The sequence below is a fragment of the Patiria miniata genome, unplaced genomic scaffold, assembly GCF_015706575.1.
Source record: "Patiria miniata isolate m_02_andy unplaced genomic scaffold, ASM1570657v1 HiC_scaffold_19, whole genome shotgun sequence".
Lineage (NCBI taxonomy): Eukaryota > Metazoa > Echinodermata > Asteroidea > Valvatida > Asterinidae > Patiria > Patiria miniata.
Genome location: NW_024037057.1, coordinates 4,332,929 through 4,477,107, shown reverse-complemented (window position 1 = coordinate 4,477,107; position 144,179 = coordinate 4,332,929). Strand labels below are relative to the sequence as shown.

The following is a 144,179-nucleotide window of genomic DNA, read 5'->3' as shown; positions in this document are numbered from 1 at the left end:
AAGTGGAAACGACAGCGTAAACTCACTCGTGTGGTTGCTGCAGCATGTCGCCGAGCAGACAGAGTTTTCGAAAGTAGATTATCTCGATAAAGTAAGCGAAATTCACTTAAAGTCGTGTAACCTGTCAAGGTTGAGTGAAGTCGTAGCTTTGCATTTGACCGCAATGAAAAATGTGCGCGTGTTGCATTTCGATGAATGCTCATTAACTGGAAGACATGCAAATGAACTATTGTCATCATTTCGTAATGGAGGTAACTTGACTGAAATAAGCCTTAGAAGAAATAATTTTGGCAGCTCAGCCAAAGACTTGGCGGTCCACTTGCGAGGGATGAAATACCTCAAGACACTCAGGTTAGATGGATGTTGTTTAGACCCGCACGATGTAATGGACATTGCATCATTGGTTGGAAAAATGCCAAACTTGGCCCATCTTAACCTTTCCGAAAATAAAGAATTGGGTGGAAACGCCGGAACGTGGGCGGCTAGTTTGCAGATGATGATTCACCTAAAGAACCTTTACGTGAGAAATTCGACCATTAACAGTCGCGATGTAAAATATATCGCTAAATCTGTAGGTCGCATGCGGAATCTGGTGGATTGTGATTTCAGCAGTTACCATGAGGAATGGCATGTACAGCCATTGGCTAATGGCATAGAGTTGAGCATCAGGAATTTTTCACTTACTGGCAAGGATATGGCGGATGTATTGCAGTCATTCAATAATCGGAGCGATTTAGTCAGATTGACCATTGATGGCATTTGCAGTCTGGGTGGTTCCGCAAGTATCTGGACTCCACTCTTGCAAAACCTGAGGGAACTTCAGGAGTTAGAGTTAAGTGATTGCTCACTGCAAAGCGCTGACATTAAACACCTTGCTGCATCATTAGGTCAAATGCCAAACCTAGCCGATCTTAACCTTTCAGAGAATTCGAACTTGGGTGGTAACGCCGGAAGATGGGCGGCTAGTCTGCAGAAGATGATGCACCTTAAATCACTAGATTTATCAGAATGTGGTATAAATGAACAAGATATGCTACATATTGCATCATCGGTTGGGGAGATGCCAAACTTGGCAGATCTTGACATTTCACGCAATAACGGATTGGGTGGTAACGCCGGAACGTGGGCGGCTAGTTTGCAGTCAATGATTCACTTAAAGAACCTTGACATGAGTAATTGTAGCAATAACAGTCGCGATTTGAAATATATCGCTGAATCAGTAAGTCGCATGCAGAATCTGGTGGATTGTGATTTCAGTAGTTACCCTGATGTGTGGCGTGTACAGTCATCGGGTAATGACATAGAGTTGAACATCAGGAATTTCTCACTTACTGGCAAGGATACGGTGGATGTATTGCAGTCATTCAATAATCGCAGAAAGTTAGTCAGATTGACCATTGATGGCGTTTTCGGTCTGGGTGGTTCCGCAAGTATCTGGTCTCCACTCTTGCAAAACCTGACGGAACTTCAGGAGTTAGAGTTGAGGAATTGCTCACTGCAAAGCACTGACAAATGCCAAACCTGGCCGATCTCAACCTTTCAGAGAATTCGAACTTGGGTGGAAACTCTGGAACGTGGGCAGCTAGTTTACAGTCGATGATTCACTTAAAGAAGCTTGACATGAGACACTGTAGCATTAACAGTTGCCATTTGAAATATATCGCTGAATCAGTAAGTCGCATGCAGAATCTGGTGCATTGTGATTTTAGTAGTTACCCTGATGTGTGGCGTGTACAGCCATTGGGTAATGACATAGAGTTGAGCATCAAGAGTTTCTCACTTACTGGCAAGGATATGGCGGATGTGTTGCAGTCATTCAATAATCGGCGAGATTTAGTCAGCTTGACCCTTTATGGCATTCGCGGTCTGGGTGGTTCCGCAAGTATCTGGACTCCACTCTTGCAAAACCTGACGGAACTTCAGGAGTTAGAGTTGAGGGATTGCTCACTGCAAAGCACTGACATTGAACACCTTGCTGCAGCAATAAGTCAAATGCCAAACCTGGCCCATCTCAACCTTTCAGAGAATTCGAACTTGGGTGGTAACGCCAGAAAGTGGGCGGCTAGTTTGCAGAAGATGATGCACCTTAAATCACTCGATTTATCAGAATGTGGCATAAATGAACAAGATATGCTACATATTGCATCATCGGTTGGGGAGATGCCAAACTTGGCCGATCTTGACCTTTCACGCAATAACGGATTGGGCGGTAATGCCGGAACGTGGGCGGCTAGTTTACAGTCGATGATTCACATAAAGAACCTTGACATAACACACTGTAGCATTTACATTCGCGTTTTGAAATATATCGCTGAATCAGTAAGTCGCATGCAGAATCTGGTGGTTTGTGATTTCAGTAGTTACCCTGATGTGTGGCGGGTACAGTCATTGGGTAATGGCATAGAGTTGAGCATCAAGAGTTTCTCACTTACGGGCAAGGATATGGCGGATGTATTGCAGTCATTCAATTATCGGCGAGATTTAGTCAGCTTGACCCTTCATGGCATTCGCGGTCTGGGTGGTTCCGCAAGTATCTGGACTCCACTCTTGCAAAACCTGACGGAACTTCAGGAGTTTGAGTTGAGGGATTGCTTACTGCAAAGCGCCGACATTGAACACCTTGCTGCAGCAATAAGTCAAATGCCAAACCTGGCCGCTCTCAACCTTTCAGAGAATTCGAACTTGGGTGGTACCGCCGGTACGTGGGCGGCTAGTTTGCAGACGATGATTCACCTGAAATCACTCCAATTATGGGAGTGCAACATAAATGAACAAGATCTATCACATATTGCATCATCAGTTGGGGAAATGCCCAACTTGGCCGATCTTAGCCTTTCATACAAAGAGGGATTGGGTTGTCACGCTAAGACGTGGGCAGCTTGTTTGCAGAAGATGATTCACCTGAAATCACTCGAATTATGGGAATGCGACATAAATGAACAAGATCTACCATATATTGCGTCATCAGTCGGGAAGATGCCCAACTTGGCCGATCTTTGCCTTTCATTCAATGAGGGATTGGGTGGTCACGCCAATACGTGGGCAGCTTGTTTGCAGAAGATGGTTCACCTGAGATCACTCGATTTATGGGCATGCGGCATAAATAAACAAGATATACCACACATTGCATCATCAGTAGGGGCGATGCCAAACTTTGCCAATCTTAACCTTTCAGGCAATGAGGAATTGGGTGGTAACGCCAAGACGTGGGCGGCTAGTTTGAAGAAGATGATTCACCTGAAATCACTCAATTTATCGAAATGTGGCATGAATGAACAAGATCTACCACATATAGCATCATCGGTTGGGGAGATGCCGAACTTGGCCGATCTTAACCTTTCAAGAAAATGGAACTTTAGTCGTAGCGCAGGTACGTGGCCGGCTAGTTTGCAGAGGATGATTGACCTTGTTATGAGAGATTTGGGCGTTGACATTTGGGATAGTCACGCTGTGGAGTGTCGTGTTCAGCCATGCGATAATGGCATACAGCTGAGCATTCAGAGGCTCTCACTAACCGGCAAGGGTATGGCGCATATATTACAGTCATTCAGTAATCGGGGAGATTTGGTCAGTTTGACCCTTCGTGACATTCATGGGTTAGGTGGTTCCGCAGAAATATGGACTCCACCCTTACAAAACATGACGGAACTTCGGGAGCTGGATTTAAATAAATGCTCATTGCAGAGCACTGACATTGAACACCTTGCTGCAGCAGTAAGTCGAATGCCAACCCTAGAATCCCTCAGCCTTGAGGGAAATAAGTCTTTGAGTGGCTCTGCACAAACATGGGCTCGCTGCCAGAAACAAATAAAACACGTAAGAAGCCTGAAATTGGGCAGATGTGCACTGACAGGGGAAGAAAAGAAACAGATATTTGAGGCATGGGGAAGCGGAGTTGATTTTGGGTCTTCTCAAGATTACTAGATGTCCAAATCATGTCTGCGCTGACATCTGTTATGTGAGTAGTCATTTGGATCGAGTCAGTCTTAAAGTCACAAGTTGTGAGAAACTGAGGAAACGCAGTATTCTACTTAATCCGGTCATTTTGTGTGAACATGATGTTGTGAACACGGGTTGAAACGAACGGAGATATGATGTATATTCATTCAATAACTAAATTATTCGTACTAAAGCTAATCCGTTTCTAACCCAAACATATAACACGTAAATTTAAGACGGAATTGTTATTGATAATACGCGTATTTAGATATTCGCAAGACTGAAGGCATTTTCCCGCACTAATAGTAAGAAATTTGGGAATAGCATAGAAGTCTGAAAAATGTTATCATTTTCTTACCAAATCCCATCCTGCAACTTCATCAGTCAAAATATTGTAGTCCGTTCGCCATGGATGTCAGAATGTTCGGATGTAATTGTTTTTGCAATATTTGTGTTGGACTCATAGTTTGAAATCTCTGTCTACGAGACTCGTAAAATAACTCAAATATGCTGGACATGGAATGGAGGGGCTAGGTGCAGGTCGTGCAAGAATTGATCTCTCTATAAAAACACATGCAACATACACGTGTGGAGGATTGCATATCATTCCACACTTCAGAACTGTTCTCTGTTTCCAACAAAGAAATGTGGACCCCTGGTAATTCTGGGGAATTCTGGGCTCTCCTTTGTACAATTGAATACAGGTCGAATAAGTTTGTGCCAGCTTCATAGATTTGATAGCATTGAATATCCAATGCGCATCAAAATTGTATCAATGTCATGCAAGTATATTTGAGAGTTTAGTCAAATTCCGGCTCAGTGTTGAATGGCATCGTAATAGAATCGAGGACAGCTTAGCATCGGTTCTGTTGCTTGCCAGAAAAGTAAATAGTGGGATAAATGTTTAACTTTAAAATCCTCCAAATACATTATTAACGATTGTAGATACAAACTCAAGTTTATATTCTCTCTTTAACGATCTTATTGTTATCATCTTTTTTTTTTTAACAAGGCATCTCTTGGCCTTAACAGCTAGAAACATTATTAATTAATATAGACTGCTGATGCCTTGTCGCCCAAATAGCGATTCACCTCCCTCTTGAAGCTGGCCAGATTCCTGTTAGTGGGTATGGGGGCAGAAAGAGAGTTCCATATTCTTTATAACTTAATAAGATACAGTAACAACGAAAAGAGACTGCGCTGTTTGATTTGGTAAAGCCTCGTTGGTGAACAGCCTAACATGTATAATTTTACCTAAATAATTGTATAATCTAATCACCGGGTGATATCGCCGTTGATTTATTATTTGCGTACGCCTGGTAAAGAAATTACTCAATGTGAAATGTATGCGAATATTATTATTAATATGTGGACCATTGAGATTATGGAATACAGTCAGTAAGAAATCTCAAGATTTCCAGAATGTGCCATGCTGGTTATAACTTGTACATATCTTTGATAAACTAAACTTTGTCTGAGGAATCGAACTGAAAGTTTGAAAGTGTACATATGTATACGTTAATATTGATTGTGCCACAAGAAGTGCTTATCCGTAACCGTTTATTTTTGAATCAAAAAGGTCTTTAATGACTTGAAGTATTTACATACACGTACCATTGAAATTGTGTATTTGATTAATTTGGCAGAGGCAACCTTTCCAATGCGACCGAACTTCACAGATCAAATATGTACGCATGCGTTTGCAGCATACCTGTTTAATGCGGCCACTACCCGCCATTCCTCTTTGTGGGTGTACACGTTATGCTTACGTTGATAACGTTAGAAAAGTTAAACCAGATAAGTATTTTATTAATGTTAAATGGTGTCTTATGGGGGAAAATACTCGAAATGACATCATTTTGCCAAAAGCCCTAAGCCTTAAGACACCTAATTGGTGATAGTTGATATAAAAACCCACTATTTCTCAAGTTTGGATTTAAGCTGTCTGAAACTAAGCCTAATGTATAGAAAAACAATACGATTATTGGACGCTCGCTCATGAAAAAAATGGTTGGCAATTTGTTCAGTTATTGTTCAGAATTTTGAAAGGAATCATACTGTTGACAATCAAAACAATCAAAGAAGCAGTTAATAATTTGAAAAAAAGATAATTTTCTGTAGGTACAACAATTGCCAGTTTTCAATGTTTGTATTTTGAGAAAATTTGTCTTTCAATGAAGTATGAGTTCACTTTACGTATTATGAACAGTATTGAGATAATGTTTGATTATTATCCTGATGGAAACGAGGGATTTGATGCCTATGTACATGCTGACTGAAACTTTCTAAGAAACCAATTTTAATGTAAAGGAAAACTGCATTAGGTATACAATTTGGGGAATTGTGGACACATGTGTATGAAAAAAAATTGTAAAAGGAATCACACTGTTGACAATCAAAGCAACGGTTAACAACTGAAAAGAAACAATCTTTAAGTGCAACAATTGCCAGTTATTGTTCTTGACATTTTGCAAAACTGTGTCTTTCTATACAGTTTGGTTTACTTTATGTATAATGAAGGGTATTGAGATGTTTTTGTATTTTGATCCCGATGGAAATATTTGATCCTGATATGATGGAAACAAGAGATTTAATACATTTGTTATTGGTAATGTGTGTGAATCATTGAGACTTGTCTGAAATCAGTAGTTGGAAAATAAAGGCCTGAATGGGAAAGGAGAACAATTTGAATTCATTTGTCATTGCTTTAATGGCGGTCAAAAGGGAAACAATAGCTGGAGGGTGTCCACAAGTTCATAAAAAGCCACCGATACATATCATGTTTTCACAAAAATCGGGACGCAACGTCATCACACCAAATAACAACTTGATGAGGGGGGGGGGGAGGTAACCAATAAAATCTGGGTGATGTATCCCACTAAAGTTAACAATGCCCTAAAATTAGTCATTAAGCTATCGCCATTTTGAAAAACACGAAAATTATTCCCCCACTCCATAGGCTTTCTACGGATAGCCGACAGACCGGAAATGTGTAGTGAATGAATATGTTACGCAGCCTTGTGGGACAGTATTGCGATGCAAAACATCCCGGTACGTTCATAAGATGGAATTTTGCGTCGGGGTGATGTAAATCAAATTAGGTTTTGCCTTACACCGACGTATAAACACTGTATACTCAGTGTGTTACCTCCCGAGTGAAAGTTGGAAAAAAATTCAGTACGTCTCGCAAACTGTCCCAAGATGCAACGCGCAACATACCTTCATTCCATACTTTCGATCAATCCGTACAAATGGTATAATGGAATAACTTCGGGTCCGGTTCAGATTTCGATCCTTACTTGATACAAACCCTAAAATGCAGAGACTCCATCCAAGCCATGGGCTCCGGTAAACCTTCATAATGTGATGCATAGCGCCACCACCAGTCCGGGAAAAGTGGTCTGGTGAAATGGTGGCGTAAATCATTGCAATGGAATTGGAATAATGCTGTTTATCTGAGAACTGATTGACCAGTGCGAAAAAGGGGTTTGGGACATTCTATGGGCACCGTTTTTATCACTTTGGAGAGCCCCTTGGACGGGACACCGCGTGTGCGTACGGAACTGGTTCGCGTGCAAAGTACGCACGGCTTACTTATCTTGAATGTGCGCAAAGCTAAGCCGTAGCGTCGTCGGCGCGCGAATACGTTCGAGCCATGGTTCGAGCCTAATTTCAAGGACTGAGAATTTGAAATATGTTCCACTGCTGCAAACTTCAAGCCATAGCAAATACAAAAAATTAAGATCGTTAGAGCCTCTTCGACAAATGAGGGCGCTACAACGAGGCAAATTACGTGTCTAAAGCAGTCCAAATCCAGGCACGTGATCATTGTTCGCTCACTTTGACCCCTTACATGCGGCATTGTGCCACGCCCCCTCAACAATACACCCAAGAGGTTTTTTGTGTTTGTGTTTCCCACGTTTCTGTCGTCCCCCCCCCCCCACGATATAGTTTGCAAGATTACTGTGAGTAGCGCCATCAATAGACCGGCCGAAAACAAAAACAAAGACAAAGAACCGGCTGCCTTCCAGCAAAGGAGGCCCCCCCCCCCCTCCCCCTGCCGCGACAAAATCTTGTAAAGTCCACTATATTTCAGGCCTTTTATAATTTAAACTAGTACAATGTAGTATGCAGGCAAAATACCATTTAAGCCACGAATATGCACTCCCACTATGGCAGGGCTTTGCTGTGTCATGTTCAAGACAGAAAGGTAAAATGCATAGTTTGAGTAAATGGCTGAATGCAGGCCCAGATTAAGTGTTTAAAAGAATCCACTAAAGGATTTAAAGAAACCTCCCCTGCAGTCTGGGATCGGGAAACGGGCCTGAACAAGGACGCGCAAAGGTACTGAGCATGTACATGCAGCTTTGCGACAATGAAATATAAACATTATAGCTGGATTGAATTTTGTATTTTGGAGCAATTTTCAAAATATGTTCGAACGATTACAGTACAAGCTCTCAATATAACAAATAAATCGTTCTTGCATGTGTCCTCCGATAGAAATGACAGAAAATAAAACAAAAAGTTATGTGGCGATGGCCAAGTCTTCAGGAGTCGGACTTATGACCCTAACTCAATGAGCCCCTTACCGACTTCCATATAGAACTCTTCTGGGACTCGGTACCCGGCCCACCACACCTCCTTCCCTGTCTATCCATGTAACTCGAAAGTCAGGCACCATAAAGGGAGGAAACGAGGTGGCACCCTAAGCCTTGCTGCCGAGTCAGCAAAAGAACCCCGTACCTATACGCAGATACCAACCTGGACTTCGCAGACAGTCCCAACTTGTGAGTCAGCTTACCGACCGACCGAACTCACTTCTGTTGATAAATGACGACGGGAAATTAATACTCTTAAATGACAGAACCGCGGGCATCGAAAACCAAAAAATGACACCAAGCGGGTTCGAACCCCTTACCCTGGGCCCGCTGTCAGACAGCTTAACAACTAGGCTGTTTCAGTAGGTGTTTTTCCCTTTGCTTTTAAAACATAATCCTTATTTCCGCAGAGGGAGAGTTACTTTGTGTTTCACAGCTGCACAAAAGATGCATCAGCATCGCGCTATACACATGAATGCTGTTACGTAACTCTTTTCTACAATCATTCTTATGTACTTAGCGGTTGACTATTCAGAGTCACTACGAGCAATTAACCGTACCAAGCTGTGTTCAAAATCCTAAACTTCGGGCGATTCACAATATATAGCGCCACCAAGAGTTTGCCATGGAGAGTCAGTTTTCAAATTACGGTCGACAAAAACAAGGCCCATTTGAATGAGTGTCATTAAACAACTTTAGCTAAGGGGTTATAAATTCGGGTATAGCGTTCTTCCGGCTTACTAAAAACACCATATTGATGCAAAGAAAAGAAAAAGGCAAATTTATACTCGAATAATACGCTTACGAATCTATTGACCGGAAAAAAACTAACAATTTCAAATGTCCTGCGCTGCGAATTTGAAAACTCTTGGTGGCACATGAAACGCCCGAATTGCCCAGCCTCAGACATTCGAAGGGGGGAGGGGGGGGGGGGTGGACACCACATTATACTGGGACGCTCTTTATCGATCATGTTTTAAAAGCATACATTTTAGTTGCTAAAATTGGGGTCGTATTTTGTACTTTTTTAAAACTGGGGGCATCACCAAAAAGAGGCATTTGCTCAGAAAAAAAAGGCACCTTCCGTCAAAGAGGAGAAAATTGTGAAACTATTTTCGTTCACATTGCAAGGAATACATGTTTCCCAGAGCAAAATTTACCACCAACATTGATATACGCTTTTAAAAAATTCGGCATTACATTTTAAAAGCGTAAGGAGCACTATTATTTCTTCACGGGCCAGTTTTCCATTTTGAGATGTGCACAATTACTTTATTGCGAGAGGGGTCATTCGTGTTTTCGAGGGATAGTTTTCCATCTCGAGAAGGTTCACAATCTTGTTCATGCGCGAGGGGTGTTTGTGTTTTTGAGGGGCACTTTTACATTACAAAAAAAGAGATCTTTTGTAAACGCGATCATAATGCTTTCATGTGCGATTGAGGGCAGTTTTATTTTCATCTAGAGCTTTTATTTTCATCTTTCGACTAGAGCTTGACTGGTTTTCATCTTACTTGCATTGGCGTCACAGCTGACCAAAATGAGTGACAATTATTGTTCCTCTTCTGGGTGAGTTTTGGTGTACCGCAGGGATCTATACTTGGGCCACTTCTTTTTACATTGTACATTAATTACCTCTCTCGTATTTTACCACATGACTCAAAGATGTTTTTATATGCTGACGATACGGCTATTTTTACTCATGCCAAATCGATTGATGTTATTAACAGAGCGCTTAACAGTAACATGGCTGAAATTTTTAAATGGCTTCAGATGAATGTTTTAACTCTTAATATCAACAAAACCAAAAGTATGCTGTTTGGGACTCAAGCCAAACTATTGAGGATAATTTGCATGTTAACATCAACAACTCTGCCATTGATAATGTTACTAAATTTAAATATCTAGGTGTCTGGCTAGATCCATCTCTGACATGGAATGTGCATATTGAAAAATTGGTGAAGAATGTCAACACACGTGTGGGGGTTCTCCGGAGGGTCAGAAGTGTTCTTCCTCAGCATACATTAAATATGCTATACAAAACCTTGATTCTTCCACATTTTGACTATTGCGATGTTGTATGGGGGCAATGCCGGAAAAGTGCTGCTGACCAAACTTGATAAAATACAAAACAGTGGGCCTCCCCCGAAGATCCCCCACTGACAATCTTTTATCTACTCTTAGATGGCAATTAATCTCTAAGCGAAAGACGAGATTTTCCCTTAACTATTCTAGTATACAAGAGTTTAACACCCAAAGTGCCTCCTCAACTTTGTAACTGTTTTCATTTTGTTTCTAGTACCCACTCATACAACACCAGCATGGGCGTCGCGAGGGGGGGGCAAGGGGGGGCACTTGCCCCCCCCCCCCCCCCCCCTGGAAAAGCAAAAAAAAAAAAAAAAAAAAAAAAGGAAGAAAAAAAAAAGAAAAGAAAAGAAAAGAAAAAGAGGCGCGAAGACAAAGTGGTGTAAATTTAATGAGTTGGGGGGGGGGGGCAAAATGTCCCTGCCCCCCTTTAAAACTGATAAATCGAGAATGTGTTGAGAAATACAAGCATTTTTTGGCAAAAAAAATTTTTGCCCCCCTCTAGAAAAAATCCTGGCGACGCCCATGAACACCAGGTCTATTTCTCAAGGTAATCTAGTTCCTTCGTTATCCAAATTTACCTCAGGAAAACGTCAATTTGCGTCTCGTGGAGTTAATTCTTTCAATAACCTTCCTGCGACACTTAAACATCCGTTGCCTCCCACTCTTGCCAGTTTTAAGCGCCTCTACACGTTCCCCGCCGATCGACGCCCATTGTTGGCACCGTGCTTCAGAACGACAAACTTTACAAGTACATTTTATACGTAGGGCCAATGCATACATGCTGTACAGCGTCAGTTGGTGAAATCAAAAATTCTGAGAGAGACCCTTTTCTCTACGCGTGTGGGTGTGTGTAGGTAGGCCTATGTGTTTTATGGCATACTGCGGTATTTTCGTAGGCCCTCCCATAAGTTTTCGTAGGCCCCCACATTCTTTGTAGGCCCCCAAATTTTTCGTAGGCACTGTGTGCCTATTGGGTAATCTGGGCCTGGCTGAATGAGTAGCATAAAAGAGAAGAAACCATTGTCTGAGTAATAAAAATAAGTAAATTGTTTGAAGCCGTTTTTTTTTTAATGTACTTCTACTTGAAATTACAGATGACAGAGAATGGTCGTGCAACATTGAATAAAACGGTTCAGCAGGGACAAATTCTATTGCAAAATCACAGTCAATTACACAACATAAACGACAGACTAAAAGCCAAAAAGAAAGTGCCTTTAAACATCTGAGCACATTAACGTCTGTGAACGTTGTAAGTCGGGAACGGGTGTAGGTTGAGGAAAAAACATCGGGAATAGTTTTGCAACAATAAATACACTATTTCACCATTTTAAAAGAAAAATTAAAGCGGTGTTATTCTGAAATCAATTTCGGTGTCAAGTTGATAATATTACACTTGCAAGCATTGACTCCTGTATAAAGGTTTATTTCTGTATACCACATGCATTCTTGCAGTGCCAGTGGCATCTTGATAAATGCCCCGGCCGTGTGACCATCCGAAACCACCTGAATGACAGGTGTGACGAGGTTGTATCATCTTCAGGTTCTATATATTATAATGGCTCTATAAGAACGTTTTTCAACAAATAAGTATAGTTTCTGGTCATGCTTGTTTAACTGGTTGTCGTCCATGTATAAGCAGCATACGTACGTGCGTTCTCACAATGCCAATATTCTTCATGGGGGTTTATCAAATCACGCCATGTTCCAAAAGTCTAAAACTGAAGTGTTTACGACGTTTATGCGATTGTTTACAAAGTCTGATGCCACTGTCTAGAAAAAGCCCAATATAAGTGGGTTTCCAGTGCACGGCTTCGGTTCTGTTTTGGCTTCGGGAGAGTTTCAGACCCTGACTTAGGGATACCCGGCTCAGTACAGGCCCTTGTTCTACTTCAGCAACATTGAATATTATATTACTTTACAAAGGTTTGCAGAATATCTTTTTCCTTGTGACATGAACAACTCCAGGAATGATCCTCAAGTCCGAGACGAAGCCGTAGCTGAGAACGAATCCGTGGTTTGGAAAAACCCCTAAGATAAACCCATGATCTGGTGTCCCGCCTCGTCATGTACTAACCAGTTGAAACACGACCAGAGCGTGTGTAGTCAGTGCTTCCTTGCCAGGGTTCATTACCGAAACGATGTGTATCAACAGTTACAGTCAAGTGTGTTTACTAATGGGGCGCGTAGCTGATTTACATACAATCCTTCGCAGTAGGGCATTGAATGCCAGTACGTGGATAACTTCTAGTTGGCTTTTCCTTTCTGTGAGTGAATCTTTTAATAATTCTTCACCGTCAACCCGGTAAATACCAAGATGCCGCAAAAGACCGTTCAGGATTTGGATGCTTACATTAAGGCAACAGCCGTCGTGTATGACCACTCCAACACAAAACTCGTCAGCAGGAAGACTAAAGTCAGCAGGCGTAGGAAGGAGGCGTTTCTTTCTGTGCTTACATACAGGAAACCGTCGTCTGATTACCACTCCCATGAGAGAAAGACATCATCATGCCGCAAATCAAGAAGTAAACCTGCGAAAGGAAGGTAAGAGACTTTGTAAAGGATGTTCCTAAAAGAAAACTCCAGCTTCCTCAACCGAGTATTTAAGTTTTTAGAGACTTAAACTCGATGTCACATCTCCGGGATTGGCCCTCCTTAAGAGATTGGCCTTCCGCATTCCCACCAATGCATGAAATGACCAGCCTTCGGAAAAACAATGGGAGGTGATGCTTCATTTCCCAATATAGTTACAATAATTTACAAAATATTTACGAAATTTAAAAGCAAAATTAAATGCAATGTATTGAAATTTGAAATGCCTGCTTGTAGACCTCTCGTCAGTGTTGTACATGTTCATACATCTCTCATTTGAAAAACAGCGTAAGTCCAACGATGAGGCACCAATCTGCTTGAAACGTCTCATTATTTTTTTGCAATGTGTGCCACAGTGGTCAGATGGGACGGGATGATTGTGGATGCTTCACCAAGAGGGATATTGTATGTCAAGAATTGTTGTTAACTATTTATTCATTTATTTTGTCGGCTACTTCTATTTTTTATAGTCTTTTTTTTTCTTGAATTTATATAAATTAACATTCATAAAACGTGGCTTTTTTTTCTTCTAATTTTCCATTTCGTTCTTGAACTCATACATCAATATATACGCATATGAAACTTGGCTCCTTCTCTTCCAATGTTCTGTTTTCTTTCTTTTCTGAACTTATATAAATGTGCATGCATAAAACATGGCTTTCTTCTCTTCAGATGTTTTGTTCTATTCCTTTTTTGAACTCATATACAAATATACACATATAAAACTCTGCTTCGTTCTCATCTGATATTTTGTTTAGTGAACACTAAACAAACTGTTCGTTTTCATATATTTATTCACTCATTTTGCCCTCTTTGTTCGCCAATCCTTGAGAGCCAGAAATGATTTGCTACAAAACAATACAGGGTAATATATTTATCTTAAGTGGTTCGCCTGTGAGATTACAGCAAAAAAATCTAACTGGATACTTGATACCCTTTCAGTGTTTTACAGCGTTAAGCATAACACCTTGTCTTCAGATATCTCTCTAATTTCTGTCACCCTTCTAGCTACCTTCTACGCAATGTCACAAAAGTGGACTGCCTTGTCTACTTTCTTGAGCGGAGTGGAAGTATGGGGCGGCATGAGAAGCATGAAAAAACCGATCTATAGGTGGCAATGGCAGTCAGTGTAGTTCTTAGCAGAAGCCAAGGAGATCTACATCTTAAGACTCTTTAGGGTCCTCCAAGTATGGGGGAGATGCGCGTGGGTGACTGTGTATTAAATTTGTTCTCAGACTGGAAGTGTGGACAGCCCTATACTTTCATCATCTTATGTATCCTACACACGAAGCTCCTCAGCCGTGAATGCCGAATACTCGTCGCCCAACTGATGCTGGGCAACAACATTCAGCAAGAATACGATATTTTTCGTTCTGTGCATACATTTTATTGTACGGTACCTTTATTGTTGTAAAATTACAATCTAAAACTGCTCAGTGCTGCTTTGCGTGGTGCGCTTTTCTGCATAATTACCCAACTATCGGGACATTTGATGGGCAATAATTCCCAACATACATTACTGTTAATCTGGTCAAACTGCTGTGCGTCACTCCCAGCAGAAGGCGTTAACAGTAACAGAGAGTGACTGTCCATAAACGGACATCGTTGAGCAGTTTTATCACTTAATGATTTTGCAATTTCTCTTCCGCTTCAACTTATTTCATTGGCCGCTGCCCTCTCCTCGGAATATCCCAGTGAAAGTCCACATCAGTCCGAAATCGTTCAGTAATTTAAACTCAAGACAAATATTCCACCCTTTGCCAGGCAGTGCTGAATAATTCTGCGAGTCCTAGAAGCAAGTCAGTGCGTGCATTGAAAAGAAACACGCTACAGCAGTGAAAAACTCGAAGGGAGCCAGCACGTCTGTTTATGGCATTGAGGATTTTCTTTTGTTCCTCTTCCCTTTTCCTTTTTTTGACTTTCCTTTGTTTTTCGCATCAACTCTATTTGGTTTTGTACACGTTTTCTAATCGAGGTCGTCCTCGATTTGGTTCCTGTCCTCGATTCACCGATCATGTTGCACGTGTGTGTGTGCATGATTTACACCATAAACAAACGCCGAGTGCACCATTCCAAGACGGTTCAATACATTCTATAAATGGTTGGGCGTGGCAGCCCCCTCCCCCTAAAAGATCTTCTTGCTTTCTTTCTTTCGTTCTGTCTTTCAACTTCTGCATTTAACAAAAAACAAAATTATTCCACATCAAATGAATCAGTGTTAATCTCTTTCTTAAAAAAAAAATCAACAAAATATTACATAAGTTTTTCTCGGTGAAAGTAAAACTCTTGTCAGTCATGTTGTCATCATTTACAATATTGTCGAGTTTTCCTTGAGCTAGTCTTATCCAACTTGTCGGCTCGATATCTGCTCAAGAAATCTGATCCAGGTTTACATTTAATTTATCCCACTCAATAGCAATATATTTACCTTGGGAAAAGTTGCAATTTCTTAGGTAGGGGGTCACTTGGAGAAACATGAAACATAACTTTGTTTAACCTACCGTTATTTGTTTCAGTCTGTGTTGAACGCGGCAATCGTTTTGAGTAATTAAAGAGACAAATGTGCTTCATGGAACGTTTAAAAATCACATTTAAGGAAATATCTGTTAGGACCAAAACAAAATGATGTTCAGTTCGATGCTCATAAATAGGATCCAAATTTAGATTTTCCCGGTCAATTTAAAAGACTTGGCAGCTAAATTGATGACACTTTTTTTCGCACGAGTTTGGATGAACGTTTATATCATCGTCAATTAACTAATTAGATCGTTCAATTTAAATCTAAAGGCATGCGATTTCACTTTTCAACTTTTCAATTTAAAAAAAAAAATGCATTCAAATAAAAATGTCATATTGGGACACGCAAATTCGTTCTGTCAGTTCTGGAATTTGAATCGCCAATAAGCAAGCATTTGTGAAAATGTGAGCAAAGGAATTCGGAACCGGTTCATGTAATTCAGTCCACATCAAAATCAAGTCAGTGCACTTCCAATGTTTAATATTGTCTTTTGTTAGACAATTCCAAAGTCAGTTGAAGCTCAAACAGTGAGCACACGTTTTCGTCCCGGAGTATTCGATTTCGTCTCGTCTAGGCCAAACCTTGTTATTCAGAAATCAAATGAATTGATTTCTATAAGACGAATTCGATCTCTAAATGCTCAGCAACAGCTTAGACTGAATTCTCAGCAACAGCTTAGACGAATTTGATCTGTGATGACAAATATTCTCGACCTGGTGACTAAAGTGGGTGACCAAACTTAAAATTGAATGGTAAATGACTAAATTGGTTTTGTTAAAATCGTGTCAGATTTTTCGTGGACGAAATTAAATGGTAGAGTTGGTGAATTTGAATTAAAAGTATAGCTGTCCAACCCCACGATGATGGAGGCCTCGTTAGAAATACGAAAAAAAAACACAATTATGCCCCTGGACTTATTTTGCTTTCCTGAATGAATTTGATTTATTTGAAGAGCAACCGGTGTTTTTTTTCTATTTTGGGCGTGGCTGTTCTATTTTGTGGTCGAAATTTGATTAGTAAATTATACGTACCAAAAAACTCGAAATGTTTCGTTCGACGAGTTATTTGTTTAGTGAAGACATTTTATATTGCTAAAAAATATCAATGAAAAAAAAAAACGAATTCATGGCGAATCTCAAACAATAGCAAGAGAGAGCAACTTTGCAAAAAGGCGTTCAACCAATTATTGTTGCACAAAATTTACCCGTCGATAAAACGTTTTCGAGGCTGTATTTCGAAATGATTTTCTGTGTTCTAAGGGCATACCAATGACTTGAACGTTAAAAAGATTGTACCTAGAAATGAAAATGGGCCCCGAAAAGTTCACAGACTAGGGCCTATTATCTAAAGTAACGCCGAGTTTCCAAGGTCCAAAAAACTGAAGTGTTTACGGCGTTTATGCGAATATTTACTAAGTCTGGTAATGGATAGATAAAGCCAAATATGAGAGTGTTTCCAGTGCACGGCTTCCTTTCCACTTTGGCTTCAGAGGAGTTTGAGGCCCGTGATTTGGGAAAATCTGGCTCAATCCAGGCCCTTGTTCTGCTTCAGCAACATTAAATCGTATAACACGAAGCAAAAGTTTAAAGAATTGTTGACATTAAAAACTTCAAGAATGACCCTTAAGTCAGAGACGAAGCCGCAGCTGGAGACGAACCCATGGTTTGGGAGGCCCATGATTTGGTGTCCAGCCTCGTCAGGTACAAACCTGTCGAAACAATACCAGGTCAGGTGTAGTCTGTGCTACCTTGCCAGGGTTCCTTAAATACCAAAACCAAAATAATTATTCGCATCACGAGTTAGAGTTAAGTGTGTTTACTTAGAGGGGCGTATAGCTGATTTACATACAATCCGTCGCTGTGCGGCATCGAACGCCAGTATACATAGACAACGTAATGCTGCACAGGTGGGTCATGATGAACCCGCAGGGGCGTAAATCCAAGGGGGGGGGGGGGAGTATATATCTCCCCCACAAGTTAGACCAGGGGAATGGGCTATTGAATCATCCCCCCACACCTTTTCGTGATGAGAAAACAAAATCGGATTGTGAGGTATTTTTCGAACATCCCAACAACCCAAATGTATTCAATAACACTGAAAAGTTGAGAAACAAAGTACACAAGCTTTTAAAATGCGCTGTTTTGATGTGAGCATGTTGATATGCAAGATTTCTGAAGAGCGCCCCTGATGTAATGTGGTGTCCAGCCAGCCCCCCCCCCCCCCCCCCGCTTTTTGAATTTCCACGGCCGGGCAATTAGTGGATTCTTGTCATCCATCATCCCCCACTCGCCAACACAGATTTACGCCACTGTGTACTCGTACCCCCTCCCCCTGTCAATTTCTCTGAATCTCCAGTAGTATTTGACCAGTATATACTTCAGACACCCCGACCCCTCTCCTCCTTCTTATCGAAAATACATTATATCAAAATACTCCTCTTCTACGCTCGCATCGTGGTTTGTTTTTGAATCTTCTTATTGAGCACGATATAAGTCAAAATATTTCCAATTGAAATACAATTTGATATAACAGCAATAGTCTATACACACAAGTTCTGGAAGATCTGAATGTTAAAGTGTCCACAGTTTCACACTATACGCATCATTCCATGACGTGATGTAGTATAATGCTGGGCAACAAAAATCCAAACTTTTACTGTTAATCTGGTCAAACTGCTGTGCGTCACTCCCAGCAGGCGGCGTTAACCCTAAGGGGGCCGGGTTATTTTGACCATCTCTCAGCCCGGGGGGGGGCAGATTCCGCCCCCCCCCTCCAAAGATCTCGTCCATGAGTGACGAATAATTTTGAAACTCAGCACATGCATAGAGCAACTCTTCCTTAACATGCCTAAGAAATTTCATAACTATAGATCAAAGGATTTGGAAAAATGGCTAATTAATTATTCATATGTATGAATGGCAATTCTGCTCGGTGTACACGACGTATATGCGAAAATTCAGTTTTCACGGCGCGTAGCGCCGGGAAATTTTTCGCTACGTGCCAACCCGTGGTCCGATTTTTATGTTTTTGGTATCAAAAGATGCGCAAAGCTCGAGGCTAAAAAGTCATAACAGCTCGGGTCCTGAAAACAATTTTTTTAGAGGCTATCGCGGAAAATGTTGAGGGGGGGCGGATTCCGCCCCCCCCCGGCCCCTTTAGGGTTAACAGTAAAAGTGAGTGACTGTCCATAAGGCCAAAAAAAAAAAAAGTCTCCGGTTTCTGGTATGCGCGCGCGTCGCCGTAGCCGTGCGCGTCGGCAAAATGAAAACATTTTTTTTTCCAATGAAAGATGATGTCTCAAATCCGCCAATCTCACTGGTCGCCTGGCGTCTCTTCTATTTTTGTGTGTGGTCAGGCCGAATATAGTTCGCACTTCGGTAACTAATTGTTTCATGCTAAAACACGATATTCTTAAATTGTGAGATGGGTTATGCGAAGTGAACACATCTTATTTTGCTATACAAAAAAGAAAAAAAATATTCGCCGTGAAGCTCGAAAATAGAGAGACTTTAAACAAAAAGGCGTTGAACCATTCCTTGTTTCACAAAATTCACCCAACAAAATAAAGGTTTGTGAGGCTGCATGTTGGCATGATTTCATGCACTGAGTGCATTTAACTGAAAACCCGAGAGTTTGAAAGATTGTACCCAGAAATGAAAATGGGCCATACAAGCTCACTGACTAGGGTCTATTATCTAAAATCACGCCATGTTTCCAAGGTCCAAAACCTGAAGTGTTTACGGCGTTTATACGAATATTTACATAGTCTGATGCTGGTTTCCCGTGTTCGGCTTCGGTTCCGTTTCGGCTCCGGGAGAGTTCGAAGCCCCTGGACTAACGGGAATCAGGCTCAGTATGCACTGGTTTTGCTTTAGCAACTTTAAATTGAATAACAGGAAGCCAAAGTTTGGAGGCTATTTACTCGCTGGTCGCATTAGAAAGGCTAAAATTATTAAGTAGTCAGAGAAAAAAAAAAACATATCTGTAAACGAATTCGTGGTTTGGATAACCCCCAAAGATAAACCCATGATCTGGTGTCCTGCTTCGTCATGTGCAAACCAGTTATAACAATATCAAGTCAGGTGTAGTCTGTGCTACCTTGCTAGGACGCATTTAATACACAAACGAAAATAATTATGCGCATCACGAGTTCTGAGCTAAAGGTTTCATGCTATTAAATTTATAATTAAAATACGCGATTATGGTCCCTGCTCTTGTGTATTTTAAAAGGATTCTTTTTTTTCTCTTTTGAACGTCTCAAAGTAACTGGAACAAAAATCACAAAAGAAACGCAGCTGCATTGTCCAAATTAGGTCATTATTCCACAACAAAATGTCACTTTTTTTTTCTTCGATGTGTCATATGTAATGCCTCCAACTTCAAACTTCTGTATTGCTAACAAAAATAAGCAATGAAAACACAATTCGGGTTGGAATTCCAAAATAGCGCGGGAAAAGCAATTTTTTTAAAAGGCGTTGAACCATTCAAAAGTACCACAAAAAGGGTTTTGGAGTTGCTTTATAAATTGGAAAGATTTTCTGCTCTGAGGGCATGCTGCCGAAACCCAAGAGTCTTAAAAATTGTACCCAAAAATGAATATCTGCCCCCAAAAGCCTACTGACTGTTATCTCAAATATCACACCATGTATCAAAGGTCCAAAACTGAAGTGTTTACGGCGTTTATGTGAATGTTTACAAAGTCTGATGCCGCTGGCTAGATAAAGCCAAATACAAGTGGGTTTGCAGGGCACGGCTTCGGTTCTGTTTGACTTCGGGAAAATTGGAGGTCCGTTACCTAAGGGAATCCGTCTCCGTAAAGGCCCTTGTTCAGCTTCAATACAATAAAATCAAATTTATTAAAATTATCCCATTGTGGAAAAGTTAATGGCCTTTTTTACGCAAATTTTAAAACCCCAAAAAAGCACGAATGTAAAAACTACACATATACAGACATACATAGTAAATAAAAAAATAAAAGAAAACATACACTCTTTAAGCACGTAAGATATATTTATTCACTCTGAACCTGTTTGCTATTTACTACTTGTTTTACACGCGAAGCCAACGTTTGAAGAATATCCATTTGGTTGTGAAATTAGAAACATCAAGAATTATTCTGAAGTCAGAGACGAAGCCGTACCCGGGGATGAATCCGTGATTTGGTAAACCACCAAAGATAAACCCATGATCTGGTGTCCCGCCTCGCCATGTACAAACCAATTGAAGCAAAATCAGGTCAGACGTAGTCTGTGTTACCTTGCAAGAGTTCATTATCAAAACGAAAATAGTTAATGCGTATCTCGAGTTACAGTTCATATTATCCATTGTGTTTACTTGGAGGGGCGTATAGCTGATTTACATACAATCCATCGCAGTAGGCCATTGAACGCCAGCACATAGACAACTTCTAGATAATTTTCCTCTCAGCGAGTGAACTTCACACCTTCCTTCACCTCGGCAAATACCAAAATGCTGCGAAAGACCATTCAGGATTTGGATTCAGGAAGAGGGCGTTTTTCTCTGCGATTCTGTACAGACAACCCGCCTTCTCATTACGCAAAAACCAAAAAGTAAACCTTTGAAGGAAGAGTTTTTTTTTTCTTAAAACATATGAAAGAAAACTCCAGCCACACAAATGTGATTTAATGTGACGTCGCAGTTGCTGTGGTCGGTTTAACGTACAAACCTGAGCAAAAAAAAAGGAGATATGTTCCTTTGCTCGCCACGCCAAACCATTTCTAGAAACTACTGAACTATCGACGATTACTGTGGTAAACGCCAGTCGAGTTTTTCTTGGAAAAAGGAGACCATCGACACGATGGATCCGAAGACAATCAAAGCAGACACATAAAAGTCAGAGGTAAACCGCAATGACAGTGATTCATTTCAAATGAAGGTCGTAATTCTAACTTAATATTGAAGGATTTGTTGAATCATTAACGCTTTCCAGCTACTGGAGTGAACTTGTGCAATACTGTTCATAGACTCACGACAGTGGATGTGACTTTGACTATAGTTTCATAATGAATTGTTCACAGATCCCGTTCTACTTTAGAAAATGCATTTCTAAGACTAGAATAATGCATTTCTAAAACTAAACATATTTTCTCTCTATTTTCACAGTAATACCAAACATGTAAAACAGAAACTGCAGGTCTTTGTCCGGACTCCCTCCTCACATCAGTCCAAGACACTGTATTTCGAACTCCATCCTGAGACATTCGTCTCATCTCTCAAAGAAACAATCCAGAAGAGGATCGGTGTGGAGGCACGACATCAGCGTTTATACATCAAGGATATCTTCCAGGTAGGTAAACTATCATTAATAATACCGGTATGGATAAGTTGTTCAATTTGAAATATCAACACCTAGATTTTCGCATTGCGGTATTTTAGAAAGGGTAATGTAATATGCAAGATCTCATATCATTTTCATGTTTTAAACACTATTCTAAAAAAATCACAACCCCTCCCTCCACACTATGATAGGCTTCAACGAACGTAATTTGCTGAAAGTTTGAATGATAACATCTTATCCTCCCTGTTTCTCCTGATTAAGTAATTTACTGTCTTACATTATCCATTTTGTTAGCTCTGTGACTTGCTCACACTTGAGGAGAATGGTGTCGACAAGAACGAAATCATCTCTCTCCAGCTGTCAATAGAAGACCCAAAAGGTAAATGATAGAGGTTGAGGAATACATGTTCAAGGAAATGAAAAATCAGAATGTTAATGATTAATAAGGAAAAAGAGTCGCCTTTTGTTGTTGCTGTTGTTAATAAGTTAATCAGTTGTAAGTTATAAGTAAAAATGTTCCACAGAAGTTAAAGTTAATGTTTTTGGCAGATAAAGCTAACATTGATGATGAGTACCTCAAGGACTTGTCATCGAAAATTGATTCGTCATGGAAGGAACTTGCCAAACACCTTGGATTTGAAGAAGCGGAAATTGCAGGCATCCAAACCACCAACGAAGGCAGCACTGAAGAGAGCCGTCACATGCTACTCACTTGGTGGGAAAAGACGACAGATCGCAACGAAGCAGCTCAGAAGCTGAGACGAGCATTGGAGGCCATCGGGTTGACTGATTTGGCCCAAAATGTACCGGGTGAGCTAAATTAATGTGAACAAACCGTTTTTATTATTCCAAAGTGATTTCTGACTGAACTTAAATTTAGAAGATATATTTTAAAAACAAAAAAACATGGGTAGGTACTCATACAGAGCTCATTAAACAAATAAACGGCCTCGTTGATAGTAAAACAAAACAGAAAAGATAGTTAAAAAACCATTGGTAATCAATTCAATTATGATGCACTCTGTTTTCCTTCTTACATCAGTAACAAGCACATCGAGAGACGAGGCAGCTGGACCCGAGCCAGAAAGGTGTCAAGATGCAGGAGTTGACGAGGAGAGCAAACAAAACGGGGCGGCATCAACCAAAGAAGAAAATGTGAATAACGACCAAGTACCGAAAGGTTAATGACCAAATTCGGAAAATAATGATGTTCAAGTGAATAATCTACCACATTTAGTTGAGCTGGTTATAAAGAACAAGAGACTCTTTTTGTTGCAGCTGTAGTTAATATTATAAGTTAACTGCTATGATACCATGTGAACGCAATAATGCTTCACCGAAGGCACTCTTGAAAATTCTTTTGGCAGACAAAGCCGCCATTGACAATGAGTACCTCAATGGCTTGTCCCCGAAAATTGAGTCATCATGGAAGGAGATGGCCAAACACCTAGGATTTGAAAAAGCGGAAATTGCAGACATCCAAACCACAAACGAAGGCAGCACTAAAATGAGCCATCACATGCTACTCACTTGGTGGGAAAAGACGACAGATCGCGACGAAGCAGCTCAGAAGCTGAGACGAGCATTGGAGGCCATCGGGCTGACTGATTTTGCCCAAAATGTACCGGGTGAGCTTAAAGTAAACCCTTTACGCTGTATATTTCAGGACACAGAAAAGAATTAATGAGGTTCCCCACGCTCTTTTTTGTACAGCAATGAAGCTATTACAAAAAAACCTTGTTATTTTTTTTACAACTTTAAAATTTTATTAAAAATCATTGAAAAGCCATCTGTAAACAATTCTATGCACTATGTTTTCCTTTTAACATCAGTAGCGAGCGAATTGAGAGACAAAGCAGCTGGACCAGAGCCAGAAAGGCGTCAAGATGCAGGAGTTGACGAGGAAAGCAAACAAAATGGAGCGACATCAACCGAGGAAGAGAAACTGAAAAAGGAGCAAGTGTGTGATCAAGACAAACCTAGGCTTATCAGGTAAAACATGATTAAACGCTGCTTTTTGTACTGCACCTTGTGTTTAAAGAATTAGCCAGGCAATAAATTTCGTGTTTTTTTAATTTTGTATTAATTTGTACAACAAAATTTCCTCACCAACATAAAAGTGCAGAGAATGGTTACAGTAATTGTTGATAGAATTTACCTTTCTTCCTTTGTCAATTCAAACAATTAAACAGCCTGACCATGAAGAACCTTTATTTTCTGCAGCCGCAGATATGTGCAAGTCTTCATACGAAGTCACATCTTACAGAAACCCACGATACTTTGTATGCAAGTGGATCCAGAGACATCTGTCTTGATCTTAAAAGTGATAATAAGTGATAAAATTGGTGTGCATCCTCAAAAACAGCGACTTTACATCAGAAGAAACTTTCGTAACTTCGAGGTAATGAGGGCTCCATATTTTTACAAAGTGAAACATGTTGTAGACTTCGTGTACATATAAATTTTCCATCGCATTGAAGGCCATGTATTGTGGGTTTTAGTGGCAATCTCTGGTGTTTCAAAATGAAATGAGTGTATAATCATGCTTCTGATGTCAGAACAATGGTGTTTTCGCCCTTCAGTTCAAGAAACGCGCAGCGATTACTTGATTATTTTAACCCCACCGATTTAGACTTACGATAAAAAAAACCGCAACGAAAAAATTAAATCTATCCTCAGTGGTTTGACTCGTGTTTTGTAAAATTAATTATTAAACTGTAATTTTCAAAACCTTCTTTCCAAACAATGTGCATTATTTCATGATCTTACTTTTTTCAGCTCTGTAATTTGCTGACACTTCACGACTGTGGAATTCATCAGGACGAGAACATTTCTGTCCGTCTGTGTACTGATGGCCTACTGGGCGGTGGACCAAAAAGTAAATGATTATAGGAATCATTCCCTTACAAGATGGGTTAATGTGGAAGGTGACTTTGAATAAAGATAGCTTCTGCATAATCAGAGAATCCAGAACTTAGCTGGGCATTACTAAATTCGTGCCTTGCTCTATAATTTGTGTCACGGAAATGAATGCTCTAAACACTTTTTGGAAACTCTCCTTGTAAATATGTGCACTCGATCGAGAGTCGTTTAGTTTGTGAGAGTGCAATACAGGTGAATGTGCCGGACTGCGTCCTCTGCTATAATTTCACCGGAATGAATTTGTAGTTAAGAAAATCCATCATTTCTTCACCTCCCCGCTAAATTAAATAGTTCAATAAAGACTGACAGAAATATAAGCCTCAGCGCGAAATCAATTCATTAAGTAAGTGTTCATTATGATATTAATTATTTAGTAGTGTCTGAAGTTCCTTTACGTCCTTTGTATCTATGAATTAATATTTAATCTCAAAAAGCAGCCTAACACACTCTACTCACAAACAGGCTTCATTTTGTGTTGCAGATAAACACCCGCTTGATGAACAGATCTTTCGGGACTTGGCTCCCAAAACTGAATCATCCTGGAAAAAAATGGCAGAATCTATGGGATTCTCAGAAACGAAAATCAAGGAAATCCAAACCACCTTTCACGACAACAAAGAAAGGAGCCTACAGATGCTGCTTTCTTGGTGGAGAAAGCAAACAAATCGCGAGGAAGGATTTCAGAATTTGCGAGATGCGTTAAATTCAATCGGGCATGCTGATCTGGCCTTAATGATTCCATCAGATGAGCAACAGAGGACGAGCCAGGAGGTACGTGGACAAAGTCACAAACGTAAACCAGAGGTTCAAGTGGGAGGGGCTAAAGTACATCGCAGTAAAGAGGAGAGCACATCACCGGAGGGACTGTTGAGACAGGAGGAAATGGTTCAACCCAAGTCATCGGTACAAGTTGGAGGGGATAACGAGCGGAACAAGCAGAAAGGAACTCCTTCATCTGAGAGACAAAGACCGGGACAGGGGGAAGATGGTTATGGAGACGAACCTCAGCCAGACGTTGAAGTGGGAGAGACTATAGAACAAAGCAAGCATAAAAAGACTGCAACATCTGAGGGACAGAGACCAAGACGGGAAGACGTTACTCATCAAGACACACCTCAACCAGAGGTACAAGCGGAAGACGCTGAAGAGCAGAGCAAGCAAAAAAGGACTGTATCATCTGAGGGACTCACATCGGGACACGAGAAACAAGACCAACGTCAAAGACGTGAACAAGAAATTCTTGAAAAACGGGGCAGACAGAAGCAGATGACACCATGTGCTGAGGAACAGAGACTAGGTCAGGAGGAAGTTCCCGAAGAGGTGAATCAAGTTGCATCTCAATCAACCTCATTTAAAAATCGTTTCAAAAGGTCTTTTTATGCATTGTTACCAAAACGGAAAAAGAAGTTTAGAGAACAAAATTCAGGACAAGAACAGGCAGGGGATGAACACAGTAGGCAGGCAGACAACCAAAGGGCAGGGTTTCACGAAGAGCGGAAAAAGAAGGAAGGGACTTCATCATCTGAAGGACATAGTCCGAGGCAGGAGGACGTTGGTCACCGAGACACATTTCAAAAAGATGTTTTAGTGGGTGTGGCTAAGGAACATATCAAGCAGAAAGGGACTGCATCGTCCGAGGACCAAAGACCGAGACTGAAGGAAATTAGTGACGGAGACAAACCTCAAACAGGGGTTCAAGTGGGAGGCGCTAAAGAACAATGCCAGCAGAAGGGGTCTACCTCATCCGAGGAACAGAGACAAAAACAGCAAGAGGCGTGCGGCACAGAATCGATTTTTCAGAAAGAGAGGATGCAATCATCCCAGGATCATGGAATAAAAAGTTCAACGCACCAGAAACAAGGTCATGGGCACGTGGACTTTACACTAAGAAAACCGTCGGAGATACAAGAGACAGTAGTCGGAGAAAGGACATCACAAGACCAACTGATAATGCAGGGTCCAAGCTCAGTTCAAGACATTGCACCTGTAGAACTCCACCTACAAGGCTCATCCCCATCACCTGCTGTCCTCGGATGTGGACCTGTGCAACAGGTGTCAGTGGAATCCATGCACATTGGCGGTACAAATAATCCGACCTTCATGGGTCCTGTGTATCAACCAACTGTGGTCATCAATCAAAACGTGACGACGGAAAGCAGTCCAGGTAAATAATAAAACGCAGAGTCCAATACGTCGTATCTTTCTCTCTTTTGCTATTTTCACTGTTTTCCCCTCTCTATCATAAAGTCGAAAATTGTTTTCAAGATACACTGTCCGTGCCCAACAAATGTTCTCTCTTTCTCCTACCGAATACTCAACTTAAATGCTGTAGATAGATAAAAAAAAAAAATATAAAAAAAACATTTGATTGGGGGAGGTGGCATTGAAGACGTACAAACAGGGCACATTGTTCTTTTCCTTGCTCATCCAGCCTTCGTAAAATAGAAAGAGGGGAAGTGGGACTAGACAACATCTTCCTATTGGGGCTCTGCTCAAAGCGGATGATCATGGGAGCTTTCGGGCAATTGTATATAGGCGGTGATCTTCTTGGCTGCACAACTGCTGCGTTCATGGAACGTTAATTAAAAAAAAGAAGTGAAAAACAAATTCTTGAAAAGCTATAAAGTGGGAGATACCACCGTAATAACCACCTTACTCCAGAATGCTACGCCATTCCACTACAACAACAACTTAATGTCTATTTGGGCAGCTGCAATCCTTCTTAAAAACAGAAGTTTTTCTGGGTTTCTTTTGCGTGCGAACAAATCTGAGTCTGAGCCTGGAAGTAGAGCTGTTCCCGGTCCCTGCATTATCGACACTTAAATCATGGTGGCGGGAACTATTTCCAATCTCCCACTAAGTAAATCTCAATAACATGTGTATTGTTGGGCTACAAAGACTTTTCAAATTGTTAAATGATTTTTCGATGACCGTGCTCTTCGTATTGCAAGAAAAATGGAAATTTGAAAATCTATTTTATTGGGGTTGAAGTAGAAAATATGATATCTTTAAATATTCGGCTACAAAAAGTGACGGAGACGCCAATTGTGCAACTAACCGATAATATGGTTGAAAAACGGCTAAAAACGGGTCATAGGAAAATCAAAAACATGAAGTGCGATTTTATAAAGCTGCCTCATAGGACATTTTTTTTTAATGGGGGAGGGGTGGGGACGCAGAATTCAGGTGAATCATTGAATTTTGTTTACGCCGGTGCCGCTGCAAGATACACCAGTAATGTTGCCTCTTTTCTTTCAACAGCCGACACGGGAAGTGCGCAACCCAGTCCGAGTGAAGCTGCTGATCAGTGCAGGAGTGAATTAAAAGACCAGTATACTACCACAGGTAGCTACGTCCAGTTAATACCCTGGGTCGATGACGACATGAAACATATTATGGATATATATACAGAGTTGCAATTAGAAAAGGGTGATCAGGATGACATACAGGGCGATGTTGGGGAGTATGGGGACATTTTCCTCATAAAAACAAAATACGGGAAATTGGTTAAACGCGCCATTTTGTGTGGGTCAGCTGGGATGGGAAAGTCAACCATTATTGACAAAATTGCATACGACTGGGCTACAGGTGTTTCACTTGGACAGTTTTCACTTTTGTTTGTCTTGAAAATGTCCGCTCTCAAACAAACGTCGGATCTTGTTGAGTCAGTGTTTGACCAACTTTTATCAGATGACACAAAGGTTAACAAGCGTGGTTTGGAAGCATTCATCAGAGACGATGGTAGTAGAGTGCTCATTCTGATAGATGGTTTTGATGAATTCGGGACAACTAACCTGGAACCAGAGAAATTTGGGTCCATCCTAAGAATGCTCAATCGAAAATTTGGCAATGAATGTTTTGTAGTTGTAACAACACGGCCTTCACACTTTGCTAAATTGGCAAGCAAATCACTCATTAAGAAACCTTTCACCCATGTGAATGTTTTGGGATTGAGGAAGGAAGATATTGGGCAGTATGTGAGAAGGTTTTTCTCTGAAAAGCTTTATATGGCTAAGGGACTTCTTGATAGGATTCAGTCATCAGATGTGCTGTCTGATTTGTCAAAAAGTCCCATATTTCTTCTGCTGATGTGCTTATTATGGAGGGAAAAGTCAAAGCTACCCGAAACTTTATCAAGATTGTTCAGTCAGGCAATTAGATTCATATTTCGAAGAAAAATGCCTGAAATATCAGAAGAAGCAATATCGAAAGTACTAATTGCAATCGGCAAAACTGCATTAAAAGGGCTTGTTTCCGCAGAACAAAGACTATCATTTCAAGAGGGAGAGTTTGAGAAGAGTGCACTTGATGAAGCAAAACAAGCGGGTATTCTCACTAGCCAGCGGGTCATGAATTGGCTTGACACGCACAATAACGCGCACTTTATTCATAAGACACTTCAAGAGTATTGTGCAGCTATGTACTTTCAGAGTCTTTTAAGCAAAGGCGACGGGGAATTTCAGAAGATTCTTGATAAACTTGGAGATCCTATGAATTTTGAGTACTTGTTGCGCTTCAGCTGCAGCAACAATGAACAATGCACACGGCATGTATTGCGGATGCTGCTCCAGAAGAATCTGCATGATATGGATACTAAACCCAAGCCAGTGAAGGCATTGGCCTTAAATTGCTACCTTGAAAGTCAAGCAAGAGATTTGTTATCAGTAGATTTCATTGACTTTTTTTTTACTGGAGACATAGAGTTAAGTGGAAATGACCTCGTAAACTCGCTCGTGTGGTTGCTGCAGCATGTTGCCGAGCAGACAAAGCCCTCGGCAGTGGATTACCTCGCCAAAGTAAGGGCAATTCGCTTAAGGTGGTGTAACCTGTCAATGTTGAGTGAAGTCGTAGCTTCGCATTTGACCGCAATGAAAAACTTGCGCGCGTTGCATTTCGAAGAATGCACACTAACTGGTAGCAATGCTAATAAACTTTTGTCATCATATCGTAATGGAGGTAACTTGATTGAAATAAGGCTTGGAGGAAACAATTTGGGCGGCTCAGCCAAAGACTGGGCGGTCCACTTGCGAGGGATGAAAAACCTCGCAAAACTTCGTTTGAATGAATGTTGCTTAGACTCGCGTGATGCAGTAGACATTTCATCATCGCTTGGGAATTTGCCAAATTTTGCCGATCTTGATCTTTCAGGCAATAAGGGATTGTGTGGTAACGTCAGAACGTGGGCGGCTAGTTTGCAGTCGATGATTCACTTAAAGAAGCTTTACATGAGAAATTGTAGCATTAACAGTCGCGATTTGAAATATATAGCTGAATCAGTAAGTCGCATGCAGAATCTGGTGGATTGTGATTTCAGTAGTTACCCTAAGGTGTGGAGTGCAGAGTCATTGGGTAATGGCATAGAGTTGAGCATCAGGAGGTTCTCACTCACTGTCAAGGATTTGGCGGATGTACTGCAGTCATTCGCTATTCGCAGAAAGTTATTCAGATTGTCCCTTGATGGCATTTACGGTCTGAGTGGTTCAGCAAGTATCTGGACCCCACTCTTGCAAAACCTGACGGAACTTCAGGAGTTAGAATTAAGGGATTGCTCACTGCAAATCGCTGACATGGAACACATTGCTGCAGCATTAGGTCAAGTACCAAACTTTGCCGATCTCATCCTTTCAAAGAATGGTAACTTGGGTGGTAACGTAGGAACGTGGGTGGCTAGTTTGCAGAGGATGATGCACCTTAAATCACTCGATTTATCAGAATGTGGCATAAATGAACAAGATATGCAACATATTACATCATCAATTGAGAAGATGCCAAACGTGGCTAAACTAAACCTATCAAAAAATAAGGGATTGGGTGATAACGCCGGAACGTGGGCGGCTAATTTGCAGAGGATGATGCACTTAAAGAAGCTTGACTTGAGACATTGTAGCATTAAAAGTAGCGATTTTAAATATATCGCTGAATCAGTAAGTCGCATGTGGAATCTGGTGGATTTTGATTTGGGTAGTTTTACGTCCCATGACTATTTGCGTGTACATTCATGGAGTAATGGCATAGCGTTGAGCATTAATTGGTTCTCACTCACTGTCAAGGATTTCATGGATATACTGCAGCCATTCAGCAATCACAGAACGTTAGTCAAATTGACCCTTGATGGCATTTACCGTCTGCGTGGTTCAGCAAGTATCTGGTCTCCACTCTTGCAAAACCTGACGGAACTTCAGAAGTTGAAGTTAAGTGATTGCTCACTGCAAAGCGCTGACATTGAACACATTGCTGCAGCATTAGGTCAAGTTCCAAACTTGACCGATTTCAACCTTTCAAACAATTCGGGAATGGGTAACGTAGGAACGTGGAAGGCTAGTTTGCAGAGGATGATGCACCTTAAATCACTAAATTTATCAAAATGTGACATAAAGGAACAAGATATACCACATATTGCTTCATCGGTTGGGGAGATACCAAACTTGGCCGATCTTAATCTTTTTTACAATAGGGGATTGGGTGGTAAAGCTGGTACATGGGCAGCTAGTTTGAAGATGATGGTGCACCTTAAATCACTAAATTTATCGGAATGTGGTATAAATGAACAAGACATACCACATATTGCATCATCGGTTGGGGAGATGCCAAACTTGACCGATCTTGACCTTTCAGGCAATGAGGGATTGGGTGGTAACTCCGGAACGTGGCCGGGTAGTTTTCAGAGGATAAAGGTAAAAAAGTAAAGGTAAAGGGGACAAACCTGTATTCACAGGAACGGAGTGCCCATCTCTCTTTCATAGCGATTGGGCCAGACTCATATGCTGCTGTGGGATCGCCACACCTCCTCCACGGCGAGTCTGTTACCTTCCCAGCATTGAACAATGCCGGTACCCATATAACACCTGGGTTTAGAGGAGTAGTTGAGGTGAAGTGCCTTACTCAAGGACACAACACGCATGGCCACGGCGGGGTTCGAACCCACAACCTCTCGATCACGAATCATGTGCTGCACCGCTAGACCACACGTTTCAGAGGATGATGCACCTTAAATCACTCGATTTATCGGAATGTGGCATCAATGGAAAAAATATATCACATATTGCATCATCAGTTGGGGAGATGCCCATCTTGGTCGAGCTTAGCCTTTCATTCAATAAGGGATTGGGTGGTCACGCAAGAACGTGGGCGGCTAGTTTGCAGAAAATGATTTACCTGAAATCACTCGATTTATGGGCATGCGACATTAATGGACAAGATCTATCACACATAGCATCGTCAGTTGGGGAGATGCCCAACTTGGCCGATCTTGGCCTTTCATACAATAAGGAATTGGGTGGTCACACAGGAACGTGTGCGGCTTGTTTGCAGAAGATGATTCACCTGAAATCACTCGATTTATTGGAATGCAACATAAATGGACAAGATCTATCACCCATTGCGTCATCAGTTGGGGAGATGCCCAACTTTGCCAATCTTAGCCTTTCATTCATTGATGGACTGGGTTGTCACACAGGAACGTGGGCGGCTTGTTTGCAGAAGACGATTTACCTGAAATCACTCAATTTATGGGAATGCGACATAAATGGACCAGATCTATCACACATTGCATCATCTGTTGAGGAGATGCTAAACTTGGTCGATCTTAGCCTTTCAATAACATGTCACTTTTGTCGTAGCTCAGAAACGTGGCCGGCTAGTTTGCAGAGGATATTCAACCGTTTGATGAAAGTTAATGACTTTGGCGTTCACGATTATTTCGCTCACGACTGTCGTGTTCAGCTGTGCGATAATGGCAAACAGCTGAGCATACAGAGGTTCTCAGCATTAACGGGCGAGGCTATGGCGGATAACTTGTACATATCTTCGTGTCACCCAACTTTTTATGAGAAATTGAACTGCAAGTTTGAAGTGTACATATTTTTACCTTTTATATTGTGCCACACGAGTTTATCACAAACATTAATTTTTGTATGCAACTGATTCTAACAAAACTAAGAAAAGTCTCTTGGATTGAAAAGTTTACATACAATTCAATGTGTGTATTTGTTTATTGGACAGAGGCCACCTGATTAATACGGTCGGTATTAAATGTATTAAACTCCTTTGGACAGTACACCAAACTTGAAGCCAGTCCTTTTGGTGCGATAACTGCACATGTCATGTTTACCTGTGGCTTCACTTCATAAGTTATATAATATAATACTTATATCAGATATTTAATATTGATGATTCCAAATTGTTTTCTGAAACATTTACTGTTAAAGTTCCACACTTACTGTGAATGTAACAAATTGTGCTGTGTAAGTGCATCTTATGTCACTGCGATGTCTCATTTTCACTTCAGAACATGCCAGATTTTGTTGGGTTAACACCAGGTTTTGTTAGAAATCGATAATAAAGAGAAGTTCACATTGATTATCTAAATTATTATAAGATAAAAAGTTTCTACAAAGATTTCAAGGGAGCTATGTCAGGGTTCAAAGTTATTCTTTCTTGGAAGCTGATTAAAACACATATAATATCTGAATACATCACAGTCTTGCTGTAATATTTTTATATCAATCGCTAAACTTCATTCATATTCAAAGTTATTAAGGGAACGAATGATGATGATGATAACTAAATATGAGGCACAAACCACGTCAACGCTGAGTAATGACTGAAAAAAACTGCAGATCACGCAAACTCGCTTAGCAAAGTTAGATGGTGTGATGTGCAGTGTTTTTGACTGTTTTAAGCACAAAATACTGGGTATATCGAGTTTAAGTAACACATGTATTGACAAGACAAAAACATTGGAAGTGTACTTTTGACAGTTCTGATTAATTGTTGTACCTTTTCCAGTGGGAAATAATTGTTCTTTTTCCCCTTATATCAGACACGAATGACGAAGTGTATAAAGGATCAATACAGTTTAATACTGAAAATCGTTAACTACTTTGTTAATTTACAGAATTTCATTTGATTACATTTGTTTATCTCCCGAGAGTCAGTGGGAGTTATTGTGACAAAATGTTTAAGTATCTTTCAATCAGTTGACGGACATATGTTTGAGGTACGAAATAAAGTTGTAATAAATATTTTGTATCCACTTATCTTATCTTGCTAATTTATTAAGTATTTGGTTGATGAAGTGGGGCTGTTTGAACCTTTTGTAAGAAACCATTTGTTGTGTTCATTTCTGGTTAAAAATAAAATGCATGACTTGCGCGATTGCAGAAAGTACACCACTTGTCTGATCTGGACATCCCCCCCTAGAATCCTTGGCTACCACCTTGTTAAGTTGATATTCATCAGGCTCTACAGACCAAACCTGCTCATTCCCAACTCTATTTACAAAGGACTTATTCACATCTTGGAACAGCTTGAGGGCAAGGTTTCTCATCTCATAGAAGGATGATTTGGGGTGATAGACCACTAACCTACGCAATTCTCTGCGCACTGCCGCATCAGTAGCCCCCCCCCCCCCCCGCATAGACTTGGCCAAGTCTGGGTTGCGCTCGGTCTGTGCCTCAATCCACTCACAGGGCATATCGCATACGTCCTTACAGTACATAACGCGCGCCATCATGCGTCGAATCCGGACCATCATGTTAAAAACGTACATGTACATGTTATTTTCAAGTGATTCAGCAACCCAAGATACCGACTTAAGGCAATTCCAACTTGAGTCAAGACTAGTCAAGCGATGTTGCTGTATATGCATAGAGATGGTGTTGCATATGCAGTGATGAAAACAGGCGCGTGCACGCGAGGGGGGTGCTGATGGCAGATTGATCAAGTCGGAATTGCTAACTTTTGCACCACATGTGATCGACCACTAACCTACGTAATTCTCTGCGCACTGCTACATCAGTAGCCCCCCCCCCCCCCCCCCCCCGCAAAAACTGTTCTTTCAGGGTCCCCTCTCGAAGTTGGGACAAGGCTTTCTTTTCTTTTGGAACAGTGGCTTCGGCCTCCATCCGATCATACCATCGGATGGTGGATCTACTGAAATCAGTCAAACTCTGTATGCAACGCTCCCACATGCCCCCCCCCCCCCCGCCGGGCGCGATATTTTTTATTACACAACTATCTGGGGTACCTTATGCGCTTTCCTATGGGGCATGGTTACAATAAACAGGCTGGAGTGGAGACTACTGTTTTTCAACTTGGTACGGATTTCGGACTTCATTTCCCTTTTAAAAAAAAATCCTCAAGAGCCTCTGATCAGAAAAGAAAAAGGAAATTGCTACTTTACAAGTTGTATCCGACTGAAAAAAATAACGTTTCTAAGATAAAACTGTCATGTTGAAAAAAGAGCAAAATCTGACAGGGCAGGGTCGGAATTATATCTCGAGACCCCTGATCATTAACTAGCCTGCATAACCACTAGGCAACGGCGGTGCTCGGCAAAATCCCGCATTTCTCAAATTATATACTGCATTATCATGAATACACCATATTCATATTATATGATTTTACATGGAGCACATCCTTACTTGAATTTGGAGCTCACGGTTGCCACGCGCGTGATCGTCTCTGCGCGTTTGGCATCGAATGCACTTTGCGCGGGCGTTACCAGTTCTATGTCTTTTTATTTGATATCTATGGTCTATGGGCGTTACACGTTCGCTCACGCAGTCGAGTCAAAAAGTTTAAACTTAGAAATGCACTGAAGCTGGTGAAAGGACTGGTTTCAACTTGAAAAACACAATGAAAAGCATCCTAATGCGAAGATCAAAGAGTCAACTGAGACCGAAGGAATGCCATCTCGGAATGCATCTCGCAAGCGTTGTCATCATCTTGTCTACAATCTGCTCTGCCAGTGTAATCAATGACAATGAGTTAAACATCTTGTCGAGTGAGCTGTCTGATGAAGGTCAGTTGTTTTTTACAAGCATTACATTCACTGTGTGGACTTCCAATAGAGCTATATTATAGCTCTATGGGACTTCCGAATAAAGGAGGTCCACATAAACCAGGTAGCACCGACATTGTGTGGACTTTCCTACGTCCACATCATGTTTCACCCTCTCTGGAAAACAGGTTTAGACTTAGAGGAACTTTTTGGGTTTAGGTTTATTCGTGAAACACTAGCCTAAAGGGAATCATAGGAAAGCAAATCGGGTTGAAAGAGTTTTCACAGTGTGAGTAAAATGATTTTTTTCCACAGGTTTTTCTTAACTACACAAAAAGAAAAGAATGTCCACACTACCTATGTAACTGTGTGGGCGTGTGTGTGTGAGTTTATTTCTGCATTCAATAGGGGACGTTGAACAATAGAGGACATATGGTCCAAAAGGTCCTCAATTTGGATTCGTGTACAAATCATATGGGAGGTCTTCTTAAAGTTTGAGTACAAACAAAAGAGGAACACTAGGGGGTCCCGATTGCAGGCAAATACAAACCGTCACCGACACCACGAACTGACACCTTCTGCATCACATGTGTACACATTTTTTTTTTAAATTCAAACTTTCTTTTTTTTGCACATATTAGCAGTTTGTATCATAAAGTTTAACATGGTATTTTTTGTTACCACAAAGTGACCCTGCAAAGGGAAAGGGACCTGGCTCAAGCTGGCCGCGAAGTCAGCCCGATTTCTACTAATGTACTAAAAATGGGCACTTTGTTTTTGGCTGGGGGGAAATTTTGTTTTAAAGGAGCGTGCTAAAACTGTGCGCAAGTGAATGGCAAATCGACATCCCTTTGGTGCATGTGTTTTAGATTTTATGAGTTTGAGGCTGAGTTCGAGGCTGAGTTCGAGGCTAGAAATCGGGCCGACTTCGCGGCCAGCTTGAGCCAGGTTGCAAAGGGTGTCAGTTCGTGGAAACGAAACTTGACGTTTTTTGGAGAGTGCGCGTACGCATGCGCAGTGTTTGCGCGCACTCTTCCAAAACGCGTCAATTTTTCTTTTCACGAACTGACACTCACTAACGCTATTGCATGCGTGCACTCTCCAAAAACACATACATTTTCGTTTTCACGAACTGACACCCATCTTAATCATTTAATTGCTAATTAACTAAGCAGATTTTTACAATATAACGTTTATAATTGAGTAGTTTAAGCATTTTCACGTTAAGTGATACTAAAACCTCTAAGATAGATGGAATATTTTACTGAGTAAATTCGTGTCAAACCTTTAAAAGCGTTTTTCTCTGATTTGTATTTCTGCAACGCTGACCACCGGGTGTCAGTTCGTGGTGTCGGTGACGACACGTGTGTGTGCGTGCTGGTGAGCGGACCGTCAATGATGCTTTTCAAGCCAATTTGTAATTAATGCCAAATCTTTGACAGAATGTCGGAATCTGTTGTCCGTTCTTTACGAGCGTCGGCAGTCACTGCCAGCGAGTAGTCGTCTCCAGCGCACCCGGAACATCACGGGGCGATGTGTGCTGGACCTGGAGCGATGGTTAGACAGCGAGGCCGAGGAGATTCTAGCGCTCACCGAGCTGGATGAAGCCCTCCGTGGCATCGGCAAACCAGCACTCGGTCACCGTGAGCAGTAGAACCTTTGTTTTATTATTCATCATCATCATCATCGCAGTCGTAAGCGAGATCTCGTTCACAACGCCACTTCAGGTGTCTTTATCTCTCATTATGTACGGAAGGTCTTCAATTTCACATTGGGTGTCTCTGCCAATCACATCAATGTAGTTGAAAAGTCTTCGCACCAGTGGTGAATCCAGCGAGGGGGGGGGGGGGCAGGGGGCACTTTGCCCCCGCTTGCGGATTTTGTTGACATTTTTTTGTCAGCAATGATTTAAATAATTGTTTATAGAGTTCTTCTGACATCAATCCCACCTAAGAAAACCCGCTCAACAACCATAACAATGCGCCTTGATAATGTCCATGTATATGTAGTATGCATAGTAATGGTCAGTTTTGAAGACCGCCCCCCCCCCCCATTTGGAAGATGGGTACCCCCCCGCGCTTTCTGACTTGCGGAGGGCAAGTGTCCGGAGTAAAAAACAACATGTCTACATTTCGACGCGGATGTGCGGTCCCCCCCCCCCACAACAAAACTGGACACGCTGCTGCTCGTTCTCTATAAGGGCATGGAAGTCTCCCACATAATACATTAGATATGGCCTGGTCTACAGCACGGTAGCCAGGCCCGGATTAAGTGTTTCGTAGGCCCTAGGCACCAGCGTTCCGAAGAATGGAGAAGGAAGGGGAAAGGAAGAGGGAATAAGAACAAAGTGGAGAATGTAAATAATAAACACCGCTGCTCAAAAACTCTGCGTAGCTAAAATCAGGTTATGAAACCCATGGCAACAGATTGTACATTCTGTCATGTCGGCACAAGCTGCCGCGCGAAGTCGCTTCATAATTATGGGGGTTGACAGCTAGAGCTGTGCAAAACACAAGAACGTGCTCGCTCGCACAGTTACGAATTGAGCTGATTCTTATTAGTGACGACTCAAAATAACGAGGGCAGGCATATTTCGATAGAGAGTCAAGCTACAATTTTGATATTTGCGGCACAGAGCATCTGCAATCCAAAAATTACCCGGGGCTCTTAAGCGTTTCCGTAACCCAAGCCTTCAGGGCTTCGCGCTCGCATATACAAAATTCCACAATATAGGATTTATAGACCCCCCCCCCCCCCCCCCCCGCAGTCTGGGATTAGGGAACAGGCCTGAACAGGGTTTGCGCAAACGTACTGAGCATGTACATTGCGACAAGAAAATAAAGAAAAAAAACATAGCTGGATTGAATTTTGTATTTTCGAGCAATTTTAAAAATTAATTTCAAACGATTTCCAGTACAAGCTTTCAATATAAAAACATAATCATTCTTGCATTTGTCCTCCGATAGGAAAGAAATAAAATAAAACAAAAAGTTATGTGGCGATGGCCAAGTTTTCAGGAGTCGGACTTATGACCCTAACTCAATGAGCCCCTTACCGACTTCCATATAGAACTCTTCCAGGACTCGGTACCCGGCCCACCACACCTCCTTCCCTGTCCATCCATGTAACTCGAAAGTCAGGCACCATAAAGGGAGGAAACGAGGTGGCACCCTAAGCCTTGCTGCCGAGTCAGCAAAAGAACCCCGTACCTATACGCAGATGCCAACCTGGACTTCGCAGACAGTCCCAACTTGTGAGTCAGCTTACCGACCGACCGAGCTAACTGCTGTTGGTAAATGACGACGGGAAATTAATACTCTTAAATGACAAAACCGCGGGCATCGAAACCCAAAAAAATGACACCAAGCGGATTCGAACCCCTAACCCTGGGTCCGCTGTCAGACAGCTTAACAACTAGGCTGTTTCAGTAGGTGCTTTTCTCTTTGCGTTTAAACATAATCCTTACTTCCGCAGTGGGAGAGTTACTTTGTGTTTCATAGCTGCACGAAAGACGCACCAGCATAGCGCTATACACATGAATGCTGTTACGTAATTCTTTTCAACAATCATTCTTATGTACGGAGCAGTTGACTATTCAGAGTCAGTGCGAGCAATTAACCTTTATATACCAAGCTCGTCCTTATTCTGTCTCATCAATTGTTTCGCGTCGCGCGTCTTTCGGCCGGCACTGACATATCGCGCTGATTGAGTGAAATTCTAGCAAGTTTCCACCACCTCATTATATTTATATCAAACTACAGACCCGTTTACAAAATATTTACGAGGGAATATTGTTTGTCTGATTCAAATTCAGCTCCTTTAGCTAGCTTGGGGAAATGCATTTTTTTCTTGTACTTACGCTTAGTCTAGGGAATGATACCATTATAATACAATGTCACATTAACGTCAGCCGGTGGCATGATTAGAATCGTGACCACGCGAGTGCAATGACGGCCAGTGGCGTAAATCTGTACTGGCGAGTGTGTGTGTGTGTGTGTGTGGGGGGGGGGGGGGGGGGGGGGATGGGGGATGACCCAAATCCTACAATTTTGGCGATTCACAATGCAGAGCGCCACTAAGAGTTTGTCATGGAGAGTCAGTGTTTCAAATTACGGTCGACAAAACCAGGCCCATTTGAATGAGAGTCATTAAACAACTTGAGCTAAGTGGTTATAAAGTCGGGTATAGCGTTCTGCCGCCTTACAAAAACACCATATTGATACAAAAGAAAAGAAAAAGCCAAATGTATAGTCGAATCATACGCTTACGAAACTACTGACCGGAACAATTTCAAATCCGCGCTGCGAATTTGTCGACCATCTCTCACAATGCACTATAAAAAATGAACTCTCCGTGGCAAACTTTGGTGGCACATGAAACGCCCGAATTTGCCTGGTCGTGGACATTCGAAGGGGGGGGGGGGGCTGGACACCACATTATACTGGGACGCTCTTTATCAATGTGTACACTCGCGCTTACATTTTTAACCGTAAGCAGTATATCCTTTCTTTCCTTACTAGGGGAACAGAGCTAGCCCAGGTGGACTCCCCTACCGCACTACGTACGGAGGGAGAATGCAATGAAGTCTGGGCGTCCAACCTGGGCAAGGAGCACACCATAATTCCACGAGGCACACACAATAAATCTTCCTCTTAAAAAAAAAAAATACTCTCACAAGTGATCAAGGCATTCATCAAATTCAAGTTCGATTCATCCACTTTCACAAATTTCTTTTCAAAGTTTTGTTGATTATCAAATTCCTCAAAACATTATCACCTCTGAAAGCAATCTTGACGCCCATCGCCATAGTCAAAATGATGCCTCCACTCCATTGCAACATAGAGCAACTTTCAGGAGGACGTCGCTATACCACTTTCAATTCGCTCTTTTCAAACTCCGCCATTGGGTATTCACAGCCTCGATATGGGCAACTTTACACAATAAAAATAGCCGGTTCAGTGATCTGAACCCCGACGCGGGAATCACTGAACCGGCTATATTTATTGTGTAAAGTTGCCAGATCGAGGCTCTGCATGCCCATGGCGGAAGTGTGAAAAGAGCGAATTGGGGGGTGGGGGTGGGTTGACTACAAATTTGCCGACAAGACATGCCTGTTGAAAGGTACAAAGGATTTTTCACCCAGTCACCCTGGCCTCTTTAAAATCGAAAAGTGTCTTCCTGATCCTATAGGGTGCGCTGTTCAAAGCGGACAGTCAAAGGCATTAGATCAGACAATGGGTCATCCCTGCAAATTTGCCGACGGACGCATTACTTTTCCCGGCAGGAGGACAATGCGGCCGACAACATCAATTTATGTGGGGGTTCACATCCCATCTGTGCATGGACGAACACGGCGAATGTCCAATCTAATTTAATTCCTGCGATAATAAATATTGGATTCACGTTTGCTGTTTTTTTTATTTGTCTTTCCTTTTTCCCCCAGAGATCGCAAACGAAGTTTTCGCAGAGAAGACACACAGCCTCCGGAATCTGTTTGGCCGAGACGGGCGTCTGGCCTCCAAAGACATTTTCCAAGAACGCCATCATTAACAGGAGCTTCCCCAGAATGCATCAGACAATGCATCGTTTGTTGTGAGGATGATAGATAAGATATGGCATGGGCCCTACAATGTCACGGACACGTGTTAACACAGAAACTAACCATGAACACTTTCTGACACTCGTGGCGCTGTTCATTGCAGACACCCGAATACAACCAAGTTCGGCAGACGACTATGAGCTCCGTGCAACAGCACCCACTCAACGGTTAGACTTGGCCCAAGTCTGAGTCACAAGTGGTCTATCAGTAAACGCACTAGTAACTATACAGCACGGTTAACAACCTTAACGCGCAGAGCTTCTAGGCCCCCTTGCTCCACCCACAAGTGGAGCAGTAGGGCCCACCCGGGGTCACGCCTTATATTCCCTGCCCCTATAATTATTCAATAGCATCTCGCATGTGCAGACACACTGTAAATCAACATAATACAACTCTATTAAGGCAACGTAAATGATTGTTTCATGTGAGTTCAGAAACCCAGAGTTGGTCAATCTGCCTGGTGCTTGAACACAGTCGATGTGCTATTCATAATATTTATTCTTAACACTCAATCAGCGTTGTTTGCCAACTCGCACAGATAGAGCGTGATTCTTCCTAGCTTACGACTCATCTTAGGACATAAGGCGATAAACAAAACGAAGACTTGGGCCAAGTCTAGATATAGGACAACCCTATGACAGAACGAGTCCGGCCGTGTTGCAAAAAACAGTTATGACGCATTGAACACATTTTACGTTTAGTACAATTGTTCCTTGGACAAGCACAATTGTTCCTTGGACAAATTGCGATTTAAGACGCGTTTTAGCATTTCTTGAAATCGGCCCAGGTTTTGCGTTCGGGACGGGAGCAGAATTGGAACTTTTGTTTTAATTGAAAAGGGTCCCCAATTTTTTAAGTCGTTCAGAAAAATACTTGGCCGGTGCATAATTAAAATGAGGGTGGTAAGACCGGTGGTGAAAACATCTAAGAATTGGAGGCGCTGTTTAAGTATGATGCTTTTGGACCCCCACCCCTCTTTGACGGTAGTGTGGGAAGGGGATTTCTATTATATGTATTGTCGGTTGTGAAATTTTGATTTCCCTACAAAATGTCAAATGTGGACCATCAAAATTACCCAGAATCCCTTTGGGGTAACATATATATATGACGTAATCAAGATGGCCGACTATAATTTATATTGCCCCCTGCATATACCACTAATTTCACTACATGTAATAAATATTTAAAAAAAGAAAAGAAAATATGTCTCTTTGAAAACGTTGATTTTATATTATTTCACCTATGATCATTTCCCACTGTATTTAGCACGGGCCTGCTGACACAGTCGTTTCGACTTTGTTAATGCCATTGCGGTCTTCCAAAAGTTTTACCTGATACACAGGGTTTTTTTTAAAGCTATTCCTCTTAGATTTTTTTTTAATAAAGTGCTCTCCCGACATGTTCTACAAATACATGTTGGGGTAGAGTGTCTGGTAATATAGTGTCTGGCTCTAGTGGTTCATGTATAAAGCAGCATACGTGCGGTCTGACAACGCCAATATTTTTCATGGCCGCTTATCTATTCACGCCACGTTCCAAAAGTCCAATTCTGAAGTGTTTACGGCACTCACAAGTTTACTGATGCGCCTGTCTAGATAAAGTCAAATAATCATGGGTTTCCAGTGCACGGCTTCGGTTCTGCTTTGGTTTCGGGAGAGTTTGAGGCCCCTGACTTAGGGGAATCAGCCTCTATCCGGGCCCTTGTTCTGTTTCATCAACAGCATGAGAAATTATAATATGAAACCAAACTTGGAAGAATATCCATTTGCTGTTGACATTAAAAATACACTCCTAGAATGATCCTCAAGTCAGAGACGAAGCCAAAGCTGGAGACGAATCCGTGGCTTGGAAAGAATCCAAAGATAAACCAATGATCTGGTGTCCTGCCTCGTCATGTACTAACCAGTTCAAACAAGACCAGGTCATGTATAGTCTGTTCTACCTTGAAAGGGTTCATTACCGACACGAGAATTATGCGCATTTTGCATAGCTAGTTAAAGTCCATGTTTACTTATGGGGCGTATAGCTGATTTACATACAATCCATTGCAGTAGGGCATATTGCCAGTACACGGACGGCTTCTGACAACGTCTGGTTGATTTTTCTTTCTGTGAGTGAATCTTCACTTCTTTCTTCACCGTCAACACGGCAAGATGTCGCAAAAGACCATTCAGGATTTGGATGCCTACATTAAGGCAACAGCCGTCGTGTTCGACCACTCTAACGCCAAACTCGTCAGCAGGAAGACTAAAGTCAGCAGGCGTAGGAAGGAGGCGTTTCTTTCTGTGCTTCCATACAGAAAACCGTCGTCTCAGTACCACTCCCATGAGAGAAGGACATCATCATCATTAAATACCCGCAAACCTAGAAGTAAACCTGCGACAGAAAGGTAAGGGAATTCCCGCAAACGATCTACATTAAAACAACTGTAGCCCCCAAAACAACAACAAACATTTTGTGATCAAATTTTACCAAGGCAAGTTTGAATTGAGTTACATTTTTAAAATCATTCAGAGGCCTATACTCAATTTCCATCTCCAGGCTTGGCCTACTCCCAAGGGATTGATCGTCGGTAGTTCCACCAAAACATGAACTGAAGAGCACTCAGAAAACAAATTGGAAGGTGATGCTGCATTTCCAAGTATGGCTACAGTATTAACAATTTATTTACCAAATGTCCGCCAAAATCAGCGCATCTTCCATGTTTGTTTTCGAATTTTGTATAACAACCAATTTGTACTGCCACTCTAGTTTGATTCAAGCAATCATATCAAAAGAGCAAAACATTATTCTCTTAAAATCGCTCTAAAACAATTTTTTAAATGCTGTTAAAGTTCCTTGATGCTTTGTAACTTCAAAAGGATCATATACATTTATTATTATCTCAGTAACTTAGCAAATCTGTTTGGATGAGAGTTTGCAAAAATCTCCTTTTCCATTTGATTTTAAAGTCTACAGAATTAAAAAAAAAAATCCGTTACCGTTGTTAATAGTCCGGGATCCAGAATGCCAAAATCGCTTTAAAAAAGTTTGACCCTTCACCATCTCCTCCCCTTCATTTCTTGTTTGTATACGATTCGTGTATTTGTTCTTATTAAGAATCGGGACGGTGGAAGAAAAAATAACCCGGCGAAAGTGCTTTTTCAGAACAAAATCGTAGTGAAAATCCAACGTAAACGATAAGGAATAAAATGGTCCGGTACCCCTCTCACAAAGGCTAGTTTAACAACGCGTTATTTTGGGTACCAGACTCTGTGAATGCATGCGGCCAACCTCGTTGCTATAGTCAGCGCGAAGAGCGCGCCGTACGTGTCTCTTCCCCTACCGAGTAGCGCAGTGGGGACAAATGAATGGGAAGGAGGTTAATTTGAAAATGGCAGTGTAGCAGAAGCAGTTCTACAACAGACGACCAAGAAATTTGACTCTGTTTTGAGATGTATTAAGTATTAAGTTGATCCTGTATTATGTCACTTTGAACCATGCCTTATTAAATCATTATAAATCTTCAAGAAAATGTCTTTTGTAGGAAAACTGTGTTGAAAGAACACTACAGATGAATAAAAATTGCTCCACGTTACACGTGCGAGCTGACCGTGAATCTGTCATTTCTGGTCGGGGTTTCCGCAGCGACAATCGGTGTGGTTATCGTGTTCACGCGGTGCGCGCAGAGTTCGTATCCGATAGTCGTACTTTGTATCGTCTTGTGAATATCAAACTTAAGTGACAAGAAAAACTTTCTCCAAAGAGTGAAGACCACACCTTACAGCAAATATGGTAAGAAATTATTGTCATGAATTAATTAAGGCCCATAGGGCTAGGCCTACTTTAGTTACTTCCTTTAGTTTAGGCCTAACTTGTCAAATCTGCAGTGTGATTGTGTAGTTTAGGACACCTTTTTCATTTTCAGTTTTTATCATTCCAAACTTACTTTTGCAATCTCAATTAATCTTCATTAAACTCTAATAAGCCTAGTTTTCATTATTTTTATCAATGCTATACGTTTGTTTAGTAGTAGTCCTAGATTGAGTTGAGTTGTTAGGGCCTACATAACACTGGAGTGACAACCATTTGGGTGAGTGTTATTTTCCAAACATGGGGGAAAATAGGGGAAATTGAAAAAAAAAAGGAAATGTAGTTGCCAGCCAGCCTTGAAATATTTACATACGAAGTAATTTTTATTAAATTAGGCCTATATGAGAAATGATATGTCTTTTTGTTGCTGTTCTATTTATTTAATTTCATTGCTCAAACAATCCAATGTTTTCGTGTGGGGGTCGATATGGTTATAAATCGTGTTAGTATTTCTGCACATTCTTTTTGCAAATAAAGCTGATTCATTTTTCAGAATGAACATTTGTTTCATTGCTAAAATAGAATTGTATATCAATGATAATTCTCACTAAGACAGGGTGGGACTAGATAGACTCCTGCAGCGGCTGTTTAATTGTCTTGTTTGTTATTTAGGTTTTTGCTTAGTTAGAACGCTATTAATGCTCGTCTTTAATTCTGAACAATGGCTCCACCACCAAAGGGGGAACCTTATTTAATGTTTAATCATTCTATTTGTTCATCTTGCCTGCAGTGGTTTTGCTTTTGTGTATATCAATGGGCTAAGGATAGGTATGACAGGAGAAACCCTGGCGTTTTTTTTGTCATGGAGATTTCTACAATGATCTCATTCCTACTTTTGTAACCTATGCATGTGTTTTTTTCCTTTTGGTACATCTATGGGTTAGCCACCCATAGGAAAACCCTGGTCATTTTTTTTTGACAGTGATGTATTCAGTAATAGTTTCAATATTATTTTAGCACTGCCAATAATGTTTTTTTTTTTACATCCTTTTATCACAATGGGTTACCCACCAATAAGGGAAACCCTGGCCATGTTTTTCTTCGTTGGTGATGTCCATGTATACAAAATGTACAGTTATCTTAATTTTTTCTAACCTCTGCATATAGTGTTGTTGTCTTTCTTTTTTTTTAACTTATTCCGTCCATTATTTTTTTTCCAAGTGATGTATCCAGTAATCTTACTTCTACTAACTGGAGTGGGTTTTCTTTGTAACATCATTCTGTATCACACTGGGTTGGGACCCCTGGCCAAGTTTTAACATCATGGTGATCTACGTGAATAGTAACCTTATTTCTTTTTTTCTATTTTTCTTTACAGGTGCGCGCTTTATAAAGACTTTCTTTTTTATACGGTGCCACTCTGTATGGATATAAAGCATCAACATTTTGGGAAAGTCGTGACTTAAATTTAAAAGCCGAAGAGTTTTCGCAGCGGAAGGATCTTTGTTCACTTTGTTCACCCCAGTCTTACATAATTCTCCCCGTACATCATTATATAAACATATAGGAATAAGTACATGAATCTTCCAATTCATGACAAAATCTCCATGATTATGCCGTAAATGTATGCATGTCAAGTCTTTACTTAGAATGGAACACACAGCAGTCACTCAGGATGAGGCTTTTTACGAAATAAGTTATGCTCTGCGACTTAAATAACCAAACAGATTTAACAATCGAATACAGTGTGAGTAACAAATTTGATTGTTTTATTAAAAAGCAATCAAATTTGAAACATCATTAAAATTTGTTTTAAGCATTTTCTTTATAGAGCATGTTCTTGAACACATGATTTGAAAAAAAAAAAGAGTTACTGAAATTGACCAATGCTCTCCGAGGTTATGCATGGCTTACTAAACTTACCCATTTTCATAGCTGCCCATGGAATGCCATTGGAAGCTGTTGAGCTTATTTTGAATTACAGATTAAAAATAAGCATTCATATAGGCAAACCTTATTTTTACCGTCATGTGAGTTTCGAATATGACGAACAAGTAAACTTTTCCCACCGAAATATTGAAGTCGAATTTTGTATGTTTTCCTTTACAAGTCCTCGTTCATGCATGAAGGTGGAGGAAAATGTCAATGTTTCAACTACTCAACGGGTATTCATCAGTTTCTAGAACGGGGTCCGCTCATAAGTCCAACGCCTCATAGGTCCGACAGAATCGCATCCCCTAACCAAATAAAGGCCCCTAAGTCCGACGCCTCATAGTTCCGACGCCTCATAAGTCCGACGCCTCATAGGTCCGACGCCGCATAGCTCCGACGCTTCGTAAGTCCGACAAATTAAACGCTTCGTTTTTCCGTTGTCGGACTTATAAGCCGTCGGACTTATGAGGCGTCGGACCTATGAGGCGGAATAAATAAATTGTATGCCTCATAAGTCCGACGCCTCATAAGTCCGAAATTTCGGACTTATGAGGCGTCGGACCTATGAGGCGTCGGACTTATGATACGGCCCCTCTAGAACGGTAAATGATCATTTGGGGGACAGCCTACTTTTGTGATCTTTTTATTGAAATAGGTATAAAGTGGTAATAGAGTATGCAATTACGTGAAGTTTTTCACAGTTAAAAGTTGATAAGATGTACTTTATCTCTATTTTTTAAAATTAAAATGGGGACAAATATTTAAAACATTTTTTTTGAATTCGGTCAATTCTTTTAGACCCACCCTGAATTGCAGCTTGGTGAGTTCCGTCTCATGAATTGCTTGAGTTGTTGGAAAGCTCATGTGTGGAACCAGATTGAAAGAGTTATTTGTCGAAGGGAAGTTGTCGGTATCTCGCTTGTTTCCTCTTGAGTGAGTTAATCTGCTATTGCATTTGGACCTACTCCGTCTGGTGTTGCTCAATCAACAGTTTCAATTCCCAAGTTCCAACATCCAGCCTCCGACTCAATTGTGACGTTTGCGGTCTAAATTTGTATGTTAATTGACCCCAGGTGCAACATACAATTTGACCGCAATTGTGGTTTCATTGTTGGCACATTTTGAAAAACGAATAATCATGAACGTTATATTACGTTTATGAATATTTTCATAAGGATAATGTAATATTTAAATATTAAAAGTCTGAAAGAAACAAATTTGCCAGGGAAAAGTATCCAGGTAATCATAAGAAAAGCCAATTCGAATACCCTATATAAGGTGTAAACTTTCCAAAAATCCACTTAACACTCAGTGATTTCTGTTGTAGATTAATTGTTTGTAGGTTAATCAGGTTGTTGTTTGGAATGAAGCTTGTTGTTAGGCAACGAACATAATTATTATTATGATCACATAGTCCTGGAGATAGGCTACCTTATTGAAATTACCCAAAGATCTCCTCTTTTTGGGTTCTTTTATTTATGTGAACTCATTAAGGAAATTATTCTTGAACATGGGCAGTTTTCACAATGCTGCGCATAGGCCATATTTTTTTCATTTGCTTGTGTGACGTCACGTAATTACTTCTGGCATCAAGGTCCACCACCAGGTAACCGTAAGACCTACCCATTTCAATATCCCGAAAGGTTACCTTTTTGGGACAAGAAATACCAACAATTACTTGGTCATTTTCGTTGTAGATTCATTTTCAGTAAGTTAATCAGGCTCCAAAGGGTTGTTGCTAAGGAGGATGCGGTTGCTAGGCAACAAACATTTAAACAAATATGATTAAATGATCCTTGGTGTCTTATATTCTATCCAAATTATCCAAATTACACATTGCTTCTAAATGTTAATCCGTTGATCTGAATTCATTTAAAAGTAAGTAATCTTTAACATAGCTTGCGTTCTTAATGTTGTGCATCAGCCGTAATTTTCATCTAATTCTTGCGTGAGTCGCATATCTGCCCCTGGTATCCAGGTACACCACCAGACTACTGTAAGACTAGCCAATTCGAATACCCCAAGGTGTAACTTTTCATAAATAACCCCAAATACTTTGTCATTCCCATTGTAGGTTCGTTTTTAGTAAGTTAATCAGGCACCAAATGGACGTTGCTAAGGAGGATGTGGTTGCTAGGCAACAAAAACCTAAACTACATGTAGCATTATCAAATGGTCCTTGGAGTCAAAAAGACCCATCCTATTCAAATTACTTGGACATCTATTCTAAATGCTCATATTGACATGAACTCCTTTGAAATGGAATTAAATCTCAAACATGGCACATAATCTTCTCAGTAATGCACATTGGCCATATTTTGTATTTCCTTGTGTGACGTCACATATCTGCTCCTGGTAACCAGGTCCACCACCAGGTGACCATAAGACTAGCCACTTCGAATTCCCCATGGTGTATCCAAGGTGTTTCCCAACATACCCACCAAACACTTGGTCATTCCCGAAAACGTAAAGGACCCCTGGGTCTTGGACTATAACCGCAAGTGTTCTTTTTGCTCGTTTTTTAAGGGAGGGGGGGGGGGGCAAAAATGGCCGCTATATTGGATTTTACTAAAATTCTGAATTTTGTACACATGATTATCTACCGCGAGTCACATTCTGAGCAAAATTTGGCTTCAATTGGTCGATTATTGATGAATTTATTTTAAAAAAAATTGGAGAAAATGGCGGCCATATTGGATTTTGACCTAAAAATGCGTTTTCGCCGGGTCAAATTTGAATCCACCGTCCAGATTCTGAATCAGCAGGTCTTACTGCATTAAAAAATGTAAAAATATTGTGGGGAGGAAATTGTGAAGGGTTAACTCATTTTTTGGGTTCTGGATCCGGGACTATAAATGGTATACTAGGATACTACTGAGCCCCATGTCGACCAGCTACAAAGTTTTCTTCTGCTTCAAATTCACCCCTAGTATTAAATACCAGTTATCGAGGCTGAGGATATTAAAGCAATGCTGAACAAATCCAGTAGGTGTATTAAACTCATTCAATATACCTATATTGTTGAAACTTTACTCGACCCCATCATTTATTGGATGATTCAACAGTTTCTAGGAAAGGTTGGGCGTGGCAACGTTTCTCTCAACTTTTACGTTAGACCGAAAATAGAAAGTGTATTGCCACATCAAATGAGTCGATGTTTATGTCTTCATTTCAAAAGTAATGTCTTTTAAAATCAATCACTGTACCGACCAAAGATGACCCCAAAACGAATACTTTCAGTGTATTTTGCTGGATCTCAATTGAAACATTTACCAAAGAGAAAAAAACATATTGTACGATCCTTTTTTATTACAGTGTCATCAATAATCTGAAACAGAAGCTCAAATTCTCCGTCAAGACTCCCGAAAATGCCAACGATGATGCACCTCAGAGACTTAGCTTCCAACTTGATCTAGGAACATCCGTTCAATCGCTAAAAGAGCTCATAGAAAAGCAGATTGGTCTTGAGGCGCGGCGTCAGCGTCTGTACATCCGGCGGAACTTTCAGGTCGGTATGTTTCAATTTACAATATACGGACGCCTACATTAGATTTGCGCGTAGGGCTATTGTTAAAATGGATATATGCAGGGTACAAAAACTTCAAAATAATGTTCATGATTAACATAACTGTCTATTTATGTATACTGTATAAGAGGTAAATCACAAGTTATCTAAACCAAACATGGTCAAAACGAAGGTAAATTTGATAGTCGTTTAAACGAATACAAAACAATCCATAAATTCCGTAAATATTTTGTAACGTAGTTATATTTGTAACTTATTTTTATGTTAGCTCTGTGACCTACTCACACTTGAAGAGAATGGAGTCAACAATGATGAAATCATCTCTCTTCGACTATCAAAAGACGATCAGACTTGCGACGATGTACCAAAAGGTAAATGACAACTGCATAAACTACCTCCTACGGTGATTTTGCTTTCTTTAGTTGAGCCGTGGATATAGAAAAAATGTATCTTTTTGTTGTGGATGTAGTTAATAAGCTTACGTTGGTAACAATACGGACTTTGGCGCGCAAAGAAATGTTTCAATGAAGGCCAAGTTGAAATTCCTTTTGGCAGATAAAAGCATTATTAATGATGAGTACCTCAAGAACTTGTCCTCGAAAATTGAATCGTCGTGGAAGGAAGTGGCCAAACACCTAGGATATGAAGAAGCGGACATTGCAGACATCCAAACCACCAACGAAGGCAGCATTGAAGAGAGCCGTAACATGCTACGTACTTGGTGGGAAAAGACGACAGATCGCGACGAAGCAGCTCAGAAGCTGAGACGAGCATTGGAGGTCATCGGGTTGACTGATTTGGCACAAAATGTACCAGGTGAGCTAAAATGCGAACGAGCAAATTTCTTATACTCAGGAGTAATTTTAGACTAAACTTTACACTAGACGCTATAATTGTGGGAGAGAAAAAATACGTGGTACCCCGCTGTTTTACCGAACTCTTTAACAAATAAGCGATTAAAATCTCCCTGATTGATAAAAAAAACTGTTTATTTAGAACGTAAATTTCAAAACATAAGAGATAGTTTAAAACAATCTGTTTTCCTCCTTACATCAGCAACTAGCGAATCGAGAGACGAGACAGTTGGACCTGAGCCTGAAAGGCGTCAAGATGCAGGAGTTGACGAGGAGAGCAAACAGAGCGGGACGGCATCAACCGAGGAGGGGAAATTGAAGAAGGAACAAGTTGGTGATCAAGACAAACCTCGGCTTATCAGGTAAAACACGATTAAACGCTCCTGTTCGTAATGCACTTCGTGTTTCAATTACCTAAGCCAATAAAACTCATCAATATTTGCATTGTGTAAAACTGTACTCCGTTTGAAAACAATCATCTTTCGTCACTTTAAAATTTGTGTTAATAGAGAACGTTTTAAGACTAATTCATGGATTTAATTTTTAAAAAAATATTTAAAAGCCTTTAAAATGCAAAACCTCCATTCTAACAGTTTCAGATATGTGGCACTGCAGGTCTTCATTCGAAGTCACCTCCTGCAAAAACCAACTACGCTTTGTTTACAAACGGATCAACAGACATCTGTCTCATCCTTGAAACAGGAAATACAGGAGAAACTCGGTGTCCAGTCTCAACTACAGAGACTGTTCATTCGAAGAAAATTTCGTAATTTAGAGGTAAGGTTGGCTTCATATTTTAAAAGTACCCATAACGAAAAGACCATTACAATCCATCGAATTAAAGGCCATGCATTGTGGGTTTTAGTGATAACCTCTTCTGATACATCATTCGTGTATGTTAAATAGTGCTACCTCTGATGTCAGTGTAATGGTGTTTTAGCACTAAAGTTTGCTGGTTTTAGCACTACCGATTTAGTCTCATGATGAAAATGGTTCCAAAGAGTGTGTTAAATCAGGATATTAAAAATTGTTTTACAGCTCTGTAACTTGCTGACACTTCACGACTATGGAATTCAACAGGACGAGAACATCTCACTTCGTCTGTGTACCGATGGCCTCCTGGGCGGTGGACTAAAAGGTAAATGCTCATGGAAAACATGTACAGTATCTTTCTAGATGGGGAACAACCTGCGGGCTTTTTACCTTCACGGGCCGGAGATACCGCATCCTCCTCTGTAAGTCACGGGGGGAAAGGCATAAGCAACTGCATTTGAAAATGTATCCTAGAAAGTGCAATGATGAGAACATGATTGACCCTGTAGCCTCTTCTTTTTTAGGGGGGGGAAGGGGGTTTTGCATTATGAGGAGCACAGGTGCAAAAACCGATCTAACTTAATGTGAAAAAGAGCGATCTAACTTAATGTGCCACCTCCTCTGCTGTAATGTCTCACCTTACCCTGCATTTGCCTCCCAAAAAGATAGACAACTCAATGAAAGTGAAATAATAAATAAAATGATAAATGCATTGTACTTTTGTCCTTACGAAAAGGTTTCTTTTTGTTTGGCAGGCAAACATTTTGCTGATGATCCGTTCTTCCGGGATTTGGCTTCAAAAACCGAATCATGCTGGAATAAGTTGGCCAAATCCCTGGGATATGAAGAAGCAGAAATCAAGGAAATCCAAACCACCTTTCAAAACGACAAAGAAAGGAGCCTTCAGATGCTGCTTTCTTGGTGGAGAAAGCAAACAAATCGCGAGGAAGGATTTCAAAGTTTGAGAGACGCGTTAAATTCAATCGGGCGTGAAGAGCTGGCTTTTATGATTCCATCAGATATGCGACAGAGGATGAAACAGGAAGAAATTGTTAACCAAGAGAAAGCCAGAACATCAATACAAACAGGAGGGACTAAAGAACAAGACAAACAGAAAGGCACTACATCATCAGAGGGTCAGAGACCGCGTCAGGAGGAAGTTGGTCATCTAGTCAATCCTAACACAATGGGGCAAATGGAGGGTGTTAAGAAACAGAACATGCAGAAAGGGCCTACATCCTGTGGACAGAGACCAAGACAGAAGGAAATTACTGAACAGGACAAACCTCAGATACCTGAACAAGGGGTATTTGTGAAAGAACAGGGCAAGCAGAAACGAACATGGCAATCTATTGAGAAACAGAGACCGAGTAAAGAGCTTCCACAAAAAAAGCAGAAACTAGAAGAATTTGAAAAGAATGTTCAAAATGTAATGACATCAGCTGAAGAACACGGAACGAGGCATGGACAATTTCAGCTTCATCCAGACAAATCCGGACAAGAAGTTCAGATGGGAGGGGCTAAAGAACAGGCTAAGCAGAAAGATACTGCATGTAGGCCTACATCATCTGAGAGACAGGGACAGGAGGCAGTTGGGTATCGAGACGAACCTGAACAAGAGATGAAAGTGGGACGGGCTAAAACAAGGAGAAAGCGGAAAATGAATTCAATATCTAAGGAGCGGAGATTGAGACAGGAGGAAATTGGCCATCTAGAGAAAGCCAAACCATCACTACAAGAGAAAGGGACCAAAGAACAGAGAGAGCAGAAAGGGGCTTCAACATCTGAGGAACAGAGATTGAGACAGGAGGAATGTGGATATCGAGACAAACCTGAGCCAGATGTGACAGTTGGACGGGCTAAAAAACGAAGAAAGCGGAAAAGGACTTCAACATTTAAGGCACAAAGATCGAGACAGGAGGAACTTGGTCATCTAGAGAAAGCCAAACCATCAATACAAGAAAGAGAGGCGAAGAAACAGAGAGAGCGAAAAGGGACCTTAACATCTGAAGAACAGAGACCAAGACGGGAGGAAGTAAGTCTTGTAGAGAAACCCAAACCATCAGTACAAAAGAGAAGGACTGAAGAACAGAGCACGCAGAAATGGACTTCAATATCTACGGGACAGCGATTGAGACAGGAGAAAGTTGGCCATCTAGAGAAATCTAAACCATTAGTACAAGGGAGAGAGGCTAAAGAACAGAGAGAGCAGAAAGGGACTTCAACATCTGATGAACAGAAATTGAGACAGGAGGAATGTGGGTATCGAGACAAACCTGCACAAGAGATGAAAGTGGGATGGGCTAAAAAAAGGAGGAAGCGGAAACGATCTTCAACATCTGAGGAACAGAGACCAAGTCAGGAGAAAGTTTGGTATGGAGACAAACCTGAACAAGACATGAAAGTGGGACAGCCTAAAACACGGAGAAAGCGGAAAAGCATATCACCATCTAAGGAACAGAGACAAAGCCAGAAGGAACTTTGTCATCTAGAGAAACCCAAACCATCAGTACAAGACAGAGAGACTAAGGAACAGAGAGAGCGGAAAGGGACTTCAACATCTGAGAAACAGAGATTGAGACAGGAGGAAGTTGGTCATGTAGAGAAACCCAAACAATCAGTACAAAAGAGAGGGGCTGAAAAACAGAGCACGCAGAAATTGACTTCAATATCTGCGGGACAGCGATTGAGACAGGAGGAAGTTGGGTATCAAGACGAACCTGAACAAGAAATGAAAGTGGGACGGGCTAAAAAACGGAAAAAGCGGAAAAGGACTTTAACATCTGAAGAGCAGAGACCAAGACTGGAGGAAGTTGGTCACCTAGAGAAACCCAAACCATCAGTACAGGAGAGAGCGACTACATCATCTGAGGTTCAGAGATGGAGAAAGGTGAAAGTTGGTCATCAAGACAAACGTCAACAACAGGTTCAAGTGGGAGGGGCGAATAAACGGAGCGATGAGAAAGAGACTGCAGTCCCTGAGGGAAAGAGATCAAGAGAGGAGAGACTTGCTAAACAAGACAAACCTCAGATACACGAACAAGGAGAACTTATTAAAAAACAGGTCAAACAAAAACGGACACCGAGTCACGAGCTTCCACAGAAAAAGCAGAAACTACAGGTATTTGAGAAGAACGCTCAGAAGGAGATGACTTCATCCAAAGAATGCGGATTGAGGCATGGCCAATTAGATGATTATCGAGATAAACCGCAACAAGTTGAAAAGGTTAAATATCACAGCAAACAGAAAGGGTATATGTCACTTGAGGGACAGAACAGACGACATGAGGAGGAGTTTTGTGGTAATCAAGACAAAACTAGCAAGAAGACAGGGATTACATCATCTGAGGGACAGAGAACGGGACAAAAGGAAGTTAGTCAACGAAAAAAACCTCAAACAGAGATTCTTGTGGCTCCAACTAAAGAAAGGAGCACGCAGAAAGGGACTAAATCATCTCAGGCACAGAGACCGAGGCAGGATGAAGGTGGTCATCGAGACACGTGCAAACCATCAGTACAAGCAGCAGAGGCTAAAGAACAGAGCAAGCAGAAAATGACTACATCATCTGAGGACCTGAAACCTAGACAGGAGGAAGTAAGTAATCAGGACAAACCTGAATCGGAGGTAGATGTGGAGGGAGCTCAAAAACAAAGCAAGCAGAAAGTAAGTACATCAACTGAGAGACCTAGACCGGGACAGGAGGAAGTTGCTGAACAAGAAAAACCTCAGCTACATGAACAAGGAGTAGTTTTTCAAGAACAGGGCAAGCAGAAACAGACAAAACAATCTAATGAGGAACATAGACAGATTCAGGAGCTTCAACAGACAAAGCTGAAATTGAGGGAATTCGAGAAGAACGCTCAAAAGGGGACAACGTCATCGGAAGTACATGGACCGAGGCATGGGCAATTAGAGAGTTATCAAGATAAACATCAACCAGAGATACAAGTGGGAGGGGCCAAAGAAAACAAAACAGAAAAGAAACAGAGAAAGCAGAACGAGGCTTCATTATCTCAGGACCAGAGACCGAGGCAGGAGGAAGGTGGTCATCAAGACACACGCAAACCATCAGTACAAGCAGCAGAGGCTAAAGAACAGAGCAAGCAGAAAATGACTACATCATCTGGGGACCTGAAACCTAGACAGGAGGAAGTAAGTAATCTTGACAAACCTGAATCGGAGGTAGATGTGGAGGGGGCTCAAAAACAGAACAAGCAGAAAGTAAGTACATCAACTGAGAGACCTAGACCGGGACAGGAGGAAGTTGCTGAACAAGAAAAACCTCAGCTACATGAACAAGGAGTAGTTTTTCAAGAACAGGGCAAGCAGAAACAGACAAAACAATCTAATGAGGAACATAGACAGAGTCAGGAGCTTCAACAGACAAAGCTGAAAATGAGGGAATTCGAGAAGAACGCTCAAAAGGGGACGACGTCATCGGAAGTACATGGACCGAGGCATGGGCAATTAGAGAGTTATCAAGATAAACATCAACCAGAGATACAAGTGGGAGGGGCCAAAGAACAGAGAAAGCAGAACGAGGCTTCATTATCTCAGGACCAGAGACCGAAACGGGATGAAATTGGTCATCGAGACGACTCTCAACCAGAGGTACAAATGGGAGGGGCTGTGGGAGTGACTGATACAGAAAGCAGATCAGGTAACTAATTACACGGAATCCAATATTTTGTATGTTCTCTCCCCTGAATTTCATTCGTTGTTTCCCTTTGTACTGTTAGGTATACATTTTTGTTAAAATGTATTGCTCGTTTCATCTAAAGTGTAAAGTAAGATGTAACGACTTTATTTGGGCTGATGCAAACGGCTAATTCATGGTTCCTTTTGCGCGCGAACGTATCCGGTCTGCGAGTGGACTTGTTCTCGATTCCTAAACATTGACTGAAATGTGGCAGGAAGATTTTTTTCTGTGTCAGACTGGTAAAAATCCTTAACATTAATATAAATATATGCGTGAATGAGACATCATGAAACTGAACTATTTAGTATGTCAGATGATTTCAAATAGCGTCATAAAAATTCCATGTCTCTTGCAGTACAGTTGGAAGGTTACAACCTGTTTTTTCAGGATTATCTCAGTCTTTCCAAGAGAATACATTCTAACAATAATAATGACTTCTAAAGCTGTACGCGTTTTATTTATGGTGTACTTGCATTTTATTCATTGATAGATACTCGACCTGACGACAGAGCCATCCGGAAACAATCTGAGAAGATTGCAACAGACTGGGAAAAATTGGCCTTATGCTTGAAATGTTCAAAAGAACACATTGGCACCATTAGGGCTAATCACTCCAACGATGTTGTAAGGCAGTGCTTTGAGATGTTAAGCACATGGTGGAGAAAGCAGGACAATTACACGGAAGCATGGCGGACGTTGGAGAAGGCTCTGATTGATTCAGGCAGGAACGACTTGGTTCGGGGCACATCAGGTACGCTCAGTAACTGAAGAAAGTTTTGCAAATCGTACACTTCCATTTCATACAAATTTCACAAATTTTTGGTGCACGAAGAAAAAGTACCAAAAGGATTTTGACAGGAACGCAGCCTTATCGAGTGTGTTAAAACTAATGAAACTAATGAAATAGTGGCAAGAGGAACTCAATAAATTAGTTGTGATTCGATTGGCAGAATGAGATCCTATTAAATCAGTTTTTGTATCGGAATTTCGCATGACGATTTCTGTTAATGAATTAACCTAAACAGCACGCTTTTACAAGGGACCCAATTTGCAAAGATTTTTCAGGAAAATCTTACATTCAAGATTTTTGGGTTCGGGCAGACCTCTAAATTAATAGCACTTTTGTCTAGTTTATGGTGTTACATGTGGAACCACCAGTTTATTATTGGTGTTACATAACCACCAACTCGACATACGTGTATATTGAAGGCGAACTGGGCACAGGAAACTGCAGTCTACGAGATCCTACTGGGATACGACACAAATAACTGCATCCAACAATAACTACATCCAACAAGACTTACTTTTACTAACATACTAAGATACTGACTAAACAGATCCTTTGTATAACATCCATCATGGCGGTGCATTAATTTCTTCCTTAGAGATGCGCATGTGTAGCCTGTAGTATAATACATACCAATACATAGTTGCTAGTAGATAATCAAAAAGTCAGTGTCCTTTTATCTTCTGCCAGAAGACACAGTTCGGTAAATTAGTTCTTTGTAGACCACCCTCGCACTTTGCTTAATTGGCAAGCAAATTTGACTGATCGGAAGAAAAAATATTCACTAAGAGCACTTTCGGGAAAGAGGGAAATCAAGACATAACATTTTTGTATACCCGTTGCCAGAACAATTGCATTTTACCAAAAAAAAACCATATCAAGCCAATAAAATACCCTTAAGAAACATCAACAGGAAGAAAAATCATGAATCCATTTGAACCCATTGCAAGTGCCGCCGCTGACATACACTCCTAACGTTGCCTCTTTTCTTTTAACAGCCGAGACGGGAAGAGCGCAATCCAATCCGAGTGATGCTGCTGATCAGTGCAGGAGTGAATTAGAAGACCGGTATACCACCACAGGTAGCTACGTTCAGTTAATACCCTGGGTCGATGACGACATGAAACATATTATGGATATATATACAGAGTTGCAATTAGAAAAGGGTGACCAGGATGACATTGAGGGGTATGTTAATGAGTACGGGGACATTTTCCTCATACAAAAAGACAGGAAAGTGATTAAACGCGTCATTTTGTGTGGATTACCTGGCTTGGGCAAGTCCACTATTATTGACAAAATTGCATACGATTGGGCAAAAGGTATTGCACTCAAAACGTTCACACTTTTGTTTGTTTTGAAAATGTCCGCTCTCGACCAAACTTCGCATCTTGTTAAGTCAGTCTTTGATCAACTTTTATCAGACGACACAAAAGTTAACAAGCGTGATTTGAAAGGATTCATTCAAAACAATGGTAGTAGAGTGCTCATTCTTATAGACGGTTTTGATGAATTTAGGACAACTAAACTCGAACCAAAGAAATTTGGTCCCATTTTAAGAATGCTCAATCGAAAAGTTGGCAAAGAATGTTTTGTAGTCGTAACAACACGACCATCCCACCTTGTTAAGTTGACAAGCAAATCACTCATTACTAAACCTTTCACACACGTGAATGTTCTCGGCTTTAGGATGGAAGATATTGAAGAGTATGTGAACAAATTTTTTTCTAAAAAACGTCACATGGTTGGGGGACTTCTTGAAAGGATTCAATCATCCGATGTCCTGTCTGAATTAGCAAGGAGTCCTATGCTACTCCTGCTAATGTGTGTTTTATGGAGGGCAGAGGCAACACTACCCGATACTTTATCAAGGTTGTTCAGTGAGGCAATTAGATACATATTTCGAAGAAAGATGTCTGAAGTATCAGAAGAAGCAATATCGGAAGTAGTGATTGCAATCGGAAAAATTGCATTACAAAGGCTTGTTTCTCCAGAGCAGAGACTTACATTTCAAGAGGGAGAGTTTGAGAAGAGTGTACTTAACAAAGCGTTACAAGCGGGTAATCTCACTAGTAAGAGGGTCATGAAGTGGCTTGAAAAACACAACAACGTGCAGTTTATTCATAAGACAATTCAAGAGTACTGCGCAGCTATGTACTGTCAGAGTCTTTTAAGCAAAGGCGATGGGAACTTTCAGAAGATTCTCGATAAAATTCGGGATCCTATGAATTTTGAGTACGTGTTTCGCTTCTGCTGCGGTGACAATCAACAATGTGCAATTCGTATACTTCAGATGCTGCACGAAAATCCAGATCACGATGGAGTGAAGAAATTGGCCCTAAGTTGCTACTTTGAAAGTCAATCATCAGATTTGTTATCAAACGATTTCATTGAATCGTTTTTCACTGAATCTATGCAGATAGATAGCTATAGCAACGACTCAATGAACTCTCTCGTGTGGTTGATGCAGCATGTGGCCGAGCAGACAGAGCTCTTGGAAGTGGATTACCTCAATGCAGTATGTCGCGTTAAATTTTCTAGGTGTGACCTGTCAAGTTTGAGTAATGTCCTTGCTTCACGTTTGACCGCAATAAAAAATCTGCACGAATTGCGTTTTGATTCATGCACACTAAGTGGTAGCAATGTTTACCAGCTTTTATCATCATATCAGAATGCAGGTGACTTGACTGCCAAAGACTGGGCAGTCCTCAAAACACTCCGTTTAGTGGAATGTGGCTTTAAACCGCGCGATGTAATCGACATTGCATCATTGGTTGGAAAGATGCCAAACCTAGCCGTTCTTGATCTATCATACAATGTAGACTTAGGTGATAACGCAGATACGTGGGCGTATAGTTTACATTCGATGAGTCATTTAAAATCTCTTGATTTGAAATCATGCAACATAAATGAACAAGACATACCACATATTGCATCAGGGGTTGGCGAAATGCAAAACCTGGCTGATCTTAACCTTTCAGACAATAATGGATTGTGTGGTAACGCCGAAACGTGGGCGCCTAGTTTGCAGTCAATGATTCATCTAAAGAAGCTCGAAATGAGTGATTGTGACATTCGAGATATGAAATATGTTGCTCAGTCAGTCAGTCGCATGGGGAATCTCGTGGATTGTAATTTCGGTAGTTTTTCTGTACAGCCATGCGATGATGGCATACAACTGAGCATTAAGGGCTTCTCACTAACCGGCGAGGATATGACGGATATTTTACAGTCATTCAGTGATCGGGAAGATTTAGTTAGTTTGATCCTTGTTGGCACTCATGGTCTGGGTGGTTCCGCAGGTATCTTGCCCCCACCCTTAAAAGACCTGACGGAACTTTGTGACTATGATTTCACAGATTTCTCACTGCAAAGCACTGACATTAAAGACCCTGCAGCAGCGTTAGGTCAAATACCAAGATTAACTGATCTTAACCTTTTAAAGAATTCGAACTTGGGTGGTAATGCAGGAACTTGGGCGGCTAGTTTGAAGAAGATGATTCACCTGAAAAAGCTCAAAATGACAGATTGTGACTTAAACAGTCGCGATGTAAATTGCGTCGCTCAATTAGTAAGTTGCATGGGGAATCTGGTTGATTGTGATGTTGGTATTTTCTCTGTACAGCCATGCGATGATGGCATACAACTGAGCATTCAGAGCTCCTCACTAACCGGCAAGGATATGGTGGATATTTTACAGTCATTCAGTAATCGGGGAGATTTAGTCAGTTTGATCCTTGATGGCATTCATGGTCCTGGTGGTTCCCAGAAAATATGGCCCCCGACCTTACCAAACCGGACGGAACTTTGTGAGTTGGGTTTGAGAGATTTCTCATTGCAGAGGATTGACATGGAAAACCCTGCTGAAGCATTAAGTCAAATACCAAGCTTGGTTGATCTTGACATTTCAAAGAATCCGGACCTGGGTGGTAACGCAGGAACGTGGGTGGCTAGTTTGCAGTCGATGACTTACCTGAAAAAGCTCAAAATGAGAGATTGTGACTTAAACAGTCATGATGTAAAATGCGTCGCTCAATCAGTCAGTCGCATGGTGAATCTCGTGGACTGTGATTTTGGTAGTTTCTCTGTACAGCCATGCGATGATGGCATACAACTGAGCATTAAGATGTCCTCATTAACCGTTGAGGATATGGCGGATATGTTACATTCATTCAGTACTCGGAGAGATTTAGTCAGTTTGATCCTTTTACAGAATTCGAACCTGAATGGCAACGCAGGAACGTGGGCGGCTAGTTTGCAGTCGATGATTCACCTAAAAAAGCTCAAAATGAGAGATTGTGACTTAGACAATCGGGATGTAAAATGCGTCGCTCAATCAGTCAGTCGCATGGGGAATCTGGTGGATTGTGATTTTGGTAGTTTATCTGTACATTCACGCTATGATGGCATACAACTGAGCATTAACATGTCCTCATTAACCGTTGAGGATATGGCGGATATTTTACAGTCATTCGGTAAATGGAGAAATTTAGTCAGTTTGATCGTTGATGGCATTCATGGTTTTGGTGGTTCCGCAGATATCTGGGCTCCACCCTTACAAAACATGACGAAACTTCGGAAGTTGAATTTAAGACGTTGTTCACTGCAAAGTTCTGACATTGAACACATTGCTGGTCAAATACCAAACCTGACCGATCTTAACCTTTCAAACAATAAGGGATTGGGTGGTAACGCAGGAACGTGGGCGGCTAGTTTACAGTCGATGATTCACCTGGAAAAGCTCAAAATGAGGGGTTGTGACTTAGACAGTCGGGATGTAAAATGTCTCGCTAAATCAGTCAGTTGCATAGGGAATCTTGTGGATTGTGATGTTGGTAGGTTCTCCGTAAAAACATGCGATGATGGCATACAACTGAGCATTAAGAGGTCCTCACTAACCGGTGAGGACATGGCGGATATTTTACAGTCATTCAGTAATAGGAGAGAATTAGTCAGTTTGATCCTTGATCGCATTAATGGTCTGGGTGGTTCCGCGGATATCTGGATACCACCCTTTCAAAAACTGACGGGACTTCGGAAGTTGAATGGAATAGATTGCTATCTGCAAAGCACTGACATTGAACACATTGCTGGTCAAATACCAAACCTGACCGATCTCGACCTTTCATTCAATGATGGATTTGGTGGTAACGCAGGAACATGGGCAGCTAGCTTGCAGTCGATGATACACCTGAAATCACTCTGGTTAACATCATGCGGCATAAGTAAACAAGATATACCACATATTGCATCATCAGTTGGGGAGATGCCCCACTTGGCCGATCTTCATCTTTCGTTCAATGAGGGATTGGGTGGTAACGCAGAAACGTGGGCAGCTAGCTTGCAGTCGATGATTCACCTGAAATCACTCGGGTTAACATCATGCGGCATAAGTAAACAAGATATACCACATATTGCAGCATCAGTTGGGGAGATGCCCCACTTGGCCGATCTTCATCTTTCGTTCAATGAGGGATTGGGTGGTAACGCAGAAACGTGGGCGGCTAGTTTGTTGTCTATGATTCACATAAAGAAGCTTGATATGCGTGGTTGTAACATTAACAGTCGCAAAGTGAAATATATCGCTGAATCAGTAAGTCGCCTTGAGAATCTGGTGGATTGTAATTTCAGTAGATTTTTTGAGACAGAGAATCATGTAAAACCACTCGATAATGGCATAGGACTGAGCATTAAGAGGTACTCATTAACCGGTGAGGATATGGCGGATATTTTACAGTCATTCAGTTATCGCAGAGATTTAGTCAGTTTGAGCCTTGATCACATTGATGGTCTGGTTGGTTCCACAGATTTATGGACCATACCATTACATAACCTGACGCGCCTGACAGAAATAAGATTAACTCATTGCTCATTGAAGAGTACTGACATTGAACCCATTGCTACAGCACTAAGTGGAATGTCAAGAGTACAATCCCTCAGCCTTGTGGGAAATCATTCATTGAGTGGATTTGCAAAAACGTGGGCTCCCAGTCTGACACAAATGAAACATGTCAGTAGCCTAAAATTGGGCGGATGTGCGCTCACAGAAGAAGATAAGAAACACATATCTGAGTCATGGGGAAGTGGAGTGGATTTTGAGTTCAATGACGAATGGGGGAGTGACTTTTCTTCTGCAGAGGACCTTTTTTTTGAAGAGGACTCTTCTTCTGATGAAAATCTTTCTTCTGAAGAGGACTCTTCTTCTGAAGAGGTCCTTAGATCTTCTGAAGAGAGCTCTTCTTCTGAAGAGGACTCTTCTCCTGATGAGGACTCTTCCTCTGAAGAGGACCCTTCTTCTGATGAAGATGAGTACAAGATGAGCGAGCACGAGTTTGATCATTTGGATCGAGTCAGTCTCTAAGTCACGAGTATGGTCTTGCAGTTGGATCGAGTTGTGCTCCTATCCACAAGCAAGGTCAAAAGTTTCACGTCACTTGCCCAAACGCCATCAACCAAACGCAGGGAACGAGGCTTTCTATATTGATTGAATTCAGACATCTTGTTCGAAAGCCATGAATAACATCGAAGCATGACTGGGGGGGAGGGGGGGGGAGGAACATGCTGTAAACTGAATCATTTTTTTTCAAAATCATTCGACCGAATATATATAGCAATAACTAATAGGTACACAACTTTTGTAATAGGCGGGTATTCTGATTGATGTCAATAAGCGGTTAGTGAAATTCACGGTAAACTGAAATGTAACGCTTCTCCTTTTTAATAATTGTACGAATTTCATAAATAGCGCTTACAAAATACATGTATATTCGATAAATAAAATTTCTGAGAATGTATCATTTGGTTGCTGAATAATAGCAGCAACCTTGAACTTCACAAGTCAAAATATCGCAGCCCGCCATCCACGGATGAAGTATTTGTGGTAACGGAGTTTCTACAGTTTTTTTTGTTTTGGAGCTCAAATAAAATGGTTGGAATGTAGGTAGGGGCCGTGTGGAGGTCGTGAAAGAATGTATGGCTCTGAACACATTATACAGACACATGGAGTGTATATCATTCAACACTGTCTCCTGAACAATCCTCTGTGTGTAACAAAGACAAGTAGACCTCTGATAATTCTTGGGAAGGAGATCGTAAGCATTCTCTGCTCTCCTTTTTATACGGGTCGAATTATTTGTGTACCTGCTTCACAGATTGATAGCAATTAATATCCAACGCACATCGAAATTGTGACAATTTAATTTCACTGTAATTGAGAGTTACAATGAAGGCTCAGCGTAAATGACATCGTAATAGAATCGAGGACAGCTTAACATCGGTTCTGTTGCTTGCCAAAAATGTGAAACATGAGATAATTAATTACTAAATTCAGAAATTCTGAAAATAAATAATAATGATTGTAATAATATTTTTGATTTCACGTATACTGTCTCGAACGACATCATCTCATTAAACTAAGATACAGTAACAGTGAAAAGAGACTGCGGCTGTATGAATAGGTTAATTGGTAAACAGCCCAAAAGAAATATTTTCAGCTAATTATTTGCGTATGCAATGTATGTCTATATACACTCACCGGGTTATTTTGCTGTTTAAGAATTATTTTTTGTAAGCCTGGTAAAGAATGTTCTCAGTATGGAATATATGAGAATATTAATCTGTGGAACAATGAGAGTATGACATGCAATCAATTAGACAAATTTAAATTTGAGGATGTGCCATGCCTGTAAATAAATTTTATAACCTGTATTTTAACTGTATATAACTTGTACATATCTTTGCTTAACCCAACCTTGTATAAGAGAAATCGAACTGAAATCTGAAAGTGTGCATTTTCTATACGTTTCATACTATGGCATACCAAAGGCTTATAATAACTGTATAATAGTAACTAGTAACTAGTTATAGTAACTGTAAATGTAAATTTGTTGTATGTGGCTGATTCTGTCGTTGATTTTAATGCTTACATCCAAATCAAAATATGCATTTAATTGATTGTTTGAGAGGTCACCTGATTAATACAGTTGGTCTTACATGTATTATAAGTCAACTGTTATAGACAGTATAACCATATTGCAGCGATTCTTTTAGGAAGTCCTGCTGATGCGCATGTCAAGCATAACGTATGACTACACTTAGCTCACAGTCGCCATAATAATTCTACTTGATATTAGATTTTAAATACTGATGATACCAAATTTGTTCTCTGATTTTTATTAACTGTTAAAGTGACCAATTGTTATTGGTAAGTGCATATTATGTCACTGCGATGTCTCGTTTTTACTTCATAAAACGTCAGATTTTGTTTGGTCAAGGCCAGAGTTTTTTATACATCGATATTGAAGAGAAACTTAATTTGAGTTTGAAGATATTGCGAGTTAAGAAGTTTCTACAAAGATTTCTCGACAGCTGTGTCAGTGTGTAAAGTGTTGCTTTCTGAGTGGTTGATTAACATAAAATATTGTATGAATACATGTATATCGCTATCTTTCGGTAAGCCCGGCTACTCCTACCCGACTTAATATTGTTTTATCGTATATCACTGGGTTAGTTTATAATTATAGTGATCATATTTCATTCTTAAAAGAAGTTTGAAATATTTTTGTAATCAATCGCTGTTCGCTTTAAAACTAGTCATGTGAATGCCAGTTTATTCCATCTATGTTTTAAAGTTATTAAAGTGAAATACTGGGTTTATTGAGTTGAAGTGTATAATTATGTATAGACAAAACACAAAAGAAATGTACTTTAGCAGGTGTATTATTTGTAACATTTTTTTTTTTCATAATGGGAAATATTTATTCCTTTTCCCTTTATATCAGATGCGAAAAGCAGAGTGGAAAAGCGGTCTATAATGTTAACAGAAAATCATCAAGACTGTAGTTGATTTTCATTTGACTAGATTGTGAGTTTTTTGAGTTGCCACGCCGGGTTGTTTATCTCGGAGTCCCAAGAATCTGGGAGTTGTTGTTACAACATGTTTCATTATGCTTTAATCATTTGACGAACATATGTTTTAGTAACGAAATAAAGTTTTAACGTACTGCGCTCACGTTTTTGTCATCATGCTTATTTATATAGTATTAGGCTGTTGAAGTGAAGGTGTTCGAACCTTTTGTAGTAAAGTATTTTGCGTGTTCATTTCTGGTTATACTGATAAATTGTCAATATTAATATTTTTTTCGTAACCCTCCATCCATATGAAGAGTTTTGATTTGACATCGTTTACATCAGAGCGGAAACTTGATTGGATGATATGTGTTCATAATCGGCGTTTTACAAGTTAAAATACGCTGTTCATTACTGTGATTTATTGCTGTCCCCCAAAATTGGCAGAAGTTTTCACTTATAAACGACAATAATTATACCGACTATGAGACCTGAGGGTAGCAGACCTGCAAATCGACTCCCATAGACCTCAGTAATAATTACGCGTACTTTCGAAAACTATTAAAAATACTCAAAACTCTTCAAGGTGTTTGAGACACCCAGGAAATTAATGCTTATTTCATAATCTTTCAATTCCATCCAAAGACGATCAACCTAAAAAGTAGTCCTTTGGCCCATCGCCGTTTTGAAAAATGATGCCTGCGCTCCTTTGCAAAATGGTAAAAATTTCAGGGCCCAATTTCATGCGAATTTCACAGAAATACGAAATTAAACTCCTAGTTTCTGCACGGCTTCCACCAATATTTTTATTTTTAAACCTTCACGTTCATGGCCCACAAAATGAATTTTTAGAGCATACAAATTGTGATTGGGTCTGGAGGGGCAAGTCTGGGCCTATGTATTCAGGCATGCAAACTTTTCCTCAGATCAGCTGATTTCCTCTTTTTTGACCTCCCATGTGTGTCTTTAAAAATAGAGAAACACTGTACAAAGTCTTGGAAAGATTGGAATTTCCTCTTTTGGGGGACTTTCCAGTTGCATGCCTGTAAATAGGTCTGCACTCTGGAGCTACGTCTGTGCAATAATCAATGTCATTGACTCTGTTTGACCGCTGCGGTAACGAGGTGACAGGTATAGACTGGTTCCCGCTCTGTTGAAGGTCAAAATCGACAAAGGAGAGCATGGGAACCAGTCTAGTTGAAAGGTGGGCATACACACGAGTGACGTTGCCCCTATTGTTAAACGACATTAGCATTACAATTGAATTCTAACATCGGTATGCGGAAGTATTCAACTTGGCCGTTGCACTTGCAGTATATACGTCTAGGATTTAGTGATTTTTCCCGTGCCTTTTTCTTCCCTTCTTCGATCTGTGTGCAGTCTTGATAATGTGTTTCCTCTGAAAAAAAAAGTTATTCGGATGAAGTCAACTCACCACGTCTGGTAGAGGTAGAATGGAGATGGAACTTTACAAGACATGATGAGGATTCGTCGTTACGCAGTGCATAGTGCAGTTTTGCCGTGAACCTGGCCGAAAGAGAGATAACAGGTAAAGGTTTTAAACAGGGGAATATCAGCTCGGGGGGGGGGGGTGAGAGAAACACTGTGTTTTTAAGTGATTTCTAAAAATTATTACTCCGATATCTCCGAGTTTACCAGTGCTTATGAAAAAACAGCAGTGAAAAGGCAAAACCAAGTGTTGTGTTGAATTTTCTAAATTAGTTGCCGTTTGAATGATAATATAACGGGTTCTTGTATAGTGCTTTAACTAAGATTAAAGTGTTTTACATCATTATTACCTGTGAGTCTGATCATTGGGCCAATTAAACATACCAAATCAGCTCCCTGGGGAGTATGTTGCTCGATGCAGCAATATCAGCGTAAAGCAGCTGCAATCAATCACAATAACCACAGGTACCCATTTGCTCCTGGGTGGGGAGAATCAATGAGTGACAAAATGCCCTGCCTAAGGCCGCACGCACCATACCCCAGGCTGGACTCGAACCCAAAACCTGCAGAATAAACTGCAGACCACGAGTTCCATGCCCGAGACCAATGTGCATGAATATGAAATGTGCATGAATATGGAAATTCAAACTTGTGTTAAATATCACTTTATTTGCACATTAGTTTCGACTTGCCTGGTTTATGCCCTGAGGTGACATCACAGTAACGGCGCCCTCAATTGGCAGGACCAGCATGAAGCATTTTGAATGTCAAAACAAATGTACTGAGACATCTCGATAAGGCAAACTCTGATAACTCAAAACATTTGTTAAGTCAAACAAAGAATCCATTCCCTTCAGTATTATAACTATGATATACAACCCTGCTTAACTCAAAATCTGCTTATAAACAAGGCAAAATTTTAACCTGTCCCCTTGAATTTTTTTGTTACCTTTAAATGTACTTCGAAAAGTAATATAAACAAAGATACTTTTATTGCGCCCTCATGTGAAAGTGCGTTTTATAGTGTCTTTTCAACATGAGAGCTGGATGGCGCACTTTCGTGAGTGAACAGCGAAGTGGCAAATGTTACAGTTGTTTGTAAACAGCGAGATCCAAGTAAAAAAAGACGATTTGTGAGACTGTCATTCTATTCCGAGACTTTAATTCGTTTTTTTAACTTTTGGGTGTTTTATAGGGGGGAGGTGTTGAAATTATTACTTTTTTCTACCACTTTTTTTTGTCATTTTAAAATTTCTTACATAAATTAAATTAATCACCACAAGTCAAATTTCGTGCTCTACCACTTCATGCATAACAACATTCCTTTGCCCCCCCCCAGCTTAGCTGCATCATCCCTCCCTTCTCAACCCCCTTGCTCCTTCCTGACCCACTCCCTTTGATCTGCCAAACCGCCGCCATCCATTGTTCAATCCCTTAGTTGTTTAATTCCTCCCTTCTGTTTCTCATTCCACCCTTGCATGCTTGTGTGTCCCCCTGCATGTTTGTTTCTGGCCATGCCGGTCATTTGCCTCTGAAGCAAAGACCAAAATGCCACGGGCCAGCTAATTTTGTTGGCAAGTTAAATGTATTCAGTATGTTAAAGGTATTTTAAAATGTTTGAACATCAATAAAAACATTCGATATTTACGAAATTCAGGGTCATGATGGTTCAAGCAACAGAAATGGTTTTAGAAAAATATCTCCAGAATAACTGTGAATATCAACATTAATTTTGGTCTCGGGGTGCCCCAGAATTCTATTGGCTTTGGAACGATAGGTCTGAGGTCAAAGTCATCATGGTTCAAACAAATGAAGTGGATTCAGCAGAATGTACGAAGAATTAAATGGCACGTTAATTTCAAGCTGGAAACCCCCAAATATCAAAGATCAATGTCATTCTGCACAAACAATAAAAATGGTTCAACAGAATATCTTAAGAATAACTTAGGCATATTGTTTATAAGGAAATGATTTCAACAAGATATCTCAAGAACTACCTTGCATATCAAGTTTTCTTCAAGGTAACAGAACATTTTACTGATAGAGACTATTATATGTACGAGGGCTTGCATTCTGTGCAACAATCAGGTCAACGAGTCTGTTTGACCGTAACGACGAGGAGGTGAACAGGTAGGCTGGTTTCCGCTCCGTTCGAAGTTATAATCGATGATGGAGGGCCTGGGAACCAGTCAAGTTGACAGGGCGGTACAGCGCACGCGCACTGTGACGTTGCCCCTATTGTTATATTATATTAATAGTAGTATTACATCAGGGGAATTCTGAAATCGGTATGCGGAAATATGAAGCTGGGCGTAAAATAGGGTACGTTGCACTTGCAACATTATATCTGTCTACGATTTCGTGATTGTTTCTATGACTGTTTCTTCCCTTCTTCGATCGCCATCGTGCAGCTGTAATAGGTTGTTTCTTCTGAATAATGTAATGTGGATGAAGTAAACTCGTCCATAGTAAACTCGTCTGGTACAGGTGTAATGGCGATGGAACTTTACAAGACATGATGAGGATTTGTCGTTACAAAGTGTAGAGTGCGAGTTTGCCGTGAAACTGACCAAAAGAGAGATAAAAGGTACAAGGTATGAGCAGGGGTATATCGGTACGACACCTCAAATGACAGTATCTAAATAGCATGAGGCACTTCCAAAAATAATAACACATTTTGCAGTGTAAAGTGTAATATGCCGATATTTTCTTTTCAAAGTTCGCTCTCTTGTGTAAAAATATGAGGTTTCATTTGATTTTGAATAGAGCATTTCCGCAATACATGAGGACTGGATGACTATCTTTCGTGTGTGATCCCAGAAGTCGTAGATTTGATCATTAGTGGGTCATATGACTAAAAACTAGAATTTGCTTCTGTTACCAATTTAACAGTATTCACTCGCATCTATATGAATAAATATGAAGCAAACGCTTGAAAGCATGAATTAAATGGAATGAATGCTTCAGATGTGAAGCATTAACTGGTTAAAATATTATTTTTGGAGGCTGGGCAGGAGCCACCTTGAAAATACGAAGCAAAAACATTTACTGGTTAAAAAACCCTATTTTTGAAGGTTGGGCATGGTCCACCTTGAAAATATAAAGCGAATACCTGTGCGCAAAACAAATTGCTTTATATATGAAATGTTGTCAGAGTAGCATTATAAACAATATATTCGTGAAGCACAAAATGATACTATTCACTTTCACATTCCGCTCTAAAGTGACAGAGAGTATTTCTGATAAAGACTTTACACTATGAGAGCTGGTCTGTGCAACAATCAGGTCAACGAGTCTATTGGACCGTAACGACGAAGTGGTTTAACATGTAGACTGGTTCCCACTCCGTTTGAAGTCATAATCGATAATGGAGGGCCCGGGAACCAGTCAAGTTTACAGGGCGGTACAGCGCAGGCGCACTGTGACGTTGCCCCATTGTTAAAATGTATTAATAGAAGTATTACATCAGGGGAATTCCAAAATCCGTGTGCGGAAATATCAAACTGGGCGTAAATAGGGTAAATTGCAATTGAAGCATCATATCCGTCCATTGTTCGTGATTTTTCCAAGCTGTTTCTTTTTTTTCTTCTATCGCCGTCGTGCAGTCGTAATTATCTGTTTGTTCTGAATAATGTAGTGTGGATAAAGTAAACTCACCAAGTCTGGTACATGTAGAATGGAGATGGAACTTTACAAGACATGATGAGGATTTGTCGTTATAAAGTGTAGAGTGCACGTTTGCCGTGAAACTGACCGAAAGAGAGATAACAGTTAAACAGAGGTTTTCGGTTTGGAGTTTGGGTGGGGGTTGGGGTGGGGATGGGGGTTGAGAGGAACACTGCTCCTGAAGGGATTTTTTTCTGAATTATTACTCGTCAGATCTGAGTAAACAGTACCTTACGAAATAACGGCAGTGAAGGGCAAAACCTAAATTAATGTCCATGATATGATGTAATTGTGTATTTTCTAAATGTATTTCTAAAATGTTTGTACATGTACATGTACTTCAAGTGCATACGGGTGTTAAATTTACATTTTTATTTAAAATGTGGACTTTCCTGATTGACATCGGGCCGTTTTTATTACATGCTAATAATCATGAGCAAAACCATGATGTCATATTACGGCAGAGGCAACCAAGTTTGCATGATGCCAAGCACTATTGAAAAGGAGTTTTCCAATAAATAATACAATGCTAACGAGGTTGAGGCAGAGGCCTCGGTGTCACAGCTGTTTACCCACCACAAATTGCCGGCATTTGGGTTTTTTGCCGTATCAACTTCGTGTTATTACTGTTTCATTTTTTTTCTCAATATGTACATGATTCATAATTTGTGAACTTAAATCATAAAACGTGAACGGTCTATTCCCTGAAGTAACACCACAGAAACAACACTTAGAATGACAGTAATTAGGCACTTCCAAAGATAATAAAACAAACTACTTTGCAGTGTAAAATGTAATACATTTTCTTTTCAAAGTGCACTCTCACGAGGTGAGGTTTTCATTTCATTTTGAATAGAAATTTCCCCCGATACATGAGGGCTTGATGACACTCTTTCGTCTGTGGTCACAGAAGTCGTAGATTTGACATTCAGTGGGTCATATGAATAAAAACTAGAATTTGCTTTTGCTGCCAATTTTAAAGTGTTCGCTTGCACCTGTATGAATAAAAATAAAGCGAACGCTTTTACTGGAGAGCATGAATTAAATGGAATGAATGCTTCCGATGTGAAGCATTAACTGGTTAAAATATTATTTTTGGAGGTTGGGCAGGAGCCACCTTGAAAATACGAAGCAAAAACACTTCTGCGTTAAAACTTGCTGCATATATGATATGTTATCAGCGTAACATCATAATAAAATATGTTAAGTAAAATATTATTGATACCATATACCTTATTTCAATCACATTCAGCAAAAGTAATACACTTTTTTAAAATAATTAATTACATCACTAGTAAAAAAATAGTTCGTGATTTAAAGATCTGAGAAGTGTAATTTTGATGCAGAAGAATAAGAAGAAGTTTTTATCCAACAGCAATCAGGGAACTGAACAAACTGAAGTAAGCGTCCGGTTTATTTCTGGATGAAAAAATATTTTCGGCAACCGTGACTTAGTCTACAGGACACTTGTGGCTTACATTTTTCGCGAAATTACTTTCGGCATTCTGCAAATGTCGAAAATATTCTGTATCATTCGAGTTTTATTTAAAACTCAAAGTAATCACAGCATTGTATGCATCACCTGTACCATGATGTTTTGGATTCGGTTACCCTACATGTAAACCCCGTGTGTGTGCGAATTCGTGCACATACAAAAGAGCCTATTGTTGGCAACCACTCGTCCGTGCAATCGATCCAACAGTAAGGACGCATATCTGCTGCCTACAGTATAGTGAATGCCTAGCAGTAAAAAAAAATATCTGTTTGAAGAAGCCTCTGTACTAATGAAGTCACACTTTGTTTACATGTGCACTTTACTATGGTGCTCAGTGGACCGTGGGCCCCCACTGGCTCCATAGGAAAGTGTGCATGTAAACAAAGTGTGACGTCATTAGTACAGAGGCTTATTGATGCATTGTATTTGCTTTTCATAAATGAGCTTACTCCTCAGAATAAAAAAAATTCTGTGCTTGTACTTCCAAGCATTTCCTAACTTTGATTCATTCGACCCAAAATATTGTTACTTTTCCAGCGGATTTCTCAGACTGTTAGTTGTTTTCTAAACGTTCAGTCTTAATTTGCATTTTATTTACAACACGTGTTATTTCGATTTTTCTCACATATAAACATTGAAAAAAAAAAGGAATCACAAATAAATAACAATTCAAATGTATTTATTATAATTGACATTGGTTGAAAAGAACACTAATCAAACATCAATTTCGTTTGCCTTGGGTTTAGGAATTGGTCTTGGGGTCCCCAGAAGCTATTTGTGGACCTCATTATGCTGTAGCATAATGGTTAAGACAATGAAAATGGTTTCAGAGGAAAATCTCTAGAATTACTGAACGTATTAACTTCAGACGGTGCGGGAGTCCGTCTCGGGGTACCCCAAAGTCTATTTGTTTTAGGCACGATAGGTTAAAGGTCAAGGTCGTCATGGTTCAAACATTAGAAATACATTAAGCCGAATGTCCAACAAAATATTTCGTATATAAACCGTTAAGTTGATATTAAACATTACATATCAACTTCAAAGATGGTATATGTGGGGTGGTCTTTGGCATTGTTGTTTTCGTGTCCCTGTAAGTATCCATAAGACCATCACAAGTCTATCCCAAGTCCATCACAAGTCCGTCCCAAGTCCATCACAAGTCTACCACAAGTCCTTCACAAGTCCATCACAAGTCCATCACAAGTCCATCCCAATTCCATCCCGAGTCCATCCCAAGTCCATCCCAATTCCATCCCGAGTCCATCCCAAGTCCATCACAAGTCCTTTACAAGTCCATCACAAGTCCATCACAAGTCCATCACAAGTCCATCCCAAGTCCATCACAAGTCCATCCCAAGTCCAACCCAAGTCCATCCCAAGTCCATCCCAAGTCCATCCTTGGTTCATCACAAGTCCATCCCAAGTCCATTACAAGTCTATTTCAAGTCCATCCCAAGTCTATCCCAAGTCCATCACTGGTCCGTCCCAAGTCCATCACAAGTTTATCACAAGTCTATCACAAGCCCATCACAAGTCCATCACAAGTCCATCCCAAGTCCATCCCAAGTCCATCCTAAGTCCATCACAAGTCCTTTACAAGTCCATCACAAGTCCATCACAAGTCCATCACAAGTCCATCACAAGTCCATCCCAAGTCCATCACAAGTCCATCCTAAGTCCATCACAAGTCCTTTACAAGTCCATCACAAGTCCATCACAAGTCCATCACAAGTCCATCACAAGTCCATCCCAAGTCCATCACAAGTCCACCACAAGTTCATCACAAGTCCATCACAAGTCTATCATAAGTCCTTCACAAGTCCATCACAAGTCCATCACAAGTCTATCACAAGTCCTTCACAAGTCCATCACAAATCCATCACAAGTCCATCCCAATTCCATCCCGAGTCCATCCCAAGTCCATCACAAGTCCTTTACAAGTCCATCACAAGTCCATCACAAGTCCATCACAAGTCCATCACAAGTCCTTTACAAGTCCATCACAAGTCCATCACAAGTCCATCACAAGTCCATCACAAGTCCATCCCAAGTCCATCCCAAGTCCATCCCAAGTCCAACCCAAGTCCATCCCAAGTCCATCCCAAGTCCCTCACAAGTCCATCCTTGGTTCATCATAAGTCCAACACAAGTCCACCACAAGTCCATCACAAGTCCATCACAAGTCCATCACAAGTCCATCACAAGTCCATCACAAGTCCATCACAAGTCCATCACAAGTCCATCACAAGTCCATCCCAAGTCCATCCCAAGTCCATCACAAGCCCATCACAAGTCAGTTACAAGTCCATCATAAGCTGTGCATTCTTAAGTCAACTCACCTGCTATTCAAAGTCACCATCCTCGATGTACATCGTAGTATCCTCGCTTATATGTACAGCTCCTCAGAAACGGTGGATAGTATTGCACTGGTTTTAACTTGATTTGTTTTTTTCTATTCTTTCAGTAAGGATGCTTTAACTCGTGCTGATCTCTAACAAGATGCCGCGAAAGACCGTTCAGCAGTTGAATGCATACATTAAGGCAACAGCCGTCGTGTACGACCACTCCAACGCCAAACTCATCAGCAGGAGGACTAAAGTCAAACCAAGGAGGAAACAAGCTTTCCTGTCTGTACTGCATTACAGGAAAACGTCATCGGATGATTGCTGTGCAAAGAGGAGACCATCGAAACGATGGACTCGAAGACAATCAAAGCAGACACATGAAAGTCAGAGGTAAACAGCAATGACATTATTCATTTAAAATGAGGGTTATAATTGTAAGTTAATATCGAAGGATTTGTTTGAATCATTGACTCTTTCCAGCTACTTGTGTAAAAGTTGAGTGAACTTGTTCAATTCTTCTAATTTTGCGAGACTCATGACAGTGGATGTAACTTTGGCTATAGCTTTAAAATAAATTATTCACTGATCCCATTCTATTTTAGAATAATGCATTTCTAAAACTACTCGGGATTTCCCCCTATTTTCACAGTAACACCAAAGACGTAAAACAGAAACTGCAGGTCTTTGTCCGGACTCCCTCCTCGCATAGATCCAAGACACTTTATTTCGAACTCCATCCTGAGACATCCGTCTCATCTCTCAAAAAAACAATCCAGAAGAAGATCGGTGTGGAGGCACGACATCAGCGTCTGTACATCAGGGAAAACGTCCAGGTCGGTATCAATTTCAAATATATCCAAATCTAATGTTCGCTTGTGGGAATATACATTTCCAACTGGGGGCATCACGAAGGGGTACATTTATGTCCGCACTTGGGTAAATCTTGGGGGGGGGGGGGGAGTTCCCCCGCCACCCCCTCCCCGCTTGTTCCGCCGTCCCTGAAAATCAGTATCCATTCCTTCCTACTAGGCTTGAAGAACGTAATTTGATGGCTGTTTAAACAATGCACAACTAAAATGTTCTCACTTTCTCTTCTGATTGTGTAATTTACTTTTTTACATGATTTACTTTATTAGCTCTGTGACTTGCTCACACTTGAGGAGAATGGCGTTGACGAGGATAAACTCATCTCTCTTAGTCTATCCTTAAATGACACACATGACGACGATGTACTAAAAGGTAAATGGTAGAGGGTACGAGTAAATGTCCTAGTAATAAAAAAAAATCTCAAGTTGAAAATATATGATGAAAATAAGTTCAAGCAGTGCTCACCAAGATTTTTTGTCGCTAAATTTTGGGCCTGACAAGGCCTTCATCGGAGCTGGGAGTTGGACTGTCGGTAAATGCAGAAAATTCAACATTCAGACCAAGAGTCTCTTCTTGTTGAACCTGTTGTTGATAACTCATAAAACCGTGGCGGTCGTATTTGAAAATGTCTCACTGACGTTACTCTTTCTTTTGACAGACGAAGCCAGCATTGCCGATGAGTACCTCAGGGACTTGTCCTCAAAAATCGAATCATCGTGGAAGGAACTTGCCAAACACCTAGGATATGAAGAAGCGGAAATTGCAGACATCCAAACCACCAACGAAGGCAGCACTGGAGGGAGCCGTCACATGCTACTCACTTGGTGGGAAAAGACGACAGATCACGAAGACGCAGCTCAGAAGCTGAGACGAGCAATGGAGGCCATCGGGCTGACTGGTTTTGCCCAAAATGTACCGGGTGAGCTAAAATGCAAAACAAGCAGATAACATTTAAGGAGTGATTAGAGATGAAACTTTACATTAGACACTATAATTTAAGGATAAAAAAAATATATGGTACCCTGCTCTCACTTCGGACTCTTTAAACAAATAAGCAACTAAAAATACCTAATTGTTAATTTTAGAAAACAAACCACCAAAACAGTAGAGATAGTTTAAAATATGATCGCTCTATTTTTCTTTTTACATCAGTAACGCGCAAATCAAGAGACGAAGCAGCTGGAGCCAAGCCAAACAGGCGTCAAGATGTAGGAGTAGACGAGGAAAGCAAACAAAACGGGGCGGCATCAACCGAGGAAAAGAAACTGAAAAAGGAACAAGTTGGCGATCAAGACAAACCTCAGCTAATCAGGTAAAAGACGATTAAACGCTGGCACACGTATTGCACCTCGTGTTTGAAGAATTACATAGGCATCAAATTTCGGTTTTTTTTTTGACAATTTAACTCCCTTGAAAAACAAAATTTCCTCAGTTTAAAAATAGCAAAGAGAGTGCTTACAGTGAAAGTTGATGGTCTTTACCTTTATTCATTTAATATGTCAATTCAAACTATTGAGAGACCCTTAGCATGCAGTACTGCTTTTTTGACAGTCGCAGATATGTGCAAGTCTTCATCCAAAGTCGTCGTTCACAAAAACCAAAGATAATGTGTTTGCAAGTGGATCCAGAGACACCTGTCTTGATCTTAAAAGTGATAATAAGTGAGAAAATTGGTGTGCAGCCTCAACAACAGCGACTGTTCATCCGAAGAAACTTTCGTAACTTTGAGGTAAAAATAGCTCTGTATTTTACAAAGTAACCGTGTTGTAAATTTCCTAATCTACATTCCATCGAAGTAAAGACTATGCATTGTGAGTTTTAGTGCCAACCTCTTCTGATTCTCATTACATTATTCGTGCATATTAAACCAGTGCTGCTTCTGATGTCGGTGCAGTTGCACTTAAGCACTCAAGTCATAGATTAACAACGATTATATATATAGCCCCACCGATTAAGTCTCACATGATTTCATTGCACACGGATGAAAGTTAATTTTACAACTTTTGTTTAGCCAGGTTCTGTAATCACATCCACCCAACTGGCATCGTTCAGAGAGTGCACTGTGTGTAACATCAGGATGTTATTTATTTTTTTTCCAGCTGCATAATTTGCTGACACTTCACGACTGTGGAATTCATCAGGACGAGAACATCTCACTCCGTCTGTGCACTGATGGCCTACTGGGTGGTGGACTAAAAGGTATATGCTTGTGAAAAAAATATACCCTTTCGAGATGGTGATAAACCTGAGGGCGTTATTCCCTCGTAATTTAGGACGGGATACCACATCAACCTCAGTATCTATATTCATGTCACAAAAATGAACGACCTAAGCAACTTTAGCGAAAGCCTTTGCACTGGTATATCAAATTGTCAGGATCCATGCTCTTGCATTCTGCTGTTTTGTGAGTCTGGTGAAAAGCATGTACTTGTAGTTTAAATTGTGTTGAGCCACCTCCGATGTTATTCTCAAAAGAGAAACACTCATTGACACTGATGCTGTCAGTTACATACTGACGAAAAGGTTTCTTTTTGTTTCGCAGACAAACAAACTGTTGATGACCAGTTCTTTCGGGACTTGGCTTCGAATACTGAATCATCTTGGGAAGAATTGGCGAAATTACTGGGATTTGAAGAAGCAGAAATCAAGCAAATCCAAACCAACTCCCAAGACAACAAAGAAAGGAGCCTACAGATGCTACTTTCTTGGTGGAGAAAGCAAACAAATCGAGAGGAAGGATTCCAACGTTTGCGAGATGCATTAAATTCAATCGGGCGTGCCGATTTGGTCTTAATGATTCCATCAGATGAGCAACAGAGGATGAAACAACTTGGTCATCGAGACCAGCCTCATCTAGAGGTACAATTGGAAGGGGCTAAAGAACAGAGCAAGCAAAAGGTGGCTACGTCATCTGAAGACCAGGGACCTAGACATATGGTCGGTCACAGAGACAAACCTAAGCAAGAGGTTCAAGTGGGAGGGGCCAAAGAACAAAGCAAGCAGAAAGGGTTTATATCATCGGAGGACCAGAGACCAGGACAGGAGAAAGTTGTTCATCGCGACGAACCTCAATCAGAGATACAAGTGGAAGAGGAGAGCAAGCAGAAAGGGAGTACAGCATCTGAGGAGCAGAGACCGAGACACAAGGTACACGGCCGACTTCACAGACATGAAACAGGAGCTGTTGAAGAGCAGGGCATACAGAAGCATATCAGACCATCAGATGAGGAACCGAGACCGAGTGAGGAGGAAGTTGGTCATCGAGAAAAACTTCAATCAGAGGTAAAAGTTAAAGAGGAGAGCAGGCAGACAACGAGTACAACATCTGAGGTACAGAGACCGGAACATGAGGAACAAGATCCTCTTCAGAGACATGATGAGGAACAGAGAGCGAGTCAGGAGGAAGTTGGTCATCCAGACAAACCTCAATCAGAGGTACAAGAGAAAGAGGAGAGCAGGCAGAAAGGGAGTACAACATGTAATCGACAGAGACCGGGACACGAGGAACAAGACCATCTTCAAAGACATGATGAGGAACAGAGACCGAGTCAGGAGGAGGTTGGTCATCGAGACACAGTTGAGGTACAGAATCAGGTTGCAGGTGCCGGAGAACAAAATTCCCCAAATGTTTCATCCCAATCACCCTCATTTAAAAATCGTTTTAAAAGGTCTGTTCTCTCATTATTGCCGAAAAGGAAGAAGGCAAGAGAGCAAAAATTAGGACAAGAGCAGATGGGGGATAAACACAGTAGGCAGGCAGACATCCAAAGGGCTGGGTTTCACAAAGAGCGGAAAACGCAGGAAGGGACTTCATCATCTGATGGACTTTGTCCGAAACAGGAGTATGTTGTTCATCGAGATAAACTTCAACAAGACGTTTTTGTGGAAGGGGTTAAAGAACAGAGCAAGCAGAAGGGGACTACATCAATTGGGGACCAGAGACTGAGTCGGGAGGAATTCGGTCATGAAGCCAAACCTGAACCAAAGGAAGAAGTGAGAGAGGCTAAAGAACAACGCCAGCTCAAAGGAACTACACCATCTGAGGGACAGATACAAAACCAGCGAGAGGCAGGCGGTACAGAGCCGAGTATTCAGAAAGAGAGGGTGCAATCATCCGAGGATTATGGACTGAAAAGGTTAACACACCAAAATCCAAGTCATGGGCAAGTGGATGTTGCACCAAGAAAGCCTTCAGAGATACAAGAGACATTGGTCAGAGAAACGACATCACAAGTCGGACAGTTAATGCAGAGTCCAAGTTCAGTTCAAGACATCGCACCTGTAGGACTCCAACTAGGAGCCTCATCCCCATCAGCTGCTGTACTCAGATGTGGACCTGTGCAAGTGCAACACGTTTCAGTGGATTCCATGCATATTGGCGGTGCAAATAAACCGACCTTCCTGGGACCTGTTAATGATCCTACTTTCACCATCATTCAGAACGTGGCTATGCCTGAAAGCAGTCCAGGTAAATAGAGTCCAATATGTCGTATCTTCTCTCGCTTGCTATTTTCACTGTTTTCCTCTATCATAAAGTCGAAAATTGTTTTCAAGATATACTGTCCGTGCCCAACAAATGTTCGCTGTTTCTCCACTAAAATGCTATAGATATTTTTTCAAATGCTATAATTAAAAGACAAAAAAATGTGCGTAGCAAGGTCATTTTGATTGGGGGGGGGGGTGGCATTGTAGACGTACACAAAGGGCACATTGTTCTTTTCCTTGGTAACCCGACCTCCGTAAAATAAAATAAAAGAATGGGGGGAGGGGGACTGGACACCATTTCCTATTGGGGCCATGTGCAAAGCGGACGACCATGGGAACTATTGGGCAATTTAATAGTCGGTGTTCTTCGTGCTGGCACAAGTGCTGCGTTCATGGGACGATAAATATAAAGACAACTCGTGGACAAAAAATTCTTAAAACTCTCCAGGGGCAGTAATAACCACCTTACCCACCCCAGATGCTACGCCACTGTACTCCAACAACTACTTTAATTCTATTTTGGGCAACAAGTAGACTTGTTCCCGGTCCTTACATTATCGACACTTACAGATTATCGATTGTATACAGTTGCTTCAAAGGAATTCTGGTTTAATAACGGAGGGGTGGGGACGCTGGATTTAAGTGCATCATTTATTTTTGTTACGCCGGTGCCGCTGCAAGATACACAAGTAATGTTGCATCTTTTCTTTTAATAGCCGAGATGGGAAGAGCTAAATCCAGTCCGAGTGATTCTGCTAGTCAGTGCAGGAGCGAATTGAAAGACCGGTATACTGCCACAGGTAGTTACGTTCAGTTAATACCCTGGGTCGATGACGACATGAAACATATTAGGGACATATATACAGAGTTACAATTCGGACAGGGTGACCAGGATGACATAGAGGGGTTTGTTAAAGAGTATGGGGACATTTTTCTCGTTAAAACTAAAGACGGGAATGTGATTAAACGCGCCATTTTGTGTGGGTCAGCTGGGATGGGGAAGTCAACCATTATTGACAAAATGGCATACGACTGGGCTACAGGTGTTGCACTTGGAGAGTTTCCACTTGTGTTTGTATTAAAAATGTCCGCTCTCGAACAAAAGTCGAATCTTGTTGATTCAGTGTTTGACCAACTTTTATCAGATGACACAAAGGTTAACAAGCGTGATTTGGAAGCATTTATCAAAGACAATGGTAGTAGTGTGCTCATTCTGATAGATGGTTTTGATGAATTCGGGACAACTAGCCTGGAACCAGAGAAATTTGGGTCCATTCTAAGAATGCTCAATCGAAAATTTGGCAAAGAATGTTTTGTACTTGTAACAACACGCACCTCACACTTTGCTAAATTGGCAAGCAAATCACTCATTTCCAAACCATTCACCCATGTGAAAGTTTTGGGATTGAGGAAGGAAGATATTGGGCAGTATGTGAGAAGGTTTTTCTCTAAAAAGCTTGATATTGCTGAGGGACTTCTTGACAGGATTCAGTCATCAGATGTGCTGTCTGATTTGTCAAAAAGTCCCATGTTTCTTCTGCTGATGTGCTTATTATGGAGGGAAAAGTCAAAGCTACCCGAAACTTTATCGAGATTGTTCAGTCAGGCAATTGGATACATGTTTCGAAGAAAAATGCCTGAAATATCAGAAGAAGCAATATCGAAAGTACTAATTGCAATCGGCAAAACTGCATTCAAAGGGCTTGTTTCCCCAGAGCAAAGACTATCATTTCAAGAGGAAGAGTTTGAGAAGAGTGCACTTGATAAAGCAAAACAAGCGGGTATTCTCACTAGCCAGCGGGTCATGAATTGGCTTGAAACGCACAATAACGTGCAGTTCATTCATAAGACACTTCAAGAGTATTGCGCAGCTATGTACTTTCAGTGTCTTTTAAGCAAAGGAGACGGGACATTTCAGAAGATTCTTGATAAACTTGGAGATCCTATGAATTTTGAGTACTTGATGCGCTTCTGCTGTGGCGACAATGAGCATTGCACACGGCATGTACTGCGAATGCTGCATGATAAGGATATCGATAGCGGGAATCTGTATAAGGATATGAAGGAATTGGGCTTAAATTGCTACTTTGAAAGTCAAGCAAGAGATTTGTTATCAGTTGATTTCATTGAGTCTTTTTTGACTGGAGGCATAGAGTTAAGTGGCAACGACAGCGTAAACTCGTTTGTGTGGTTGCTGCAGCATGTTGCCGAGCAGACAGAGTTATCGGAAGTAGATTACTTCGATAAAGTAAGTGAAATTCACTTAGAGGCGTGTAACCTCTCAAGGTTGAGTGAAGTCGTAGCTTCGCATTTGATCCCAATGAGAAACGTGCGCGTTTTGCATTTCGAAGAATGCGCACTAACTGGTAGCAGTGCTAACAAACTTTTGTCATCATTTCGTAATGGAGGTAACTTGATTGAAATAAACCTTGGAGGAAATAATTTGGGCGGCTCAGCCAAAGACTGGGCGGTCCACTTGCGAGGGATGAAAAACCTCGCGACACTTCGTTTGAATGAATGTTGCTTAGACTCGCGTGATGCAGTAGACATTGCATCATCGGTTGGGAATATGCCAAACTTGGCCGATCTTGGTCTTTCAGGCAATAAGGGATTGGGTGGTAACGTAGGAACGTGGGCAGCTAGTTTGCAGTCGATGATTCACTTAAAGAAGCTTGACATGAAACACTGTAGCATTAACAGTCGCGATTTGAAATATATCGCTGAATCAGTAAGTCGCATGCGGAATCTGGTGGATTGTGATTTCGGTAGTTTCTTTGAGGAGTGGCGGGTACAGTCAATGGGAAATGGCATAACGTTGATCATCAAGGGGTTAACACTCACTGTCAAGGATTTCGCGGATGTACTGCAGTCATTCAATAAGCGGAGCGATTTAGTCGGATTGACTATTCATGGCATTTGTGGTCTGGGTGGTTCTGCAGGTATCTGGACCCCACTCTTGCAAAACCTGACGGAACTTCAGGAGTTAGAGTTAAGTGATTGCGCACTGCAATGCGCTGACATTGAACACCTTGCTGCATCATTACGTCAAATGCCAAACCTGACCGATCTCAACATTTCGGAGAATTCGAACTTGGGTGGTCACGCAGGAACGTGGGCGGCTTGTTTGCAGACGATGATTCACCTGAAATCACTCGATTTACGGGAATGCGACATCAATGAACAAGATCTATCACATATTGCATCATCAGTAGGGGACATGCCCAACTTGGCCCATCTTAGCCTTGCAGGCAATGAGGGATTGGGTGGTCACGCAGGAACGTGGGCGGCTTGTTTGCGGAAGATGATTCACCTGAAATCACTCGATTTATGGAAATGCGACATAAATGAACAAGATCTATCACATATTGCATCATCAGTTGGGGACATGCCCAACTTGGCCCATCTTGGATTTCCATGGAATGAGGGATTGGGTGGTAACGCTGAAACGTGGGCGACTAGTTTGCAGTCGATGATTCACTTAAAGAAGCTTGACATGAAACACTGTAGCATTTACAGTCGCGATTTGAAATATATCGCTGAATCAGCAAGTCGCATGCGGAATCTGGTGGATTGTGATTTCAGTAGTTACTTTAAAGTGTGGCGTGTACAGTCATGGAGTAATGGCATAGAGTTGAGCCTTCAGGGGTTCTCACTCACTGCCAATGATTTGGCGGATGTACTGCAGCCATTCAATAATCGCAGCGATTTAGTCGGATTGACTATTCATGGCATTTGTGGTCTGGATGGTTCTGCATGTATCTGGACCCACTCTTGCAAAACCTGACGGAACTTAAGGAGTTAGAGTTAAGTGATTGCTCACTGCAAAGCTCTGACATTGAACACCTTGCTGCATCATTACGTCAAATGCCAAACCTGATCGATCTCAACATTTCAAAGAATTCGAACTTGGGTGGTCACGCAGGAACGTGGGCGACTAGTTTGCAGTCGATGATTCACTTAAAGAAGCTTGACATGAATTACTGTAGCATTTACAGTCGCGATTTGAAATATATTGCTGAATCAGTAAGTCGCATGCGGAATCTGGTGGATTGTGATTTCAGTAGTTACCCTGAAGTTTGGTGTGTACTGTTATGGGGTAATGGCATAGAGTTGAGTATCAAGGGGTTCTCACTCATTGTCAAGGATTTGGCCGATGTACTGCAGCCATTCAATAATCGGAGCGATTTAGTCAGATTGACTATTCATGGCATTTGTGGTCTGGGTGGTTCTGCATGTATCTGGACCCCACTCTTGCAAAACCTGACGGAACTTCAGGAGTTAGAGTTAAGTGATTGCTCACTGCAAAACACTGACATTGAACACCTTGCTGCATCATTACGTCAAATGCCAAACTTGGCCGATCTCAACATTTCAGAGAATTCGAACTTGGGTGGTCACGCAGGAACGTGGGCGACTAGTTTGCAGTCGATGATTCACTTAAAGAAGCTTGACATGAAACAGTGTAGCATTTACAGTCGCGATTTGAAATATATCGCTGAATCAGTAAGTCGCATGCGGAATCTGGTGGATTGTGATTTCGGTAGTTACCCTGAAGTGTGGGGTGTACTTTCATGGAGTAATGGCATAGCGTTGAGTATCAAGGGGTTCTCACTCATTGTCAAGGATTTGGCGGATGTACTGCAGCCATTCAATAATCGGAGCGATTTAGTCAGTTTGACTATTCGTGACATTTGTGGTCTGGGTGGTTCTGCATGTATCTGGACCCCACTCTTGCAAAACCTGACGGAACTTAAGGAGTTAGAGTTAAGTGATTGCTCACTGCAAAGCACTGACATTGAACACCTTGCTGCATCATTACGTCAAACGCCAAACCTGACCGATCTCAACATTTCAAAGAATTCGAACTTGGGTGGTCACGCAGGAACGTGGGCGGCTTGTTTGCAGAACATGATTCACCTGAAATCACTCTATTTAGGGAAATGCGGTATAAATGAACAAGATGTACCACATATTGCATCATCAGTTGGGGACATGCCCAACTTAGCCCACCTAAGCCTTTCAGGTAATAAGGGATTGGGTGGTCACGCAGGAACGTGGGCGGCTTGTTTGCAGAAGATGATTCACCTGCAATCACTCGATTTATGGAAATGCTACCTAAATGTACACGATCTATCACATATTGCATCATCAGTTGGGGACATGCCGAACTTAGCCGATCTTAACCTCTCACGCAATATGGAATTTGGTGGTAACGCTGAAACGTGGGCGAATAGTTTGCAGTCGATGATTCACTTAAAGAAGCTTGACATGAAACACTGTAGCATTTTCAGTCGCGATTTGAAATATATCGCTGAATCAGCATGTCGCATGCGGAATCTGATGGATTGTGATTTCAGTAGTTACCCTGGGGAGTGGCGTGTACAGTTACTGGGTAATGGCATAGAGTTGAGCATCAAGAGGTTCTCACTTACTGGCAAGGATTTGGCGGATGTACTGCAGCCATTCAATAATCGGAGCGACTTAGTCGGATTGACTATTCATGGCATTTGTGGTCTGGGTGGTTCTGCAGGTATCTGGACCCCACTCTTGCAAAACCTGACGGAACTTCAGGAGTTAGAGTTAAGTGATTGCGCACTGCAATACGCTGACATTGAACACCTTGCTGCATCATTACGTCAAATGCCAAACCTGACCGATCTCAACATTTCGGAGAATTCGAACTTGGGTGGTCACGCAGGAACGTGGGCGGCTTGTTTGCAGACGATGATTCACCTGAAATCACTCGATTTATCGGAATGTGGCGTCAATGGACAAGATATACCACATATTGCATCATCGGTTGGAAAGATGCCCAACTTAGCCGATTTTAACCTCTCACGCAATATGGAATTGGGTGGTAACGCTGAAACGTGGGCGACTAGTTTGCAGTCGATGATTCACTTAAAGAAGCTTGATATGAAACACTGTAACATTTACAGTCGCGATTTGAAACATATCGCTGAATCAGCAAGTCGCATGTGGAATCTGGTGGATTGTGATTTCAGTAGTTACTCTGAAGTGTGGCGTGTACAGTCATGGAGTAATGGCATAGCGTTGAGAATCAAGAGGTTCTCACTCACTGTCAAGGATTTGGCGATTGTACTGCAGCCATTCAATAATCGGAGCGATTTAGTCGGATTGACTATTCATGGCATTTGTGGTCTGGGTGGTTCTGCATGTATCTGGACCCCACTCTTGCAAAACCTGACGGAACTTCAAGAGTTAGAGTTAAGTGATTGCTCACTGCAAAGCACTGACATCGAACACCTTGTTGCATCATTACGTCAAATGCCAAACCTGACCGATCTCAACATTTCAAAGAATTCGAACTTGGGTGGTCACGCAGGAACGTGGGCGGCTTGTTTGCAGAAGATGATTCACCTGAAATCACTCAAATTATGGTATTGCAAGATAAATGAACAAGATGTATCACACATTGCATCATCAGTTAAGGACATGCCCAACTTGGCCCATCTTGGCCTTTCATTCAATAAGGGTTTGGGTGGTCACGCAGGAACGTGGGCGGCTTGTTTGAAGAAGATGATTCACCTGAAATCACTCGCTTTATGGAAATGCGTCATAAACGGACAAGATCTATCACATATTGCATCATCAGTTGGGGACATGCCCAACTTGGCCCATCTTGGCCTTTCAGGCAATGAGGGATTGGGTGGTCACGCAGGAACGTGGGCGGCTTCTTTGCTGAAAATGATTCACCTGAAATCACTCGATTTATGGAAATGCGACATAAATGGACAAGATCTATCACACATTGCATCAACAGTTGGGGAGATGCCGAACTTGGCCGATCTTAACCTTTCACACAATGAGGAATTGGGTGGTAACGCCAAGACGTGGGCGGCTGGTTTGCGGAAGATGATTTACCTGAAATCACTCAATTTATCGAAATGTGCCATATATGAACAAGAACTTTCACATATAGCTTCATCTGTTGGGGAGATGCCGAACTTGACCGATCTCAACCTTTCAAGAAATTGGGACTTGAGTCGTATCGTAAGAACGTGGCCAGCTAGTTTTCAGAGGATGATTGACATCAGCGTTTCTCATCGTTTGATGAGAAATTATGGCATTTACAGTCCCGATGGGTCCGATGAGGAGTGTGGTGTTGAGCCATGCGTTAATGGCATACAACTGAGCATTCAGAGTCTCTCAGTATTAACGGGCAAGGGTATGTCGGATATTTTACAGTCATTCAGTAATCGGAGAGATTTGGTCAGGTTGATCCTTTGTGACGTTGTTGGGTTAGGTGGTTCCGCAGAAATATGGACCCCACCCTTACAAAACATGACAGAACTTCGGGAGCTGAATTTAATTAAATGCTCATTGCGGAGCACTGACATTGAACACATTGCTGCAGCAGTAAGTAGAATGCCAACCGTAGAATCCCTCAGCCTTGTGGGAAATGATTCTTTGAGAGGCTTTGCACAAACATGGGCTCGCTGCCTGAATCAGATGAAACATGTAAGTAGCCTGAAATTGGGCGGATGTGCACTGACAAAAGAAGATAAGAAGCATATATCTGAGGCATGGGGAAGTGGAGTTGATTTTGAGTCTTCTGAAGATGACTAGATGTCCAATGTATATCTGCGCTGAGATCTGTTATGTGCATGCCCAAATAACCTATAAGATGAATGCGCACGAGTATATGATGCAATTTAAACGTCATTTGCTTCGAGTCAGTCTCGAACTCACGTCTGTAATTCAAGTAAACCCCAAGTCCCACGTAATCTAGTTGGAGTCATAGTCACAGATAGGAGTCACTTGAATCGATGCCTGGGTCAATTCACGAATCACCTGGATCGAGTCAGGCTGCAAGTCACGAGTAGGGTCCCGAGTCACACGTAATCCAGTTGGAGTCATAGTCACGGAAACGATGAGTCACTTGAATCGATCAAACAATCCCAGGAAACGAAGCACTCTATTGGATCCAGTCATTTTGGAAACAAGCTGAGAAATGACGCAATATTCTTTCGAAATCAAGCTACCCAATATCTCACAATAAGTAATAGGTAAAATATAAAGCGGGTATTCTTATTGATATAAAAATACGCTTTAATGAAATTCACGCTAATCTGAAAGCGCTTGTCCTTATTTTTCAATGATTTGTAGAATTTTGGAAATAGTTGTTGCATCGGATCATTGAAAATTGTTCAGAGTTTATCATGTAGTTACTGAATCATCATAGCAACATTCAACTTCATGAGTCAAAATATTGAAACCTGTCATCTATGGATGAAGCATTTTTTTTTTTCAAAAAAAATAAATAAAATACCAGTAACAGTGAAAGAGACTTCCGCTGTTTGAATGGGCAAAGCCTTGTTGGTGAAGAGCCTAATAGAAATACTTTCAGCTGAATAAATGTATATCCATGTGTGTCTAATCACCGGGTCATGTCGCCGCTGACTTTTTGCAACTCTGGTAACTATTTCACTCAGTATGGAATATATTAGAATATTAATCTGTGTCGCAATGAGAGTATGACATGGAATCAGTAACGAAGCTCAAGATTTTCCTGATAATGGTTCATGCTGTTTATAACTTGTACATATCTTTGTGTTACCCATTTTTTTTATGAGAAATCGAACTGCAAGTTTGAAGTGTACATATTTTTACCTTTCATATTGTGCCACACGAGTTTATCACAAACATTAATTTTTGTATGCAACTGATTCTAACAAAACTGAGAAAAGTCTCTGGGATTGAAAAGTTTACATACCATTCAATGTGTGTATTTATTTATTGGACAGAAGCCGCCTGATTAATACGGTCGGTATTAAATGTATTAAACTCCCTTGGACAGTACACCAAAATTGAAGCCAGTCCTTTTGGTAACTGCGATAACTGCGCATGTCATGTTTACCTGTGGCTTCACTTCATAAGTTATATAATATAATACTTATATCAGATATTTAATATTGATGATTCCAAATTTGTTTTCTGAAACATTTACTGTTAGAGTTCCACACTTACTGTGAAAGTAACCAATTGTGTTGTGTAAGTGCATCTTATGTCACTGGATTGTCTTATTTTCACTTCAGAACAAGTCAGATTTTGTTGGGTTAACACCAGGTTTTGTGAGAAATCGATATTGAAGAGAACTTGACATTGATTTGTTTAAACTGTTACAAGTCATGAAGTTCTACAAAGATTTCAAGAAAGCTGTGTCAGAGTTGAAAGATATGCTTTCTTGGAAACTGATTAAAACAAAAACACTGTGTCTTTATGTATGGTAACAGTTTTTTTTTATAAGCCTTGCTACTTTTACACGTTTGAACATGACATTATATTTAACACATGACTTGTATGATAGTGATCATATTTTCACTCACACTAGGTTTTAATATTTGTTTTATCAATCGCTTAACTCGATCCATATTCAAAGTTATTCAGGGGACGAATGATGATGATAACTAAATAAGAAGCACAAACCAAGTGAAAGTTGAGTCATGATTGATGAGTCTGTAGATCATCCAACATGGCTCAGCAAGGTTAGATGCTGTGTGATACATGGAGAATATTTGCACTTAGTGTTATAACTATGAAATACTGGGTTTATCGAGTTTAAGTACCGGTAACATGTATTGACGAGAAACATTGGACAGGTATTTTTGACAGGTCTGATTAATTGTTGTAATAGATTTTAATTGTGGGAAAAATTTGTTATTTTCCCCCTTATATCGGACACGAATAGCAAAGTGTAAAAGGATCAATCCAGTTTAATACTGAAAATCATTAAATACAGTTTATTTTAATTTTATAGGAATGTTTGTTCACGTCTAACTTGTTATCTCCCGAGAGTGAGTGTCGGTGCAGGAGTTATTGTAACAACAGGTTTAATTATCTTTCAATCAGTTGACGGACATATGTTTGAGGTACGAAATAAAGATGTAATAAATATTTTGTATCCACTGTTGTCATCTTGCTAATTTATACAGTGTTTGGTTGATGAAGTGGGGCTGTTTGAACCTTTTGTAAGAAAGTATTTGTTGTGTTGATTTCTGGTTAAAAACAAAATGCATGACCTGCGCGATTGCAGAAAGTACACCACTTGTCTGACCTGGGCATCCGCCCTGGTTTCTTCTCAATAACTGTATAGTCAGACGGTTAAGGCGGTCGACCGTTGCCGCATGTTGTTGCAACATGACAGCTTGCCGCTGTATCAATTTGTCCAACATGGAAGTGAGGGCCTTTTGGCTTTCAACCAAGATATTAAGTACCTTTATGGTAATCGAATCCTTGGCTACCACCTTGTTAAGGTGATATTTACCAGACTCTACAGACTAAACCTGCTCATGCCCAAATCTATTCACAGAGGGCTTATTCACATCTTGGAACAGCTTGAGGGCAAGGTTATTAATTTCAAAGAAAGATTGTTTGGGGTGATCGACCACTAACCTACGTAATTCTCTGCGCACTGCCGCAATAAGTAGCCCCCCCCCCCCCCCGGCATCAACTGTTCTTTCAGGGCCCCCTCGACCAGCCTCTCGAAGTTGGGACAAGGCTTCCTTTTCCTTTGGAAAAGTGGCTACGGCCTCCATCCGATCATACCCTCGGATGATGGATCTACTGAAATCAGTCAAACTGTATACAACGCTCCCGCATGCCTCCCCCCCCCCACTCCGTCGGTCTGCAAAATCATGAATACACCAAGCTACCAAAATATTATATGATTTGATACAGACCATATATCTGACTTGAATATGGAGCTCAGGGTTGCCACGCGCGTGATCGTCTCTGCGCGTTTGGTGTCGAATGCGCTCTGCGCGGGCGTTATACGTTCGCTCACGCAGTCGAGTCAAAAAGTTTAAACTAAGAGATGCACTGAAGCTGGTGAAATGACTGGTTTCAACTTAAAAGACACAATGAAAAGCATCTTAATGCGAAGATCGAAGAGGCAACTGAGACCGAAGGAATGCCATCTTGGAATGCTTCTCAAAAGCATTGTCATCATCTTTTCTGCGATCTGGTCTGCCAGTGTAATCAATGACAATGAGTTGAACATCTTGTAGAGTGAGTTATCTGATGAAGGTCAGTTGTTTTGTGTTTGTTTATGGTGTAAACATTGATCTCCATAATAATAATACTAATGGAAATCAATGGGTGTAAATCTAGCCCAGGTTGGACGACGTCTTCATTGCATTACAACGGAGTCCAACCTGGGCTAGGTGTAAATCGGGGACACACACGTGCAACATCATCGGTGAATCGAGGATAGATACCAAATTGAGGACGACCTCGATTAGAAAAAGTGTACAAAACAGTGGCGTAGCACGGTCATTTTTATTTGGGGGTAGCCTAAAAATATTTTGAAAAGGGCACTTGCACATCCGTCGATGAGGGCGCTGTTCAAAACTGACGATTATGTACACTAACGGACAATATTGAATTTTAAATTCAAAGGCAACATTTATTTCCATACTTTCCACAAATAAGTCAAACTAAGTTTTCAAATAAACAGAAGGTAATTGTATGGTTGAAGTAAATGATCATACAACAATGTAATACAACAAATAAATATATTAAATTAGGGTGAAGAGTATGGGGCTTTTCATATAAACCGAAGCTTGTAGAGAACAGCCTAACACGTAAATGTAGAGAACAGGATCAGGGAAAGACAGGTGTGAAATAAAAAAAAAGGCACCCAAAACGAAATATGCCTTAAAAAAGGGCACCACTTCTTTATAAAAAGGGCACTTGTTTAGGAAAAAGGCACTTCTCAAAAAAGAGGACACTCTTCACAAATTATTGAGGGGGGGGGGGGTAAGCGGTGGTAAAGAAAGGCATTTGAATGGAAAAAGGGCAGTCTTTACAAAACATTTGGGGGTGAATACCCCCCTTACCTCCCCCTCCTTGTTCAGTAAAAAGGGGCACTTCTTAAAAAAAAGGGCACTCTTTACACATTATTGGGGGGGGGGTGGGGTAAAGCGGTTGTGAAAAAAAATGCATTTGAATGGAAAAGGGCAGTCTTCGCAAAATATTGTTGGGGGGTATAAATGCCCCCCCCCCACCGCTGGCTACGCCTATGTAAAACCAAAAACAGCTGTTGCGAAAAAGTTAGGGTACAAACAAAGAAAAAAAGGGAAAAGGAACAAAAGAATATCCTTGATTTACACCATAAACGAACGTGCAAGTACTCTTACACATTGGCACTTATGGGGTACCGGGAACAAGGGGCAACAATAGGGACAATGGTACCCCGCAAGTCTGTCCTTAGAAATGGAAGTACCCCATATCCATAACGCTATGTTTTTTTTGAGATTTCTAAGGGAACAAAGGAAACAAAAGAAGGAAATTAGGGTCGAACAAAAGTGGTACCCCATAAACCCCAAGTGTGCTAGAGACGTGTACGTGTATTAACACTGCCTTTTGGGATACCGGAACGATGGGAGGTACCCCACAAGTCCATTTGTGACCTTGTGGGGTACTACAGTGGTACCCCACAAGTTTTTCACGAAATAGATATATGGATTTTACTCAGAAAACTAGGAATTTCCAAGGTGGGTTGATGTGTCGCAAATGGACGAGTTTTAAAAAAGGGATATAAAGTCCGAATTTCAGCCAAGGAAATTAATTCTGGTAAAAATAAGAGCATTTTGAAATTAGTGAGCGACATTGCAAAATTTTAGTACACGAATAAAGGAAGTACCCCACTTCTTTGCCTGGGTAAGGTGTGTGCGTGCTGGTAAGCGGGCCGTCATCGGATCGTGGAGAGGTCTTTTATTGATAAGGCAATGAAGACCAAGTTATGGGGACTTTCGGTTACCCCATAGCGTCTTCGGTCCCCATATTTCCATTTGACAACACGTGTGTAGTCCCCAAAGTAACGGAACAATAATGCGTGTGTTTTTTTTTTCTTTTTAAGTCAGCATTGGACCCATTCAGAAATGCGTTTGCCTGCTTTCAATGGTGCTTTTCAAACCAATTTGTAATTACTGCCAAATCTTTGACAGAATGTCGGAAACTGTTTTTCTTTCTTTACGAGCGTCGGCAGTCACTGCCAGCGAGGAGTCGTCTCCAGCGCACCCGGGACATCACGGGGCGATGTGTGCTGGACCTGGAGCGATGGTTGGACAGCGAGGCCAAGGAGAGTCTAGCGCTCAGCGAGCTGGATGAAGCCCTCCGTGACATCGGCAAACCAGCACTCGGTCACCGTGAGCAGTAGAACCTTTGTTTTATTCATCATCATCATCATTGCAGTCGTAAGCGAGATCTCGTTCACAACGCCACTTCAGGTGTTTTTATCCCTTCGGAAGGTCTTCAATTTCACATTGGGTGTCTCTGCCAATCACACCAATGTAGTTGAAAAGTATTCGCACCAGTGGTGAATCCAGCGAGGGGGGGGGGGGGGGGGCAGGGGACACTTTGCCCCCGCTGGCGGATTTTGTTGACATTTTTTTGTCAGCAATGATTTAAATAATTGTTTATAGAGTTCTTCTAACATCAATCCCACCTAAGAAAACCCGCTCAACAACCATAACAATGCGCCTTGATAATGTCCATGTAATATGTAGTATGCATAGTAATGGTCAGTTTTGAAGACCGCCCCCATTTGGAAGATGGGTACCCCCTCCCCTGCGCTTTTTGACTTGCGGAGGGCAAGTGCACGGTAGCCAGGCCCGGATTAAGTGTTTCGTAGGCCCTAGGCCCCAGTGTTCCGAAGAATGGAGAAGGAAGGGGAAAGGAAGAGGGAATAAGAACAAAGTGGAGAATGTAAATAATAAACACCGCTGCTCAAAAACTCTGCGTAGCTAAAATCAGGTTATGAAACCCATGGCAACAGATTGTCATGTCGGCACAAGCTGCCGCACGAAGTCGCTTCATATAATTATGGGGGTTGACAGCTACAGCTGTGCAAAACACAAGCACGTGCTCGCTCGCACAGTTACGAATTGAGCTGATTCTTACTAGTGACGACTCAAAATAACGAGGGCAGGCATATTTCGATAGAGAGTCACGCTACATTTTTGATATTTGCGCCACAGAGCATCTGCAATCCAAAAATTTCCAGGGGCTCTTAAGCGTTTCCGTAACCCAAGCCTTCAGGGCTTCGCGCTCGCATATACAAAATTCCACAATATAGGATTTATAGAACAACCCCCCCCCCCTCGCAGTCTGGGATTAGGAAACAGGCCTGAACAAGGTTTGCGCAAACGTACTGAGCATGTACATGCAGTTTTGCGACAAGAAAATAAAGAAAAAAACATAGCTGGATTGAATTTTGTATTTTCGAGCAATTTTAAAAATTAATTTCAAACGATTTCCAGTACAAGCTTTCAATATAAAAACATAATCATTCTTGCATTTGTCCTCCGATAGGAAAGAAATAAAATAAAACAAAAAGTTATGTGGCGATGGCCAAGTTTTCAGGAGTCGGACTTATGACCCTAACTCAATGAGCCCCTTACCGACTTCCATATAGAACTCTTCCGGGACTCGGTACCCGGCCCACCACACCTCCTTCCCTGTCCATCCATGTAACTCAAAAGTCAGGCACCATAAAGGGAGGAAACGAGGTGGCACCCTAAGCCTTGCTGCCGAGTCAGCAAAAGAACCCCGTACCTATACGCAGACGCCAACCTGGACTTCGCAGACAGTCCCAACTTGTGAGTCAGCTTACCGACCGAACGAGCTAACTGCTGTTGGTAAATGACGACGGGAAATTAATACTCTTAAATGACAAAACCGCGGACATTAAAAACCGAAAAATTGACACCAAGCGGATTCGAACCCCTAACCCTGAGTCCGCTGTCAGACAGCTTAACAAGTAGGCTGTTTCAGTAAGTGCTTTTCTCTTTGCGTTTAAAGCATAATCTTTAGTTCCGCAGTGGGGGAGTTACTTTGTGTTTCATAGCTGCACGAAAGACGCACCAGCATAGCGCTATACACATGAATGTTGTTACGTAATTCTTTTCAACAATCATTCTTATGTACGAAGCAGTTGACCATTCAGAGTCAGTGCGAGCAATTAACCTTTATATACCAAGCTCGTCCTTATTCTGTCTCATCAATTGTTTCGCGTCGCGCGTCTTTCGGCCGGCACTGACATATCGCGCTGATTGAGTGAAATTCTAGCAAGTTTCCACCACCTCATTATATTGTATTTTGATATACCCCCCCCCCCGGTATATCAAACTATACTGACCCGTTTACAAAATATTAACGAGGGAATATTGTTTGTCTGATTCTCATTCAGCTCCTTTAGCTAGCTTGGGAAAATGCATATTTTCTTGTACTTACGCTAAGTCTAGGGAATGATGCCATTATAATACAATGTCACATTTACGCCAGCCGTGGCATGATTAGAATCGTGACTATGCGAGTGCAATGACGGCCAGTGTTGTAAATCCGTGCTGGCGAGTGGGGGGGGGGGGGGGGGGGGAGATGACCCAAATCCTACAATTTTGGCGATTCACAATACAGAGCGCCAGTAAGAGTTTGCCATGGAGAGTCAGTTTTTCAAATTACGGTCGACAAAACCAGGCCCATTTTTGAGTCATTAAACAACTTTAGCTAAGTGGTTATAAAGTCGGGTATAGCGTTCTGCCGCCTTACAAAAACACCATATTGTTACAAAGAAAAGTAAAAGCCAAATTTATAGTCGAATCATACGCTTACGAAACTACTGACCGGAACAATTTCAAATGTCCCGCGCTGCGAATTTGTCGACCATCTCTCACAATGCACTATGAAAAATGAACTCTCCGTGGCAAATTCTTGGTGGCACATGAAACGCCCGAATTTGCCCGGCCGTGGACATTCGAAAGGAGGGGGGGGGTGGACACCACATTATACTGGGACGCTCTTTATCAATTATGTATACTCGCGCTTACATTTTTAACCGTGAGCAGTATATCCTTTCTTTTCTTACTAGGGGAACAGAGCTAGCCCAGGTGGACTCCCCTACTGCACTACGTACGGAGGGAGAATGCAATGAAGTCTGGGCGTCCAACCTGGGCTACGAGCACACCATAATTCCCCGAGGCACACACAATAAATCTTCCTCTTAAACAAAAAAAAAATTACTCTCACAAGTGATCAATGCATTCATCAAATTCAAGTTCGATTCATCCACTTTCACAAATTTCTGTTCACAGTTTTGTTAGTTATCAAATCCCTCAAAACATTATCATCCCTGAAAGCAATCTTGACGCCCATCGCCATAGTCGAAATGAGGCCTCCACTCCATTGCAACATAGAGCAACTTTCAGGAGGACGTCGCTATACCACTTTTTTCAAACTCAGCCATTGGGTATTCACAGCCTGGATCTGGGCAACTTTACACAATAAAAATAGCCGGTTCAGTGAGATGAACCCCGACACGAGAATAACTAAACCGGCTATATTTATTGTGTAAAGTTGCCAGATCGAGGCTCTGCATGCCCATGGCGGAAGTGTGAAAAGAGCAAATTGGGAGGGGGGGGGGGTGACTACAAATTTGCCGACAAGACATGCCTGTTGAAAGGTACAAAGGATTTTTCACCCAGTCACCCTGGCCTCTTTAAAATCGAAAAGTGTCTTCCTGATCCTATAGGGTGCGCTGTTCAAAGCGGACAGTCATGGGCATTAGATCAGACAATGGGTCATCCCTGCAAATTTGCCGACGGACGCATTACTTTTCCCGACAGGAGGACAATGCGGCCGACAACATCGATTTTTGTGGGGGGGTTCACACCCCATCTGTGCATGGACGAACACGGCGAATCTCCAATCTAATTTAATTCCTGCGATAATAATAATTGGATCCATGTCTGCTTTTTTTCATCTGTCTTTCCTTTTTTTCCCCAGAGATCGCAAATGAAAATTCGCAGAGAAGACACACGACCTCCGGAATCTGTTTGGCCGAGACGGGCGTCTGGCTTCCAAAGACATTTTCCAAGAACGCCATCATTAACAGGAGCTTCCCCAGAATTCATCAGACAATGCATCGTCTGTTGTGAGGATGATAGATAAGATACGACATGGGCCCTACAATGTCACGGACAGGTGTTAACACAGAAACTAACTATGAGCACTGTCCGACACTCGTGGCGCTGTTCATTGCAGACACCCGAATACAACCAAGTTCGGCAGACGACTATGAGCTCCGTGCAACAGCACCCACTCAACGGTTAGACTTGGCCCAAGTCTGAGTTACAAGTGGTTTGTCAGTAAACGCACTCATAACTTGGCCCAATTCTGAGTTACGCACTCATAACTAGTGCACGGTTAACAATCTTAACGCGCAGAGCTTCTAGGCCGCCTTGCTCCACCCACATGTGGAGCAGTAGGGCCCACCCAGGGTCACGCCTTATATTCCCTGCCCCTATAATTATACAATAGCATCTCGCATGTGCAGACACACTGTAAATCAACATAATACAACTCTATTAAGGCAACGTAAATGCTTGTTTCATGTGAGTTCAGAAACTCAGAGTTGGTCAACCTTGCCTGGTGCTTGGGCACAGTCAATGAGCTTTGCATTTTATTCATTCTTAACACTCAATCAGCGTTGTTTGTCCACTCGCACAGCTAGAGCGAGATTATTCCTATCTTACGACTCATCTTAGGGCATACGGCGATAAAATAAACCAAGACTTGGGACAAGTCTGGAGATAAGACAACCATATGATCGATATATTAAGACAAGTCAGACCGTTCTGACCATACCCCACTTGTGGGGTGATGTTCCTTTCAGGACACATCACCCCACTATTTTAACAATGGGAAAACGTCACCCCAGAAGAGAATCTTTAGAAAAAGGGATAAAGGGAACACAATGTCCTCACCCCACAATTCCGTCTGGCCGTCACGTCCGTGTTGCCAAAAAAAGTTATGATGCATTGAACACATTTTAATTTTGTACAATTGATACTTGGACAAGTGGCGATTTAAGACGAGTGACTGTTCCTAAGACGCCTCTTAGCATTTCTTGAAATCGCCCCAGGTTTTGCGTTTGGGAGGGGAGCAGAATTGGAACTTTTGTTTCTTCAAAAGGGTCCCCAATTTTTAAATATTTTTTTTGTCGTTCATAAAAATACTTATCCGGCGCAAAATTAAAATGGGGGTGGTAAGACCGGTGGTGAAAACATCTGAGAATTGGAGGCGCTGTTCATGAAGGATGCTTTTGGACCCCCCCCCCCTCTTCGACGTTAGTGTGGGTAGAGGATTACTATTATTGGCAGTTGTGAAATTTTGATTTTCCTTTGGGGTAACATGTACATATGACATAATCAAGATGACCGACTGTAAGTTTATTGCTCCCTGAATATACCACTTATTTCACTACATGTAATAAATATAAAACAACGATAGAAAATATGTTTCTTTGAAATCGTTGATTTTATATTATTTCACCTATGATAATTTTCCACTGTATATAGCACGGGCCTGCTGACACAGTCGTTTTGACTTTGTTAATGCCTTTGCGGTCTTCCAAACGTTTTACCTGATACACAGGGTTGTTGTTTTTATTTAGGTTATTCCTCTTTGATTTTTTTATTTAATACACTGCTCTCCCGACTTTGTTCCACCAATACATGTCGCTGTATAGTGTCTGGGAATACTTGGCTGTATTGGTTGTCGTCCATATATAAAGTAGCATATGTGTGTTCTCACAATGCCAACTCTATTTTTCATGGCCACTTATCATTCACGCAAAGGTCCAAAAGTCCAATACTGCAGTGTTTACGGCACTTATATATATATATATATGCACCTTGCTAGATAAAGTCAAATAATCATGGGTTTCCAGTGCACGGCTTCGGTTCTGTTTTGGCTTCGGGAGAGTTTGAGGCCCCTGACTTAGGGCAATCCGGCTCAATCCGGGCCCTTGCCCTGCTTCAGCAACATTAAATCTTGTACTGCGAAGCCAATATTCTAGTTTTGACATTATAAACTCCAAAAAATAATGCTCAAGTCAGAGACGAAGCCGCAGCTGAAGACACATTCGTAGTTTGGAAAACCCCCAAAGATAAAAGCAGGATCTGGTGTCCTGCCTCGTCATGTACAAACCAGTTGAAACAAGACCAGATCAGGTGTAGTCTGTGCTACCTTGCCAGGGTTGATTACCAAAACGAACGTTAGCGCATCTGGAGTATGGCAGTTAATATTAACACTGTGTTTACTTATGCGGCGTATAGCTGATTTGCCAGGGTTCATAACCAAACGAACATATGCGCATCGGGAGTATGGCAGTTAATATTAACATTGTGTTTACTTGTTGGGCGTAGAGCTGATTTACATACAATCCATCGCAGTAGGACATTTAAGGCCAGTGCGAGGACGAGTTCTAGCTCATTTTCTTTTCGTCTGTGAGTGTGATTGAATCTTTACGCCTTTCTTCACCATCAACTGGTAAACACTAAGATGCCGCAAAAGACAGTGTATATATGACGTAATCAAGATGGCCCCCTGAATATACCACTGATATCACTACATGTAATAAACATTTCAAAAAAGATAGAAAATATGTTTCTTTGAAATCGTTGATTTTATATTATTTCACCTGTGATCATTTTCAACTGTATATAGCACGGGCCTGCTGACACAGTCGTTTTGACTTTGTTAATGCCATTGCGGTCTTCCAAACGTTTTACCTGATACACAGGGTTGGTTTTTTTTTTTTTGGTTATTCCTCTTTGAATTTACATTTAATAAACTGCTCTCCCGACTTTGTTCCACCAATACATGTCGCTGTATAGTGTCTGGGAATACTTGGCTGTATTGGTTGTCGTCCATGTATAAAGCAGCATATGTGTGTTCTCACAATGCCAATTTTATTTTTTTTTTAGTTTGGAAAACCCCCAAAGATAAAAACAGGATCTGGTGTCCTGCCTCGTCAAGTACAAACCAGTTGAAACAAGACCAGATCAGGTGTAGTATGTGCTACCTTGCCAGGGTTCATTACCAAAACGAAAACACGCGCATCTGGAGTATTGCAGTTAATATTAACATTGTGTTTACTTATGGGGCGTATAGCTGATTTTCATAAAATCCATCGCAGTAGGACATTGAAGGCCAGTACGTGGACAAGCTCTAGCTGATTTTCTTTTCGTCTGCTAGTGAATCTTCACGTCTTTCTTCACCATCAACTGGTAAATACCAAGATGCCGCAAAAGACCATCCATCAGTTGGATGCCTACATTAAGGCAACAGCCGTCGTGTACGACCACTCCAACACCAAACTCGTCAGCAGGAAGACTAAAGTCAGCAGGCGAAGGAAGGAGACGTTTCTTTCTGTGCTTCCATACAGGAAACCGTCTTCTCAGTACCACACCCTTGAGAGAAAGACATCATCATCATTGATTACCCGCAAACTAAGACATAAACCTGGGAAACAAAGGTAAGAGATTTCTTAAAAGATCTTCATAAAAGAAAACTCAACCTGTCAATAAAAAAAAATGTATTTTGTTATAAATTTTCAATACAAATTTAAGTCGGGTGACTCTTTAAAGAAAAGAGAAGAAATAGAGACCCTAACTTTATGTCTCCGGGACTGGCCCACAAAGAGAGATATCGTTTCAATATCATTTAAATGTGTTCAATTTATTGACAAACTTTCCAGCTTTTCTTTCGTTTTTCGTTTTTAAACCAGTTTTCATTGCCAGCATGTTGAATCCAGAAAACCTATTTACAATCATAACATAGTCCTGACCTAATTTTTTTTCTTAAGTAATATAGAAGTATCTTGTTCACATTAATAGCACATTCTATTGACGTCCTGCTATATTTTGTATGTTGTAAAAACATCTCGGAATTTCGACCGATTTTTTGATAAAAGTTCACAACTTTCCACTTGTCCAATCAATTTCACATTCCACAGATTTGTACAAAATGAACTGAAAGAGCATAAAATTTTATACCAAATTAACCAACATGATTTGGATGAGTCCTGGCTTACTTACGACAGGTACTTATAAGGGAATATATGTGTACGTAGCCGGTTTTAAACACTATGTTTAAGACCGGTTGGAGTCTGGATGGGTAATTATCTAACAATATCTAAAATTTAGGGTAATATATCTGAAACAGCTCAGTGCTGCTTTGCGTGGTGCGTTTTTCTGCATTACCAAAATATCGAGACAATGGCTGTGCAATACTTCCAAACGTACGTTACTGTTAATCTGGTCAAACTGTTGTGTGTCACTCCCAGCAGAAGGCGTTAACAGTAACAGAGAGTGACTGTCCATAAACGGACATTGTCGAGCAGCAGTGTTATCGCTTGATGTTTCGCAATTTCTTTTCCGCTTCAAACGATTTGCTACCAGTCCTCTAGCCTGGCCACTGACCTTTCCTCGGAATCTTTTAGCGACAATCCGCTTCATTCCCAATTCGTTGCGCTTTCAAACTAATTCCAGGCGATGCTGCATAAGGCCAAAAAAAAAAGTCTCCGGTTTCTGGTATGTGCGCGCGTCGCCGTAGCCATGCGCGTCGGTAAAATTAAAACGTTTTTTTTTTCAATGAAAGATGATGTCTCAAAACCGCCAAACCCACTGGTTTGACTGGAATCCTGCTGCTGCACAATTTTAACGTGTTTTTAGATCGGGTTATGGTCGAGAATAAGCTTTATGTGGCCTCTCTGGACTCCCATATATTTGCACTAAGTTTAGTCGGGCACCATTTGCAGTCATCAGCCGACATTTGAAGCAAACAAGTCAGGTAAAAAAAAAAAAAAGCCGCGTCGCCGCACCACTTTTTGGGCAAGCTCCATACCAGAAACCGGAGACTTTTTGGGGGGCCTTACCTCGAGTCAAAGAGGTCAGTATGTACATTCAGATTAGAAATAAATATTCAACTTTTTGCTATACAAAGTAAATACGCTAAACCAATTAACAACTCGACTGGAGTCAAACCATGGCGGCCAACAAAATAATACCGATACATTTTGTTTTTTTCTTCACTTCTATACGTTTTACTGAAAACAAACATGTTATTCCACATACAGTGAAAAAGCGTTTGTCTGTACTTTTGGATTAAATGGGATTTGAAAAAAACATCAACCTGTGACACGATCCCCTCGCTAGCGAATTACTCTTCAAACTGAATGTCGCCAACCAATATTAAATTATTTGTACGCAATGAAATTAAAACTCTTGTTATATTTATAAATGTCAGGTTGTCATCATTTAGACCTAGAATTGTCGTGATTCTCTAAAAGTAGTCTTATCCCACTAGTAACCTCCTAAGGTTACAAAACACTTAAACACTATAAGCTCAGTTTGAAACTCGTACTTCAATTGTTCAATTCCATTCACAATTCACATTGGTGCCTCAGGTAGAAAATAACATGAAGCATGTAGCAAGCAAGCAAGCAAGGTTGAACTAAGAATAAAGAAAGGAAAAATACTAATTTGGAGTTATGTGTTATATAAATTTATCATTGGTAAGTATAATTAACACACACTTTTCATCTTACAATGTCAGTAGGACCTGATGACAAACAAGGGATGGCTCACATGGTTTAAATGGACTGATCAAATAATCAAATTATGCTCACAAATTTCCTTTTTATATGTGATAATAAACCTCTACCACACTCATACAATATATGTCAGTAAACATACTTTTGCTGAGCTTCCAAAGGGTGTCACATATACATGGCAAAGAACAGAAGTATTTTCAAGGCATGTCTGCATAGGTGTGTGCATGTATACAAAAGTACAAAGAACTGACCACACCCAATAACAGCCCCCTCAGCCAACCAAAATAACAGTGCTTTAGGCCTATGCATCAGTATGCTAATTAGCCAAATTAACTAGACTTGCTACAAGTGTCCAATTCTGTTTGTAACACTACTTGTTGCCTGGACATCTGCTCATGAAATCTTCTACAGGTTTCAGGCTTCGATTTCCAACTCAATATATATAGACCCAAAAAAAGTCTCCGGTTTCTGGTATGGAGCTTGCCCCAAAAGTGGTGCGGCGACGCGGCTTTTTTTTTTTACCCGATTTTTTTTGCTTCATATGTGTGCTGATGACTGCAAATGGTGCCAAACTAAACTTAGTGCAAATTTATGGGAGTTCACATAGGCCACATAAAGCTTATTCTTAACCATAATCCAATCTAAAAACACGTTAAAATTGTGCAGCAGCAGAATTCCAGTCAAACCAGTGAGTTTGGCGGCATCATCTTTCATTGAAAAAAAAATCATTTTGCCGACGCGCATGGCTACGGCGACGCGTGCGCATACCAGAAACCGGAGACTTTTTTTTGTTTGGCCTTACATTGAAAAATGAGTCATTTCTAAGATATGGGGCCACCTGGAGAAACATGACACATTTTTTTTTACAAATCGTTTTTTAATATTTTCATCTTTTTTGGGTGCGTCAATCTTTAGAGTAATTGGAGAAACAATTTTGAGTCATAGAACGTTTAAAACTAATAATTGAAGAAATATCTGTAAAATGATGGAAGACTATTCTGCGTTTTCGGGGGAACTATGTCTTCTCTAGGATTTTAACGAGTCGATTCTGCAGGTACGTTGTCTAGATACACAGTTCGATGCCAACAAAAATGATTGAAAATATAGCTGTACTAACGTGTTAGAGGTCATTCTGAGAAACATAATTTACCACCAATCACAACCCCTAAGAATTAAGTGGATATATTTTACTTCAAGTAACTACCATTTATACCGACGAAAAGATAAATATATTAGGTTTTTGTAGAGCCACCTTAACAAATCAACTAATTCTTACAATTCAGATTGAATTATTTTAAAATAGTTTTTGGAGATCCTTATGATCAAAATGGACAATTTGAATCATCAGCTACATTTTTATAAAAAAATGGAATTTATCATTTTTTCCAATAAACAATAGTGGAGCAATGATGGCACATGGGAAATCGCATTAGATTGAAGCAAGGCTGGATTTGGCTTGTGGAAAAAAAACTGATCCTGATTTATAAGATAACTACGAAGCTATAATCTAAGGTCACAACTCGTACTCCACGATGAATTAATTGGATTTAGAGTACCGTTTAATTTTGAGAGATCTAAAAATATACCAACGGTATTTACATTTTTGTCTAAAGAGGAAAGTGTTATATTACCAATTAGGGCTAATTACCTAATTACTGAATGAAAGAAATGATTAAAAAGAGAACTCACTTTTTTAAATAGGAGATGGGTGTTGTTATCTATAATTTTCATTTGCCTAATCGTATATTCAAAATAGGTGTTTTGCTTGGTCGCTATTTTTCATCATTTGTTGATATGTCCCTTTTTAAATAGTCATATTAATTGAATGTGAAAGAGTTTTATGTGAATTTGGGAATGTACATTGTTAGTGAATTTGTAGCTAGCTGGAAAAGAAATATAGAACTCAAAGGATAGGCGATATCTATCAAAGATGTGTATCAAAACAGAAGGATTGATGTCATTATGCGTTGGACTCTTTGTGTCTTTCATTATATACTCTTTAGGCTCATTATTTCTTCTGAGGTACTTGGCAAAGGAAAAAAGAGAGAATCAGGAACAGAATTTTTAAGCATCTTACCAATTTCATTGGCATGCGGGATCTGTTCATCCGGACAATATATATAGGTAGCAAGTAATATGAAGCATGTAGCAAGCAAGCAAGCGAGGTTGAACTAAGAATAAAGAAAGAAAAAATACTAATTTGGAGTTATGTGTTATATAAATCTATCAGTGGTAAGTATAATTAACACACTTTTCATCTCACAATGTCACTTAGGGCCTTATGACAAACAAGGGATGGCTCACGTGGTTTAAATGGACTGATCAATTAATCCAAATATTGTGGCGGAAAGGTTTAGTTGTGACGTCATACCATAGCACTAACGCTTAATCACTTGTTTGCAGTGACCGGGCGGAGCTTATGAGCTTCTTGGGCTGCTGCGCGTACGTGATTGGCCAATAACTCCCATAGGTTTAGCGCACCATAGGGTTAGTACACGCACATGGTTCGTGAACGTGACTTAGCGTCACATGTACCTGGTATATACATAAATGCGTGCCTGGGGAGCGTGCTTTGTTTAGCGGTTTGATTTTAGAACGCGCACTGCTTTTGGTTTTTAGATGAGATCAGGTTTTAGCGGACTGAATGTGACAATCGCTGTTAGGTGAGATACTGGTTGTGTGTCTAGGTTAGGGGCACAGCTGTTTCAGGTGTCTGCCGGGTGTCTGAAGATAGCGGGCTAGGGCGCAGCTGCGACAATGGGCAGAGAAGTAGGTGAATTACTTGTACTCTGCTTATGTGTAATTGCTTAGGCGATTTATGTACAAAGTCTGTGTAGCTGTACTGGGGTTGCGCTGGTACATGTAGCTGAATTCTGGCTTACACATACGGCGTAGCGGGTACCCTGCTATAGGACTGTATACATTGCTAAGCGGCTGTTGTGCGCTTGTGACGCTGTGTTATTGCAAACTTAGCGAATCATTACTGGCGCTGTACATAGTTGGCTGTTTCGGCACTTTTGCCGAAACAGCCTTTGTTTTCGTTAAATTTTTTTTTCCTTCTTTTTCAGCCATCCTTCATAGCATTTGTACACGCTCTCACAGTGGAAGGCACTTAGGGCACTAAAATCAATCCGATTGACTTTATACTTGGCAAACACTTAAACCAACATCCGAAGTTGTGTGCCGAACATTGACGTTATCATGACGTCATCACGAGTCACCTGACGTCTCATTATATGCGATTTTTCTATTGTGACAATTTTCTAGCAGAATTCGGCTAGATATGACAGATTGGGCTATATCCCCAGAACTACTGGTTTGATTGGGTTGAAAGTTGGTATGCATCTAGACCGGGATGTCTTATAGATGAAAATTAACTTGACATTATGATGACGTCATCACTATTTTTGACATTATGATGACGTCATCATGTGACATATGACGTCATAATATAAACATACTTTGAAGGCCTATATCTCTAGAACAGTAAGTCCGATTGGATTGAAACTTGGTATGTTCCTAAACCGGGAAGTGTTGAAGATGAAAATTGAAGTGACGTCACGATGGCATCATTACTTGACATGTGATGTCACATTGAAAGTGCAGATTTGAAGACCTATATCTACAGAACTACTTTTCCGATTTGGTTGAAAGTTGGTCTGTACCTAGACTGGGATGTGTTATAGATGGAAATTGAAGCGACGTCACGATGACGTCATCATGGATCATGGGTCACGTGACGTCACGTTAAAGATTGTTTGATTTAATCTTTGAAAATAACTATAAAATCAACCTTGAGAGACCTGAACTTGACGTTTGCGGGAATGGATAAAATATTCCAGGGTCTTGATTTTTATATTATGTGTCAAATAATGTGACCCTTCCTTCCGGTTGAAACCGGAAGTGTCTTGTAATAAAAAAAATGGTGAAAGATGTGAACTTGCTTTCAACGATGTATGCTGTGGTTAAGTTGTTCTTTACTATAAAATTATAGTTATACATACAAATTGATGTGACGTCATCCTGACGTCATCACGTGACATGCAACGTCATAATTCAAAGCCCTTTGAGAATGTAATTACATATTAAAGGGCACCTTATATTGCAGCATGTACTGCAGCCCCACCTTCTGGAACAAAGTACCCAATCACATCAAGGATGCCCCAACCTGGACAGTTTCAAAGTTAATCTTAGTAAAACCCATCTGTCCACTGCAAATTCTAAATAATGTTTGTGTTTTCTATGTTAATTGTTCAGCGCATTGGAACCCCGTGTAAAATGCGCTTTATAAGAACGGGTTTATTGTTATTATTATTATTATAATTTCTGTGATTTCAGATAACAGATTTCTGTGATTTCATTCACACAAATAAATGTTGTCTCATTCGTGCTTTCTGAAATGGTTTTGTTTAGGTGTCTTGTGGTGTTTGGGGCTGTTTCTTTTCCTTCATCCATTGTCCCGAAGGCCTTATCCTTTTTAAGCGTGTATACTTTCAATTAATCACGCTTTCAATTCTATCAACATTAAAGGTTGCATTCACTGCTGCAAATATTGAACTAGGCCTAAATATTTTTAAGATAATCCGTTACTGTGAAATTGTTTTACAGCTAATAGCGAGCATAATGGTTTCTTCACTGAAGGGGACCATGTGATCTCAACGAACTGTTATGAAGGGCACGCGGATGCAAATTGTTGCTGTTGTTGTTGTTCTTTGTTTGTGCAGGCTGAATAGGCCCTATATCATAATTATTAATAGCAGGCCTGGAATGTGTCACGAATGAATGTTCTTTCTTGACTTCTGCTTATTCCTGGGATGCAATGATGGGTGAAATTTGACTTTTTGTTCCTGATTGATGAATTTGGAGGATTTTTAAAGGGATGGTCAAGTCTGAGAACCATCAATTCCGAAGTGACGAGTGAACATTATGGCCGGTCATGGAGTACAGTTGGTAGCTGGAAAACAATAATAGCACAGATTCGCCATGACGGTGCTGGCCGGCACTAAATGAATATAATAATATCTTTATTCGCACAAATTAATTAACATATAATTAACAAGAATAAAAGACATTCAAAGATTACATAGAACCAAAAATTAAGATCAGTAAAATAGTTTCAGTAAACTGATATTGCATCCTCAACGTTGTAAAATTTGAGGTTTAAAACTCGCCGGGGAACAGACGAGTGTAGTTGACAAAGAAATAATGCCCCCTGAGCACTACAAAGTTGACATGAATATATTCCTCAATTATAATAAAAGAGTGAAACGTTTTGCACACGTTTCATACCGTATAATTGTAAGTTTCCATTCATCATGGAACTATTTCACAATTTTTCTTCATTGAATTATATGGTCTATAATAAAATTATAACACTCAATTCAAAAACTCCCATTCAAAGGTCTTGTTTTCAAAGAAATTGGTGACTTTATTGATTTGTTCATGTCAAAATCCCATCATGCATCACTCATTCATCAAATGATATAAATGATTCTAACTTGAGAGCCAAGTGCAACAGATCAAAAATTACATAAGCAAGCTAGTTTCTTAGGACGACAGTTTTGATTCAGGACGTAAGGCCAAGCATTCCTTGTAAAACAAGATAATCTTCACTTCCCTCTCTATACTCAATTGAGTGTACATCTAAATCCACATCTATTATTCCACTTTTATAAATTATGTAAATCATACTTTTAATTATTTAAAGGGTATGCAACTTTTTCAAACATCAAAAAACAAAACTACCAAATTATTATGAAATAACTTAACTGGACTGTTAGTGAATGAGTCTCAAGCATTCTATAAAATCATAGCACCGGGTGTGCTGTCATTTTCTAGAAAAGCGGTATTCTTATATCAGTTTCCAACACTAGTCGGCCAACCAGCGTTGGACAAAAAGGTGTTTTTTTTTTCAAATAAAAGGTAGTTCACAGGCTCAGGCTTGGAAGACAGGTGATTAGTAGCCTTGAACACCATGTTGATGCAGGAGGTGGTTCACAGGCTCAGGCTTGGAAGACAGGTGATTAGTAGCCTTCAATGTTTATCACAGTGTTGTAAGAGGGGGTTCACAGACTCGAGCTCGGATGACAGGTTATTAGTAGCCTTGAACATCATAGTGATGCAAGAGGTGACTCACAGGCTCAAGCTTGGATGACAGGTCATTAGAAGCCTTGAACGTCATAATGATGCAAGACGTGGTTCACAGGTGGCGACTTGGATGACATAGTAAAGCGACAGGTGGCTCACAGGCTTTGACTTGGATGACAGGTGATGAGTAGCCTTCAACTTCACACTGACGCAAGGGTATTTCACACAACTTGGAAAGCTGAAATAGCATGTGATAATCAAGAGATCATTCAAACATGATAGCAGGAAATATTTATACATTTAGACTCTGGATGTTGATTAAGTACATCGTTTGGCTATACTCCAATCCTGTGCTCGTATGGTCAACACTACGTGTGCCTCTCCAATGACTAACTGCATGTTCCAGACATGGCAAACATTCCAACATATACCATTTCTCTGATTGATCAAAACAACATGAGACAGGGCTTATGGATTGGTCAAAAAAAAAATGCACTGACACTGATAGTATTTGTCCACACTTTGATTTGGATTTTTCCCCCAAAAGGAACTGGTTTGGTGCTGAGCCCTACAACAGCAGTCAAGCCACCATGGTGATACATTATCAACAACATGATGAATCATATGCAGTCTTGGCAACTTTGGCAAACAGCCCTTATGCAGTCTGGTTTTAAGATAATACATGCATGTGAGGTTTGCTGAAAATATCTTGGGTCTGGCTGCCAAATTTACCAACACTAAACATTCCATGGATTAGGATTGGCTTCATAAGCTCTTTGATCAAGAGTATAGCGTTATATGTACATACAGGCTTTAAACACAACTGAATGCTCTTGAAATGAAACATTTTGTAAATGGACATGTCACAACTTCAAGAACATAATAACAGGTTCTTATACAGCGCTTTTAACAAAGATCAAAGCGCTTTACATTATTACTATTAACATATCATATGTGTGTTTTAAAGAGATGAGGTTTCTAAATTTTCAGATTTTTCTTCAATGCCATCCTAGATAAACTATCAATTTCTTTGTGATAAACTACTTGTAGATAAACTATCAATTTCCTTGCTGTGAAATACAAAAACATGCATTAAAAGTTGTGTGATGTTTGATTGAAAACAATGACAATGTGCACCATTTCCAAACTTACATGTACATCAATTAATAACTATATCTGACCTTTTCAACCAGGCAGGTTATGTTGCTTCTCAACACACAGCATGTACGTCTTGCACTCATCTATAGATTCCTGCAATGTTTACACACAAATGAGAATACATGTATAAAAAAAATTGACATTAATAGCAGTAGGCCTACTAGGTTAAAAAACCAAGGCCAAATATTCCTTGTAAAGAAAGAATGGAGTGCTTCGATGAAGCATACATGTTCATCAACATGTATATCTATCACTTCATCACTGTTACCACAATTTTAAATCAATATGTCAACAGGTTGAACATTTGTAAACCTTTTCATTGCTGAATTAAACTGTAGCAATACAATGCACACATCCTGTGTTTTCACTATAACCACTCATGTGTGGCCAATATAGTAGCTATACATGTACATGTATTTGCTGATTGTTGCCAGCAAACATCATGCCCAGTTTTGGTTACGCAGTAACGCAGCTTCCACTGTTAATAAAAAATGATGACCCTCACTCCTTCTACTTGAATGCAAGAATACTCCCCTATTGTATTGCTTTAATAATTCAACATTCACTCTGCTGAGAACGAACTCATGCATGTTAAAAGTCATACCAACTTTCCATGCACCATTTAAAAATGGTCAACGTTTCTAACAATCTATAAAAATAACCTTTCCAGCAGACATACCTAAATGTAGACATGTATTGGTAATGTAAAGATGGTGCTCAATTATGTATGCACATGTACATGTATCTCGTTGCATTATACACCAATAATGAGCATCACTGACTTGACAGTGTGGAAAGATTGCTTAATAGTCACACATTGCTCCATAATTACACATACATTCTTGAAGATCCAAACAAACTGGGTTGTGTAACTGTCAGTTGTGTCGGTAGTAACGGTGCTGAACAGCAATAATGAGTCATGTTCATCGTCTATTGTTGAACAGAAGGACTGGTGATGTCTCATGCTGATCCACTCATGAGTTATAGTTAGTGATAATCGTCACCTAGCTTGTTGGACAGGACAGGTCATATATGCCACACTCAGCTGTGAGTGCAGCAATGGTGCTTCAGAGTTACAGCAAGTGGTAGGTGTCATGCCTTGTTGAACAGGACACTTGATGTGCCACACTCAGCTTGAGCGCAGCAAATGTGCTCCACATTTACAGAAAGTGATAGTCGTCATCCCTTGTTGGATAGGACAGGTGATGTGCCACATTCAGCTGTGAGTGTGGCAATGGTGCTCCACAGTTACAGCGAGTGATAGTAATCCCTTGTTGGACAGAAGGACACTTGATGTGCCACACTCAGCTGTGAGTGTGGCAATGGTGCTCCACAGTTACAGCGAGTGATAGTCATCCCTTGTTGGATTGAAGGATACTTGATGTGCCACACTCAGCTGTGAGTGTGGCAATGGTGCTCCACAGTTACAGCGAGTGATAGTAATCCCTTGTTGGACAGAATGATACTTGATGTGCCACACTCAGCTGTGAGTGTGGCAATGGTGCTCCACAGTTACAGCGAGTGATAGTCATCCCTTGTTGGATAGAAGGACACTTGATGTGCCACACTCAGCTGTGAGTGTGGCAATGGTGCTCCACAGTTACAGCGAGTGATAGTCATCCCTTGTTGGATAGAAGGACACTTGATGTGCCACACTCAGCTGTGAGTGTGGCAATGGTGCTCCACAGTTACAGCGAGTGATAGTCATCCCTTGTTGGATTGAAGGATACTTGGTGTGCCACACTCAGCTGTGAGTGTGGCAATGGTGCTCCACAGTTACAGCGAGTGATAGTCATCCCTTGTTGGATTGAAGGGATGCGAGTGATAGCGAGTGATAGTCATCCCTTGTTGGACAGAATGATACTTGATGTGCCACACTCAGCTGTGAGTGTGGCAATGGTGCTCCACAGTTACAGCGAGCGATAGTCATCCCTTGTTGGACAGAATGATACTTGATGTGCCACACTCAGCTGTGAGTGTGGCAATGGTGCTCCACAGTTACAGCGAGCGATAGTCATCCCTTGTTGGACAGAAGGATACTTGATGTGCCACACTCAGCTGTGAGTGTGGCAATGGTGCTCCACAGTTACAGCGAGTGATAGTCATCCCTTGTTGGATAGAAGGACACTTGATGTGCCACATTCAGCTGTGAGTGTGGCAATGGCGCTCCACAGTTACAGCGAGCGATAGTCATCCCTTGTTGGACAGAAGGATACTTGATGTGCCACACTCAGCTGTGAGTGTGGCAATGGTGCTCCACAGTTACAGCGAGTGATAGTCATCCCTTGTTGGATAGAAGGACACTTGATGTGCCACACTCAGCTGTGAGTGTGGAAATGGTGCTCCACAGTTACAGCGAGTGATAGTCATCCCTTGTTGGATTGAAGGATACTTGATGTGCCACACTCAGCTGTGAGTGTGGCAATGGTGCTCCACAGTTACAGCGAGTGATAGTCATCCCTTGTTGGATTGAAGGATACTTGGTGTGCCACACTCAGCTGTGAGTGTGGCAATGGTGCTCCACAGTTACAGCGAGTGATAGTAATCCCTTGTTGGATAGAAGGATACTTGATGTGCCACACTCAGCTGTGAGTGTGGCAATGGTGTTCCACAGTTACAGCGAGTGATAGTCATCCCTTGTTGGTCAGGACAGGTGATGTGCCACACTCAACTGTGAGTGTAGCAATGGCGCTCCACAGTTACAGCGAGTGATAGTAATCCCTTGTTGGACAGAAGGACACTTGATGTGCCACACTCAGCTGTGAGTGTGGCAATGGTGCTCCACAGTTACAGCGAGTGATAGCCGTCATGCCTTGTTGGAAGATAAACACAGGATCTGGTGTCCTGCCTCGTCAAGTACAAACCAGTTGAAAAAGTACCAGATCAGGTGTAGTCTGTGCTACCTTGCCAGGGTTCAGTACCAAAACGAACATATGCGCATCTGGAGTATGGCAGTTAATATTAACACTGTGTTTACTTATGCGGCGTTTAGCTGCTTTGCCAGGGTTCATAACCAAAACGAAAACACGCACATCTGGAATATTGCAGTTACTATTAACATTGTGTTTACTTATGGGGCGTATAGCTGATTTTCATAAAACCCATCGCAGTAGGACATTGAAGGCCAGTACGTGGACAAGCTCTAGCTGATTTTCTTTTTGTCTGTGAGTGAATCTTTACGCCTTTCTTCATCATCAACTGGTAAAAACCAAGATGCCGCTAAAGACCATTCAGGATTTGGATGCCTACATTAAGGCAACAGCCGCCGTGTACGACCACTCCAACACCAAACTCGTCAGCAGGAAGACTAAAGTCAGCAGGCGAAGGAAGGAGGCGTTTTTTTCTGTGCTTCCATACAGGAAACCGTCTTCTCATTACCACTCCCATGGGAGAAAGACATCATCATCGTTGATTACCCGCAAACCAAGAAGTAAACCTGCAAAAGAAAGGTAAGGGACTTCGTACAATAAGGGCAGTGTATATTTGGCCGGATCCGGCATTCTGTTGGGAAACATTAGTTTGCTGGACAGGCCCTGAACATGCGCAGTGGCTGTTTTCGAGGAATCTCATTCGGGTTCTACACAGAAAGAATGCTACACCCTGACGTGGAAGTAACAGTGAGTCATCGCAAACAAGTTAAAAAGACATAAATCTTGGACTGAGAAACATTTCCAAGTTGTTAGAAAATACTTTGAAAATGCGCTCGACTCTCCATAGACGTTGTGGTCGCAGCTAGCTCTCTGATACTCCACAACTCTTGGCGAGCAATCCACAATATTCCAAATTCATTGCGTTTTAGGAACTGCACTGCAAAATCTATGCCTTAATTTTATTTTAAGGGTATAGGACAATCACGTATGGTGGCCTGGAAGTGCCATGTGGTTTCACAATTATTATGCATACATTGTGAGTGTTTGGATGCTACACCCTTCACCGTATTTACCACTGGTATTTACAATGTTCGCTATACCACGCCTTACGAGGGTTGGCTTTGCTGTGTCTTGTTCATTTTTTTATCGTTCCGCCAGATGTAAAACAGAAAAGTAAAATACATAGATTGAATAAATGCTTGAAAGAGTAGCAAAATAAACAATCATAACCTGTCTGAGTAAAGCATATTTTTAAGCAAAACATGTACAATGTATTTCTGACTTGTATTTTGTAACCGGGCCGCAGACACATCTTTTTTCCAACATCGCAGTCAACACAACATGAAAAAAAACAAAAAAAAAAAACGTAAGAGACTGTGCTCATGGAGAATGTTTACATTAACGTCTGTGAACGTTCAATCCTATGTCCTGATGACCCTGGCTCCATTAAATTTGTATCTCACATTAGTAGGTCAAGATAAGGCATCCGGATGTAGTGTTTCAACAAACAAATGCACACATCGATTTCACTAAGTGAAATAAATGTCACACAGCATCTGTAAGCGGTTGATTATATTTCACTTGCAAGCATTGGCCCCGTATTGGTCTATTTCTGTATGCAATATGTATGCTTGCAGTGTCAACTTGACTAATACTCTTGTAGTCTTCCGAAACCACCCGGTATATAGGTGTTCACAGGCTATTTTGATCGTCTGTTTTTTAATTATATGAACTGCTATATAGTGACTTTTACCGAAGCAGTACCCGTATAATTTCTGGTTATTTTTTGGCTGTATCGGTTATCATCCATGTATATACGACGTACGTGCTGCTGATAATGCCAATATTGTTTTCATGGGCGCTGATCTATACATGAAATGTTCTCAATTCCAATATTAACGTACTTTGAGAATAGGCGCATCTGGAGCCTGGCAGTTAATATTAACATTAATATATAACTGTGTTTACTTACGGGGCGTATAGCTGATTAACAGTCAATCCATCGCGGCACTAGGGCATCGAACACCAGTACGTGTACAACTTGTTAATTTTCCTGTCTGTGAATGAAACTGCTAAATCCAGGCAATTTTTCTGCTTTTTGCTTCAGCAACGTCAAATCTTCTAATGCGAAGTCAAAATAATAAACATTTCCAATGAGTTGTGACATTAAATTGAATCTCAAGTCAGACACGAAGCCGCAGCTGGAAACGAATCCGTGGTTTGGTAAAAACCCTAAAGATAAAACCAGAATCTGGTGTCCTGCCTCGTCATGTACAAACCAGTTGAAACAATATCAAGTCAGGTGTAGTCTGTGCTACCTTACCACAGAGCATTTAATACCAAAATGAAAATAATTATGCACATCACGAGTTAAGAGTTAAAGGGCACATGCAATGTATTTTTTTTTAAATGCAATCCTTGAATACATTGCAATACAGTGTATCCCATTTAACCTATTTGAAATTTCCGTTTTGTCATTTTCATGGTTATTTTGGTGCCTTTTAGTTTTTATGCTTATGCAAATTTCCATGTTCATGAGCAAAGCTTTGATGTTATTCCGAGCAGAAATCTTAATGTTACATTCATTTTAGCTCAAAAAGTTGCTTGATTTGGACATATTACTGTCGTAAATGTTTTTTTTTCTTTGGTGATTCCTTGTTGTGTTAGTACATTTGCCAATGTTGGCAATGAACAATTTGTTGAGCAAATTTTTGGTTCACAATTTGAACGGAAAACCCTAAACTGAACTGTGTCTTCCCGAAGTTACATTACAGCAACAGTGCCCTCAGTTGTCCAGAAAAGCATGGAAAGGTTTAAATTTTTAAGTGCACTTTTCCAAAAAAAAAATTACCAAAAAGGGATGTCCAAGAGTTTTCATACATTTCAGAGAGGTACAAAGTTCCACAAAATGTGTTCCTAAGAAACATTTGTCGCACGGACTATTTTAGTGTATTTACCTAGGTGGTCGTCTAGCTGATTTACATATAATACATTGCAGTGGGGCATTGAATGCCAGTACATGGACACATTAATGCTGTACCCCGGGTCATGACGAACCTGGTTCCTGAACCCGTTATTTTTTTTTCATAATCTCCAGTGCATGACCTGGTACAAATTCTCCTCTTCTACAATCGCATCGTGATTTTTTTTGCCGAATATTTTAATTTAGTAGGATAAAAATAAAAATAAAATTCAAATTGAAATATTTTTAATATTTATAATTGAAATAGACTATACACACACGTTTCTGAAAATTGCATTCACAGTTTCACACTTAACGCACAATTTCTCGACGTTGATGCAGCATACACAGGGTGAGTCAAAACCTGGTTCCCATATTTTCAACAAAGTGGCTTGCCCTATTTAATAACAAAAAACAGTAATACATGTTATTGACTCGTAAATGTGTGAAAATTTTGTTTAATTTGCATACTCTATTCAAAAGTTATTTCTCTTAAATTATAAGAACTATCACAAAATTCACCAGCCCACCACTCATCATTTACCGATACCTACTGATGAATAGGCATACCCTTTAAATACAATGAACCATGCAGGTCTTTCTACCTCCATTAATAGATGAAAACTTGCAAAGGTAAACAGCCAAAAATCACAATCATCATTAAAAAAAAGTACGTGATTTGTTTCTCATAATACAAAATGCAAAATCCAACAGGAATAAATATTGTCTCAGTCTTGACTCAAATTATTGAAATCGAATTAGTATTTGAATGCCTGTGTGTAATCTCTGGTTCTCACTCAGCTCAGTAGCTTCTGTGCAGTAAGGATTCCATGTAAAAATGGGTTCTTTTAGAAACATATGCATAACTTCTTAAAACATGGGTCGATTTCAGTAATTCTTTCTTTTTGCGCACGGATGGAAGAATGTGCTTGTTTAATAACATAAGCATGTTGATTTATCAAATTAAATAACACATTGCATGTTGGTGTATCAGATGTAATGACTTCCAAGGGGAAAACATCAGTCCAAGTCGCTTTCTTTTTGCACCCTAAACAGACATGACAATTTTGGTTAATACCTGATGGAATGGCACAAACGGTTTTCTTAACTTATTTGCAAACATGGTTCACTGTAAAAGGTTTAAAAGCATTCAACTCAACCTTGAAAATCCTGCAAGAGATACAAAGGCTCCAATGTGTTAGTCAATATGCCATATTGTTCTTATTTCTTCCCTTATGGTTTGATTTTTTGGTCTCTGTCAGTTTAAAATCCGGTTGTGAGTGAGGGTGAGCATGTATCGGCGTCAGTTGTGCACTTAGTATGTGTAAGTGTAATTGACAAGCAAAGAAGCGGTCATATAAAGCGTAGTTGACAAATATAAGGAATAGGTCGTATATAGCAGTGTTGACAAAGAATCGGCCATATTGAACGAGTGAGGGCGCTACATAAACGCCATGTTCTATGTAAAATAAATGTAAAAATACCGTTCATTAAAGAAGTTAAGTACCGTTACTTACTTTGTAAAGAATTATTTTTATAACTAAATTACACAATAATGGTCCCTGCTAGAACACAAAAGAAACACGGCTAACTCGTCAAAATTTGGTAATTATTCCACAACAAAATGTCAACTTTTTTCTTCCGATGCGTTACATGTAATGCCTCCGGGCTGGAATGCCAACATAGCACGGGAAAAGCAACTTCCTTGTTGGAATGATTTTCTGCTCTGAGGGCATGCTACCGTAACCTGAGAGTCTTAAAGATTGTACCCAACAATGAGTATCTGTCCCCAAGAGCTTACTGACTGTTATCTAAAATATCACGCATGTGTCAAATGTCCACAACTGAAGTGTTTACGTTGTTTATGCGATTGTTTACATAGTCTGATGTTGCTGGCTGGATAAAGCCAAATAAAATGGGGTTTCCAGGGCACGGCTTCGGTTCTGTTTTGGCTTTTGAATTTGAGGTCCCTGACTAAGAGGAATCCGGATCCGTACTGCTTCAATACAGTACAATAAAATCAAAGTTTACTGTCCCATTGTGGGAATTTAAAAACACAAACAAGCACGAATGTAAAAGCTACACAAATACAGATAAACATAGTACATTAATACATCAATACAATTTTTAAAAATATTATAACTCATATTATCTTTAAGCAAGTAAGATATATTTATTCACTGTGAACCTGTTTGCTATTTCTATTTGTTTCACACACGAAGCCAACGTTTGAAGAATATCCATTTGGTTGTGAAAGTAGAAACTCCAAGAATTATTCTGAAGTCAGAGACGAAGCCGTACCTGGGGATGAAACCGTGGTTTGGTAAACCATTAACAATAAACCCATGATCTGGTGTCCCGCCTCGTTATGTACAAACCAATTGAAACAAAATCAGGTCAGACGTAGTCTGTGTTACCTTGCAAGAGTTCATTATCAAAACGAAAATAGTTATGCGTATCTCGAGTTACAGTTCTTATTATCTATTGTGTTTACTTAGAGGGGCGTATATCTGATTTACATACAATCCATCGCAGTAGGACATTGAACGCCAGCACATAGACAACTTCTAGTTAATTTCCCTCTCTGCGAGTGAACTTTACACCTTCCTTCGACTCGGCAAATACCAAAATGCTGCGAAAGACCATTCAGGATTTGGATTCAGGAAGAGGGCGATTTTCTCTGTGATTCTGTACAGACAACCCGCCTTCTCATTACGCAAAAACCAAAAAGTAAACCTTTGAAGGAAAAGCTTTTTTTCTTAAAACATCTTCCTGAAAGAAAAATCCAGCCACATAAATATAATTTAATGTGACCTCGCAGTTGTTGTGGTCGGTTTAACGTACAAACCCGAGCAAAAAAGGAGAGATTTTCCTTTGCTCACCACGCCAAACCATTTCTAGAAACTACTGAACTATCGACGATTACTGTGGTAAACGCCAGTCGGTTTTTTCTTGGAAAAAGGAGACCATCGACACGATGGATCCGAAGACAATCAAAGCAGACACATAAAAGTCAGAGGTAAACAGCAATGACAGTGATTCATTTCAAATGAGGGTCATAATTGTAGCTTAATGTCGAAGGATTTGTTGAATCATTAACGCGTTCAGCTACTGGAGTGAACTTGTGCGATACTGTTCATAGACTCATGACAGTGGATGTGACTTTGACTTTAGTTTCATTATGAATTGTTCACAGATCCCGTTCTATTTTAGAAAATGCATTTCTAAAACTAGAATAGTGCATTTCTAAAACTAAACAGTTTTTCTCTCTGTTTTACAGTAATATGATCTTTGACTTTTTCCGGATACTCAAAAGTTCAGGGAAATTGTGCAACACCATTTAAAGACTAATGACTGTGACAGGAGACGCTGAATATAGTTTCCATATGAATACTTCGTTGATCTCGTTCTATTTTAGAATAAGGCATTTCTAAAACTACACATGATTTCTCCTCTATTTTCACAGTAATACCAAAGACGTAAAACAGAAACTGCAGGTCTTTGTCCGGACTCCCTCCTCACATCAATCCAAGACACTTTATTTCGAACTCCATCCTGAGACATTCGTCTCATCTCTCAAAGAAACAATCCAAAAGAGGATCGGTGTGGAGGCACGACATCAGCGTCTGTACATCAGGGAAATCTTCCAGGTAGGTATACTTTCATTAATAATACCGGTTCGGATAGGTTGTTCAATTTGAAATATCAACACCTGGATTTTCGCATGGCGGTATTTTAGAAAGGGTAATGTAGAATGCAAGATCTCATATTATTTTCATGTTTTAAACACTATTTTCAAAAAATCACAACCCCTCCCTCCACACTATGAAAGGTTTCAACGAACGTAATTTGCTGGAAGTTTGAATGATTAAAATCTTATCCTCCCTGTTTCTCCTGATTGTGTAATATACTTTCTTACATTATTCACTTTTTTAGCTCTGTGACTTGCTCACACTTGAGGAGAATGGTGTCGACAAGAACGAAATCATCTCTCTCCGGCTGTCAATAGAAAACCCAAAAGGTAAATGATGGAGGTTAAGGGATAAATGTTAAAGTAAATAAACAATCTGCTAACTATTAATAAAGAACCAGAGTCGCTTTTTGTTGTAGCTGACGTTAATAAGTTAATAAGTTGTAAGTTATAAGTAAAAATGTTTTACAGAAGTTAAAAGTTAATGTTTTTGGCAGATAAAGCTAACATTGATGATGAGTACCTCAGGGACTTGTCCTCGAAAATTGAATCGTCGTGGAAGGAACTTGCCAAACATCTAGGATGTGAAGAAGCGGAAATTGCAGACATCCAAACCACCAACGAAGGCGGCACTGAAGAGAGCCGTCACATGCTACTCACTTGGTGGGAAAAAACGACAGATCGCGACGAAGGAGCTCAGAAGCTGAGACGAGCATTGGAGGCCATCGGGTTGACTGATTTGGCCCAAAATGTACCAGGTGAGCTATTATAACGTTAACAAACAGTTTTCTAATATTCAGCAGTGATTGCCGACAGGAATTAACTTGACAACTTTTTTCAGGTCAAAAAAATTGTGTGGCACCCTGCTCTCATACAGAGCTCTTTAAACAAATAAATAGGCCTGAGCAACAAAAAACGGCCACGTTGATTGTAAAACAAAACGGTAAAGACAGTGTAAAAACAATTGGTAAACAATACAATTATGATGCACTCTGTTTTCCTCCTTACATCAGTAACAAGCGAATCAAAAGACGAGGTAGCTGGACCCGAGCTAGAAAAGCGTCAAGATGCAGGAGTTGACGAGGAGAGCAAACTAAACGGGGCGGCATCAACCAAAGAAGAAAATGTGACAAACAACGAAGTACCAAAAGGTAAATGACCACGTTCGGAAAACAATTATGTTCAAGTGAATAATCTACCTCCTTTAGTTGAGCTGGTTATAAAGAACAACGGCCTCTTTTTGTTGCGGCTGTAGTTAATAATATTGGCCTAAGTTAACTGCTTTACCATGTGGACGCAATAGAATATGCATCACCGAAGGCATACTTATTTTAGGCACAAATTATTTCGGCAGATAAGGCCGCCATTGATGATGAGTACCTCAAGGGCTTGTCCCCGAAAATTGAAACATCGTGGAAGATACTTGCCAAACATCTAGGATTTGAAGAAGCGGAAATAACAGACATCCAAACCACCAACAAAGGCAGCACTGAAGATAGTTGTCATATGCTACTCACTTGGTGGGAAAAGACGACAGATCGCGAGGTAGCAGCTCAGAAGCTGAGACGAGCATTTAAGGCCATTGGGTTGACTGCTTTGGCCCAAAATGTACCGGGTGAGCTAAAAGTGAAAACTAAACATACGCTGTGTATTTCAGGACACAGAAAAGAATCGATGGGGTACCTCACGCTCTCTGTACAGCAAATCAGCTATTAAAAAAACTACCTTGTTTTTTTTAACAAATTAAAAATGTAAAAATAAGTGAAAAGCTATTTGTAAACAATTCTATGCACTCTAATTTTCTTGCGGACATCAGTAGCGAGCGAATCGAGAGACGAAGCATCTGGATCTGAGCCAGAAAGGCGTCATGATGCAGGAGTTGACGAGGAGAGCAAACAAAACGGGGCGGCATCAACCGAGGAAGAGAAACTGAAAAAGGAACAAGTTGGTGATCAAGACAAACCTCGGTTTATCAGGTAAGTTACGATCTCGTGTTTGAAGAATTTTACTTAAGCATCAAATTTCGTGTTTTTTTTTGTTGGTTTTTCGTTTTGAGATAAATATAACTTCTTTGGAGAACAAAATGTCTCCACTTAAATAATGGCCGAGAGAATGATTATACTGTTATGGTCTTTACCTTTATTCCTTACCTTGATATGCCAATTCCAACAATTAAGAAGTCTTGCCATCAGAACTTTTTTTTCTGACAGTCGCAGATATGTGCAGATCTTCATCCGCACTCAGCGATCACAAAAACCGAAGATAATGTGTTTGCAAGTGGATCCAGAAACATCTGTATTGCTCTTAAAAGTGATAATAAGCGAGAAAATTGGTGTGCATCCTCAACAACAGCGAATGTTCATCCGAAGAAACTTTCGTAACTTTGAGGTAAAATTGGCTCCATATTCTACAAAGTAAACATGTTGGTTAAATATACCAATTAGCATTTCATCGAATTAAACGGCCATGCATTGTGGGTTCAGTTACAATCTCTTATGATTCCAATTACTTAAGTCGTGTACAGATAGTGCTGCTTTTGTTGTCGGCACAATGGAGTTTACGCACTTAAGTTCAGGAAATTTAATAGTTATTGGTGTTACCCCAACCGATTTAGTTTCAAGGTGAAAATGCACCATAAAAAAGTCACATATATATTTAGGTATTGTACAAGCGTAGTGGAACCAGAAACCCCAAACTGTCGTTTAAACCTTTAGACCTTTAAACCTCGAAAACGTGTTAAAAATCTTATTTCTTTTGACAGCTCCATAACTTGCTGACACTTCACGACTGTGGAATTCATCAGGATGAGAACATCTCACTCCGTCTGTGCACTGATGGCCTACTGGGCGGGGGACCAAAAGGTAAATGCTTATGAGAAACATTGCCTTGCCAAAATGGAGAAAAAAACTGCGGGCGTTAAGCCCTCATAATTAAGCTGGGAATGCCACATGCGCTCCTCCAAATAGATTAATGTCAAGGGAAAAGATCGGTATAAGCAAATGTATTCATTAGAATTTCATCGGGAAAAGGAAAGGAGTATAAAACGATTGATGCTCTAACGATTTTTATTAGCATTGGTACAAGTGTTAGGATGTTTATTAATGTCACCGCATCCTTCTCCGTTGTAATTCAATAAGGACCAACACAGGTATAAGCAAACAGTGAAGGAAATCAGATTTATTTTTTGTTTGCTAATTCTTTGTGTTTAATTTTCATTTCTTTTTTGAAAATTTCAAACGAAAATCCATCTATTTCATTGAAGTCACGAAGAGGTTTTTTTGTTTTATTTGGCAGACAAACACCCTGATGATGATCAGTTCTTTCGGGACTTGGCTTCGAAAGCTGAATCATCCTGGGAAAAATTGGCCAGATCCCTGGGATACGGAGAAGATGAAATCAGGCAAATCCAAACCACCAACCAAGACGACAAAGAAAGGAGCTTACAGATGCTGCTTTCTTGGTGGAGAAAGCAAGCAAATCGCAAAGAAGGATTTCAGAGTTTGAGCGATGCGTTAAATTCAATCGGGCGTGCTGAGCTGGCTTTAATGATTCCTTCTGAAGAGCAACGGAGGATGAAACAGGAAGAAGTTGCAGAAGGGGAGAAAAGGAAAACATCATCTCAGGGACGCGGACCAAGACAGGAGAAAGGTACTGATCGAGACAAACCTCAACCACCGGTACAAGTGGGAGTGACTGGGACAGAAAGCAGATCAGGTAATTAAATACACAGAATCAAATATATGTTTTGTCTTTCTTTCGTTTTCTATTTTCATTCGATTGTTTGTCCTTTCTATTATCAAAAATCAAATTTTGTCAAAAATATATTGTAGTGCTCTTTTGCTCACAGCAAGTGTTCAACTTAAATGTTATAATTTTTAAAATAAAACTACTTTATTTCTGGTTTTGTGAGGCTACAAACCTCAGCTTCTGGATTCCTTTTCATCGCATAGATATCCAGTTAGCGAGCAGACTTGTTATCGGTTACTTGGATGTGGGGGGGGGGGAACAATGTTTCTTCTTCAGGCTAGTCAAATAATTAATGTTAATATTCATACTCGAAACCTTTCGTGTTTAATACTGAATTAACACGGCATGTGAATGTTAAATTTCCACAGCCAAAAATATAGGCATTACTGTGGAATGTTATTTTGGGTCAGTTGACAATTACAAATTGTCCCCAAATCGTTAAGATTTCTCTCTTTTTCTATAAAGAATTGTGTTCAAGCAAGTCCTACTTATCAATGAAATAAATTTGACGTTCACCGGAGGATATTTTAAGGGGAAAAAAATTGACAACCCTTCCCTTACTAACTGGCGCATGCAATAATTGACTATACTTCAAATAATTATGTGAATTAATCATTTAAAAAATATATATTTAGTGGTTTTTTTTATCATTCAAAAGTAGAAAGTAAAATAAAAGTAAAATTAATTTTGTTAGAAATATAAATAATAGAAATTTGAAAATCTTCTCAATTAAAAAATCTATACACGATTATATAACCACCGACAGGACATCTTTAATCATTCGGCAATAAAGACATTGTGTGCAATCCAGCACGCGCGGTCTAAAACATGCAGGCTGACCATTAGGTAATGTTGTGAATGCCGCACGGTACGATTCAGTAACTGAGAGACGATGATCTTCACGTGGCGCTAGGTGTGAGTTAAGGGACAAAATACGGACTCAGTTGCCCAAGCCAGATATAGTCGTGTTTTTGGGGTCGGTTTGGGTCGGTTTTCCTTGACTTTGGTCTGGTCAGGTCGGGTTGGGTCGGTTTTTACGGGTCTCAAATTAAGATTCGGTTGATATCTTAAATGTTTTGGGTCGGTTTGGCCGACCTGAACAAAGTCAACGAACCCGACCCAATGCACAACACTAGTAGGCACGTCTCTTATGTTGGGACGTAACAATCGGATTTTCTTTAGGTATGTCCAAAACAAAAATACACGCGTTCGTTCCGAATACATTCTACCAATAATATTTTGGACTTCCAATTCAAGTGAAGGCACTTTGCTCACGTTGCAATGTATTGGTTTTCATTTACAGATACACTTCCTGACGACAGATCCATTTTGAAACATTCTAAGAAGATCGGAACACGCTGGGAAGAATTGGCCTTAAACTTACATTCCTCAAAAGAAGATGTTGAAATAATTAAGGCTAATCATCCCCACGACATTGTAAAACAGTGCTTTGAGATGTTAAGCACATGGTGGAGAAAGCAGGACAATTACACAGAAGCAAGACAGACGTTAAAGAAGGCTCTGATTGATTCGGGCAGGAACGACTTGGTTCGGGAAATATTAGGTATGTAACTAAAGATTTACATTACTGAGAATATCAGCTCAGTTATTGAACAAAGTTTGGCAAACTGTACACCTACATTTGACAATGGGTCATTCCATGTCAGACCAACGCACTTTTTTACCTCATGTCTTCCGATTTTGATAAAAATTGCTGTGCTTGTAGGTCCTGATGAGCAATGAATGCACACCAATTTTTAGCCCGATCCGACCTACCATGTGGTCAGGGCAGAAACCACAAAAAAACTGACATTTTTAGAGTAAAATACCACCCTTTTGGTATAAATATGTCAAAACTATGGCAATTTTCATCGAATATATGTGAATTTGGTATTAAAATAATGAGGATTGCATGCTCAAAGCACTTCTTTTGTCAAAATTAAATTTTGTGAAAAGTAGGTCACATGACCTTTCATATGCTTTCGTGACCTTTGACCCATTTTTTGTAATAATGTATCATTCCGAAAATCAACGAAATAAAAATAACTTGCTAAAGCATGTCTTCCTCTATCAGAATCTACTAAAAATCAGTTGGGGTCTTCAAAATTTACAACTTTATGACTATTTTTGTACAGTTGGTAGGTTACAAATGAGTCAATTTATAGACTTTACATAAGAAATACACCAACACAACTTACTTTTCTGTTTCTAAAGTTTCTAAAATATATCTTGGTTTGTGAATTTCTCATTCTGAGGGCTGATGAGGTCTAACCAGACTCATAGTGTAAATTATCAGCAGTGGCGCACGCAGGATTTGGCTTTTGGTGGGGGGGGGCGTCCTAATTTTTTTTTGGTTCAAATTTCTGTAAAAGATTGGACCAACAAAACTAGCCTAAAATCAAACAAACAAATTGACAATGTTGGGGGTGGGTTCAAGCCCCCCCCCCCCTTCCTGGGTGCCACTGATAATTAGTTATCCCACGAGCGCGCTTGGAATATGAAATAATGCAATGCTGTCGTGACCCATATGCCACTCGATGCACTACATAATTCCGTGTTCCACGAGCGCAAGTGGGATTTATAACCAATTTATCTTCAAGCAAACTTGATATCAAATGCATACACGCGGTGAAGATGTACGTGCATACATGTAGTGTATTGGTCCGTTCAGCAGGAAATAACACAACATATGTACACGTACATTTTTAATATCTGGGGTGCAATATAGCTGTGCAATATTATATAAAATCACACAGTTGTTGCTATAGATGGACTAATCAGGGTCTAGGATTCAAGTTTGCTTGAAGATAGTACTTAATATTACAATCAAAGTAACCTTTACTCATTCATCACTGTGCTTCTTGAACTTTAATGACTCTCACAGACTTGGCATTTTGTTCCTTTGAGATGAATTTCACCTGGACGTGAGTCCGCTGTACTGGGTGAAGGCCTGGTTACTGTTCGTGGTTAGCACACTTCCGAGTCCAAATATTCTGATTAAACAGTTTCTTTGGAATCAGAAGGTAGAATTTTGTTTTTCCTGGCTTTGTACTTTATACATAAAAATCTAGATAAATTTTATTAACTTAAGAAACAGAATAGTAAGTTGTGTTGGTGTATTTCTTATGTAAAGTCTATAAGTTGACTCATTTGTAACCTACCAACTGTACAAAAATAGTCATAAAGTTGTAAATTTTGAAGACCCCAACTGATTTTTAGTAGATTCTGATAGAGGAAGACATGTTCTAGCAAGTTATTTTTATTTCGTTGATTTTCGGAATGATACATTATTACAAAAATTGGGTCAAAGGTCACAATAGCATATTAAAGGTCACGTGACCTACTTTTCACAAAATTTAATTTTGACAAAAGAAGTGATTTGAGCATGCAATCCTCATTATTTTAATACCAAATTCACATATATTCGATGAAAATTGCAATAGTTTTGACATATTTATACCAAAAGGGTGGTATTTTACTCTAAAAATGCCATCTTTTTGTGGCTTCTGCCCTGACCACATGGTAGGTCGGATCGGGCTAAAAATTGGTGTGCATTCATTGCTCATTAGGACCTACAAGCACAGCAATTTTTATTAAAATCAGAAGACATGAGGTAAAAAAGTGCGTTGGTCTGACATGGAATGACCCCAATGCGAACAAATTGAAGTTGTACAGACAAGACAAAATGTGCCATTAAAATAGCTTTAAAATATCCATGAAATGATTTTGTTTAAAAAAACACCTTTTGTGCAACTTTTAGTCTGTTACATATATTAAAATTATTTGACATCTGTTTAAGGTTTATTTCAACGAAAAGTGCATTATTTAACATTAAAATTTCTATATTTCGACAACTGAGAGCGTTGTTGCTGTGATGTCTTTCAGGGTTACAAAGTTAGGTTCACGGAATTTGGGCACTAAATGTGAACTCATAAATCTGCTCGTTGAGAAAGTTTAACTTAGTGGCTTACTTACAGGTACTTACACAACAAATCAACAAACAAACCGAAAAATGTCCACATTCTTGCAACTGTTTGGGTGCAAACAATTGCAACGTTGAGGTTTTTGCCTGATATAACATCACATGTTGCTCACAAATACAAAAATTCGCATTAGCATAGAATCCAAAAAAGGCACCATAATAGTCTTGAAAACAGCAAATTGGATATTGATTGAAAATAAGGTTAACTGGGATACAGAGGGTGCATTTTCAAGGATTGCATTACAAAAATTGCTAAATGGATGGGGCCAAGAAACTTTAACTTGAAGAATTAATAAAATCATGAACCTATTATTTTTGCCCCATTACCGCTGAAAAATACACCCCTGATGTCGTTGCTTTTCTTTCAACAGGCGAGATGGGAAGAGCGCAATCCAGTCCGAGTGATGCTACTGATCATTGCAGGAGTGAATTAAAAAACCGGTATACTGAAACAGGTAGCTACGTTCAGTTAATACCTTGGGCCGGTGACGACATGAAACATATAACGGATATATATACAGAGTTGCAATTAGAACAGGGTGACCAGGATGACATAGAGGGCGATGTTCAAGAGTATGGAGACATTTTCGTCTTAAAAACAAGAGACGGAAAAGTGATTAATCGGGCCATTTTGTGTGGGTCACCCGGGATGGGGAAGTCAACCATTATTGACAAAATTGCATACGACTGGGCAAAGGGTGATGCACTCAAACAGTTTTCACTTGTGTTTGTTTTGAAAATGTCCGCTCTCAAGCAAACGTCTGACCTGGTTGAATCAGTATTTGATCAACTTTTAGCAGATGATACAGCAGTAGATAAAGGTGGTTTGGAATCATTCATTAAAGACAATGGTAGTAGAGTGCTCATTCTCATAGATGGTTTTGATGAATTCGGGACAACTAACCTCGAACCAGAGAAATTTGGGTCCGTTCTAAGAATGCTCAATCGAAAATTTGGTAAAGAATGTTTTGTAGTTGTAACAACACGCCCCTCTCACTTTGCTAAATTGAAAAGCAAAAACAAATCACTCATTGAGAAACCTTTCACCCATGTGAATGTTTTGGGATTTAGGATGGAAGATATTGGGCAGTATGTGAGAAAATTTTTCCGTGCAAAGCTTGATGAGGCTGAGAGACTTCTTGATAGAATTCAGTCATCGGGTGTACTGTCTGGTTTAGCAAGGAGTCCTATGATACTCCTGCTAATGTGTCTAATATGGAGGGAAGAGGAAACACTACCAGATACTCTATCAAGATTGTTCAATGAGGCAATTAGATACATATTTCGAAGAAAAATGCCTGAAATATCAAAAGAAGCAATATCGGAAGTGGTGATTTCAATCGGCAAAGTTGCTTTAGAAGGGCTTATTTCCCTCGAGCAAAAGCTTTCATTTCAAGAGGGAGAGTTTGATAAGAGTGTACTCGATAAAGCAATACAAGCGGGTATTCTCACCAGCCAGAGCGTCATTAAGTGGCACGGTACGCACAATAACGTACAGTTTATTCATAAGACAATTCAAGAGTACTGCGCAGCTATGTACTCTCAGAGTCTTTTAGGCAAAGGCGATGGGGAATTTCAGAAGATTCTTGATAAACTTGGAGATCCTATGAATTTTGAGTACTTGTTGCGCTTCTGCTGCGGCGACAATGAACAATGCACACGGCATGTATTGCGGATGCTGCACGAGAAGATTCTGCGTGATAACGATACTGAACCCAAGCTAGTAAAGGAATTGGCCTTAAATTGCTACTTTGAAAGTCAATCAAGAAATTTGTTATCAGTAGATTTCATTGAGTCTTTTTTTACTGAAGACATAGAGTTAAGTGGAAACGACAGCGTTAACTCGTTCGTGTGGTTGCTGCAGCATGTTGCCGAGCAGAGAGAGCTCTCGGGGGTAGATTACTCCGATAAAGTAAGCAAAATTCACTTAGAGGCGTGTAACCTGTCAAGGTTAAGTAAAGTCGTAGCTTTGCATTTGCCTGAATTGAAAAACTTGCGCGTGTTGCATTTCGATAGATGCACACAAACTGATAGCAGTGATGCTAACACACTTTTATCATCATTTCGTAATGGAGGTAACTTGACTGAAACTAGCCTTGGAAGAAATAATTTGGGCGGCTCAGCCAAAGAGTGGGCGGTCAACTTGCGAAGGATGAAATACCTCGCGGAACTTCGTTTGAATGGATGTTGCTTAGACCCGGGCGATGTAGTAGACATTGCATCATCGGTGGGGGAGATGCCAAACTTGGCCTATCTTAACCTTTCAGGCAATAAGGGATTGGGTGGTAACGCTGAAACGTGGGCGCCTAGTTTGCAGTCGATGATTCACTTAAAGAAGCTTGACATGACAGACTGTAGCATTAAAAGTCGCGATTTGAAATATATCGCTGAATCAGTAAGTCGCATGCAGAATCTGGTGGATTGTGAATTACTGGTTTCCGGCTATAGTCATGGAAACCATGAAAGCCAGGACTGTGCTGGTTTTCATGGTTTCTATGCCTATTTGCGTGTACAGTCATTGGGTAATGGCATAAAGTTGAGCATCGAGAGGTTCTCACTTACTGCCAAGGATTTGGCGGATGTACTGCAGTCATTCACTAATCGCAGCAAGTTAGTCAGATTGTCCCTTGATAGGATTTACGGTCTGGGTGGTTCAGCAAGTATCTGGACCCCACTCTTGCAAAACCTGACGGAACTTCAGGTGTTAGAATTAAGTAATTGCTCACTGCAAATCGCTGACATTGAACACATTGCTGCAGCATTACGTCAAGTACCAAACTTGGCCGATCTCATCCTTTCAAAGAATGGTAACTTGGGCGGTAACGCAAGAACGTGGGCGGCTAGTTTGCAGAAGATGTGGCACCTTAAATCACTCGATTTATCGGAATGTGGCATAAATGAACAAGATATGCAACATATTACATCATCAATTGAGAAGATGCCAAACGTGGCTAAACTAAACCTTTCACACAATGAGGGATTGGGTGGTAACGCCGGAACGTGGGCGGCTAATTTGCAGAGGATGATGCACTTAAAGAAGCTTGACGTGAGACATTGTAGCATTAAAAGCAGCGATTTTAAATATATCGCTGAATCAGTAAGTTGCATGCGGAACCTGGTGGATTTTGATTTGGGTAGTTATATTGACCATCACTATTTGCGTGTACATTCATGGAGTAATGGCATAGCGTTGAGCATTAATTGGTTCGAACTCACTGTCAAGGATTTCATGGATATACTGCAGCCATTCAGCGATCACAGAAAGTTAGTCAGATTGACCCTTGATGGCATTTTCTGTCTGCGTGGTTCTGCAAGAATCTGGTCTCCACTCTTGCAAAACCTGACGGAACTTCAGAAGTTAATATTAAGTGATTGCTCACTGAAAAGCGCTGACATTGGACACATTGCTGCAGCATTAGGTCAAGTTCCAAACTTGACCGATTTCAACCTTTCAAAAAATTCGGGAATGGGTAACGTAGGAACGTGGAAGGCTAGTTTGCAGAGGATGATGCACCTTAAATCACTAAATTTATCAAAATGTGACATAAAGGAACAAGATATACCACATATTGCTTCATCGGTTGGGGAGATACCAAACTTGGCCGATCTTAATCTTTTTTGCAATAGGGGATTGGGTGGTAAAGCTGGTACATGGGCAGCTAGTTTGCAGAGGATGGTGCACCTTAAATCACTAAATTTATCGGAATGTGGTATAAATGAACAAGACATACCACATATTGCTTCATCGGTTGGGGAGATACCAAACTTGGCCGATCTTAATCTTTTTTGCAATAGGGGATTGGGTGGTAAAGCTGGTACATGGGCAGCTAGTTTGCAGAGGATGGTGCACCTTAAATCACTAAATTTATCGGAATGTGGTATAAATGAACAAGACATACCACATATTGCATCATCGGTTGGGGAGATGCCAAACTTGACCGATCTTGACCTTTCAGGCAATGAGGGATTGGGTGGTAACGCCGGAACGTGGCCGGGTAGTTTTCAGAGGATAAAGGTAAAAAAGTAAAGGTAAAGGGGACGAACCTGTATTCACAGGAACGGAGTGCCCATCTATCTTTCATAGCGATTGGGCCAGACTCATATGCTGCTGTGGGGGGATCGCCACACCTCCTCCACGGCGAGTCTGTTACCTTCCCAGCATTGAACAATGCCGGTACCCATATAACACCTGGGTTGAGAGGAGTAGTTGAGGTGAAGTGCCTTACTCAAGGGCACAACACGCATGGCCACGGCGGGGTTCGAACCCACAACCTCTCGATCACGAATCCTGTGCTGCACCGCTAGACCACACGTTTCAGAGGATGATGCACCTTAAATCACTCACTTTATCGGAATGTGGCATCAATGGAAAAAATATATCACATATTGCATCATCAGTTGGGGAGATGCCCACAATTTGGTCGAGCTTAGCCTTTCATTCAATAAGGGATTGGGTGGTCACGCAAGAACGTGGGCGGCTAGTTTGCAGAAAATGATTTACCTGAAATCACTCGATTTATGGACATGCGACATTAATGGACAAGATCTATCACACATAGCATCGTCAGTTGGGGAGATGCCCAACTTGGCCGATCTTGGCCTTTCATACAATAAGGAATTGGGTGGTCACACAGGAAAGTGGGCGGCTTGTTTGCAGAAGATGATTCACCTGAAATCACTCGATTTATTGGAATGCAACATAAATGGACAAGATCTATCACCCATTGCGTCATCAGTTGGGGAGATGCCCAACTTTGCCAATCTTTAAGATTTTTCAATCATTGATGGACTGGGTTGTCACACAGGAACGTGGGCGGCTTGTTTGCAGAAGACGATTCACCTGAAATCACTCAATTTATGGGAATAGATAAATTGTGTAATTGAGATTTCCTGAAAATGGTTCATGCTGTTTATAACTTGTACATATCTTCGTGTCACCAAACTTTTTATGAGAAATCGAACTGCAAGTTTGAGGTGTGCATATTTTACCTTTTATATTGTGCCACACGAGTTTATCACAAACATTAATTTTTGTATGCAACTGATTCTAACAAAACTGAGAAAGGTCTCTTGGATTGAAAGTTTACATACCATTCAATGTGTGTATTTATTTATTGGACAGAAGCCACTTGAATAATACGATCGGTATTAAATGTATTAAACTCCTTTGGACAGTACACCAAAATTGCAGCCAGTCCTTTTGGTGCGATAACTGCGCATGTCATGTTTACCTGTGGCTTCACTTCATAAGTTATATAATATAATACTTATATCAGATACTTAATATTGATGATTCCAAATTTGTTCTCTGAATCATTTACTGTGAAAGTTCCACACTTACCGTGAAAGTAACCAATTGTGTTAGTGCATCTTATGTCACTGGATTGTCTCATTTTCACTTCAGAACAAGTCAGATTTTGTTGGGTTAACACCAGGTTTTGTTAGAAATCGAAAATGAAGAGAAGCTGAAACTGATATTTTGTTCAGCTGTTACAAGTTATGAAGATTATACAAATATTTCAAGGGAGCTTTGTCAGAGTTGAAAGTTATGCTTTCTTGGAAACTGAATAAAACAAAAACACGGTGTCTGCATATATCGCAATATTTCTGTAAGCCTTCAACTGTTACACGTATTGAACATGTTATTATATTTATCATATATCATGACTTGTATGATAGTGATCATATTTTCATTCACACAAGGTTTTAATATTTGTTTTATCAATCGCTTAACTCGATCCATATTCAAAGTTATTAAGGGGACGAATGATGATGATAACTAAATATGAAGCACAAACCAAGTGAAAGTTGAGTCATGATTGATGAGTCTACAGATCATCCAACATAGCTCAGCAAAGTCAGATGATATGATACATGGGCAATATTTGTGATTGCTTTAACTACAAAATACTGGATTTTATCGAGTTTCAGTAAAACGTGTATTGATGTGAAAATATTGGACGTGTACTTTTAACATGTCTGATTACTGTTGTAACTATTTGGTTAATTGTGGGAAATAAGTGGGTTTTTTTCTCAGACGCGATTAGCAAAGCGTTAAAAAGGTTTATCCAGTTAATTGAAAATTACCAAGTATAGTTCATTTTCATTTGATTAGAAATGACTCTTTTTATTTGTCATACCCAGCTGTTTATCTCCCGAGAATCTGGGAGTTATTGTTACAACAGGTTTATTTGTTCAATATATCATTTTTTGGACATCCATTTGGGTCTCGAAATAAACTTTTAATTATACTGTAACCACATGTTGTCATCTTTTTTTGTTGAAATGGGTTGTTGGAACATTTAGTATTTAACAAAGATATTAAAAGTATTCGTGGTGTTCAATTCTGGTAATTATGATTAATTATCAATTTAAATACCCATTTCATAACCCTTTTCCCTGTTAAGAGTTTTGATTTAAGTCATCTACATGAGAGTGGAACCTTGATTGGACGATCCGCGGTCATCTGATCAACATTCCACCAGTAAATATGCGCGGTGCATTACTGAGATCTATTGCTGTCCCCTCAAATTAGTAGAAAGGTTTACTGAAAACGACGGTAATACTGACTATGTGAGCTGAGTTTGCAGTCTGTGCCATAACCAAGGTCAATGACTCCGTTTGGCTGCTACGGCAACGAGGTGACAGGTAGACTGGTTCCCGCTCCGTTGGAGGTCAGATTCGATAAAGGAGGGCCTGGGAACCAGTCTAGTTGAAAGGCCGATACAGCGCAGTTGCCCCTATTGTTAAACGGCATTAGCATTACAAGTGAATTCTATCATTGGTATGCGGAAGTATTAAACTTGGCCCATGCACTTCTATCCGTCCAGGATTTCGTGATTTTTCCATGCCTGTTTCTTTCCTTCTTCGATCTCCATCGTGCAGTCTTGATAAATGTGTTTCTTCTGAATAATGTAATTTGGATGAAGTCAACTCGCCAAGTCTGGTAGAGGTAGAATGGAGATGGAACTTAACAAGTCATGATCAGGATTTGTCGTTACACAGTGAAGGGTGCAGTTTTGCCGTGAACCTGGCCGAAAGAGAGATAACAGGTAAGAAATATTAACAGGGGTACATCAGTTCCGGGCTGGGATTGTGGTGGGGGCCGGGTGGATGAGGTAGACACTGCGCTTCTGAAGGGATTTTTCTGAAGTATTACTCGGACAGCTTCGAGTATACAATGATCATGAAATTACAGCACTGAAGGACAGACCCAATGTTGAATTTGCTGAATTACGTGCCGTTGGAAATGTACATGGAAATGCAAACTTATGTTAATATAATTATGTATTTATATAGGTTCAAACGAATACCAATATGCAAACTTTGATTTGTTTTCAATGACTCACCAAGGAAGCTGAAAGGGTTGGGAATTGTGGAGCTCACAGATTAAAGTTTAGGGTCATAACAATTATGGGGAAAAATGGTTTCAGAAGAATATTGGGCATATCAAATTCAAAGTTGGTGTGGGAATTTGTTCCGGGGTATACCTCAGAAGATTGTTTGTTTGGGACCAATAGGTAAGAGGTCAAAGTCATTATGAATCAAACAAATAAAGTGAATTCAGCATATCTGTGGACTTACTTTACATATCAACTTAGAGTTCGTTATGTGGGGTCGTCTATGTGGTCCTAGAAGTCAAAGTTAAGCCACAAATATCAAAGATGAATATCGTTATGGTTGAAGGGACCATGACAATTAATTTTTAAATGCAATGTTTTACCATCGTCGAGGGTATTTTGGAGCTTTTTTTTATGCTAATGTGAATTTTCATATTCATAAAATTGTGATATCATTTCAGACAGAAAACTTAATGTAACAGCTATTTCAGCACCAAAGGTTGCCACAATTTTAAAATATTTTGTTGTCATAAATTGTATTTTCTTTGGCGATTAATCGTTGTGTCAAAACAAGACAGTAAGCCAATGAACAAACTTTTCTCAAAAATAGTTTCAATAACCAAATGTTTGGCTTACAATTTGAATAGAAAACCCCTAAACTGGACATTGTCTTCCTAAAAAAATGACACCACGGCAATAGCGCACTCAGTTGTACGGAAAAGCATGGAAAAGGTTGAATGTTTGAAAAAGTTTACTTTTCAATAAAATTAAACAAAAGCAAAATACTTTTCATACATTTGGAAGGAGTAGAAAGTTGCACAAAAATAATATGCTCCTACGAAAAATTCACTTCATGGACCCTCGAAACAATAAAAATGGTTTAGAAGAAAATGTTTAGAATAACTTAGCATGTTTGTTTTGAAATGGGGTTGGTCCAGGGGTTCCCAAGATACTGCGTTTTGACCCCTCGGTTTAAGGTCAAGGTCATTATGGTTCAAACAACACAGATGGTTTGAACAAGAAATCTCAGGAACTACCTTGCATATCAACTCATTGTTTTCGCCTAAAGTGACAGAAAGTATAACTGATAAAGAATATTTCACTATCATGAGAGCTTGCATTCTGTGCAACAATCGGGTCAACGAGTCTGTTGGACCGTAACGATGAGGAGGTGAACAGGTAGACTGGTTCCCGCTCCGTTCCAAGTTACAATCGATAATGGAGGGCCCGAGAACCAGTCAAGTTGTGGGGGCGGCACAGCGCACGCGGCTTGTGTCGTTCCTCTATTGTAAATTATATTTATAGTAGTATTACATCAGGGGAATTCTGAAATCGGTATGTGGAAATATTAAAATGGGCACAAATAGGGTACGTTGCATTTGCAGCATCATATCCGTCCAAGATTTCGTGATTTTGCCGTGACTATTTCTTCCCTTCTTCGGTCTCGATTGTGAAGTCTTGATCATGTGTTTCTTCTGATTAATTTGCTTTGGAGCATTTAACTTGGATAGAGATGGGAGTTTCACAAAACTTGATGAGGATTTGTCGTTACAAAGTGTAAAGTGCATGTTTACCGTGAAACTGAACTGAAAGAGAGAGAGAGCGGGTAAAAGTTATGAACAGCGGTATTTCAGTTCAGGGTTGGGGAACACCACGCTCTCAAGTGACAGTAATTCAATTAAATCCAATTCAATTCGTTATTCTTTATCCATTTTCAAAAATAAGATGGAAAATTTACCTGCCTGCTGTAAGGCAAAAAAACCCATTATTTTGAAAAAAAAAGAAGGAGGAGAGTCTTTTTTTCTCCAAAATGGTCGCCCGACCTATATTCCAAAACAAGCAGCCAGGGTATTGTTCAAGATGGCTGCACCCCCTTTTTTGGGGGATGGCCGCCACTTGGATTCAGGAAATGACATACCAACTTTATATTGGCTAAATGCCAATATAAGAAACCAAAATGATTTCACTGTTTAAAATTTATCATTTTGTTCATTTTTTTTTTCAATAACCAATAAAAAGAGTCAGCCTCCAAAAGGGATGCGGACGGGGACTCTTAACATTTTTTTGTTATTTGGCCTGGCCTGAAGAGACACATTAAAAATACATTGATTAATAGAAAAAAGTAAAACATCATATCAAAAAAAAATACAAAGTGGTGAATAGCATGAGGCACTTCCAAAGATAATAAAACAAACATTTACTTTCACTAATTTGCAGTGTAAAATGTAATATTTTTCGTTTTGAAAGTGCGCCCAATGAGGTCATAATTGGGCTTTCATTTCATTTGGAATAGAACATTTCCCCAGTATATGAGGGCTGGATGACACTCTTTTGTGTGTGATCCCAGAAGTCATAGATTTAAGAGTCAGTGGGGCGTTTGAGTAAAAACTACCATTTGCTTTTACTACCAATTTTTATGCATTAACTTGTATCTGTGCGGATAAAAATGAAGCAAAGGCTTTTACTGAAACGCGTGAATTAATTGCAGTGAGTGCTTCAGACGGCAATCAGGAACTAAACGAAATGACATGAGTCCAGTTTATTCAGTGACATAATACAATATGATTTTTCAACATTTCATTTTTAGTATGATTTTAATAGCTGAAATATGTTTCTGGGTGAAGAAATGTAGGCAACTGTAACTTCGTCTTCACTGCAGTTTATGTTTTTATGAAAGTACTTTCTGCACTCCGTAAATTGTGAAAATACATCATTTGAGTTGGATTTAAGGCACAAATTAACTACTGTACTGTATATCACCTTGTTGATTTGGGCTCGGTTACCCTACATGTAAACCCCGTGTGTGGAAATTCACACACAAACGCAGGAGACCCTATTGTTGACAACCATTCGTCCGTGCAATCATCCAATAAGTTAGCATTTATCATTTCAACACCATTCTACACAATAAACAATCAAATCATCCTGATTTTGGTATTTGTGCTTGCAGCAGCAACCGGGTACGACGACCCAATGTTTTAATTACATCTTTCAATAATTCGAACCTTTAAAGACTTGATAGTATTTACAGAACTATCATCTATTATCTAGGCGTAAGAGCCTTTCATTATAGACACATTTAAGTGATCAATTAATTATACAGAATTATACCTGAGACAACACTCTTTTTGCAATTGTTATGATTAATTCTAATTATTCGTACCCCATTTGATATTATGTTTTGTCTCATCGCTGTGATGACTACCAGGTACGACAGTGTTTTAATAACGGTCATTCAATCATTTGAACCTTAAAGACGTCTTGATGGAGACAATATTTACAGAACTAGGGTCTATCATTTAGGCGTAAGAGCCTTTCATTTATCATATTTGCGTAATCAATACTAGAATTAACCTTGAGACTTCCCTCCTCTTTACAATTGTCATGGTTATTTCTGAATAATCGTTCCACATTTGATATTATATTAAGACAAGCTTTTCAGAATTATCTCTTTTGGTTTTGTACAATACCAGATATCTTCCGCTGAGGATAAATCACGCATACTATGGTGCATGTCTATTCAGACTTGTTTGCGTTCTGAACGCATTAGATCGCTAGAACAATTTTAGCATCTCATCTAGTAGATCTGATCTTTATGAATCTTACTGCCAACCTGTAAATCTCGTTTTATACCTCCGTCAGAAACTACTCCGACCATACCTTGATTGCCACTTGTGGATTTCATTTGAACCTTTAAGTTTCACAGAACTTTCCTTTTAGGCTTCAGAGCCTTTAGCTAAACTTAATTGAATAATCGCAAGATACCACTCATCTATTACATTATGGCTGTTTCTGGAATTGTACCCCATCTAACATTGCTGTGTTGACTGCCAGATACGAAAAACCAAAACCATATTTGGAAAAATGGAAACGTACACCTGAACTATGCAAGACAACTCCTTCAGGCAAGGGTAGCAATGTTCGTCTCTTATAAATACTGTTTGAGACATTGAACAACTATGAAATTACAACCAGACTTAACAACTGTGTTAAAAATTGTGTGTTGTCGTTGCTGCTCGCAAGCGTGAAGTGATCTACCTTCAATCCAACCACGCACACATTCCTGTGCCACTCCCTATTCAAATTACGCGCCCTTAACCACTCTACCGTGTCTCATTTACATATCAATGATAAAGCAGATTTATTCTAATTCGTCCCGGTACTCAACCGAATAAATCAATATTTGCTACCTCCTACCTGGATGCTGAACAGCAAAAGAATTTCACTCATATGTAAATGCATCAGCTGTTTGCTTGTACTTCCCAGCATTTGCTAGTTTGTATTCATACGACGCTTCTGCGGCGGGGTTCTTTGGATGACTGGTTCCCGCTCCGTTCGAATTCAGAATCGATAATGGAGGGTCCGGGAACCAGGCACGTTTACAGGGCGGTACTGCGCACGCGCAATGTGAAGTTGCCCCCATTGTTGAAAATATTAATAGTAGCATTACATCAGGGCAATTCCAAAATAAGTGTGGGGAAAACTGGGCGTAAATAGGGAACGTTGCATTTGCAACATCATATTCGTGCACGATTTCGCGATTTTTCCAGGACGGTTTCTTCCCTTCTTCGATCTCCATGGTGCAGTCTTGATAATTGGTTTCTTCTAATTAATGTACTTTGGATGAAGTAAACTCGCCAAATCTAGTACAAGGAAGATTGGAGATGGAATTTTACAAAACTTGATGAGGGTTTGTCGTCACAGAGTTTAGAGTGCAGTTTTGATGTGAAACTGACCGCAAGAGAGTTAACAGGTAGGCCGTAAAAGATATGAACAGGGGTATTTTCTGTTCGGGGCGGGGGGGGGGGGCAGTGGACACTGCTCCTGAAAGGATTTGTTTTCTGAATTATAACTTTGACAGCCCTGAGCATATGTTATTCAGGTAGTGAAGGGTCAAATCCAACGATACATTTTCTTAATTACGGTCGCATGAAATAAATGTACATGCTATGATGTATTTTCTAAATGCCGCTGTAGCGTGAATTTAGGTTTTGTGAAATACGGACTCATTGCGCATGCTCAAGCATATTATTAGGAGAAGGACCGATAACGTGAGAGGGTTTAACCAATAAAAGGGAAAAGAAGTCCGATTTTTACACGAGTCAGATTTTTAAAATGCATTTACTTCAAGAGCACACTTGTGTTGAATTTTACTATTTGTTTGATTTGCTTGATTTGATGTTTTGTTCGGGGCTATAAATATGTTTGATTTAATGCTAGTACAAGTTTGCATATTCATGACTAACACATGGTGTCATAATTTATGAACCAAGTGGCCACCTTGTTCCCATTATTTCGAGCGCTGCTTTTGAAAATGACGTTTTAAAATATATTAGACACTGGGGACGAGGTTCAGGCAGAGGCCTCAGTGTCACAGATGTTTGAGCGCTAAGGGTTGCCGGCATTTAAATTTCTGCCGTAGCAACTTTCTGTAACTGCTGATTCATTTGTTTCTAATCTGTACACGACTGTCGAATGTTCTTCTTGAGCAACATCATGGACTCACACTTTGTGTACTTAAATCCCTAAACTTGACCAGTCTATGCCCACAAGTTACATCACAGAAAATGCGCCCTCAACTGACAGTGATAGCATAATGCACTTCCGAACATAATAAAACAAACATGTACTTTTATACTTATTTGCAGTGTAAAATTTAATATGTTTTTCTTTTGAAAGTGCGCCCTATGACGTAAAAAAATGGGGTTTAATTTCATTAGAATAGAACATTTCCCCAGTATGTGAGGGCTGGATGACATTCTTTTGTGTATGATCCCAGAAGTTTTGGTTTTACTACCAATATGTGGATAAAAATGAAGCAAAGGCTTTAACTGAAAATCATGAATGAAATGGGGTGAATGCTTCAGACGGCAATCAGGAACATAACGACATGATATAAGCGTCCACTTTATTCAGTAATATAATAACATATTATTTTTAAATATCACATTTTTTGTGTGATTTTACCGGCCGAGATATGTTTCTGGGTGTATAAATATTTTTAAGGCAACTGTAACTTCGTCCACACTGCGCTGTACGTTTTTCATGAAAGTACTTTTTGCACTCTGTGAGTTGTGAAAATATATCATTTGAGTTGAATTAAATTAGGCTCAACTGTATGTACCACCTTGATGATTTGGACTCGGTAACCCTGCACGTAAACCCTGTGTGTGCGTATTCATACACACACACAGGATACCCTATCGTTGACAACCATTCGTCCGTGCAATCTATCCAATAAGTTAGCATTTGAACCTGCTGTCTGGATGCTGAACAGCAAAAGAAATAGTACTCAAATGTAAATGCTTCTGCTGTTTGCTTTTACCTCTCAGCATTTGCTAGTTTGTATACATACGACGCAACGGCGGCGAGGTTTTTCGGAAAAAACTGGTCCGGGAACCAAGCACGTTTACAGGGCGGTACTGCGCACGCGCACTGTGAAGTTGGCCCCCATCATTGTCAAACGATATTAATAGTAGCATTACATCAGGGCAATTCCAAAGTAGGTATGTTGAAATCTGGGCGTCAGTAGGTTATATTGCACTAGCAACATCATAATCGTCCACGATTCCCGTGATGTTTCCTTGACTGTTTGTTCCCTTCTTCGATCGCCATCGTGGAGTCATGGTTTCTGTTGATTAATGTACTTTTGATGAAGTGAACTCGCGCTCGCCAAATCTGGTACAAGTAGAATGGTAGAATGGAGATGGAATTTCACAAAACTTGATGAGGATTTGTCGTCACAAAGTGTAGAGTGCCTTTTTGCCGTGAAACTGAACCGAAAGAGAGATAACAGGTAAAAGTTATGAACAGCGGTATTTCAGTTCAGGGTTGGGGAACACCTCACTCTTGAAGAGGTTTGTTTTTTCTGAATTATTACTTTGACAGTTCTGAGCATACAGTACTCATGTGATAACGGTAGAGACGGCCAAACCTAATGCTGAATTTTCTTAATTTACTTGCCGTTTGAAATGAATGTAAATGCTATGATGTATTTTCTAAATGCCGGTGTACAGTAGCGTGAATTAAGGTTTTATGAAAAAAGGACTCATTCATGAAAGTGCGCATGCTCATGCACATGGGCGTCGCCAGGATTTTTTTCTAGAGGGGGCCAAGCCCCCCCCCCTTCCACCCCGAAATCACTTTACTTTTCCAGCATATTCTCGATTGATCATTTTTCGAGGGTGGGCAGGGACATTAATTGCCAGCAATATGACTTCGCGCCTCTTTTTCTTTCATCCCCCCCCTTTTTCATTTTTTTTCTCTTGTGGTTGCTTTTCCGGGGGGGGGGGGCGACGCCCATGCCCACGCACAGATAACTAGGAGAGGGTCTGGTCACGTGAGGGGGTTTAACCAATAACAGGAAAAGGGAGTCCGATTTTTGCACGAGTCTAATGCAATTTTTGAAATGTATGGACATCAACTGCATACTTGTGTTAAATTTCACATTTTTTGACTTGCCGGATTTCTATCTTTTTCAGTTTTTTTTATTGCATGCTAATACAAGTTTAAAAATTGTTATTGTCATTTGATCTGAAGGCACGAGCAACCTCGTTCCCATGATGTTGAGCGCTGCTTTTGAAAATGGGGTTAAAAATAAATTAGAATTTGTGGACGAGGCTGAGGCTGAGGCCTCTGTGAAACAGATGTTTGAGCGCCAAGGGTTGCCGGCATTTGGAGATTTCTGCCGTATCAACTTTCTGTAGCTGCTGCTTCATTTGTTTTCAATCTGTACACGAGTGTCGGATGTTCTTCATGAGCCACATCATGGTCTCATACTTTGTGTACTTAAATCCCTAAACTTGACCAGTCTATGCGCACAAGCAACATCACAGAAAAGGCACCCTAAATTTACAGTAACAGCATGAGGCACTTCCAAACATAATAAAACAAACATGTTCTTTTATACTTATTTGCAGTGTAAAATTTAATATTTTTTCCTTTTTTTTTGCTGTTTGCTTGTACTTCCTAGCATTTGCTAGTTTTTTATTATTACGACGCTACGGCGGCGAAGTTCTTTGGATGACTGGTTCCCGCTACGTTTGAATTCAGAATCGATAATGGAGGGTCCGGGAACCAGGAACGTTTACAGGGCGGTACTGCGCACGCGCACTGTGAAGTTGCCCTCATTGTTAAAAGTATTAATAGTAGCATTACATCAGGGCAATTCCAAAATAAGTATAGGGAAAACTGGGCGTAAATAGGGTACGTTGCACTAGGAACATCATAATGCGTGTACAATGTCGTGATTTTTCCATGACTGTTTCTTCCCTTCTTCGATCGGCATCGTGCAGTCTTGATAATTGGTTTCTTTTGATTAACGTACTTTGAAAGTAGTAAACCCGCCAACTTTGGTACAGGTAGAATGGAGATAGAATTTTACAAACACTTGATGGGGGTTTGTCGTCACAGAGTTTAGAGCGCAGTTTTGACGTGAGACTGACCGCAAGAGAGTTAACATGTAGGCCCTGAAATAATATGAACAGGGGTATTTCTGTCCTGAGGTGGGGGGGGGGGGGAGGGGCAGTCGACACTGCTCCTGAAAGGATTTGTTTTCTGAATTATTACTTGGACAGCTCTGAGCATACGTTACTCGGGCAGCGAAGGGTCAAACCCAACGTTAATATTTCTTAATTACGGTCGTTTAAAATAAATGTACATGCTATGATGTATTTTGTAAATGCCGGTGTAGCGTGAATTTAGGTTTTGTGAAATACTGACTCATTGGTGGTATTGCGCATGCTCAAGCATATTATTTAGAGAGAGAGACCAGTAACGTGAGAGGGTTTAATCAATAAAAAAGAAAAAAAAGAAAACCGATTTTTACACTAGTATGATGCAATTGTTGGAATGTATGGACATGCATACTTGTGTAAAATTTCACCTTTTTTTGACTTGCCGGATTTATGTTTTTTTCGGGGCTTTTTTTTTTAATGTAATGTCATTTGATCTGAAGGCAGGAGCTACCTCGTTCCCATTATGTTGGGCACTGCTTTTGAAAATGAGGTTTAACATAATTTAAAACCGAGT

General features: G+C 40.4%; 5 protein-coding genes, 1 long non-coding RNA gene and 1 pseudogene across 6 annotated transcripts; all 7 read left to right on the top strand.

Annotated features, from left to right (window-relative positions):
* Positions 1 to 25,684: 25,684 nt before the first annotated feature.
* Positions 25,685 to 27,124, top strand: LOC119726047 (neurofilament medium polypeptide-like). Its single transcript, XM_038197662.1, has one exon. It carries the CDS (start codon positions 25,685 to 25,687, stop codon positions 27,122 to 27,124), a length of 1,440 nt encoding a protein of 479 aa, XP_038053590.1.
* An 8,466-nt stretch (positions 27,125 to 35,590) lies between these two features.
* On the top strand, positions 35,591 to 41,336 carry LOC119726046. The gene is made up of 3 exons (XM_038197661.1): positions 35,591 to 35,756; positions 37,178 to 37,378; positions 41,179 to 41,336. The coding sequence occupies exons 1-3, from the start codon at positions 35,591 to 35,593 to the stop codon at positions 41,283 to 41,285; spliced, it is 474 nt and encodes a 157-aa protein (XP_038053589.1). The 3' UTR covers positions 41,286 to 41,336.
* A 12,101-nt stretch (positions 41,337 to 53,437) lies between these two features.
* On the top strand, positions 53,438 to 64,099 carry LOC119726044 (trichohyalin-like). Its single transcript, XM_038197660.1, has 7 exons — positions 53,438 to 56,912; positions 57,442 to 57,702; positions 58,737 to 58,975; positions 60,158 to 60,256; positions 61,364 to 61,547; positions 62,997 to 63,131; positions 63,930 to 64,099. Exons 1-7 carry the CDS (start codon positions 53,438 to 53,440, stop codon positions 64,097 to 64,099), a joined length of 4,563 nt encoding a protein of 1,520 aa, XP_038053588.1.
* Positions 64,100 to 77,624: 13,525 nt separating this feature from the next.
* LOC119725247 lies at positions 77,625 to 78,600 on the top strand. Its single transcript, XR_005270697.1, has 3 exons — positions 77,625 to 77,719; positions 77,959 to 78,136; positions 78,507 to 78,600. It is a non-coding gene; the product is annotated as an uncharacterized LOC119725247 (long non-coding RNA).
* A 40-nt stretch (positions 78,601 to 78,640) lies between these two features.
* Positions 78,641 to 83,889, top strand: LOC119726043 (putative mediator of RNA polymerase II transcription subunit 26). Its single transcript, XM_038197659.1, has 5 exons — positions 78,641 to 78,671; positions 78,950 to 80,875; positions 81,609 to 81,692; positions 82,290 to 82,458; positions 83,832 to 83,889. The coding sequence occupies exons 1-5, from the start codon at positions 78,641 to 78,643 to the stop codon at positions 83,887 to 83,889; spliced, it is 2,268 nt and encodes a 755-aa protein (XP_038053587.1).
* Positions 83,890 to 91,775: 7,886 nt separating this feature from the next.
* Positions 91,776 to 98,621, top strand: LOC119726042 (annotated as a pseudogene).
* Positions 98,622 to 120,564: 21,943 nt separating this feature from the next.
* Positions 120,565 to 142,855, top strand: LOC119726041. Its single transcript, XM_038197658.1, has 10 exons — positions 120,565 to 120,838; positions 121,094 to 121,231; positions 121,435 to 121,695; positions 121,897 to 122,056; positions 122,291 to 122,468; positions 122,842 to 122,941; positions 123,375 to 123,794; positions 125,131 to 125,391; positions 128,181 to 129,884; positions 142,689 to 142,855. The coding sequence occupies exons 1-10, from the start codon at positions 120,565 to 120,567 to the stop codon at positions 142,853 to 142,855; spliced, it is 3,663 nt and encodes a 1,220-aa protein (XP_038053586.1).
* Positions 142,856 to 144,179: the final 1,324 nt, after the last annotated feature.

Coding starts and splice junctions, on each gene's coding strand:
- LOC119726047 (XM_038197662.1), top strand. CDS start 25,685: ATGATTCCATCAGATGAGCAACAGAGGACGAGCCAGGAGGTACGTGGA.
- LOC119726046 (XM_038197661.1), top strand. CDS start 35,591: ATGAAAAGCATCCTAATGCGAAGATCAAAGAGTCAACTGAGACCGAAG. Junction 35,757..37,177: donor GAGTGAGCTGTCTGATGAAG/GTCAGTTGTTTT, acceptor AATCTTTGACAG/AATGTCGGAATCTGTTGTCC. Junction 37,379..41,178: donor CAAACCAGCACTCGGTCACC/GTGAGCAGTAGA, acceptor TTTTTCCCCCAG/AGATCGCAAACGAAGTTTTC.
- LOC119726044 (XM_038197660.1), top strand. CDS start 53,438: ATGGGGCAAATGGAGGGTGTTAAGAAACAGAACATGCAGAAAGGGCCT. Junction 56,913..57,441: donor TGATACAGAAAGCAGATCAG/GTAACTAATTAC, acceptor ATTCATTGATAG/ATACTCGACCTGACGACAGA. Junction 58,976..60,157: donor TCATACAAAAAGACAGGAAA/GTGATTAAACGC, acceptor GAATCTATGCAG/ATAGATAGCTATAGCAACGA.
- LOC119726043 (XM_038197659.1), top strand. CDS start 78,641: ATGGTGATAAACCTGAGGGCGTTATTCCCTC. Junction 78,672..78,949: donor CCTGAGGGCGTTATTCCCTC/GTAATTTAGGAC, acceptor TTTGTTTCGCAG/ACAAACAAACTGTTGATGAC. Junction 82,459..83,831: donor TGCTTATTATGGAGGGAAAA/GTCAAAGCTACC, acceptor GTGGTTCTGCAG/GTATCTGGACCCCACTCTTG.
- LOC119726041 (XM_038197658.1), top strand. CDS start 120,565: ATGTTTTTGGCAGATAAAGCTAACATTGATGATGAGTACCTCAGGGAC. Junction 121,232..121,434: donor AAACAACGAAGTACCAAAAG/GTAAATGACCAC, acceptor TTATTTCGGCAG/ATAAGGCCGCCATTGATGAT. Junction 122,469..122,841: donor GAAACTTTCGTAACTTTGAG/GTAAAATTGGCT, acceptor TTCTTTTGACAG/CTCCATAACTTGCTGACACT.